General features: G+C 45.6%; 4 protein-coding genes and 1 non-coding gene across 6 annotated transcripts; 3 read left to right on the top strand and 2 right to left on the bottom strand.

Moving 5' to 3' along the window:
• Positions 1–4,253: 4,253 nt before the first annotated feature.
• PTAFR (platelet activating factor receptor) lies at positions 4,254–30,881 on the bottom strand. The gene is made up of 2 exons (XM_068968751.1): positions 30,831–30,881; positions 4,254–7,237 (listed from the first exon to the last, which is right to left on the bottom strand). The coding sequence occupies exon 2, from the start codon at positions 7,219–7,221 to the stop codon at positions 6,163–6,165; it is 1,059 nt and encodes a 352-aa protein (XP_068824852.1). The 5' UTR covers positions 7,222–7,237; positions 30,831–30,881; the 3' UTR covers positions 4,254–6,162.
• Positions 30,882–55,366: 24,485 nt separating this feature from the next.
• On the bottom strand, positions 55,367–77,741 carry DNAJC8 (DnaJ heat shock protein family (Hsp40) member C8). Of its 2 annotated transcripts, XM_068968304.1 has the most exons (9): positions 77,649–77,741; positions 74,213–74,314; positions 66,843–66,899; positions 63,657–63,723; positions 63,045–63,139; positions 61,432–61,503; positions 58,634–58,725; positions 57,557–57,632; positions 55,367–56,135 (listed from the first exon to the last, which is right to left on the bottom strand). In XM_068968304.1, exons 1-9 carry the CDS (start codon positions 77,724–77,726, stop codon positions 56,013–56,015), a joined length of 762 nt encoding a protein of 253 aa, XP_068824405.1. In that variant the 5' UTR covers positions 77,727–77,741; the 3' UTR covers positions 55,367–56,012. The 2 variants fall into 2 exon arrangements, with proteins under 2 accessions (XP_068824405.1, XP_068824406.1); XM_068968305.1 differs by lacking the exon at positions 57,557–57,632.
• A 2,801-nt stretch (positions 77,742–80,542) lies between these two features.
• Positions 80,543–82,579, top strand: ATP5IF1 (ATP synthase inhibitory factor subunit 1). Its single transcript, XM_068969231.1, has 3 exons — positions 80,543–80,677; positions 80,776–80,867; positions 82,328–82,579. Exons 1-3 carry the CDS (start codon positions 80,591–80,593, stop codon positions 82,476–82,478), a joined length of 330 nt encoding a protein of 109 aa, XP_068825332.1. The 5' UTR covers positions 80,543–80,590; the 3' UTR covers positions 82,479–82,579.
• Positions 82,580–96,652: 14,073 nt separating this feature from the next.
• Positions 96,653–114,321, top strand: SESN2 (sestrin 2). Its single transcript, XM_068967964.1, has 10 exons — positions 96,653–97,108; positions 104,837–104,902; positions 106,657–106,854; positions 107,294–107,476; positions 107,589–107,801; positions 108,632–108,782; positions 109,499–109,617; positions 110,218–110,408; positions 111,843–111,987; positions 112,580–114,321. Exons 1-10 carry the CDS (start codon positions 97,031–97,033, stop codon positions 112,664–112,666), a joined length of 1,431 nt encoding a protein of 476 aa, XP_068824065.1. The 5' UTR covers positions 96,653–97,030; the 3' UTR covers positions 112,667–114,321.
• On the top strand, positions 104,572–104,644 carry TRNAG-CCC (transfer RNA glycine (anticodon CCC)). The gene has a single exon. It is a non-coding gene; the product is annotated as a tRNA-Gly (tRNA).
• Positions 114,322–121,896: the final 7,575 nt, after the last annotated feature.

The raw sequence follows: 121,896 nt of genomic DNA, 5'->3' as shown, positions 1-121,896 counted from the left end.
GAACTTCCAGATGTTCAAGCTCATTTTAAAAAAGGCAGAGGAACCAGAGATCAAATTGGCAACATCTGTTGGATAATAGAAAAAGCAAGAGAATGCCAGGAAAACATCTACTTCTGCTTCATTAACTACACTAAAGTCTTTGACTGTGTGGATCACAACAAACTCTTGAAAATTCTTCAAGAGATGGGAACAGCAGACCACCTTACTTGCCTCCTGAGAAATCTATATGCAGGTCAAGCAGCAAGTTAAACCATGCATGAAACAATAGACTAGTTCCAAATCAGGAAAGAAGTTATGTCAAGGCTGTATATTGTCACCCCACTTATTTAACTTATATGCAGGGCACATCATGCGAAACGCTGGACTGGATGAAGCACAAGCTGGAATCAAGATTGCCGGGAGAAATATCAATAACCTCAGATATGCAGATGACACCACCCTTATGGCAGAAAGTGAAGAAGAACTAAAGAGCCTCTTGATGAAAGTGAAAGAGGAGAGTAAAAAAGTTGGCTTAAAACTCAACATTCAGAAAACTAAGATCATGGCATCTTGTCCCATCACTTCATGGCAGATAGATGGGGAAACAGTGACAGGCTTTATTTTCTTGGCCTCCAAAACCACTGTAGATGGTGACTGCAGCCATGAAATTAAAAGACACCTGCTCCTTGGAAGAAAAGCTATGACTAGCCTCAGTTCAGTTCAGTTGCTCAGTCATGTCTGACTCTTTGTGACCCCATGAATCACAGCACCCAGGCCTCCCTGTCCATCACCAACTCCCCGAGTTCACTCAAACTCATGTCCATCAAGTCAGTGATGCCATCCATTCATCTCATCCTCTGTCGTCCCTTTCTCCTCCTGCCCCCAACCCCTCCCAGCATCAGAGTCTTTTCCAATGAGTCAACTCTTCGCATGAAGTGGCCAAAGTATTGGAGTTTCAGCTTTAGTATCAGTCTTTGCAATGAACACCCAGGACTAATCTCCTTTAGGATGGACTGATTGGATCTCCTTGCAGTCCAAGGGATTCTCAAGAGTCTTCTCCAACACCACAGTTCAAAAGCATCAATGCTTCGGCACTCAGCTTTCTTCACAGTCCAACTCTCACATCCATTCATGACCACTGGAAAAACCACAGCCTTGACTAGACGGACCTTTGTTGGCATTGTAACGCCTCTGCTTTCTTTCCAAGGAGTAAACGTCTTTTAATTTCATGGCTGCAATCACCATCTGCAGTGATTTTGGAGCCCAAGAAAATAAAGTCTGACACTGTTTCCACTGTTTCCCCATCTATTTCCCATGAAGTGATGGGACGAAATGCCATGATCTTTGTTTTCTGAATGCTGAGCTTTTAGCCAACTTTTTCACTCTCCTCTTTTACTTTCATCAAGAGGCTCTTTAGTTCTTCACTTTCTGCCATAAGGGTGGTGTCATCTGCATATCTGAGGTTATTGATATTTCTCCCGGCAATCTTGATTCCAGCTTGTGCTTCTTCCAGCCCAGTGTTTCTCATGATGTACTCTGCGTATAAGTTAAATAAGCAGGGTGACAACATACAGCCTTGGCATACTCTTTTTCCTATTTGGAACCAGTCTGTTGTTCCATGTCCAGTTCTAGCTGTTGCTTCCTGACCTGCATACAGATTTCTCAAGAGGCAGGTCAGGTGGTCTGGTATTCCCGTCTCTTTCAGAATTTCCCACAGTTTATTGTGATCCACCAGTCAAAGGCTTTGGCATAGTCAATAAAGCAGAAATAGATGTTTTTCTGGAACTCTCTTGCTTTTTCCATGATCCAGCGGATGTTGGCAATTTGATCTCTGATTCCTCTGCCTTTTCTAAAACCAGCTTGAACATCTGGAAGTTCATGGTTCACGTATTGCTGAACCCTGGCTTGGAGAATTTTGAGCATTACTTTACTAGCATGTGAGGTGTGTGCAATTGTGCGGTAGTTTGAGCATTCTTTGGCATTGCCTTTGATCAACCTAGACAGCATATTAAAAACCAATACAGTATTGTAAAGTAAAATAAAGTAAAAATAAAAATTTTTAAAAATACATTAATTAAATAAAATACATCAAAAAAAAAAAAAAAAAAGCAGAGACATTACTTTGCCAACAAAGGTCCATCTAGTCAAAGCTATGGTTTTTCCAATAGTCATGTATGGATGTGAGAGTTGGACTCTAAAGAAAGCTGAGCACCGAAGAATTGATGCTTTTGAACTGTGGTGTTGGAGAAGACTCTTGAGAGTCCCTTGGACAGCAAGGAGATCCAACCAGTCCATCCTAAAGGAAATCAGTCCCGAATAGTCATTGGAAGGACTGATACTGAAGCTGAAACTCCAATACTTCAGCCACCTGATGTGAAGGACTGACTCATCTGAAAAGACCCCGATGCTGGGAAAGACTGAAGGCAGGAGGAGAAGGGGACGACAGAGGATGAGATGACTGGATGGTCACTGACTCAGCGGACATGAGTTTCAGTAAGCTTTGGAAGTTGGTGATGGACAGAGAAGCCTGGAATGCTGAAGTTCAGGAGGTGGCAAAGAGTCGGATATGACTGAGCGACTGAACTGAACTGAAATGAAATATGTATGTCAGGGGAATCATGATTTGTATTACAGAAATACCAAGTTTTCAGAAAACAAGTGTTTTACCAGAGGGTTTTATTATATCTGCTTGTGGCCTCAGGTCTTAAGTGCGGATATAACGGAAATGAGCAAAAACAGGCACAGCTGTGCCCAGTTGTAGTCAGCTGTGGCCTGCCCGTACTCCTCCGGTGGCTATGACTCATCTGGATGCCGTAAGGGGCCAGGTCTTCCCTAAGCCAGTGTTCTCTGGGATCACTGGTAACTCCCTGGGGTCAAGACTGAGATCAGGGGGAAATGCAGGGTGAGGACTTCCTGATGTGCAACACGGCTTGAAAATCCTGATTGGTGATATTTCATAGAAAGAATTAGAACTCAGCTTTTTCCATAACCCTGTTAACATTGCAAGAAATGCATTCCACACTATGTAATTTCTACAGTCATGTAGCTCCTCTGAGCCCCATGTTCCTCTCTGTAAGATGAAGGAATTGGACCCTTCCATCTCCAAAAATTCTGATTCTCTGAAAATTCTTGACATCTTTTAAAAAATATAGATATATTAATAGAACTTTGGGAAAATATACATTAAATTCCTTTCTTAGGTGTCCCTACAGAGTCTTCTTAAACCCTCTCACAATAAGTGCATGTATGTTTCAGTGTGTGTTCATGTTACACCCTGGGGAAGCAGGAAGCTTTTTAGACAGAGCTCATTCTAGACCTCGAGTGAGAAATGTGGATACACTGATGATTAAGATTCAATTCCTTCAACTATACTTCAATCTTTTTTTTTTTTTAAAAAAGGAGATTCAGTTACTTCCCCCAGGGTAGGAAAGAATACATTGAAATGGATAAACTTCAATAGTTATTAAGGTATAAAAAAAAATTGCACCCTCTTAGACCTAAAGTGCTGCTAGGTCAATTAACTCATCTGGAGGAATTCAGGAAGGCTACCTGGAGGAGGTGTTCTGGGCTAGATCAAAAAGAGAGAAAGCATCTGAGAAGGTCACAACCAGGTAGAGGTCATGGGGGGTCGGTGGGGGAAGGTGGTTGTGTTCAGAGTAAGAGATAATGATCAACAGGGTCATAGCATGAGCTACAACCTGAAATACTCCACCGCTCGCCTGAGCCTTGGTGGGAGTGAGGTCCTGGCTTCTGTGTTGGGGCAACTTTCTGTGAGAAGCAAGGGGGCAATCACAAGCTATCACCCCAAAAACATTTGTCTCTTTATTGGGCACTTAGCAAATGCAGACCCCCGTGCACTTTATATACATCACAGCCACGTCTCCTAAAGTATGCTGTGCAAGTCGTGGGGTGTGTGAGGTGACTGTAGATAGGACGCCAAGAACATTTTGACTTTAATACTGACATTTTATGTTTATGTTTACCCTCTATGTGTGCCAGGTGGCATTCACCTTCATTTACAGTTTAGTTCTAAAGCAACCGTTTAAATAGGCGCAAGTGTTAAAAAGTGACTCAATCTAGAGAAAAATATTTATTGAGCAAAACGTACAGATGATACATGGATCTTGCAAAATTCATGATATGGGTACACAAACGGATGAAATTCAAGAAACACTGCTTTAGCATACAAGTATTTATCTCCTTCAGAGCTCTTTCGGTTGCAAAGTAATCAATATTATCACTCATTCAAATGAACAAGAGCAAAATAGGAGAGTGTATCCTAACAAGGGAATCTCACAAGGACCCAAAGGAAGTAGCGCAGATTGGAGCGTTAAGAAGGGCTGGGCAAGAGGGGGGAAGCCAGCAGGCCCCTGGGGTCCCCTCTGGTCTCTGCTTGACTCTGCACATCTCTTCTGTCTGAGCAAAGCTATTATCTCTACTACGTTCATGCAGATACCTTCCCCACCCTGCTGTGCTGGTGGCACACACACCTCACACATATAGGTACACACACACTCACAGCTCCAGAGTTTATATGCATTCAGGTGAGTGGCCTGCAGAACCTGAAAGAGCATCCCTGAATTTTGCTGCTTATTCCCGAGCGAGAACCTGTCTGGCCCCACAAGAGCCAGACACTCACCTCTCATCCCCTATTGGAAGATTTAGGGGAAACAAAGTCTCAAAAACAGAGAGACTCTGGGAGGAGCAGTCACCCTGACCAAGAGGTGTCTGGTCCTCCTAACAACTCTGAGGTAGGAAATCCAGCTCACAGTCCTTTGGCAGGAAGTGACACAGCCACAGCTTGAACCTGGGTTTGTGTGATACCGAAGTTCAAATCCACTGTACTGTTCACATGGTCGCCTCTGCTAAGTCCAGCCGACAGTGACTGGGCCAAGCAGGTCACTGGCCCATTGAGAGGCATTTATCAAAATCAGCTCAGTGTGCTGGAATCCAGGATCCCAGCCTTGCAGGGACACTGGCTGGCAGGGAGGATGGTTTCTGGAAATTGAGGCAGGCTCCTCCAAGCCCCTAACTCTGAGGCTGCCGGGTTCACACTGCAGGTGCTCAGGGTGCGAAAGAAGGATCAGACATCCAAAGCTCCTCAAGAGACGTTTCCCCCTCTCTTCTGCACCCAGAGTTCAAAGTGCCTGCCTGCCCTAGGGATTACTGTTGCTCCCCTCACCTCCTGGGAGCTAAATCAGAGGGGCCTTCCAGAAAGTGAGGCAGGGAGGGGAGATGACAGGCTCCTTCCGCCCTGGAGGCCTTACCCACCTGCAGGCACTTCTCAGCCTGAGCGTTGTTTCCCATGGAAGCCTCCAGGCATCACAGTGGCCTGGAGGGCCCCAATTTGGCTTTGACGGGCCTTGCCCGCCCACAGTGGGTGGCTGCCTCACAGGAGTTACTTTCTCAGAGCTCCTTGTTGAGACAGACAGTGGAAGTGGCGGCTGAGTTTCTCCCGCTGCCCCAGAGCTGCCCCAGGCCGGTGGAAGAGACGCATCTGATTCAGGAGAAAGGCTCCCTGTCCTAGTTTTTGGTCCATGCATGTTGTATCTTCGCTGGTCACCACTCAGTAGAGGTTCATACATGAATTAGGAAAATGTTCCACCAAGCCAGGTGGAAGTGGCTCCCCTTCCACCTGGGACACTCCCCTAGGAAGTGTTGCAAAGACCTTGTGCCTGTGAGTGGAGACTGGGTGGGATCTTCCTGGCTCAGAAGTCGATCCCAAAGACAGTGCCGTAGCCAGAGGAACATCCCTTTCCCCAAACCCCTTCTCTGCCTTTTCAGTGATAACGGGAGTGGTGGGCCAAAACTGTGGGCCTGGCTCATTTGGGACTGCCACCTTGGTAGGGTGAACTGGGTGACTCAGGGTCTGTTCCCAAGGACTGCCCCCCTGGTCCTGACATCTCTTCCAGAGCCATCAGACTGGGATGACTCTGCCAGCCAAGGTTACACGGCAGGTGTCCAAAGGTGGCTGCAGGGGTTCATTCAAGTTCTGAACTTCCCAGCGGTCTGGTTTTGTCAGCACCCCCACCTTCGTGAGGTAGCCTCCACACTTAACCGGCCACCAGTGCCCAGGGAGGAGGTGCCAGGACCACGGCAGACACCCCCTCCCTCCCCCACCCCTCAGGTCAGTCGATGATGTCCATGGAGAAGAAGCCTCCGGGCCTGGCTCCAACAGTTGGACTAATATTTGAGGGATTTGATAGGGGCGTCTTTGAGCTGCACGACCACTTCTGTGCCCGTCTCCGAGGTGGCCCGGGAGCACTTCCGGCTCTCGCGCATACTGTACAACTTCTCGGTGAGGTGCTTGCGGAACTTCTTGGTGAGGAAACAGTAGATAATGGGGTCTAAGACGCAGTTGGTACTAAGGAGGCAGAGAGTGACCTGGTGCGCATCGTTAATCCCCTGGTGGAAGTCAGTGTCCTGGAAGCCCAGCTCGGCCAGGGTCCAGGGCAGCTGCACGAGGTGGTGGGGCACGAAACAGATGATGAACACCGCCAGGACCGTGCAGACCATCCAGAGCGCCCGGCGCTTGACCTCGGCGTTGCGCTGCATCTGCACCTGCTGCGTGAGCAGCGTGCGGATGATGACCAGGTTGCAAACGAGGATGATGAGGAAGACGAGGAAGAAGCTGAACACCAGGAAGATGTGGATGATGAGGACTGGGACGCTGCCCTTCTCGTAATGTTCAAAGCAGCGTGTGATGTTGCCCGAGCCGGTCTTTTTGGGCTCACTGTTGGTCGAGTCCAGGACGAAGAAGTAGGATGCTGCGCCCACAATGGACACCCAGATAATCAGGGACAGAAGGAAGCCACGCTTGCGGGTGGTAGCCTGAGCAGTCTTGATGGGCCTTGTCACTGCCTGGAAGCGGTTGTAAGTGATGACAGCCAGGAAGGCCACTGAGCAGTAGGTGTTAATGAAGAAGAAGCAGCCGGCCAGGTTGCACAGGAATTTGGGAAGAATCCAGTCGCCCTGGTTGTAGTAGTAGACAACCCACAGGGGCAGGGTGACCAGGAAGAGCAGGTCAGCCATGGTGAGGTTCACCATGAAGATCTTTATCTCGTTGAATTTCTTGGAAGGGTACAAGCGGGCAAAGACCCACAGCACGTAGCTGTTGGCAATGACCCCCAGCACAAAGACGATGCTGTAAAAAATTGGGAAGAGGGTGTATCGGAACTCGGAGTCCACACGAAAGGAATTATTTGGCTCCATCTCTGTGGGCTGGAAGTGGTGGCTGGTCATAGGATCCTGCCTGTTCCTGAAAGACCACATAGGGATTCTGGTCAATGAAGGCCCAACATGGTACTATCTTATTTACTCTGTTTCAAGACTCCTGTTTTGCACATTTTAAAAACTCTAAAACTGATGGCATTTTCCAATTAATTGACAATGTTTTTTCTTCCTACATAAAAGAATGGTGTGTTTTTAAAATGAATGGCCTCTGAGATTCAATAAAATCAGTGGCAGTGGAGTTTCTTTTCTCTTGTTTCATTTTAAAACATATCTTTTTATTCTTGACCTCATTTTGACTTAAAGTTTTAGGTAATCTATTCCTGGTGATGAAATATATAAAATTTAAAATATTAATTTAAATTACAATGATTTTAATTTTCTGACAAAATTTGAATATTTTTGTATTGATGAAATTTGAGATAGAAATTTTAATGATAAAGTGTTCTATGTTAAAAAAATAATTTACATGCTCATACAAAATCTGGAAAATAGAGAAGTGTAAATTAGGGTCACCCAGAGAATGAAATAGCAGCTATTTATTAGAAAGAACAAGTTAGATCTGATTGTACTGACATGGAAAGTTGTCCCTAGATAATATTATTAAGTAAAACAAAACAAAAAAAATTGGTATGAACTCATTATATATGTATATGATATAGAAAATGGTCTAGAATGATATACCTCAAAGTGCTGACGAGTAAGTAACTTCTAGGAAGGTGAGGTAGAGGTGGTGGGAAGGATATTTACTTTAAACTTTTTGTTCGTTTGAACTTTTTAGGAGTATGTTTTGCTTTAGTAATTTTAAAATTTTAAATATAATTTTAAAATAAAAGTATAGTGGAGAAACCCAAAAGACATTGCGTTAACCAAGCAATCAAGAGTAGCATCATTGTTAGCAAAACATAGCAACATCAAGTACACTTGGTATGATGTACTGAAAAGCACACATCCCTTCAGTGGTATTTTTGTCAAAAAATGCAGAATCTCAATTTAGTCATGAGAAAACATCAGACAAACTTAAATTGTGTGACATTCCACAAAATAAATGATTGAAAGTGTCAAGGTTGGGACTTCCCTGGTGGTTCAGTGGCTAAGACGCTGTGCTTCCATTGTAGGGGGCCTGGGCTTCAACCTTGGTCAGGGAAGGGCTGCACTAAGATCCAGTGCAGCCAAATAAAAAATAAGGTCACGAAAGACAAGGAAAGCCTGAGGAGTTATCATAGATCAGAGGATACTAAGGATACATAGGACAACTAAGTGAGACATGGGATCTTGGGTCGGTATCTGGGGGAAAAAGTCATTAGAGGAAAAACTGGTGAAGTTCAAATAAGGTCTATAATTTAGATATCTCGGTATCCATGTTCAGGTTCTGGTTTTGATCACTGTACTGTAGTTTATGAATTGAGAATGTTGGGTGAAGTCCATACATGAGCTCTTTGTACTATTCTACAACCTTTTTAAAGGCCTAAAGTCATTTAAAAACAAAAAGTTTTTTTTTTAAGTATGGTTGATCCTTGGACAACACAGGTTTGAACTGTGTGGGTCCACTTATATATGCATTTTCAGGTTTGATGCATGATACTGGATGCTTGGGGCTGGTGCACTGGGATGACGCAGAGGGATGGTACAGGGAGGGAGGAGGGAGAGGGTTTCAGAATGGGGAACACGTGTATACCTGTGGTGGATTCATGTTGATGTATGGTAAAACCAATACAGTATTGTAAAGTAATTAACCTCCAATTAAAATAAATAAATTTATATTAAAATATAATAAAATAAAAAATTAAATACATACTACAACACCACACAATCCATGGTTGGTTGAATCCACAGATATGGAATCCCATAAATGGAGGGCCAACTAATTATAAGCAGATTTTCAGTTGCATGGAGGGTTGCCTCCCTTAGCTCCTGAGTTGTTCAAGATTCAACTGTATATTAAAGAAGATTAAAGCTAGCCATAATCACACTAATCAAAGTCTGGTCCATTTTCAACAGTTCATCACTCCCATCCACTCTCCATCAAAACCAGTGTTTCCTCCCCTCTACTCTTGTTGCTCCTACTATGGTGCCATCACATAAGCCTGGAAGCACCTCTGATGTTTGCATTGTAGCTGAGGGGATGGCATGGCAAGAGACACCGCTGGGATTAAGCAAGGCCTGAAGCTCATCATACATATATCACAGTCCAGAGAAAAAAGTAGGGAACTGACAGCGAGAAGCAAGGAAGACAACACTTAGGAGCGGACTTCCCTGGCAATCCAGGGGTTGGGACTCCATGCTCCCAAATGCAGGGGGCACAGGTTCAATCCCTGGTCAGGGAAGTAAGATCCTGCATGCTGCCCCCTCAAAACATGTAGGATCCTGCATGCTGCCCCCCCAAAAAAACCCCAAAACATTTAGGAGTACCTCTTTTGAAACCAGGCATTCTGCTCAGTGTTCCACAGGCACTACTTCCTTTGAGTCTCACAAAATCCCTTTGAGATAGGAAGTAAAATCCCCCATTTTACAGAGTATAGTGTGGTCATGTTACTTGTCCGTGGTCATGTGACTTGTCCAAGGTCACACAGCATTATGAAATGGAGCCAGAATCTCAAATCTGGTTCATTCATACATTTATCCAACAAATATTTCTGAGCTCCAACTGCATGTCAGACTCACTGCTAAATACAGGAGAGGCAGGATGAACAGGACAGACAGAACCATGCCCTCAGGGAACTTAGAGTCTCATAAGGGAGACAGACAAAGGCAATGTAAACAAACTTTGTTGCTATACAAAGAAAATGGGGTGTTGATGTGAAGGAAAAAAGAGATCTACTTTGAAAGAAGGTGACACTTCTCTTGAGGCCTGAAAGAGGAGCCAAGGAAGAGTGCTCCTGGCAGAGGGATCTGTGTAAGCCTAGGAGTAGGGCAGGAAAGAGTTTCAGGAACTGAAAAAAACAGCCATTTGATGACCTGACATCTGGCTGCAGTTCCACCTTCATCTCGTGCCACCTTCTCACCAGGCTCCAGCCAAAATGGACTTCCCAGGTGGGTCTTCAAGCCCACCCAGGACTCTCCTGCCTGAGCCGGCTGCATGCACACCCATGCCCCTGCCTGGAACATTCTTCCAGATCCATATATACTTCCACCTGGCCAGCTCCAACTCTTGCTTCAGACCTTCGCTTCATTTCGCTCCTTCACGGAGTTTCTCAGTGAGTTCCAGGTCAGGTCAGGTCCCATCTCAAAACTCCCTGTACTTCTTAAATCTTAGCTCGATTGTCATCATATTCTTGTTTGTGTGATTGCTTCACCCTCTCCCACTTAACTGTGAGCAAAACAAGATCAAGGACTTTGTCTATTCTACTCTGTTCCCAGCACCATGAACCAATAACCAAAGAAGGGGCTTCCCCTGGCTCAGTGGTAGAGAATCCACCTGCCAATGCAGGAGATCCCTGGTCTGGGAAGATCCCTTTTGCTGTGGAGAAACTAAGCCCATGCACCACAATGATTGAGCCTGTGATCTAGAGCCTGAGCTCTGCAACAAAAGAAGCCAGAGCAATGAGAAGCCCGCACACCTCAACTAGAGAGTATCCTCTGCTCTCCGCAACTAGAGAAAAACCCGCGCAGAAACGAACATCCAGCACAGCCAAAAATAAAAAATAACTAAATTTAAAACCAAAAAAAAAGGTTTAAAGGAATGGGTTAGCCTTGTTAATTACACCCACCCTTTAAGGAGCCCCAGAGCATTGGAAACACTTAAAGACGTCTAGGGATACTTCCAGGTGAATTTAGAGAAATCAGTGGTTGTAACTGGAATTTTGTTGATTGAGAAAATTTTTGTTCTTTGCTCCATTTAGTATGGTGGTGGTTTGTCTATGTTAGCTGAATAAATGTAGGTTCCATTATTCAAATTCATCATTGTGATTCCTTTAAAAACAAAAAACTCACCCTCCAGTGAAATTGTGAATTACATAGTTGACTTGAATTACATAATTCTTTAAATTTCTACCAGAGTACAGTTGATTCACAATGCTGTGTTAGTTCCAGGTGTGCAGTGAAGAGAATCAGTTTCACACATACATAAGTTGCTTCCTCAGCGGCAAATTGCTAGCTTCTACTCAGCTGGGAACTTTCCCACTCCTAAAGGTGACCTATCCTGCCATTTTATTTCAAAGGTATAGGATAATAACTCACAAAGAGTGGTCCACGTAAATGAGGGACAAGAGAGAGCTTTCGGGGGATCCATGAAGTCAAAACGATCATCATAATAATACCAAGACATTATTTGTCCTTTACACTGTGTTGACATTTGTGCTAATGTTACAAAAGGGTGAATAAAACTGCTGATTCCTTAGCACCAATCAAGGCAGAGACACCAAACTGACACAGGTGCCATATTCTTCACAGCCATGCATTCCATGTAAAAAAAAAAAGAAGCCAATTTCACTTTTAAATGTCCTTGATAAAGAAAGGAAATTATTTTATTAAATCTTAAGTACACTTCTTTTATTTTAATTTTTTCATTTCTTAAATTTTTTATTTTTTAATACTTTTCTTTTTTGGCTGCCCTGAATCTTAGTTGTGGCATGCCAGATCTTCGATCTTTAGTTCCATCATTTGGAATCTTTATTTGAGGCATGTGGGATTTTTAGTTGCAGCATGTGGGATCCAGTTCCCCAACCAAGAATCGAATGTGGACCCCAGCACTGGGAGCACTGAGTCTTAGCCACAGGACCACCGGGAAGTCCCTGCACATCTTTTTAATAATCTGTGTATCAGAATGGGAAATACGTAGAAAGCATCGCCGCTGCAAACTGGAATACAGTGGTTGTCTTCAGAAAAAGACCATTGTGCCACTGTTTGAGTTGTGAGCTGAGCTGTTTTTCATATTACCATTATCACTTGAAAAAATGACTGGCAAGCTACAGTGTTTTCAGAGACTTGGGTATTTGGCAGACCTTTTCTCAAATATAAATAAAGTGAACCCGTCTCATCAAGGAAAACAAATGATGCATTCTTGTTGCCAATGATAAAACTTGAACTTAATAAGAGAAAACTAGAAGTTTTGAAAAATTGTATCTGCCAGCATGAGGTTGACAGCTTTCCAACAGCTAAAGAATGTTCTGATGGGCTTCATAGTTACATTTATAAATGCAATTTTTATACATTATAATTGTTGTTCTTGTTTCATGGCTGAGTTGAGTCTGATTCTTGGCAACCCCAGGGACCGCAATGCTCCAGGCTTCCCTGTCCTTCAAATACCTCATAATGAAAGGCCAATACTTGGAAGACCCATATATCTCAGTGAACCAATGTTTTCCAAAAGTGGAAAACATGATGTTTCCAAGTTGCACAGAGGTAAAAGATTCAAAGGGCAAGACAGACCAACATATTGCAGTGCTAACAGATGACAAGGGGCTTCCCTGGTGGCCCACTGGTTAAGAATCCACCTGCCGATGCAGGAGACACAGGTTTGGCTCCTGGTTTGGGAAGATCTGCGGAGCAACTGAACCCGTGTGCCGCAACTTCAGAGCAGGGCCTGGAGCCAGTGTTCTGCAACTAGAGAGAAGCCACTGCAAGGAGAAGCTCAAGCCCTGCAACTAGAGAAAGCCCACTCCCAGCAACAAAGATCCAGTGTGGTTAAAAAGTTAATAAACAAATAAATAATGTTTTAAGACAGAATATCATCAATTAGTCTGAAAAAATCCATTAAACTATTTCTCCCTTTACAAATTAACAGCTGTGGGAGGGCAGATTTTCTTCATATGCTTCAACCCAAACAGTGTATCACAATAGATTGAATGAGGAAGTGGCTGTGAGAACCCAGCTGTCTTCCATTGAACCCAACGTTAAAGAGATTGGAAAAGAAAAATGTGAATTAATGCTACTCTTTTCCTTAAATTGTTTATGTTTTGAAAACTTTAGTTACTTTCTACTCAAACCATGATTTATGTTAACATGAACTGAGTTTATTATTGGTTTCATATTTAAAAACAAAATGTTTTAGAATGTCATTTTTGCTTTTGAATAGAATTAACATTGGGAGATATAACCCATGTAAACAAAAGTTCCCTGGAGCCCTCAATAATTTTGAAGAATATAAAGAGATCCTGAACTAGAAAATTTGAAAATCGATGCTCCATCATGTCAGCTCCTCCTCCTTCCCCTCATTTCTGTTGAGCCTGAGATGCCCCTTCTTCTGGGACTGCCTTTGTTTCTTTTTCCTGCTGGACAAACCCCCTTGCCTTAAGGGACCCTGTTCCTGGGGTCTGAGAGGCAGGGAGGCAGCCCACAGCTGGACTGGGCAGTGCGTGGTGCTCACTGTGGGTCTTTAAGGAAGCCACATCCCTAAACACCCCCCACACACACAACCACTCTCCCCAACCAAGTCCCTTTCTCTTCTTGGGTTTAGGCTCCAGTCCAGCAGGGTAGGGAAAACTCCAGGAAAATCTTTCTCCAGGCAAAGGACTCCACCCAGGACACTCTCCTGGGCCCTGACCCCTGTACCACGCCTGTCCAGGCCTGTTGAGGAAGTCTTCCCTCCCAGATCAGAATTAGAGTAAAGTTTGTGAGATGTTCACCTGGGTACAAAATTTAAGGGAGCACCAAAAACCTCAGTAATCCAGATAAATAACATTTTAACGCAATTTTAAAGAATCCAAATCAGTATTACTGACTCTTACTTTTGCCTCAGACTCTAGTATGGCCCTGCCTGGCACTATTACGCAGATTTCATTGAAAATTTTGGTATTTTGTTCATCATGGATTTGGGGGGATGGGGTTTTGGGGGCATTAACCGATTATTTTAAAAATACTCTCACCATGTGAATGGGGCACACCACCTCACAACGCAGCTCACCCATTCGGTCATTCACTCACACCTTCACTGGACAAGCTCACAGCTGGGCAGAGTCCTGAGGCCTCTGAAAACAGACCTGTCTCTGTCCTGCAGGGACTAACAGGACATTTTCAAGAGAGAAATGCAGAAATAGATAAGTGATAACTGAAGGACAGGGAAGCCTGGCACGCTGCAGTCCATGGGGTCACAAGGAGTCAGACACAACTTAGCAACTGAGGAAGTGTTACCGTGGAGGTTCTAGATGTCAGGGTCATTCTGAGTGGTGCCCATGGCCCAGACTCGAGGGTCCAGAACAGCTCCTGCTTAGGCTGAAGGAAGAGAAGGGGTTAGCCTGATGCAGCTGGGAGAGAGGAAGAGACCTGGAAGAAGGTAGAGAATGTGCCTTCTTCTCGGGGAATGTGAGAAGATTGGTTTGGCTAAAACTGGAGAAGGGAAAGGCTACCCACTCCAGTATTCTGCCCTGGAGAATTCCATGGACTGTATAGTCCATGGGGTCACAAAGAGTCTGACATGACTGAGCGACTTGCACTTTCGCTCTTCACTAAGGGGATGGGGTGGTGGTGAGGAGCGACAGGACCTACAAGGTAAGCATCGTCAGTCTACCGAAGTAGGGTCTTGAATTTTAGGCTAAAGGAGTTTGTATTTTATTCTGCAAAAAACGGGGAGTCATTAACGTACGTAGCATTTTGTGTTTATGGAAGATGACTGAGCATTGTGTTGATCAGTCATTAAGTCTTGTCTGACTCTTTGCAACCCCATGGACTGTAGCACACCAGGCTCCCCTGTCCTTCACTAACTCCTGCGGTTTGCTCAAATTCACATCCATTGAGTCAGGGATGTTATCCAACCATCTCATCCTCTGTTGTCCCCTTCTCCTCCTGCCCTCAATCTTTCCTAGAATAGAGTCTTTTCCAATGAGTTGGCTCTTCATATCAGATGGTCAAAGTACTGGAGCTTTGGCTTCAGCATCAGTTCTTCTAATGAATATTCTAGTTTGATTTCCTTTAGGATTGACTGATTTGATCTCCTGGTAGTCCAAGAGCCTCTCAAGAGTCTTCTCCAGCACCACAGTTTGAAAGCATCAGTTCTTCAGTGCTCAGTATTCTTCATGGTCCAACTCTCACATCCATTTGACTATTGTGTACAGAACAAACTGGAGGGGCTTCAGGTCAGAGGCAGAGAGATGGTGAAAAAGATCACTGCAATTGTCTGGAGAGCTGCAGGAGGCTTGGAGCATGGCAGATCATAGGGAAATGGATGGCTGTGAGAATGATTTGGAGGTAGAATGGACAGAACTTAGTGATGCAAGGGACAGTGGTTGAGAGAAAGGGAGGAGACACGAACAGCCAGGTTTCTGACCCAGATGATTAGAGCTGGGTAGTGTCTGTCTTCACAGAGATGACACTGAAGAGGAAGAGTGTGGGGGTAGGGAGGAGGAATTCCATGGGGGACATGTCACAGGTAGAGTGCCTAGGAAACACCCAGGAGGATCCTGAAGAGCCCAGCGTTAAAAGAGAAGTCAGGGGAGGAGGGAAAACTGAGGAAGGAAGTAGGGACAGGATGGTCAAGAGATAGGAGAAGGACCAGGGGAGGGCCACACTGGAGTCCTCATGCGAAGAAAGTTTCGAGGGTGTGGGAAAAGTGGCCAATGGCGTGAAAAGCCACAGCAAGATCCAGTACAGCGCAGACAAAAAAGCAAGCATTGCACAGGCCGCTCAGAAATCTATCCCGCGTGATCAGAGGGAGAGCAGTTTCCTAAGCACGAGTTGAGGAGTGAATGAGAGGCAAGGAAGTGGAGTATCAAATTCTTGTTCAAGAATCTGAGCTGAGCAAATAAATGCTATGTGTGGGCCTTGCGTGTATCCTGATTTAAACAAACTATGAAAAAATATTTGCTAGACAACTAGAACTCCAATACAAAGTATTAGATGGAATTAAGAAATTGATGCTGGGAATTCCCTAACAGTCCAGTGGTTAGGATTCCTCACTGGTCAGGGAACTAAGCTCACTCAAATTGCACAACACAGCCAAAAAAAGAAAAGAAATTAATGTTAATTTTGTGAGGTTGTAATTTTGATATATTGGTTATATATATATATATATATATATATATATATATATATATATATTTTTTTTTTTTTTTTTGCCACACTGCTCAGCCTTTGGGATCGTAGGTCACCAACCATGGATTGAACCCACACCCACTACGGTGAAAGTTCATAGTCCTAACTCCTGGACCACCTGGGATGTCTCTAGTTTTAGATTTTAATTCCTGATCTATTATACACACAAACTAAAATATTTATGCGAAGAGCCAACCCATTGGAAAAGACACTGATGCTGGGGAAGATTGAGGACAGGAGGAATAGGGGGTGACAGAGGATGAGATGGTTGGCTGGCATCACTGACTCAATGGACATGAGTTTGAACAAACTCCGGGAGACAGTGAAGGACAGGGAAACCTGGGGTGCTGCAGTCCATGGGGTCGCAAAGAGTCTGACACAACTTAGCAACTGAACAACAAAAAGAATTTACAGGTAGGATTATACAATATCTTGGTTTTGCTTAAAAATATTCCAGGAAAAACACACCTGTGGGCTAATCTCATGTGAGAAGCATTTTCCCAGGAACCCAACCTGTGACAATGTGTACTTGGGTCTGTCTGACCCCAGATCCTTCCACACGGCCCCACAGGAGGCCGAGCAGAAGTATGCCTCTTTCTTCCAGACACAGGGCCAGAATCAGTGTGGAAGTCTCGGGTGGACACCCTACCTTTGCTCGGAGCCTCGTCCTTGGTGCCTCCAGTTCCCACCACCCAGACTCTTGCTACTTCGGCTGCTTTCCATCTAGTTCCAGGTCCCCAGGTGATGCCCGCTCCTTTGGCCCTCATCCCGAAAATGGTGCGCAGAAGTCCCTTCACATCAACAGAACCCTTGAAATCACCCAAAATGTAACTGGTCAAGTCTCCTCGGGGTCTGGGACTCATCCATCCACACCTTCATTCCTGCTTCCCTCCCTCTCTCTGCCTGGTTGACTACTGGTCATCCTTTAAGGCCTCCGTTCCTCCAGGGAGTTTTTCCTAGGCTTCCCTGACCCTTTCATACCCTTCCCTCTCCCCCCAGGCCTGGTTAATGCCCATCCCCTGGGCTCCCAAAACTCACTGAAATTGCCTGTGTGCGTCCTTCCAGAACTGGGCCATAGCTCCCAGAGGACCAAGACCATGTCCATTCATTCACCTGACACCCAACTGGGTGCCCAGCACTGTGCTGGGACACTGTGGGAATAAAACAGGCAAGATTCTTGCTCTTGAGGAGCTATACTCTAGCGTTATACTTATTTACTCTAGTGACAAAAATAAGTAGAGAGATAAAAGAACAAGGTAATTTCAACTTGTGATATATTCAACAAAAGAAATAAAAAGTGTGACGTGATGATTATTGGATGGGGGCGGCTTACAATAGAGTAACCAGAGAAGGCTTCTCAGAGGAGGTGACATATAAATGAAACCGAAGGCAGATCTACTGTGAAGCCAACGAAGCATAAACTTCAAGATCCCTTCCTAGGCCTTGAAGTTGTTCTTAAGTGTATATGAAGGCCTTGCTCTTAATTGTATATTTATAATTTCATATCTTTCATTTAAAGAAGGCCCCCCAAACTGTATAAACTTTAGAGTCCTGCAAAACCTGTATCTTCTCATGGCTAAAATCTAAAAAGTGAGAAGAAACAAGTCAGGAGAAAATGTTGATGAAGAAATACATTCCAGGCATAGGGTATCATGTGCAAAGGGCCTACAGTGGGAATAAATTCATCATACTCTAAGCCGAAAATAAAGGTGTCAGTTTCAAAGAACCGAAAGGTCAGTGTCTCCAGAGAAATGAGAAGAGTAGGGTAGAATGGGAAAGACTAGAAATCTCTTCAAGAAAATTGGAAATATTAAGGGAATATTTCATGCAAGGATGGGCACAATAAAGGACAGAAACAGTTAGGACCTAACAGAAGCAGTAGAGATTAAGAAGTGGCAAGAATACACAGAAGAACTTACAAAAAAGGTCTTAATAACCTGGATAACCATGTTGGTGTGGTCACTCACCTAAAACCAGACATTCTGGAAGGTGAAGTGAAGTGGGCCTTAGGAAGCATTACTACAAAGCTAGTGGAGGTGATGAAATTCCAGTTGAGCTATTTCAAATCCTAAAAGATGATGCTGTGAAAGTGCTGCACTCAATATGCCAGCAAATTTGGAAAACTCAGCCACGGCCACAGGACTGGAAAAGGTCTGTTTTCACTCCAATCCCAAAGAAGGGCAATGCCAAAGAATGTTCAGACTACCATTAAAATTGTGCTCATTTCACATGCTATCAAGGTAATGTTCAAAATCCATCAAGTTAGGCTTCAACAGTACATAAACCAAGAACTTCCAGATGTACAAACTGGGTTTAGAAAAGGCAAAGGAACTAGAGATCAAACTGCCAACATTTGCTGGATCATAGAGAAAGCAAGGGAATTCCAGAAAAATATCTATTTTGCTTCATTGACTATGTGAAAACCTTTGACTGTGTGGATCACAACAAACTGTGGAAAATTCTTCATGAGATGGAAATACCGGACCACCTTACTTGTCTCCTGAAAAACCTGTATTCAGGTCAAGAAGCAACAGTTAGAATCAGACATGGACTAACAGACTGGTTAAAAATTGGGAAAGGAGTACATCAAGGTTGAATATTGTCACCTTGCTTATTAACTTTTATGCAGAGTACATCGTGTGAAATGCCAGTCTGGATGAAGCACAAGCTGGAGTCAAGTTTGCCAGGAGAATTATCAATAACCTCTGATACGCAGATGACACCACCCTTATGGAAGAAAGTGAAGAGGAACTAAAGAGCCTCTTGATGAAGGTGAAAGAGGAGAGTGAAAAAGATGGTTTAAAACTCAACATTCAAAAAACTAAGATCATGGCCTCCAGTCCCATCACTTCATGGCAAATAGAAGGGAAAATAAGTGAAAACAGTGACAGATTTTATTTTCTTGGCCTCCAAAATCACTGCAGGCTAGCTTGCTCCCTGGAAGGAAAGCTGTAACAAATCTAGATAGCATATTAAAAAGCAGAAGCATCACTTTGCCAACAAAGGTCCATATAGTCAAAGCTATGGTTTTTCCAGTAGTCATGTATAGATGTGCAAGTTGGACTAATAAAGAAGGCTGAGTGCTGAAGAATTGATGCTTTCAAATTGTGCTGCTGGAGAAGACTCTTGAGAGTCCCTTGGACTGCCAGGAAATCAAACTAGTCAATCCTAAAGGAAATCAACCCTTTAGGATTGAAATCAATATTCACTGGAAGGACTGAAGCTGAAGCTCCAATACTTTGACCACCTGATGCGAAGAGCCGACTGATTGGAAAAGACCCTGATGCTGGAAAAGATTGAAGGCAGGAGGAGAAGGGGATGACATAGGATGAGATGGTTGGATGGTACCACCGACTCAATGGTCATGAGATTGAGCAAACTCCTGGAATTAGTGAAGCACACGGAAGCCTGCCACGCCGCAGTCCGTGGGGTTGCAAAGAATCAGACATAACTTAGCAACTGAACAACAACAAGGATGAGATCAGAGGGCAACAGACCCCAAATGTCTCTTATGCCACAGTAAGATGTTTGGATTTTATTCTATAAGCACTGGAGGACTGCTGGGCTATGTCAAGCAGATAAGCATCATAATCTGACTCTCTGGCTGCTGGGCAGAGAATAGATGGTGAAGAACAAGTGTGGAAGCAGAGAAACTATTTCAGAGGCAAGAGATGGTAGTGACATGGACGAGAAAGTAGCATTTCCAATCCTTCTCTCTATCCCAGCACCCAACACAAACTTGGCCAGAGGGGAACTTTTATTTTATTTATTTTTCAGTTGTGGCATGTGGTATCTAGTTCCCTGACCAGGGATGGAACTCGGGCCCCCTGCATTGGGAGCTCACAGTCTTAGCCACTGGACCACCAGGGAAGTCCCCAGAGTAAGAGCCTGATAAACATCTGTCTAGTAAACAAATATCTAGCAACCAATAAGATCAACTCTTGTGAGATGAGAGCTGAAAGTGGGCTGACCCAAGAAGATGGAGGAGGCCTATCTCTCCAGTAACTAAACAGCACAGTGGCTGCCGGCCCCTGAGAGCAGCCTCCAGAGGAGGCAGGGTGAGCCCTCTACAACCTCATGATGCAAACTGTGGTCCTTGCACCAGCAGTCTTAGCATCACCTGTGAGCTTTGTTAGACATGCAGAAGCTGACTCTACACCAGACTTGCTGTTACAGCATCTATTTTAACAAGATTGCCCAGTGATTCATATGCACACTGAATTTTGAGCAGTACTATGCCTCAACACACTGCCAGCCACATATTTGCCTGTTCTAACACCTTCCATGGCTCTGCCCTGCCCAGGACCAAGTGCAAGCTCCTTTCCCACCTCCTCTTTCACCAGCCTCTACTATCCCTTGCCCTCTACTCTAATCACACTGAATTATTTTTTCCCTAATATGGTTGTATTAGGTCTTAGTTGCAGCACATGGGATCTTCACTGTGTCTTTTGGGATCATCCATTGTGGTGCACAGACTCTCTAGTTGCATCGGACAGGCTCAGTAGTTGCAGTGAGAGGGCTTAGTTGCTCCATGGCGTGTGGGATCTTAGTTCCCCGACCAGGGATCAAACCAGTGTCCACTGCATTGCAAGGCAGATTCTTAACCACTGGACCACCAGGGAAGTCCCCACATTGAACTTCTTGCTGCTTCTCTAAAACCGATTTCTCCTCAGACCTTGGTGCCCTCACACATGTCACAGCCCCTCCTGAGAATGCCTTTTGCCTATCGCTTTACCCAGAAAAATCTTACTCATCTTTGAAGACCTAATCTAAAGAGGGCTTCCTTTGGAATGCCTTTTCTGATTGCCCCAGACAGACAGAACGAGTTGCCGCATTGCCTGGGTTGACATGGTACTGAGCACATTTCTCAGCATAACATGTTGTAAGTGTTGATTTCAGTGGCTGTTTCCTCACCAGGCTGAGAACTTCTTGAGGTTAGAGACTAGATCTTTTTTATCTCTTTTTTCTCAGTGTCAGCCACTGGGGACTGAATGCATGAATGACCATGCCCTGATGATTATTCAGAGGAAACTGGCATAAAAAAAAGGTGTCCAGTCTCCCTGAGGGAGACATAGCAGATTGCGGAAAAGGCCTCTGCAGTCGGGAAGACCTGGGTTGTTACCTGACTCTGCCATTTGCTTACTGTGTGACCTTGGGCAAGTGACTTTACCTCTATGAGCCTGGATTTCCTCAGCTTCACAATCTTATAATCCTAACAAAAGTTCCAAAAATAAACATTCAAAGTTGCCACAAATGGTCAAGACTTTCTCTCACTGTTGGCCCAATCACTTGGAGACATGGGGGTGGACTATGGATCACTAGTGACCTCAGAGTCTCTAACATATTGCCTTTCCTGCCAGCTCCAGACACAGCATTGGGCTAATGCCAACAAAGCTTTCAACAACTCAGGAAGGGAATGAGCATTTAGAAGGAGAAGGAGGCGACTCTGAACCACTCAACTTAACAGACGGGCAGGGCCCCCCTGATGGATCAAGTCGAGGCAGCAAGCTCAGGCTCAACGTTTAGCTGAAGCTGGGCCAAAAGGGTATAAATATTCATGAAGACAAGAAGAATTCTACCATCTGTATCTCCCACCCTCTGCTCTGCAGACTATTCAGTCCCATCTCCCACTGGTACGAGTCTCATCTCTCTGCCAACAATCTGGCCCCTAGGGAACCTGGAGAAAGGGCTCCTGTCCTCAGCTGGACTGTCAGAGGGGAGGAACCACTGAGATCTGGGCAACAGGAAGTGTGTGCTGGGTACTTTTCCAGTGCAGACTGTGGGTTGGAAAGTTGTGTTTACCAGTCAGACTGGCCCCTAATATTGTGGGGCCATTTGGGGTCCAGAGTACAAGCGTCTAAATATTTATAAGCTAAAAATCAGTCATATCTAAGTTCATCCACATTCCATGCCTCAGCAACTCCTCACCATCCCACAAGCCTGGGAGTGTGGGAGGAACCCAAACTCTGTGGGGGCACTCTTGCCTGGATTCAAGGACACCATGCTCTATGGGGGACGATGTGACCGGGGGTGGGGGGAGCCACCCACCTAAGCTGAGGGCCTTGAGCATCGTTTACTAATTAAATGAACAGACACCTCTTACCCATGATCATATTTCCTTCTCAAATCAGCCTCACAAAGTGAGTTTTACAAAATGCCCATTTTTCCAGGAAACCAAGTGAAGTCAGAGAATGAAACAGACTTGCCCACAGTCACACAACTGGGAAATGGCCGATGAGATTTTGAACTCCAAAGCCCAGCCTGTCTCTCCCAGGCCAAGAGGTGGCCCCGTTGGAAGCAAACCACTCCGTGGCCAACTCCTCCACTCACAGACCTGTCCTATGGCCCGAGAGCAGGTGCTTCAGAGGCTGCAAGGACCCAGGAAGAGATCCTTTTGACCGGGGCCCTGCTTTTCCCTCTGCTCCCCAAAGTGGGGAATTGAATGGGGCCATGGAAAGGAGAGTCCGCTCTGTATCCATCTCACTCCTGCCAGGCAGCGGTGAAGTTGGAAGCAAATCCTGGTTCAAACACTAAACTCACTCCATGACTCTGGGTCTCTGTCTCCCTGTTGGTAGAATGAAGATTTTAAAAGGGGCCTAAGACTCTGTATCAATCTAGAGGGGTGGGATGGGAAGGGAGATGGGAGGGAGGTTCAAAAAGGAGGGGATATATGTATACCTATGGCAGATTCATGTTAAGGTTTGACAGGAAACAGCAAAATTGTGTAAAGCAATTATCCTTCAATAAAAAAATAAATAAATAAAAGAAGAAGAAGAAGATAAAATGGGCCTAAGAGAGAAGTAAATTAAGAAAACAATCCCAGGGGACTTCCCTTGTATTCCAGTGGTAAAGAATTTGCTTGCCAATCTAGGGGACTGATTTCCATCCCTGGTCCCTGAAGATTCCACATGCCTCGAAGCAACTAAGCCCGTGTGTCACAACTATTGAGCCTGTGCTCCAGCGCCCAGGAACCACAGCTGCTGAGCCCACGTGCCTCAGCTACTGAAGCCCACACACCCTAAAGCCTGCGCTCCGCAATAAGAGAAGCCACCGCGATGAGAGATCCACACGCTGCAACTCGAGAGTAGCCCGTGAAGCAACGAAGACCCAGCACAGCCAAAAATAAGTAAGGAAAGAAATAAATAAAAATTGAAAAAAGAAAAGAGGAAGAAAACAATCCCACTTACAACAGCACCAAAAAGAATAAAATACTTAAACTTAACCAAGAAGGCAAAAGGCTTATACACTGAAAACTACAAAACATTACTGAAAGGAATTAAAGAAGACACAAGCAAATGGGAAGACACACTATGTTTACAGATCAGAAGACTTAATATTGTTAAAATGTCCATGCAACCCAAAGCAATCTACAGATTTAATGCCCTGTTAAAAATCTCAGTGGCGTTTTTGGTAGAAATAGAAAAAAATCCTAAAATTCATAAGAAATCTCAAAGTACCCACAACAGTCAAAACAGTCTTGAGAAAGAAGAACAAAGCTGGAGGCCTCACACTTCCTGATCTCAAAATATATTAGAAAGTACAATAATCAAAACAGGGTGGTATTGGCACAAAGATAGACATACAGAACAATGGGACAGAGTAGACAGCCCAGAAAGGAATGCTCACATATATGGTCAAATGATCTCTGTCAAGGGTGCCAAGACTACACAATAAGGGAAAGATAATCTCAACAAATGATATTTGGAAAACAGGATATTCACATGCAAAAGCAGGAAGGTGGACCCTTATCTCAAATCATATACAAAGTAACTCAAAGTGGATTAAAGACCTAAACATAAGACTGGAAAGTATAAAACTTCTAGAGGGAAAGCTTCATGACATTGGAATGGGCAATGATTACTTGGGTATGATACCAGAAGCAAGAAAAGCAAAAAGAGACATTTGGAACTGTATCAAACTTTAAAACTTCTGTATACCAAAGGAAACAATCAACAGAGTAAAAGGCAACCTACAGATTTGTAGAAAATATTTGCAAATAATATACCAGATAAGGGGTTAATATCCAGGATATATGAAGAACTCTTACCACTCAATAATGACGACAACAACAACAACAAAAATTTTAAATGGGCAAGGGACTTGAAGAAACATTTCTCCAAAGATATAAAAGGCCAAGAAGCATATGAAAAGATGGGGAGAGAGGGATTGGGAGTTTGGGATTAGCAGGTGCTAATTATTATACAGAGAGTAGATAAGCAGCAAAGTCCTACTGGATAGCATGGGGAAATATATTCAATATCCTGGGATATACTGAGGGAAACAGAGGACAGAGAAAAAAAAATCCTGTGATAAACTATAATGGAAAATAATATGGAAAAGAATATATACATATGTATAACTGAATCACTGTGTGGTAGAGCAGCAATCAACACAATATTATAAATCAACTATAACTCAATAAAATAAATTTGTTAAAAAATTGTCAAGGGCCAGGTGGGAAAAAGGCATATGAAAAGATGCTCCACATCACTAATCATCAGGGAAATGCAAATCAAAACTCCAACAAGAGAGCACCTATTAGGATGGCCTCGATCATAAAAACAGAAAATGACAAGTGTTACTGAGGATGTGGAGGAATTGGAACTCTTGTGCACTCACTGTTGGTGGGAATATAAGATGATGCAGTCACTATGGAAATTAGTATGAAGGTTCTTCAAAATATTAAAAATAGAACTACCATATGACCCAGACATCTCATTCCTGGGTGTATTTCTTTAAAAAAAAAAAAAGTGTAAACAAGATCTTGAAGAAATATTTATATACCCATGTTCACAGCAACACTAGTTACAATAGCCAGGAGGTAGGAGCAACCTAAATGTCCATCAACAGACAAATGGATAAACAAAATCTGGTAAAATATTAATATACATATAATGGAATACTATGCAGCCTAGAAAAGGAAAGAAATTCTGTCCTCTGCTACAACATGGATGACACTTGAGAATGTAAATAAGTGAAATAAGCCAATCGCAAAAAAGACTGAATGATTCCACTTACATGAGGTTTTGAAAGTAATTAAACTAATAGAAACATAAAGTAGAATATTGGTTGCCAGGGGCTGGAGGAAGAGAGAAACAGGGAGTTGATGTTCATTGGGCACAGAGATTCAATCAGGCAAGACAAAAATGTTCTACAGATCTGTGGTACAACATGTGTATATATAGTTAACAATACTTAAAAATTGTTAAGAGGGTAAATCCATCTTACATATTTTTATCATATTTTAATGGGCCTCAGAAATGGCAGATTTGAAAATACATTGTATATTTTTAACTTGGAATCATATGGCTCCGCTTTTTCACTTAATGGCTGTGCAACAGTTAGTAAAAACTGCTTCGCCCCTCTGGACGTCATCTATAAAATGGGAACAATAACACATCTACCCTATAGAGCTTTCCGTGAGCATCCAGTGAGACAGAGGATTAGAAAGCACTTGGGAAAGGACAGTGGTTAAGATCACAGACTCTGGCGTCAGACAAACCTCCATTCAAACTCTGCCTCTGGTCACATCCTGGTTTCACGACCATAGTCAAGCTTATCATTCTCTGAGCCTCAGGTCCTTCCACTGTATATGGAGCTCATAATATCCCAAGCACATAGTTCCTAGCATGATGCAAAGACTCAGTGAATAATGCAGCACAGTTTCAGATACTCATGACCAACAGCTCTAAAAAGCTGTATTTACTGGAAGTCCAGACAATCTGCTAATTAGATCAGATCAAATGTTTGTCAAAACAGCACCGCTGTCATTGCAACTGCTCACATCAGGCTCATCCCAAGTTATTCCCAGCTTGAAGCCGTTTAGATAAGACTTCCAGATATATCATTAACCCTGAAGACCTCTCTGGTGGTCCAGTGGCTAAGATTCTGCTCTCCCAATGCAGGAGGCACTGGTTTGATCTCTGGTCAGGGAAATCGCACATGTGGCAACCAAGAGTTTGCATGCCACAACTAAGACCCGGGGTAGCCAAATAAATAATAAATATATTCTAAAAAATAAAACCCTGAAAACTTCGGGGAACCAGTCATATCATTTTATGGCAACTGGGGACAGTTGGCAAAATGCTACCAGCCAATCCTTAATGCTTTTGAACTGTGATGTTGGAGAAGACTCTTGAGATTCCCTTGGACAGCAAGGAGACCAACCAGTCCATCCTAAAGGAAATCAATCCTGAATATTCATTGGAAGGACTGATGCTGAAGCTGAAACTTCAATACTTTGGCCACCTGATGCAAAGTACTAACTCACTGGAAAAGACCCTGAAGCTGGGAAAGATTGAAGGCAGGAGAAGGGGATGACAGAGGATGAGATGGTTGGATGGCATCACTGACTCAATGGACATGGGTTTGGGTGGACTCCAGGAGTTGGTGATGGACAGGGAGGCCTGGTGTGCCACAGTCCATGGGGTCGCAAAGAGATGGACACAACTGAGCGACTGAACTGAACTGAACTGAATCCTTGTCCAACACAATTAATTTTACCTCCATGAGCCTCCGTTTACTCATCTGTAAAATAAAATAAAACTGACCCTAACCCTATGTCATAAGGTTGTTGTAAGGATCGAATAGGAAATGCCTGATCCATAAGAAGAGCTGAATGAATGTTGGCTGTTGGTTATTCTTCTCTACCCCAGAAGGAGTATGGGAACCACCTCTGGTTCCCATATCACGTGTGGATATCGCTTTCCCTCCAGGCTGGGAACTCCCTGAGTATAGGGCCTCGGGCATTACACACACACACACACAGAGTCACATTGTCCTTCATCCTTGACTTCCAAACCCTCTCACACCAGCCTCAGCCACTCCCAGCCCTTAGATTCCTGGAACCAGTAAAATACCATAGTTTAATCATTGCGCTTCTGTGAGTACTTAGTTTTCACATCTATCAAATGGAAATAATATCAACATTGACCTCACAATGTTGAGGTCAGTTGAGACTGAAGGCAGTTAAACCTCTAAAATCCTCAAGAAATAAGTTGCCGCCCATTCTGGCCTCCTCTGACACTTGATACTTGTGCCCTGGCCTGCCCGTGCCTTTGTGCCTCTGCTCATATCCTCCAAAAATTCCCCCCTCATGGAGTGGTTTCATTACCGCTTGTCCAGGAAGCAGAGGGAGTTGAGGGGCAAAGGAAGAGAGCAAGTTTCCTGATCTCTGGGGAATTCTGCACTAGGCTCCCCATGGTTTCCAGTTCAAGGAGGCTAGCATCCCACTGGGCATGTTTATCAGTGAATGAACAGAGCTCCTTGTCTGGGGAGAGGTAGGGACAGGGTCTAGGACCCCAGAGATGAGGGGTGGGAGGTGGCCTGGGTATCAAAGTTTCCCAGCTTTCTCTCTCTCTTGGGGTCCAGCTGGTGTCAGGGATGTATATTACATTGATGAGAGTCAGTCTCTGCTTGTCTCGACTCATCTGGCCTATGACATCCCCATGGAGCTGGGGGACCCTGAGCCTGGCCTAGGAATCTCCTGGCTTCCAGATACGCAGATAGTACCCGTCTGTGAGTCACCCTCCCCACTCCTTGCCTCCTGGAAGTCAGCCGGGGCAAGGAGGGCGGGGAGGTGCTTCCTCCTCTGGGCTTCCGCAGCAAGGGCACACCCCTCCGTTATACCAGGAACCACTCTGACATCTTCAGGGCCTGGCCCGAGGGAAAACATAGGGTACAGGGCGGAGGCCCTACAGTCACACAGACTCCGATCTGCACCTGGCTTTTTTCTTTCCCAGCTGATCTTTGACCCTCAAAGCCTCTTTTCCTTCATTTGCAAAAAGTGGCGACAATAAAACCTTCCTCACAGGGAAGCTGTAAGTGCAAAATGAAGCAACTGATACACCTGGTTATTGCTCAGTAATTGGGAACTCCTCCCCAACCCTCAGGAAATGTTTGTTGCATGAATGAATGAGCAAACAAATCAGCCGTGAACCAAAGCAGCCACCTCTCTTCCGTTAGAAGCAGCAACCAAGGTTGGATGAAGAGAAACATGAATCATGATTAGGAATTATGATCAGGGGACCTGGGCTCTGGCCTCAACCAAGCTCCTAAACCATCTTGAGTGAGTCTCTCTCTAGCTTTGAACCTTGGGATCTTCATCTGCATGCGCCTCCCCCCAAAGCTGAAACATTGCTACGATAAGGAAGATTGTTGGGAGTGAAAAAGGCTTTGGTAAACAGTCAAGAACTTAGGAAATCGAAACAGACTTTACAAACTGTGAAGGGTGCTGCACAAATTTTTGACACTCGTCTCACATCAGCCAGATGAGCTCAACTCCAAACCTAGATCCTGAAGTTCCCCCTTCTATAGAAATAAACAGGTGGGGAGGGGCTACTAAATGATAGTTTCCCCCCCACAAATTCTCCTCCCCCTACACCTTACAGACATACACACACACACTGGCTCTGGATTCTCTTTGGCTGAAGACACAAGGGAAGAATGGAGTGCCAACCTCTCAACTGGTTTTGTTGATGGTCCTGCTTTTGGGAACTGTTGGGCTGGACAGGCCCACCCGTAGTTGGCCACACTCCAGGCACACATGGGAATACATACCCAGAGCCAGTTCTCCAGTCCACCCCACAGGCACACATGCACACACACAGACATAGCAGAGGCTTCTCTTCCCTCCCACCATGCTGCCAAGGAACCCAAGAGCTGCTGATCAGACACATGGCTGCACCAGGGGCCCAGCAGATACCCTTCTGAGAATGGGCTCCACTCTGAAACCAGACACATTCTCCCCGGATCCATAAGGGGGCGTCCCCAGGCCAGAGCTCAGCTGGTGCCCTCTATATCCATGGGGAGGCAGAGACCAGGACGGGAAAGAAAGGACTTCACTGGAAAAGATAAGCAGCCCTTTCTTGTCAACAAGGGCGAGTTCGCAGGCGTAGGATAGGGAGGAAGAGGGCATTCCATAAAAGTCTTTCTATAAAAGGACAGAAAGAATCCCAGCCTCTCATCACACCAGCCCCAGCCCCCATCAGTCCAGAGCAGAAACTCACTCCTGGAGGCCCATTTCGACATTACTGCCATAGACCATAGTCTATGGACTTCCCAGAGGGCGCTAGTGATAAAGAACCTGCCTGCCCGTGCAGGAGACACAAGAGACGTGGGTTAGATCCCTGAAGGGGAAGATCCTCTGAAGAAGGAAGTGACAGCTCATCCCAGTATTCTTGTCTGGAGAATCCCATGGACAGAGGAGCCTGATGGATTACAGTCCATGGGGTTGCAAAGAGTCGGACACGACTGAACGACTTAGCCTACACACAGCGGAGACTGTGGCTTTCTTACCCAAACCTTCATTGGACAGTTGGGGAAACTGAGACCCAGAGAAGAGAAAGGATTTGCCCCAAGTGACCGCAGAATCAGGAGGCAAGCTGGAACCAGATGCTGGACCTCAGGCTCACTGTCCATCCTCTTCCAGTACAACACACTACTTTCTCATTCCCTATTCAGTTCAGGTTCCAAGACTGTGTGACTTGCTAAACTCCACGTGAAGAGTAAGGATAAAATGAGGAACAAACAAATCCTCCTCCTTGAGGCATTTACAATAAGAATAACAGCATTGGTACCAGCAGTAATACTGGCTCGTGTCTGCGCACAGCTTACTATTGACAAAGCACTTTCCCACCAGCCTCTTACTGCATCCTCTCCCGACAACTCACAGGTCAGTACTTAAACCCCAGTATGCAAAGGAGGAAAGGGATGCTCCTGAATTGCCGAAGGTCCCAGCTCATAGGCAAGAGCTGATGCCAAAACCCCATTGCCCACCTCAGGCTCAGTCTCATCTCTTTCAGGGCTTCCTTCCTTCACTGGGTTGTCAGTACCTAAAGGCAAGGATGTCTCTTTTGTTTGTGTTCCTAGTGCCTGCACACACACACATACACACATACACACATGCCAAGCACCTGGAACAGCTGTGTATTCAGTCAAGGGTTAAATCAGAGCTGCTTGAATACTCTGGGGAGCAACTCTGCAGGTTCCCTCATTCTTCACAAGTAAGCAAGAGTCTGAGCAGCAGCCTCCGTTCCCCACGCCCACATCTGACCTCCTGCCAGCAAAGGACAGGTGGTCCCAGCCTGTGCTCCGTCCCTACCACCTGCGACCTAATGGCGGGAACAGGTTGTGGGCCAGGACTCTTGTATCAGCAACCCTGTTATCTTCCTCATCATCCCCTCAGGAGAACCCAGCACCTAGTCAATTCCTAGATACCCAGCCCGGTACCTGACCCTTTGTCTCCCGACCTTCCTGCTGGGGAGACGGCACTGGCCTCGTTTGACACTCTAGGAAACTGAGGAGCAGGGTGGTGACGTGCCCAAGGCCACACAGCCACTGAAGCAGACAGCACCCAGCCCCCCGAGATCTAGGCAGCCCCCCTCTCACCACCACCTCCCAGGGAGGTCTCTGAGGTCCCTTCAGAGCTGCCTTGACCTCAGAGAACCAGAGGGGGCAGCGGATTCCCTGGGAATGTCTAGTCACGAGGAATTCCTTCTAAATGAGAGCCTCTGGGTCTGGGGAAGATGCCAGAACCGTCCCTTAAAAACAGAAGCACACGTTTGCTCAGGCGGAGTCTAGGGGCAGGACCTTGATCTCCTGAGGACACTATCGCACATTTCCCCCCAGCTGGGCCAGGGCTGGGACCCCCTTACCTGTCCAGGGGCAGTGGCTGCCGCTGCGAGGTCTGAGCATGTCGGCAGCTGCGGGCTCTGTGCTGTCTGTAATTGCAGAAGTGAGGAAATAGCGTGCATCACTGCCAAGTCACCCCCAGGAGGAAACACCGTGACCCCAGGGCCCCATCAGCAGAGAGGACATGCCGCAGAGCCTCGAGCCGGGTCACCCAGGCCCTGGGTGCCACTCGGAGGTTTTTTGCAGAATGAGGGGCAGGGTGGGGTGTGGGCAGCGGCCACCGGGAGAGAGTAAGGCGGGGTGGAGAGACACGCCACTTAGCACGAGCGTGAGCGAGAGGAGCTGTGAGTGAGCAAGGAGAATGTGAGAGTCAGGGGAGAGAGGGCTAAGAGGTGGAGAGAGAGAGAGGCCCACCGAGAGAGACAGGCAAATGCAAACACAGAGACAGCGTGAGCGGGATGAGGAGGTTCGAGGACTAAAAGCAAGGGAGTGACAGAGAAAAAGATGACACAGATAGTGAGAGGGCCTGTGTGTGCGTGCGCGTGCGTGTGTGTGCACGTGTGTGTGTGCGTGCGTGTGTGTGCGTGTGTGCATGTATGTGCACGTGTGTGTGCATGTGTGTGTATGCCTGAGAGACAATACAAAAGAAAGGGAGCAAAGGAGGAAAAGGAGAGGCAGCTGGAAAATAGAGAAGATGAAAAGGGAGGAACTCCTAAGAACTGCTGCGGTCAGTGCCATGGCCGGGCTGGGCCCCCCTGGTGGCCAAGGAGCGCCAAGACCAAGGAACCCATGGGCACACAGCCCTGCGGTGCTGGGCTGGCACAGGAGGAAGGGTCATAAGACCCCAGGCAGGAATCTGGCAGCGAGTGAGTCAGTGGGAAAAGGAGCGGGTGAGCAGGTGTGGGCAACTGAGGAAGTAAACACAAGCAAGAGAGTGAGCGTGTGTTTGTGTCAGAGTCCCATGTCAGAGACTGCGTGTGAACCGAGGTGAGGGATGGGCCCGAGCTCCCTGCCTCAGTTTCCCGTCCACTTATCCACTCCTTCTTTCAACCAATAACCGTTTATTGAGCTTGCAGGCCCCGGGCGCTGCAGTGGACACAAGGAAGTGAGCCCTTCAGTCAACAGCCAACCCAACAGCCTCCTTATAGGTGGCAGAGGCATGGGGTGGCGGGGTGGAGCAGGCCTAGACAGGATCAGGGCCCCACAGTCAGGCAGATGCCAAACAGAGCTAGGAGATTGGGCTCCTGATTCCCCATGCATGGTCTAGCCTCAACTCCACCACGGGGGTCTGGACTGGCCCCTCCCACTCACTGGGACCCCACCGCAGTGTTCCTTATCTAAGCCAAAAATGGATCTGAGGGGACAAGGCACCTCTAACATGTGGCTCAGCCCTGAGGAACTGGAGCCAAAAATCTGTCCCTCTCCCCCAACTCCAGCCCATCACAGGCAGGCGAACACACTCAAACCGCCTACACACAATCCTTGCACACTCAGTACAAACCAGCAAACAGAGACACCCCCACACACACACTCACCTACACGCTCACAAACTCAGGTGTTGCATCCGTCACACCCCGTAGCTCACACCTGCCCAGGGTTGCTCATTCACACTCTCCTCAGATCCCAAGATGCCGCCCCGGCCTCTGAGCAGGCCCCGCTTGGTCATCCCTCCTCGTCTCCCTTGGAGGCTTGTTGAGCCTTGAGTGCCTGAGACACTAAAGGACATGGTGCTCTGATCATCACGTTTAACCATCACGCAAACTGTCTACCTGAGTCGAGTCCTAGCTCTGCTGCCCAATTCAGACCTTCTTCCTCCAGCCTGGCTTCACCTTCTCAGCCGCCCCCCAGCCACCACTCCAGGAGCCGCCACACCAGGAGGGACAGAGCGGCCTCTGGGATCAACCTTGACCGCAGACTGCAGGACAGCTGGCTCGACCCCAGGCTCATGCCTGGTTTTCAGAGGTCTGTCGTCTAAGTGCACGGAGCAGTCAGAGTTCAGCACCTGTTTGAGATGATCAGTAATCAGGGCAGGTAGGCAGAGGTTATTATCCACATTTTACAGATGAGGAAACCGAGGTTGACTCCTCTCTCTCACACCTACATCCATGCTGTTACCAATTCTGTCTCTTCTGCTTTAACATATTTCCAAATCTGAACCTAATCAAGCCTTTAGCTCCAACCTTCAATTTGTAGGAAACACGGGTAACAGAGGAACAAATTAATAGGCGTTTCAGTAAAGCAATCAGTCAAATCCATAATGTGGGACCAGGACATTCTTCAGGGGAACTGATGCAGTTCCATCAACAGATCAACCACATGCGAGGGGAGCAGGGTATGGGGAATGGGGAGAGGACTTTTAATCCAGGAATCTCTTGGTTAAAAGAGGCTTAAGAGACATAGAAATCAAATTCAGGGACTTCCCTGGCAGTCAGTAGTTAAGACTTGGTGATTCCACTGCAGAGAGTGTGGTTACATGAGAAAATGTTCTTATATATGGAAATATTTAAGGACGGAATTACAGGGAATTGCTTTGAAATATTACAGTAAAATAAGAGAGAGAGAAAGGAGTGGAGGGGAAAGGAGGGAAGGGAAGAGAGGATGAAAGGAACAAAGAAAATAAAAAGAGAGAGAGGCAGAATATTGAATCTAGGGAATGGGTATTGTGTAGGCTGAATAATGGCCCACAAAAATATCAGGTCCTAATCCCTGGAAGTTGTATACTTCATCTTACATGACAAAGATTTTGCAAGTATCATTAAACTAATACTCTTAAAATGGGGAGATTATTCTGGATTATCGAAGTGAGCCTTAACGCAATCACCAATATCTGAGTAAGAGAGGAAAGCTGGATACAGAGAAGAAAAGGCAATGTGGCCACAGAGGCAGAGAGACAGCCACAACCCAAGAATGCCGCAACCACCAGAAACTGGAAGAGGCAAGGAAGGGACTCCTCCCTGGAGCCTCTGGAGGGAGCACAGCGCTGACTCCTTGTCCATCGAAACTGATTGTAGGGGGATTCCCTGCCTGTGGAGTGGTTGAGACTCTGAGCTTTCACTGCTTAGGGCCCTGGTTCAATCCCTGGTTGAGGAGTGCTGTGTTGTTCAGTCCAAAAAAAGAAGAAAAGAAACCGATTTTGGAATTCTGGCCTCCAGATCTGTACGAGAATAAATGTGTGCTATTTTCATCCACCAAGTTTGTGGTCATTTGTTACAGCAGCTGTGTGAAACTAATCCGGGTATACAGAGATTTATTACACTTCCCTCTCTTCTTGTGTGTTTGGAAACTTTCCTAATAAAGTTGTGTTTGTGTGTGCTCAATTCACAACACTACCTATGCAACAGTCTTGCCAAGGAAATAGAAACAGAATTAGCTAATTCAACTACCAGTTTACAGAATATACAGAAAAGGAACAGATCATAGGATATCCACAGCAAACTCAGACTGCAGTGAATGCACAGGGCAAACCATCCGGCTTCTCCAACAAATGATACAGGAGAAAATGATGATGGAAGAACCTATAGATGAAATGAGAATTAAGCGATATACAACCAAATTGCTACGTGTGAGCCTTTTTTGGATCCCAATTCAAACAAATGAGAGAGAGAGGAGCAAAAAAAGAAAAAGAGGAATTGCAAAACAACCAGAAATTTGAACACACTGGATATTCAACTATATTAAGGAATTAATGTGGATTGTTAGGTTAATGATTTCATGATTGTGTTAAAAGAATTCTTATCTTCTATAGATACATATGAAGTATAGGGCTTCCCTGGTGGCTCAGCGGTAAAGACTCTGCCTGCCAATGCAGGAGATGCAGGTTCAATCCCTGGGTCAGGCAGATCCCCTGGAGAAGGAAACGGCAACCCACTCCAGTATTCAGGCCTGGGAAATCCCATGGACAGAGGAGGCTGGCATACTACAGTCCATAGGATTGCAAAGAATTGAACACGACTTAGCAATTAAATAACAACAACAACACCATGAAATATTTGCAGATGAAATTATGTATTTGGGGTTTGCTTCAGAATAAAATGGGACATACCTCAACTGAAAAAAAAAAAAAATGGGTTGATAATTGTTAGTGTTGGTTGATGGTTCCTGAAGTGAAGTGAACTGAAGAATGCTCAGTTGTGTCTGGCTCTTTGCAATCCCATGGACTGTAGCCTGCTAGGCTCCTCTGTCCATGGAATTCTCCAGGCCAGCATACTGGAGTGAGTTGCCGTTCCCTTCTCCAGGGGATCTTCCCAACCCAGGGATTGAACCCAAGTCTCCTGCATTGCAGGCAAATTCTTTACTGTCTGAGCCACCAGGGAAGCCCGCAGAACTTTTGAGTAGAAAGTTAAATCACCACCATGAGTTAAAGATAAATGACAAAAATATTTATCATATATTCCTGACGAGGTTTACATTTTTTACATATGTAAATACTTTTCATACTATGATTTCATGATTATGTTAAAAGAATTCTTATCTTTTAGAGACACATACAAGATATATAGGGCTTCCCTGGTGGTCCCTGGTGGCTCAGCAGTAAAGAATCCACCTGCCAATGCATTTTCAGACTATGGACAGAGGTTCAGGACATTGTACAGAAGGCAGTGATCAAGACCATCCCCAAGAAAAAGAAATGCAAAAAGGCAAAAGAGTTGTCTGATGAGGCTTTACAAATGCTGAGAAAAGAAGAGGAGCTAAAGGCAAAGGAGAAAAGGAAAGATATACCGATCTGAATGCAGAGTTCCAAAGAATAGCAAGGAGAGATAAGAAAGCCTTCCTCAGTGATCAGTGCAAAGAAATAGAGGAAAACAATAGAATGGTAGAGACTAGAGATCTCTTCAAGAAAATTAGAGATACAAGGGAACATTTCATGCAAAGATGGGCTCAAAGGACAGAAATGGTATGGACCTAACAGAAGCTGAAGATATTCAGAGGTAGCAAGAATACACAGAGCTATATAAAATAGATCTTCATGACCCTGATAATGACAATAGTGAGATCACTCACCTAAAGCCAGACATCCTGGAATGTGAAGTCAAGTGGGCCTTAGGAAGCATCACTACAAACAAAGCTAGTGGAGGTGATGGAATTCCAGCTGAGCTATTTCAAATCCTAAAAGATGATGCTATAAAAGTACTGCACTCAATATGCCAGCAAATTTGGAAAAGTCAGCAGTGGCCACAGGACTGGAAAAGGTCAGTTTTCATTCCAATCCCAAAGAAAGGCAATGCCAAAGAATGTTCAAACTACTGCACAATTACACTCATCTCACATGCGAGCAAAGTAATGCTCAAAATTCTCCAAGCCAGGCTTCAGCAATATGTGAACCATGAACTTCCAGATGTTCAAGCTGGTTTTAGAAAAGGCAGAGGAACCAGAGATCAAATTGCCAACATCCGTTGGATCATGGAAAAAGCAAGAGAGTTCCAGAAAAACCTCTACTTCTGCTTTGTTGACTATGACAAAGCCTTTGACTGTGTGGATCACAATAAGCTGTGGAAAATTCTGAAAGAGATGGGAATACCAGACCACCTGACCTGCCTCTTGAGAAACCTGTATGCAGGTCAGGAAGCAACAGTTAGAATTGGACATGGAACAACAGACTGGTTCCAAATTGGGAAAGGAGTACGTCAAGGCTGTATACTGTCACCCTGCTTATTTAACTTATATGTAGAATACATCATGAGAAATGCTGGACTGGATAAAGCATAAGCTGGAATCAAGACTGCCAGGAGAAATATCAATAACCTCAGATATGCAGATGACACCATCCTTATGGCAGAAAGTGAAGAAGAACTAACAAGCCTCTTGATGAAAGTGAAAGAGGAGAGTGAAAAAGTTGGCTTAAAACTCAACATTCAGAAAACTAAGATCATGGCATCTGGTCCCATCACTTCCTGGCAGATAGATGAAGAAACAATGGGAACAGTGACAGAGTTTATTTTCGGGGGCTCCAAAATCACTGTAGACGGTGACTGCAGCCATGAAATTAAAAGATGCTTGCTCCTTGGAAGAAAAGTTATGACCAACCTAGGCAGCATATTAAAAAGCAAAGACATTACTTTGCCAACAAAGGTCCATCTAGTCAAAGCTATGGTTTTTCCAGTAGTCATATATGGATGTGAGAGTTGGACTATAAAGAAAGCTGAGGACAGAAGAATTAATGCTTTTGAACTATGGTGTTAGAGAAGCCTTTTGAGAGTCCCTTGAACAGCAAGATCCAACCAGTCCATCCTAAAGGAAATCAGTTCTGAATATTCATTGGAAGGACTGATGCTGAAGCTGAAACTTCAATCCTTTGGCCACCTGATGTGAAGAGCTGACTCATTTGAAAAGACCCTGATGCTGGGAAAGATTGAAGGCAGGAGAAGGGGACAACAGAGGATGAGATGGTTGGATGACATCACTGACTCAATGGACATGAGTTGGAGTCAACTCTGGGAGCTGGTGATGGACAGGGAGGCCTGGCGTGCTGCAGTCCATGGTTGCAAAGAGTGGAACACGACAGAGTGACTGAACTGAACTGAACTGAAATACTTATCACTGTTCAACTCTTATAGCAATGATACACAGCTCTGGTGCTGAGACACCCTGGCAGTTTCCAGATACCCAGTGTAGAGACCACATGTCCTAACTTACTTTTTCTTTAAGTATAACACCCGAGTTCATACTGATTTTGCTAATAAGCTAATAGTCTCAAATTAGTTCAGTGTATGGTTCAAAAATTTGGTCCTGTTCGCTTACTCAGGCTTATGTAACTTTAAATGAGCCAAAGCTTGAGTCTACATATAGCAAAATGAGGTGCAATTTAAAAAACACTGTTTTAGTGCTACTTTTAATGTTTATGTTGTTAGGGAGGATGTGGCTTTGTAAGCTGATAGTTTAATGAATGGCTAATGCATATATCAAAGTTTAGATAATTCCTTACTCTTAGGGTGTGTTGATACCTTGAATGTAGTATGTTCAGTCACTAAGTTGTGTCTAACTATTTGACCCCATGAACTGTAGCCCACCAGACTCCTATGTCCATGGGACTCTCCTGTCAAGAATACTGGGGATCCATTATACCTTAGGTGTACTTTTGCATGAATTTTTAATGTTTTATAAGAAAGGGCTTTTGTTGTTTGTTTTTTAAAGTAATTCAGTATTTGTTTGAATTTTAGAGATGAGAACAACAGTGAAAAAGAGAACTGTCCTGAAGCCACTAAAAGCATAACTGTGTCTTGGGATGAACTTTTCCTATGATAGCATCTTCTTAGGACATTAAGTGCTGTATCTCATACAAGGTAAATGGAAGTAAAAATGATGTAACTGGGAATATTCTGTTAAACGAGAGAAAAGAACAATAACTGTAAAAATGCTGACATCAATGACGTATATAATGGATGTGACTAAACTAGTTTCATGAAATTTGAGCGTGTAAAAGAGCATTATATATAATACAAATTATTGCCCAGAGTGATTATGTCAGTAACTAAAAGAATAAATTAACCTGAATCACTCTGTTGTACACTTGAAACTAACACAACATTGTAAATCAATTATACTTCAATAAAAATTAAATAATTTTTTAAAAGAATAAGTTAGAGTTTCCCTGGTGGTCCAGTGGTTAAGAATCCACCTGCCAAAGCAAAAGACACAAATTCAATTCCTGATCTGGGAATATCCCACATGCCTGGGGGCAATTAAGCCTATGTCCCAACTACTGAGACAGCAACAGTAAAAAACCCAGGAGCCGCAACAAAGATCCAGTGCAGCCAAAATTAAAAAAAAAAATTAATTAAATATTATAAATAGGCATTTGACTCAAGCAGCCATTCTCACCAGGGGCTACTTTCCCTTCCAAAGACATGTGTCAATGTCTGGACACATTTTTGGCTGTCACAGGTGGCAGGAAGCGGGGGACAGGGGTAGTGCTGGCATCTAGTGGGCAGAAGCCAGCAAGGCTGCCAATCAACCTACAAGGCACAGAGCAGTCCCTGCAACAAGAGTGTATTTGGCTCAACATGTTGACAGTGCTGAGGCTGAGAAACTCAGGCTTAAGTCATCTTCATTCCAAAGAGTTTATATGTTCAAGCTGGCCTTAAAAAGCTTTTGAGGGAACTCCCTGTGGACCAGTGGACCCTGTGGACTCCTCCATCTCACTGCTATGGCCCGGGTTCAGTTTCTGGTCAGGAACCTAAAATGCCACAAACCGTGAAGCCAAAAAATAAAAAAAATATCTTTGGGGAATCTTGTCATCAGGAAAATAATGGATTGCTTATTTGAAGAGTGGCCTTATGTTTGGGTTTATAAGAGATTTTAAAGTTTCCTTCATCAAACAAATATTTTCAATTAGTAAATTTACCTTAAACTTTAAATGATGATAGTTGATTGCTAGATTGATCAATCAATCCAAAATCTGAACACCTTTCACCATCTGCACTTTCGCGGCTCAGGTCCAAGCCACCGTCATGTCCCACCTGGCTGTGGCCCCTCACTGTTCTCCCTGCTCCCACTGTCGCACCTCTTGTAGTCTGTTCTCAACACAGTAGTGCGGTTGAGCCCATTAAACGTCATCATCAGTCAGATCACATCATTCCTCTGCTCAAAACCCACCAGTGACTTCCGCCTCACTTAGAGCAAAAGCTGAAGTCTTGGACTTCCCTGGTGGTCCAGTTAAGAATCCACCTGCCAACGCAGGGCACATGGGTTTGTCCCCTGGCCCAGGAAGATCCCGCACGCCTCAGGGCAATTAAGCTCATGTGCTGAATCTACTGAGCCTGTGTTATAGAGCCTGCATGCTCTAACGAGAGGAAGAACTGCAATGAGAAGCCTCTGCGCTGCAACTAGAGAAAGCCCATTCACAGCAACAAAGACCCGGTGCAGCCAAAAAATAAATAAATAAAATTATCTTTTTAAAAGCCAAAGTCCTTTAAAATGCCCCCAAGGACATACAAGACCTGCACTCATCTCCAACGTCTCACCACCCCCATCCCCAAGTCAGACCACCTTTGCTGATCTCCAGCAGTATAGCAGGCATGTGCCTATCTCAAGTTTTTTCACCTGCCATTCTCTCAGCCTAGAATTCTCCTCCCCAGACACCCAGAGTTAAGGTCTTTACTCAAATGCCACTTCCTCAATAAGGCTTCCCCAGTTACTTAAACAAATTGCAGCCATTCACTGACATGCCCTAGGCCCTCTTACCTTGCTATATTTTTCTCTACAGCACTTATCACATTTAACACATCATATATTTCCCTTGTTTACTTCGCTCATTATCTATGTCCCTAACTAAGCTGTAAGTTCCTTGAGAGCAGGGATTTGTTTGTTGATTACAGTACTGTATCCCATTACCAGCAACACTGCCTGGCACATTGCAGGTGCTCCTTGATTAAGTTTATTGAATGAATGAATAAGGTTAAAAAGACAATGTGACTTATCCAAAGCAACATAGCTGGTAGGTGGAACAGGTATTAGAGTCCAGATACATTAAACTCTATATACCCACCCTAAACCCTAGTTCAGTCCTGCACGGCTCCTTTTTAAAATAATTTTATTTATTTATTTATTCGTTGTTGACTGTGCCGAGCCTTCACTGCTGCTCGGGTGTTTCCCTAGCTGTGGCAAGTGGGGACTGCTCTCTAGTTGTGGTGCGTGGGGTTCTCACTGCAGAGGCTTCTCTGGAGAATAGCCTCTAGGCGTGCGGGCTTCAGTAGTTGCGGCACGTGGGATCTAGAGCACAGGCTCGGTAGCTGTGGCATACAGGCTTAGTTGCTCCACGGCATGTGGGATCTTCCTGGACCAGGGATCAAACCTGTGTCTCCCTCATTGGCAGGCAGATTCTTTACCACTGAGTCACCAGGGAATCCCTGCACAGCTGTTATAAAGGCTTTGGTGACTTCATTCTGCTCTCTCAAGGTATCCTTCACTCAGAATGATGTGGACACTGTCTTTCTGGGAACAATCCTTTTCTCACCCATCAGTGGAGAATGTGTGAGGAAGAGCATCAGAGAAAAGAGCATGGGTTCTAGAATCAAAGACACTTGAGTTCAAAACCTTGACTGCCACCAAGTCTCTGAATTTGGAAAAGCCAACTTACCTCTTTAAACTTGTTTCAGAATCTGCAAACTGAGAATATCATAAGTACTTCACTCTGTTGTGAAGAATAGGTGACCAAAAACAGTTATGAAGATTGAAAAAGAAGAGCAAATCATTTTCACATGCAATATGATTGATAGAAAAATTAAAGCTATTCCATGGGCAAATTATTAGAATCAATAAAAGACCTCAGTAAGATTTCTGGATATAAAATCAATAATAAAAATCATTTATGTTCCAGAGTTTCACTGGTGATCCAGTGGTTAGGACTCGGTGCTTTCGCTGCTGAGGCCAGGGTTCAGTCCCTGGTCAGAAAACTTAGATTCTGCAACCCATGAAGTGTGGCCAAAAAGAAAACAAAATCAATCATGTTCCTATAAACAAGCAATAAACAGAAAGTGTCACTTTTTAAGACCCAATTTATGATACCAAGAAAACTATCTTGGCCTAAGATGTGTTGAGTCTTATTGGAGGAAATTATAAAATTATTGAAAAATAGCTAAATGAGAACTAGATGCTGAAAAAATAAAAAAGGAAGTCAAAATATACCTAGAAACAAATGACAATGAAAACACAATTCAAAACCTATGGGATGCAATAAAAGCAGTACTAAGAGGAAATTTGATACAAGCCTACCTCAAGAAATAAGAGAAACATCAAATAAATGACATAACCTTACATCTAAAGCAACTAGAAAAAGAAGAACAAAAAACCCACAAAGTCAGTAGAAAAAAAGAAATCATAAAAATCAGAGCAAAAATAAATGAAAAAGAAATCAAGAAGAACTAGATGAATGGGTAAGTGCAAAATACTCATTCACGGAATCATCAATATCATAAAGATGTAAGTTCTTCCCAACTAAATCAATAAGTTCAGTGCCAGTTCAATCAAAATCCAAATAGATATTAATTAACTATATGCTAGGAGTACTTTCACAATCTATATATATCAAATCACTATGATGTACATCTTAAATATCTTACAATTACATTTGTCAATCATACCTCAATAAAGCTGGGGTAAAAATAACATGTAAAGCACTCCAAAAAAAAAAAAAATCCCAATAGAGTTGTGCAAGGAACTTTACAAGCTGATCCTAAAATTCCTAAAATTCCAGATGAAAAAGCAAAGAGCCAAGACTAGCCAAAAAAATGTTGATGCACACAAGAACATAGACACATGGTAGAATTTCTGCTATCTAATGTTGTTGTTTTTCAGTTGCTAAGTCGTGTCTGACTCTTTGCAGCCCCATGGACTGCAGCATGCCAGGCTTCTCTGTCCATCACTCTCTCTCTGAGTTTACTCAAACTGATGTCCATTGAGTCAGTGATGCCATCCAACCATCTCATCCTTTTGTTGCCATCTTCTCCTCTTGCCCTCAATTTTTCTCAGCATCATGGTCTTTTCCAGTGAGTCAGTTCTTCACATCAAGTGGCTGAAGTATCGGAGCTTCAGCTTCAGCATCAGTCCTTCCAATTAATATTCAGGACTGATTTCCTTTAGGATGGACTGGTTTGATCTTCTTGCAGTCCAAGGGACTCTCAAGAGTCTTCTCTACCACCAGAGTTCGAAAGCATAAATTCTTCAGCGCTCAGCCTTTTTTATGGTCCAACTCTCACATCCATACATGACTACTGAAAAACCATAGCTTTGACTATATGGACCTTTGTCGGCATAGTGATGTCTTTGCCTTTTAAAATACTGTCTAGGATGACCCAGAAGGATGGGATGGGGAGGGAGGTGGGAGGGGGGTTCAGGATGGGGAACACATGTACACCCGTGGCGGATTCATGTCAAGTATGGCAAAAATCACTACAATATTGTAAAGTAATTAGCCTCCAATTTACATAAAGTGAACAAACTAAATTCCTTTGCTAAAAAAATAAATAAATAAAACACTGTCTAGGTTTGACATAGCTATTCTTCCAAGGAGCAAGCATCTTTTAACAAGCCTTAGTATAAAGTTATAGTAGTAAGACAGGGTGGTATTAACAAACGGACAAGCAGATAGACAAAAGGAATAGAATAGAGATACTGGAAAGGGAGGTCACAGAAAGAGATCAGAAACATGGAAATTTGATATATATGACAGAGTTGCTATTACAGACCAGTAAGAGTAGATACTTGTGCAAATCATTGCTATCCATTCGGGGGAAAATACAACAAAATTAGATTCTTACCTCACACCATATCCAGAATTAGACTTCTATTGACATAAAGAACAAACTATGATGATAAAAAAACTTTGTATAGAGGAAAATATCTTTATGAGATAAGGGTCAGGGAAATTTTACAGATTCGATCATTAGTCAAGGAGTCAAGATCCCACATGCCTCACAGCCAAAAAGCCAGAGCATAAAACAGAAACAATATTGTAATAAATTCAATAAAGACTTTAAAAATTACCCACATTAAAAAAATCTTTAAAAAAAGAAAAACTTAAGACATAGAAATTATTAATATTATAACAAAGAAAAAATGGATAAACGTGATCATCTAAAGTTAAAAATTCCATACTTCAAAGGATACTATAAAAGTAGTAAAGCGATAAGCCACAGACTGGGAGAAGATATTTCTATCATATGGATCAAAGAATTTTCAGGCATAACATGATATTAATTCCTAAAAATGAGTAACTTAAAGAAAAGCCCAACAGAAAAAATGGGTAAAGAAACAAGTAGGCAGTTTACAAAAGAAAAAGCCTGAAGGCTAAGAAACATAAAAATATGGTCAAAGGACATGGTCAAAAATATGGTTTCAGAAAAATCAGGAGCTCAAGTTTAAACAAACCTACCATGTTGGAAAAAATGAAAGTCTGCCAATTCCAAGTACTGAGGAGGATGTAGAACAGTGGAAACCCTCATTACACCGATAGAAAGAAATGACGAATGGCGCCACCGTTTTGGAAATTAATTTCATACTAAAGTTTAATGTGCACATTCTTCTTAGGTTCACACTGGAGATATTAATATTTGTATGCTTCTCAATGTAATCCTGTACATCAGTGTAATCCTGTACCTATGTTAAAATGAACAGAGCTACATGTAATAACCTGGATACTAAACTAAAAAAGCAAGCTGCAGAAGGATGCGTATAACATGATACTGTTTCCTAAGACTTTAAACATTATTATTATTGGTGGACACAGCACAGATGCATCAGTAGCATCAGTGGATAAAGACAGATTCAGGTTATGATTACGTCTGGGGAGAGAGGGAGGGAGCAGGGTTAGTAAGGATACACAGAAGGCTTCTATTATATCTGCAATATTCTAGTTAACTCAGCAGTAGGTGCACAGGATTTTGGAATATGTATTTATAAATATACCCAAGCCTGGGATTTGCGGAGATAATTTGGAGAATGAGAAGTCAAGAAAGTGATACAGGGGCTTCCCTGGTGGGTCAGTGGTTAAGAATCCACTTGCCAATGCAGGGGACGTAAGTTCGATCCCTGGTCCTGGAAGACCTCATATGTCAAGGAGCAACTAAGCCCGTAGGCCATAACTACTGAGCCTGCGCTCCAGAGCCCAACATCTTCAGCAACAGAAGCCGCCAAAATGAGATGGTCCCAGTTCCCACCACTAAAGAGGGCCCACTCAGCAACGAAGACCCAGCGCAGCCAAAATAATTAATTAAAAGAAAAAAAGAAGGTGCCACATCGTATATCAAGATTTACAATAAAGTTACAGTAATTAAAATAGGATGGGGAATTCCCTGGTGATCCAGTGGTTAGGAACCGAGAGTTCACTGCCATGAGCCTGGATTTAATACTCCCTCATAGCTCAGTTGGTAAAGAATCTGCCTGCAAGGCTGGAGACTCCAGTTTGATTCCTGTATCGGGAAGATCCCCTGGAGAAAGGATAGGCTACCTACTCCAGTATTCTGCCCTGAAGAATTCCATGGACTGTATAGTCCATGGGGTCTCAAAGAGTCAGTCACGACTGAGCAACTTTCAGTTTCAAGGAACTAAGATCTGTCAAGTTAGCCCCGCAAGTGGTACTGCCAAGAAAAAAAAAACCGACAAGGTTAGACAAATAGTGCAAACGGGCAGAATAAAGAATCACTGGATGGGGAGATGACTACAAAACCAGAGCCCTCAGAGCCCGTAAGTCACTGGGGCAGCAGGCTCATTCGCCCTCCCGGGGAGGGCAACCCTGATGCTCGGCAGTCCCGAAGCCTCCATGACTCCTCATCATAGCCTCAGTTTCTCTCTCTGACTCTCTCACTTACTCACCCTCCCTCAAACTTTGCGAGGTTGAATCCCATCTCTGCCTTTTAACATGGTCCCCTGAGCCTCTTCATCTATGAAGCGGGAATGACACCTCCAACCTCATTGTGGAATTAGGTCTGGAAAGGACCGCGCCTGGCCGCACTCTCCTCACTCCTCTTCCTCGTCTCCTCTCTCTCTCTCTCCCTCCTTTGGTCAGGGCTGAGTCCCAAGGGCTCCCCGTCTCCAGCCTGGGCACAACTTGGACAGCAGTGAGAACTGCTCCCCTTCCCCTCGCTGGTAAGAGGAGTCACCTCATCCTGCACTGGATCCTGAAAGGAAGCCTCAGGGGTGGGGCAGGGCCCCCAGGGGTGAGATAAGGGGAGAAGATTCGGGCCCAGGGGACTCAAGGGAGCAGGTCCACCTGACAATTTAGGGCAAGAGAGGACTTAGAATGGAAGGAGCCCTCCGTTTTCCAGCCCCCACTGCTCACCCTGCTAGACTGCCCCGTTAAAAGAGAGGCTGGGAATTTCCTGGCAATCCCGTGGTTAGGCACTTTCACTGCTGAGGACCCAGGTTCAATCCCTGTTTGGGGAAGAGAATGAAATCAGGTGTTCTGAGAACAAGGATAAGAGGGAATCATTTCACTATGCGTTCTTTCTTTCATATCTACTGAACTTTTAACTGGCTCCTTTGTGACTTCTTTATAACAACTTTTTAAAAATTTTAATAAATAAAAAAGAGATAGAGTCTGGCTTCACAACCCCCATGAACTGTAGCCCACCAGACTCCTCTGTTCATGGAATTCTCCAGGCAAGAATACTGGAGTGGGTAGCCATTCTCTTCTCCAAAAGTGAAATTGATAGTCACTCAGACTTACCTAGATCTAAATTCCATTGCTGCCTGCTAGCTGTGGCATATCAGGCAAGTTTCTTAACCTCTCTGAACATCTATGGAAAAATAGCTATAAAATGAGGGTTATAATACAGTATCTATCTACTTCATAAAGGTGGTGGTAGTTGAGTTGCTAAGTCGTGTCCGACTCTTGTGACCCCACGGACTATAACCTGCCAGGCTCCTCTCTCCATGGGATTTTCCAGGCAAGAATACTGGAGATGGTTGCCATTTCCTTCTCCAGGGGATCTGCCCGACCCAGGAATCGAACCCAGGTCTCCTGTATTGCAAAGCTGCTATTCTTTACCAACAGAGCTATGAGCGAAACATTGTATTACTTCATAAAGGTATCACATAATTAAATAAGATAGTACTCAGGAAAGCCGTGAGCTTGGTATCTGACCCCCGGTAGGCAGGTGATAAATGTTAGCTAGATTTTTAATATCAGCTTGTGCAGAGTCCCAGGATCGTCAGGAAGCAGCACTCAGCCAGCCAGGAAAGGCGTCCCCCCCAGCCCATCATGCTCCATGACGTGGCCAGGACCCCCAGCTCTGCTCCTGGCTGCCCTCTCTCTGCCCCTGTGCACAAGCAGGGCCCAAGGTGGGAGGTGAGAAGTGGGGATAGCATTGCTGACTGGGCCCCAGCCCCTGCCTTAGCTGAGCAGTACCACCAAGGACCTCGGGGCCCTGTTTGGGGATGTGAGGCGCTTCTAGGATATGTGTGTGTGTGATTGCATTGATCTCTGTATATGTGCGCATGTGTCTATGTGGAGTAGGTTAGTCTGCTGTGAGTGAGGAGTGGAGGGTTTTCCTGTCTGGGCGTCTTATGTCCTGCAAGGGTTCATGTGTTGTGTGAAAGTGAAAGTGTTAGTCGCTCAGTTGTCTCTGACTCTTTGTGACCCCGTGGACTGCAGCCCGCCAGGCTCCTCTGTCCATGTGGATTCTCCAGGCAAGAATAATGGAGTGGGTTGCCATGCCCTCCTCCAGGGGATCTTCCTGACCCCAGGTCTTCTGCATTGCAGGCGGATTCTTTCCCATCTGAGCCACCTGGGAAGCCCTCATGTGTTATATGAGTCAGTGCTACTGTACACGTGTGTCTGTAAGGATGTATTTCGTTCTGGGGGTAATGATATACATCCCATGAGGGACTGTTGTGTCAACTGTGACAGCGTATTGTGTGTCGTGAGGAGTCACAGGCTGAGTCAGCAGATGCTAAGGGTCTGTCGTATGATGTGTGTTTGTGAAGGGCTGTGGATGGTGTCTGTATGGGGATGACACTGTGTTTTCTATCAAGTGTGTGAGGAAATGCCATGTCTGTTGGTGACTGTGTGTGATAAATATCTATGAGGAGTGAAAAAGGATGTATGCTCTGTGAGTGATAAGGGTGTTGAGAGTCCATGAGGGGGTGCTGAGGGGAGGGAAATCCGATGTGCGCCTGACCAGCCTCAAGGATCCCGAGGAGCAGCCAGACAAAGCAGCCAAATCTGACCCTCTCACCCAGGCCACCAGCCTCTTACCTGAGAAACTGCAGGAACAGTGGTCCAGGAGGTGGCAAAGAGGCTGAGGGGGAGGCGGGGGCCGCCGTCCTGCCGGCTTCTCAGGGGACTCAGGAAATGGGGCTGGGAACTGGGAGGAGGCAGAAGGCAGGCCCAGACCCAGGTGCATGACTCACTTTACGCTCCAATCCCCAGTGAGCAGTGGTAGATAATGGATTAGGGAATGCCTGGCTGCGGGCTCTACTGGGTGGACACAAGGCCAGGAAGCCAGGTCCTTGGGTGGGGCCCCAACTCCAAGGTCACCAGAAATACCCACATCCGCAGGGAGTCTTTCTCTCTCTCTGCACATCAGCTCAGCCAACAACACTGGACTGGTCCATCCGGTGCAGAACCGCTCTGGGAGGAAGGGCTAGGCCTGGGCTGGCAGAGGAGGAAGGAACTGGGCCCCTTGTCTCAGGGGAAGATGGGCTCTGACAAAGGTCCCAGCCCTGTCTCAGGAGCCCAGGCTCCAGTGGGTGCAGTCTCGACTCCAGTGACCTCCAGGATGCTAGAAAAGGCCCAAAGCTGCTCTCTGAAGATACCCCCGTGTGAGGGGATGCACAGCCAGTCTTGCTCACAGGAAGCCACAGTCTAATGGGTGTGACAACCTGCCCTCAAGTGCTCCCAACCAAGGAGGAGACAGCCTGCCCTCAGGGATGCCCAGTTTGTTAGGGAAGAGGAAATTCTTCTTCCTGAAGCCAGCTCCTTGTAAGAGAAGACACATGTCTGCCCTCGTGAGCCCCCAGTTTGAGGGAAAAGAGAGATCCTTGCTGACTATGGCAAAGCACCACAGTTCTGCGAAAGCCTAGGACTCTGCCTGGGCTCCGGCTTTGCACGTTCTGTGCTGAGACTTACTCTTTATCTCCACCTTCACGCCCCGCCCCAACCTGACCTTCCGAAATATCTGACGGGGCTTAGCAGGAAGCGAAGCTGTCAGGCCACAGAGAAAAGCAAAACTGGGTGGTGGCATTCTCAAATACTAACTCTATGAATCTATGAAACTAAGGTTTGACCGCTGCCTCTGGTCTTCAGCTGGAGCCTGCTCAGAACCTCAATTTCCTGGGTCAGTAACAGTCACACATACTCCCTCCATTATCCTGACACAACACCTGGCACGTAATAGGAACTCAGTAAGTGAACCTGTCCCCTGAAAAATCTGTATGCGGGTCAAGAAGCAGCACTTAGAACCGGACATGGAACAGCGACTGGTTCAAAACTAGGAGAGGATTACATCAAGGCTGTATATTGTCACTGTGCTTATTTAACTTCTATGCAGAGTACATCATGGGATATACCAGGCTGGATGAATCACAGGCTGGAATCAAGATTGCCAAGACAAATATCAACAACCTTAGATATGTGGACGATACCCCTCCTCTTGCAGAAAGTGAAGAGGAACTAAAGAACCTCTTGCTGAGAGTGAAAGAGGAGAGTGAAAAAGCTAGCTTAAAAGTCAACATTAAAAAAAAACCCAAAGATCATGGCATCCTATCCCATCACTTCATGGCAAATAGAAGGGGAAAAAGTGGGAGCAGTGACAGATTTTCTTTTCTTGGGCTCCCAAATCACTGCAGATCCTGTCTGCAGCCATGAAATTACAAGACACTTGCTCCTTGGAAGAAAAGCTATGACTAACCTAGACAGCGTTTTTAAAAAGCAAAGACATCACTTTGCCAACTCCGTATATTCAAAGCTATGGTTTTTCCAGTAGTCATGTACAGATGTGAGAGTTGGATCATAAAGAAGGCTGAACACCAAAGAATTGATGCTTTCAAACTGTGGTGCTGGAGAAGACTCTTGAGAGTCCCTTGGACAGGAAGGAGATCAAACCACTCAATCCTAAAGGAAATCAACTTTGAATATTCATTAGAAGGACTGATGCTGAAGCTCCGATATTTTGGCCACCTGATGCGAAGAGCCAATTCATTGGAAAAGACCCTGATTGAGGCTGGGAAAGATTGAAGGCAAAAGGAGAAGGAGGTGGCAGAGGATGAGATGATTAGATAACATCACTGACTCAGTGGACATGAATTTGAGCAAACTTCAGGAAATAGTAGAGGACAGAGGAGCCTGGAATGCTGCGGTCCATGGGTTTGCAAAGAGTCGGACACAGCTTAGTGACTGAACAACAAGAAGTGACAACCGCTTTATTTACCCAAGTTCCTGCCTGGTGCTGCTAATTGGAAGTCAAATCCATTCTCCATATCAGACTCAATTGGAGAAATTGTTAAAAATGAAAAGCAGTTTTTAACTGTTGAAAAAAAAGAAAAGCAGTTTCTCATATTCCACTTCAAGAGTGTTTCTGAATTAGCAGTGCTGGTTACAGGACCAAGGAAATGCAATTTTTTTTTATTAGAGTGAGGAGGGACGAGGACTACTTTATTATTATTATTTTATCTTGGCTATGCTGGGCCTTCGTGGTGGCCTGCGGACTTCTCTCTAATTTCAGAGCACGGGTTAGAGCTTAGGCTCAGTGGCTGTCAAGCAGGGGCTTAGTTGCTCCGGGGCATGCGGGATCTTAGTTTATGGGCCCGGGATCGAAACCATGTACCCTTCGTTGGGAGGCAGATTCTTAACCACTGGACCATTAGGGAAATCAGAGAAATGAATTTTTAACAAGCACCCAGGTGATTCCAAGGTAGGAAGGTCGTTGCAGAACAGGCTTGGAGGGAGGCTGGAAGAAGCCAGGGACTAGGCAAGGAGAGGCCGATTACCTAAAGGCTTTTGCTAGCTAGGTTCACTTGCTTAAGCCAGAGGTGTAAGGCGAAGATTTTGACATCTCTGGCGGAAATCCAAGCTCTCTCCACCCCACTACCTCCCAGGGGACTCTCTGCCCCTGCCTGAGTTTCCAGTGCTGGCTGGATTAACCCGGAAGTTTGTTAAAGATCCAGTAGTCTGTCTCCTCCACCCTGAATCCTGAATCCGAATCTTCAGGGAAACCAGAGAATGCTTTTTAACAATTTTCCCAGGCGACCTCCACCCTCTGCTTTTCCACCCAACTCCTGGAGCAGGAACCACCCTCCCGGAGGAGGGTTTGGGGAGAATACCCTGCACCCCGCTGTGCCAGGCAGTGGATTCTCTGATCTCCTTCGCCCTTAGGGCAGCAGATTTAAGAGATGAGGAAGCTGACGCTCAGAGAAGCTTCAAGGCTCCAGTCTGCCTGACGCCAAACACAGGCCTGTTGCCTGCAAGGTCTGTCTCCATTTGTAAGGTCTGTTCTCCAATAAACAGAATCTCAATAAACAGAATCTCATTTGAGTTCATGGAACAGGGACACAGAAGGTATTTTTAGCCTCATTTTACAGAAGAGGAAGCTAAAACCCAGAGAAGGTAAAATGACTGGCCAGGATTACAAAGCCAGTGAGGGACAAAGCAAGGTGACCCTGAGCCCCTTCTGAGCTCTTTCCTCCACACTCAGGGCCAGATGTTCCCACTGTCCCCAAACCCATTGGTGAGAAGTGCCGGTGACCTCCTGCAAGGAGAGAGATGAGGTGGATGTGCTAGGATGAAAGCGGGGCTGAGGAGTCACTGAGGTTCCACCCAGGGCAGGTCCAGACCCATCCACACACACACACACACACACACACACACACACACACACTCTCTCTCTCTCACACACACACTCACATACACTCGCACACACTCACACTCTCACATACACACACTCTCACATACACACACACTCTCACACACACACTCACATACACTCGCACACACACTCACTCTCATACACACATACACTCGCACACACACTCACTCTCACATACACACTCACATACACTCACACACACACTCTCACATACAGACTCACATACACACACACACTCACACACACTCTCATACACTCACACACACTCTCACATACACACACTCATACACTCACACACACTCTCATATACACTCACACACACATACAGACACACACACACACACACTCACACACACACATTCACACTCACACACACACACTCATATACACTCGCACACACACTCACATACACACATACTCACACACATTCACACTTGCTCACACACTCATACACATACATACTCTCACATACACGCACACACATTCACACTCGCTTACACACACACTCTCACACACACACTATACACTCATACACACACTCACATACAGATACACACACATTCACACTTGCTCACACACTCACACACACACTCTCACATACACACACTCACACATTCACACTTGCTCACACTCACACACACACACTCACATAGACTCACTCACACACACTCGCACACACACACATACACACAGACTCACATACACACACACACATTCACTCGCTCACACACTCACACTCATATACACACACACACTCACATACACTCACATACACACATTCACACTTGCTCACACTCACTCTCATACACATACCATACTCTCACATACACACGCACACACACATTCACTCGCTCACACTCACATACACACATACTCATACACACATTCACACTCACACACACACTTTCATATACACTCACACTCTCACATAGATACATACACACACATTCACTCACTCACACTCACACACACACACACATTCACACTTGCTCACACTCACACTCTCACATACACACACACACTCTCTCTCACACACACACACTCTCTCTCCAACCTGGAGTCTGTGAGAGGGGCCAGAAGGTGGTGCCCATCTGTGGCAGCCCCAGACAGCCTCGAAGAGTCCACAGCCGTGGGATTGGGGTGGGGGGTTTTGAGTGTCCAGACTGATGCTTTCAGTGGTTACTCCTCATTTTTTATGTATTTTTCGGTTCCGCCGGGTCTTCATTGCTGTGCACGGACCCTCTTTAGTTGTGGCAACCAGGGGCTACTCCTTGTTGATACACAGGCTTCTCATCACCGCGGCTTCTCTTGCTGCGGGACACGGGCTCTGGAGCATGCGGGCTTCAGTAACTGCATCTTGCAGGCTCCAGAGTGCGGACTCAGTAGTTGGGACACACAGGCTTAGTTACCCACAAGAAGTGGGATCTTCCCGGATCAGGGATGGAAACTGCGTCCTCTGCACTGGCAGCAGGATTCCTTTACCACTGGACCACCAGGGAAGTCCTACACCTCGTTTTATTTTTTATTTATTTATTTTAACCAGCTATCCATCTTACTGATATATATATATATATATATATATATATATTTTTTTTTTTTTTACAATATTGTATTGGTTTTGCCATACATTGACATGAATCCGCCATGGGTGTACATGTGTTCCCTATCCTGAACCCCCCTCCCTCCTCCCTCCCAGTGCACCAGCCCTGAGCACCCTATCATGCAACGAACCTGGACTGGCAATTCGTTTCACATGTGATAATTTTACATGTTTCAATGCCATTCTCCCATATCATCCCACCATTGCCCTCTCCCACAGAGTCCAAAAGACTGTTCTATACATCTGTGTCTCTTTTGTTGTCTCGCATATAGGGTCATCGTTACCATCTTTCTAAATTCCATATATATGCATTAGTATACGGTATTGGTGTTTTCCTTTCTGGCTCACTTCGCTCTGTATAATAGGCTCCAGTTTCATCCACCTCATTAGAACTGATTCAAATGTATTCTTTTTAATGGCTGAGTAATATTCCATTGCTACACCTCTTTTTAAAGGGACGGTTCTCACTTGACATGTGATGAAGCTGAGGCCTAAATGCCCGGGTACAACCCCTAACTGGCTCAGTGTAGGGTGGCCCACAGGCAGCAAGCAGTGAGCTGCAGGTGGGGAGATGGGCGGTGCTGGGAACACCTCTGTTATTCACAGCAAACTGCAGGAAGAAGCGTTAAGTGGTTCATCTAGCCTCTCATTCTTTCTGGACCCTGGCGTGCCTCCATCCAGCCTTTCCTGCCTGAGGAGCCCCCTCCACTATTCACGGATGAAGGGGCTGGACCAGTTGCTACAGCCATGCCTGGCCTGAGTAACATAGCTGGTTTAGTGCCTAACGCACACCTCTCTCTCAGGAAAAGTCATCGTTGAAAAGATTGCTCTGAGCAGGGTTATGGGAATGGGCTGGGACCACTGCTGACCTCCCAAGTGGGTCTGTGGCTACCCTGTGCCAGAAGGGAAATGGAAAGGCGTTAGTCCGTCTGGGAAAAGAGGATGTCGCGGCTGAAACCCAAATTTCTTATGACTTTCTGATCTCTCTGGTCTCACCTCGCCCCACTTCTCTGCTCCAGGCATGACAAAAGGGTGTTTAGTTCCATGAATTTTCTACACTCTTCCCTCCGGGGCTTTGCACACACCGTTCCCTCTGATGGAAACATCTTCCCCTCAAGCCCTGTCCTAAGCCAGTCAATCTGCCTTTCTTCCTTTCTTGCCAACAAGACTTTACTGGAAATAGTAGGTATCCAGTCCCAAGGGCACACCCTGGTCTATGGGCTGCCCATCCTCCTTTGCTGTTTTCCCAGATTTACAGTTAGAGGTGGCCACATTGTACACTTTTGGGCCAATGACACCTCCAGGGGCAAGTTTTGCTTGCTGGATGCCTTCTGCTTGGCAACAGGTGTGAGCTATGGTGCAGCCACCACCCAAGATGCTGCAACGGTAAGGTGGTGAGTCCTGAGAGGAGAGAGGGGAGGCCAAGGAAGAGCCAGGCTCCTCGGTGGCACTGCTGAGGTCATGAACAACCGTGGAAACAGCCTGCCGCCAGACTTCTGTGAGAAGATAGGCCTCATTTGTGTGCAACTTCAAAAAGGTCACTTCCTCCAGGAAGCACTCCCGACTACTTAGAACAGGACCAAAGGTCCCCTCCCCGGAGAGTGGATGCACCGAACCTTTCATGCCGGTTCACCACCCATACGCTCCAGGAAGATGAGGTCAGTGGCAAGGGCCCATGGCGTTCACGTTTTATTCCTAAGCCAGGATATTTGTTGGGTTCACAAGCATACCTGGAGCTGATCACTGACACAACCTCCTTGGGGACAAAGACAGGGCCTGGTCCTCATGAGCTTACAAAAGCCAGTTGAACTGTGACCACCACATAACCTCCAGGGAAGGGGTGGGCAAGTACACACCCATCCTGGAGTGATGGGGGGCGCTCAAGCTAAGAGACAATACGGATGTTCCCAGCGCAGGGAGGCCAGCACTGCCTCAGACATCACTCCGCAGGCTGACTAAACAGTTTCCTCTCTCCATCCCGGTCGGGTTTTAGTTAAAACCCCACCCAGCCACCCTGGTGGTCTCATCACCTGCAGTTTGGACTCAGCTGGACTTAGAAGGACAGTAAGACACCCAAGCTTCTGCCCCCTCCCGTAGAGAAGCAAGTCAGAAGTTGGAGGATCTCTCAACACTACAAGACATCGTACCTTGGTGATTACTAAAACTCTTTACTGCAAAACTTTGTGAAAGTCTAGCTTCAAGTCACCCAGTTTCTATCTTCACATTTCAGGTGTCAACTTTCTTTCTGCATTATCCCTCCTGAGGGCTAGTCCTGTCTCTCTCAGCCAGCAGGACACCAGAGTATATATACCATTGACAGGATGCATCCATATACTATTTCATTTAATCCTCAAAAGAATCAGTATTTTCATTTCACACAGAAATAACACTGGCAACACCCGCTGAGCACTACGGTAGCTACCTTATATAAGCTGTAGCTAATCCTCCCTAAAGGGGCCAGTGATCTATATTCCCATTTGCAAGTGCAAAAAACTAAGGTTCAGCACGTAAATGGTCAGAAGCCAGGTCTGTCCAAATCCAAAGCACTCTGTGGCTGGGCCAAGCCCAACAAGAGACCCACCCGTGGAATAATAATACCTGAGCAATAGTACATGGGTGGTTAGGGTATAAAAATTTATTACACATACAGAATATTACCACTAACAAATGCAGACAGGCGAGGACACCACGGTACGGGATGGAGCACGGCTAGCTCTTTGGAAAGTGAACAGGTCGGGTGGCTTGGAGCCTCATGCCACGCGGGTTGGCCAGTCAGATGGGAAAGCACATGCCGAACTCCAGGGACGTCGGGGCGTTCAGTGACCGCTCTGGGTGTCGGCAGCCTTCCCATCTGATCTGGGGCTTCGAAGGACGCCACGCCCAGAAGCAAGGAACTGAAGCAAGGGGGCTTCCTAAGGTGGCCCAGGCTTGTCTCTGAAGTCACGGCAACACCAGTGTCAGCATTGTGTTTAATTGGATGATTTCCACAAACTACACACGATGCTTCTAACCATCACACTTCAGTAAAGTACAAAACATTAAGTTACAGGCTGTGGGAAGAGAAGGCAGCACCTTCCGGTCCCAGTTGGTCTGGGGGGTAAGAGTGGGGGGAGGTTTCTTTTTAAACCGAGCCCCCCATTTCAATGTACAAAAGAATTACTCTGATCGGTATTAAATTGTATTGAAAACAAAATGGACTAAAAAGCAAATACTACTCTATGTTGGGGTGGAAATGGGAGGAAAGAATGAGTCCTTCAAAGCAGGAGGGAGACAGTTGGGGAAGGTTCTGTGGCCGTGACCCTTGGCGGTCACTCACGCTGCTCCATTTTTACTTTTGGTGGTCTCAGGAAGGTCCGGTTTTTCTTCTCTTTCTTTCCTTTCGTATTGGCTTGGAAGTTTCGCCAGCTGTCCACGCGACCATCTCGACTTTCCTAAACACAAAAGGGGTCAGAGGTGAGGAAACCAGCTGGAGAAAGGAAGGGCTACACCTGCTCTGCCGTCCCCCTTGTATGCCGACCTGGCCTGGTCCTCTGGAATAATCACAGTATAACAAAGCAGAGGTTTCCCCCCACTTCCATGGGCCCAAGAAAGAGTCATACCACCCCCAAGAAGGCAGGAGAAACCACAAGCTGAAAAGGAGGATGAGATGAGTAAAACTCACGACAGTGAGGCTATCCTTTGCTGGGGACCTCTGGCCTAAATATTTGGTGCTATTTCTAATAACAGTGCATGCTATTTCTAATCCTCACGTATGGATGTGAGAGTTGGACCATTAAAAAAAAGGCTGAGCACTGAAGAATGGATGCTTTCGAATTGTGCTGAAGAGAAGCACTCTTGTGGAGAAAGCTGAAGCTCCAATACTTTGACCACCTGCGGCAAAGAGCTGACTCACTAGAAAATACCCTGATGCTAGGAAAGGTTGAGGGCAGGAAAAGATGGGGATGACAGAGGATGAGATGGTTAGATGGCATCACCGACTCAATGGACATGAACCTGAGCAAGCTCTGGGAGATAGTGAAGGACGGGGAGGCCTGGTGCGCTGCAGTCCATGGGGTTGCAGAGTCAGACACGACTGAGCGACTGAGCAACAACATTTCTAACCCTCACCAAAAGCCGTGGTGTGTCATGCCACTACACAAACAAAGACACCAGAGCTCACAGGCTGTATCCTTTTCTCAAAGCCACCTGTCTGGCCAACAGTACAGTCACTCTTTCTCCCACACCCTCCTTCTGCCCCCTAAAATTTGGACGGAGATGTGAAACCAGCATAATGCCTGGCCGGCTGTGCTGGGAGGACCACAGGAATCCTTCCCCCTTAAAGAGGGGCCTTCTCATTTTCGCTCTCTGCACACATGCGGTGGGACAGAAACAAAGCCAGCATCTCTGGTTAGCCAATCCCTACCCTGAATCCTAAATGGTAACAGAAGATAAGACCAAATGTGGCTCAACTCAGGAAACCGGGCTGAGCCTCTGAAGGATGAACCAGGATGTCAAAGAGGAATCAAGCCCAAAGTCTCTCTGCAGGCAGGACACTAGGGGTTACAAGAACCTCAGGTTCTACTCACAGACCTCTAAGTGGGGCACTGCTCCACATTTATCCCTAAATTAAATGTGTGAACCACTGTCTTGAGCCCACTTGGCAGCTGTGCCTGTCACACCCCTGCCAACAAGCTCCAGAGCAGAGAGGCGGCTAAGCCAGGACTCGGTCCCCAAAGCCCCTACTCTTCCCCACGCGCACCACCTCCCTGACAGTCTGCCCCAGGCAGTCCCAGGACTGCCCGGCAATCAAGTTTCTCAGCTGGGAAGCTTTCTCCCTCTGGAATAAGAGTCCCCCGTCACCTTGGAAATTTACCTCAAAATTTTTCTGCCACTCCCTTTCTCGTTTGGCTTTTTCTTGAGCTTCAATCTCTTCCTCCCGCTGTCGCTTCCTAGGAGGAAAACCAAACCACAGGATTTAGATGGCACTTGGAGACTGTGTTAACCATACAAGTGAGGCATCTTCCCCACAGAAGCCAGCATACAAAGTCAGACAACTCCCTAGGGTTCTCCTGGAAAGGGCTCAGAGCACTTCACGAATGTCTCACTCTAAAACACGCACATGAGACCGTGGCAGGGCCGCGGGGCAAAATACAGACATTGCCGTTACAGAGACAGATCTGGTCATCAAAGCCCAGCCAACACTAACCGGAGGTTCTGGGCTCAGACCCTGACAAAGCCATCCTGAGAACCCAGGCCACCTTACTTCCATGAGTGGCCATCACAGCAGCAAAAGTTCTCATTCAAGAGGATTTCTGCACAAAACCCTATCCCCAAACAAGCCACTTCACACAATCCCAACTAACAAAACCTAGTTATTGCTGAACACCAATCAACAATACAAAATATGTAAACTAAATTAACCTCAAGATTTTTATTTTTTTTTAACTTTTTTGGTCACATTGCTTGGCTTCTGGGATCTTAGTTCCCTGAACAGGGATCGAACCGAATCCTCAGCAGTGAAAAGCATGGAGTTCTAACCACTGAACCATCAGGGAAGCCCCAGCCTCGAGATTTCTGATGAGGAAGACAAATCACATTTTAGGGCAATAAGTACACTGTAAGAGATCACGTTGTACAGTACTAAATACTCACCAAAATTGCAGCCACTATTCACACAAAAGGCTCTGGCCTCAGTAACTGCCTACTTCACTCCAGGAAATCAGGAAGAAAACAACGCGCACTCTTGATTATAAACGCCCTAAGGACAAACCTATTCAATATTTCCCAGAAGTCTGACAGAATTCCTTACCCTAGTGATTCCAAAGTTTTCCTATTTCAAGTACTTAAATGATGTACTGCAGAGTAATTACTTCATCAGAAAAATCCCCAAAAACCATCTTGGTTAATCTAGGTATTTAGACATGGCTTAAACGAATATACCAATATATACCTTTCATGCATCTCTTTGGCTTCTCTCTCTTTCCTTTTAATTTCCAGCTCAGCAAAGAGTTTCATTGTCTGTTTGTATACTGCTTGTTTGAACTACAAAAAAAAGAACAAAAGAAAAGTAAATATTTTATCAGCAATTTGAATTAAATATTTTTTGATAGAGCCTAGAACAAAGGCAAATTAGACCAACAAGGAAAAACTGATGCTGGCTCTCTCCTGGGAGATAAATAACACATATATCTATGAACTCTTCCACATGAGGATGATACAGAGGAGCTTTGCTCCGGTAAAAAAGCATCAGTGGGGAAAACAAAAGCAACTCAACCTGCTTATCAGAACCATGGAAATTTCAGAGGGCCCTTTCCAACTTGCAAAAATAATCTCCAATTTTTCTTTCTACACATATTTCATAATTAGTCTGAGTGAGGCCACTTGAGGCCTAGTTGTACCACTTGAGGGTGCCATCAAGCAGACTGGTCCCGGAAGTCTCTCGATTGAGGCAGAGCTACTAGCTATCCCCATCTTCACCCCATTATCTCTTCCCCCTTCTTGCACAATCCCTTATCTCAAGGCACATGGCCACCCAGCATAAATGCCTGCATCTCCCAGGCTTCTCTGTAGCTAGTTGTGGCCATGTAACTGAAGTTTCAGCGAATGAGTTGTAAGGAGAAGTGATGCAGCTACTTTCTGGAATGTTCTTGGAGGGAGCACACGTCTTCCTTCCTGCCCTCTCCTTCTACCCTGCCGTGCGTGAGGGTGACCACATCTCCTGGACTGCGAGAATGAAGTCGACACACTCGGTGGCAGAGCTACAGAAAGGAGGACACCGAGGCCTCAAATCACACAGTCCAGCAGCCGTGTCCCCAAAGACGGCTACACTGGGGAGAGAAAGGGCACCGGCTCGTTCAAACCACCATCATTTGGGGTCTCAGTTGTATGCAGTTGAACTTGTATTCTGACTCACACATTGACAGAAACAGATAACACAATATTATATTTGTAACACAAGATAAACACTTTGTATATTTCAATATACAAAGAAATATAAAAAAATAACCCATCATGCAGATTTCATAGGGTTTATATCCTAAACTCAAAGACACTAGAGCAACGGGTGATATATGGAGAAAAAGGGAAATAAAGGAATCCTCAAATTACTATCACTTCTGAACACTGTTACCTGCCAGGCAGTGCTCAAGGAAAGCAATGCTGACAAAGTCCAGTCCCTAATAAGGACAATGAAAGAGGCGATGGAAGCCATATGAATATTTCAATATTTTTTAAAGTTCCTGGATGAACCGTTTCTGGTGATTTTAATTTTTTTGTATTTCTCTGCTTTTTCTGAATTTTCTATCATTAGCATGTGTTCCTTTATAATCGGGGGGCAGGGGGTGGGGCAGGGAGGGGAATAACTAAAAAAAGTTAAGGTTCTTAACAACAGAGAAGGACCAAGGAATATACATGAGTCTTCAGAAAAGACTAAAAAGCATAAAGAGAAGGGAAAGTAGGGCTGAGGAGAAAAAAACTACAATACTGAAATGGAGTAAACCTAAAATTCAGCAGAAAAGATGGCCTAACAGTTCTCAAGAAGCAGTGTTGCCACACAGAAGAGGGGGCCAGCTGCTGATGGAAGGAGCTGATAGGAAGCAGCCCTAGCAGGACAGCTGCCCCTCTGCGAATCGTTTAAGATAAGCGTGTGGGTCAAGTTACTTGACCTAACTTGAGGCAAGATTAAGATGACCTGACATTTTTCAGGCTAGTGAGGCAATGAGACACAAATATATAAGTAGAATCTCTCTCTTAACCAATCCCCACTGAAGAGCCCACAGGATCGACCGATGCTTGCCATTTCCCTGAAGCATATTGTTACCTGAAGCACGACGGGTGCCCACAGCTGGGAGACAGCTGTGCGCTCAGAGTCACTGTGGCTGCTCCCAAGCGGACCATCCCAGCTGCAACTGCACTGTGCTTAGGCAACTTAAAACATCACAGAAATGGATGAATGTGGTCATAAAAACAAATGCTTGCTGGCACGTTTGTTTCCTGGCTCCTCCTGACTGCATGGGCTTTTCTCTAGCTGTGGCGAGCAGGGACTACTCTCAAGCCGCGGTGCACAGCTTCTCACTGGGGTGGCTTCTCCTGTTGCAGAGCACAGGCTCCAGGCCACACAGGCTTCAGGAGCCGCCGCGCGTGGGCTCCGTAATTGAGGCTTCTGGGCTCTAGAGCTCTAGCCTCAGTAGCTGTGGCACACGTGCTTAGTTACTGCAAGGCCTGTGGGATTTTCCCAGATCAGGGATCGAACCCATGTCTCCTGCACTGGCAGGTGGATTCTTTACCACTGAACCACCAGGGAAGCCCTTGTTGGTTCTTTTAAAACCAAGTGGAATGCTTTAGAAAGAGTCAAACCTAAGACTCTAAAAATAACTGCTGTTGAATTCAAGGTACAGGTGAGGTATCTGAAAACAACAACCTAGGATTCTGCTCTGGGTCTGCTTCATAGGTACCTCAGTTTGCGATGTTCTTCAGGAGAAATTAAAAGCAGGAACCATGGACGATGCTTTGAGTGTTTTATAAAGTCAAGTGTGAGCTCCAATAAGCAGACACATCCTCAAAGGAAAAGCCATAGTCCTCTGTCCCCCAAAGAGTTGGATTTTTCAAAAGGCAGAATGCATGTACGTGTCCACATTGTAAGGTAAACTGCTTCCAGCATGCGCCATCAGTCTTCGCGCCTCCCTCTCTAACCCAGCAGCCGTGAAGCATTCACACGAGACGCCGTGGCCTTTCCCATTTCGAACCTACCAGCTCGGGGTCATCCTCCTCCACATTTGTAGGCTTTCCTTCCTTCTTTAATTGCTTTTTTCGCTCTTTCACCTAAAAAGAATTTTTTTCCCATCAAAAAATGAGCACTTATACTTTGACAATATCCATTAAGCTGCACACATATGATGTGTGCACCTTTCTACAGTTGTAACAAAAAGTCTGCATTGAAAAAAGATAAGCCCCTGCCTCCCCTCCAAACCAGCAATGCAATCGAAGAAAACGAGGAACCGGGGTCCCTTCTCCAACCTCATCTAAAATCCAACACACCAGGGGACAAACAGGGGCGCTGTTCCCAACTCACATCCCAGGCCAGATCCAAAGAGTCTTTGACACAGTGAACAGATTATGCATTTATCTTTCAGGGCTCGTGGTTATGTGTTTATAGCAAAGAAAGTAGATCTGTCAAGTTTTAAAGAAGCTACAGAATTTGCAGCATCAAATATGACTGTTTTCTGGCATTTCTACACCTGCATTCTGGGTAACTGTCACCGGGAAACCTCCTTAAACCAACAATTTTCACATCATTTTGGCCACCATTGAGATCCCCCCAGAAAATAAATATATCCATTCACATAAGAATGGCATTTACTCCAATAAATTACCATTCAGTCCAGCAAAACGCCAAGTGCCTTCCAAGCTCAGAAAGGCCCTACTGCCACCCTGTGGTCAGACAGCCTAAGAGTGGTGGCTTCTTTACAGGCAAAATACAGAGGAAGGGTAACAATTACAATAATTCGTGGACAAATGGTCAGGTCCTTTCCTGGGTATCTACCAGAATTTGGCCCTCGAATTCCAGCGTCTGACCAACAAGACACAGTTATGGCAGTCTGTCTCTTCTTTTTACTCATTTCCTTCATCTAAACTGGCCTCATCCCTATGACTGGTTATACAGTTGTTACAGATACCAAAGCTCTTCCAATAAAGGGTCACATCTATATTCATTCCCAATAGTAACTGCCCTTCTAAAACAGCCGCAAGAGTTTTGCCCCAGGTGAAAAATTAAAACAAAGACCTTTCTTAAGATAGCTAGTTAGAAAATAGTTAAGATAGTTTCTTAACACTTCCCACCACTCAGGAGATTTAGGCATTTAGGCAAAAAAATAAAGCCAGCTATAAGTGAATTCATTTCAGGTGAGTCCTTCCCAACCCTGCTGTAACACAGACATGTACCTCCTCCTGTTTTTTTATAAAAATGTACTCACATGCCCTTGCCAGACTTTCTCAAGCCCCTGTTTCAGCTCTTTCACAGAGACAAGGATAACAGTCCAGGGCCAAGCAGCAGCACGGCTGCTCTAATGTTCCACTCTCAGAACAGGGCACAGGGCGGAGAAGACAAAAAGAGCTTTCCACACATGGGAGTGCTAGAGAAAGAGCTAGGTGCAGCGTCTTGGCCATGCACCCTCAGTGCCAGGAGTGAAGGCCAGCTTCAGGCACACACTGTGCATGACCACAACCACCGCAAAGGAGCGGAGGCCACAGGGGCAGTCGGGCCAGGCAGGCGTTGCTATGTCAACAGTAACATTTACCCTCCTGCAGGGTGCCCGAGGCGCACCAATACTTCCTGTAAACACAGCAGCACTATAAATACTTACGGTGTGTTCCACGTATTCTTTTCCTGCCTGAATTACATCCAGGGCCCTCTTCTTTTGTTCCTGATCCAGTAGCAACTTGTAAGCTTTGTCCACAGCTAATGCAAAACATTGAAATTAACTGTTTCTGCAAACACCCTCTCAAAGTCTGAACTCTACTCAGGCAGTGCAAATGGACTTGTGCCATCTACAAGCATTCCCTACTTTGTTAAATTATTTACTGTTGTTACACTAATTTAAAAACATACAACTATGGCAATGACTTTCTTTGAGAGCCTTGGAAGAAAATTAAATATATACTCAAGGCTAATTACACCATATCTAGATTTAATTCAGTGATCAAATTCTTCCAATTATTTTTTATGTTCAAAGGAAAAAAAGAATGAGCCTACGCAGTAATAGTCTTTGTTGGCACACAAAAGTTTTAACTAAGCAAAGTTAAGGCCTATTTCTAAACAGTAACATTCTGCTTTGAATGACAACTATTCTGAAAACCACAGCTTCTTCACGACCAGAAGACAAAACTACAACATTCTTTTCTTGATCCAGGACTAGGAACACTTAGTCCTTAGCATTGACACAGTGTTACTCACAAGCAGGTAAATTTACAAATACCTTCAAAAGCCTTTTGTGCTCTGTCAGCATCATCTTGATTTTTGTCAGGATGCACCAGTATGGATAACTATAATCAGAGAAAAGTTAGTTTTTCAGTAAAAGAAACTTTTAATAACTCTTCACCTGCACTGCACCTCTCTACAACCAAAAGCTCTAAGATACTAGGGCAAAAACTGTTAGCCAGAAGCTTTTTTTTTTAAATTAATAAATGTCATAAAATGCCCAGAGGTATTATACTAGTCCTTAATAACATTCAATTATCCACAGGTAAATGCACACAGGTGGAAAACAGCTAGCTGAGAACAAATATCAGCCTGGCATCATGAAGATGCTCTGATAATTTGGGTGAGGGAAGGGAAAAATGAAAAGTACCAAGTTCCTTTTATGTTTCTTACATGGAGCACTACAAAGGATTAAACAGGTCTGAGATATCATCTCTTTCCTGAAAGAATTTCTAATATGAAGCAGTAGCTCTCAGTTCCGGCTGTGCTTGAACCTTGTGAACATTTTTAGGAATACAGGGGTCTACTTTCCAGCCTGAGACCTTCTGAATGAGTCACTGGCATCTGTACTTTTTAAATCTCTTTTAAATCTCTATAGACTGTGTATCACAGACTTCCCAGGTGGCTCAGTGATAAAGAATCTGCCTGCCAATGCAGCAGATGCAAAAGATGTGGGTTCCTTCCCTGGGTCGGGAAGATCCCCTGGAGTAGGAAACGGCAACCCACTCCAGTATTCTTGCCTGGAAAATTCCATGGGCAGGGCAGCATGGCAGGCTACAGTCTACGGGGTGGCAAAGAGTCAGGCATGGCTGAGCATAGCAGAGCAAGAGACTGGGTATCAGATGATATTATACAAAGGAACTGGTGTTGATTTGTTAGGTGTGACAGGCAGTTATGCAAGAAAATGTCCTTTTGGGGAGGGGATATATGTATACTTATGACTGATTCACATTGTTGTACAGCAGAAACACAACACTGTAAAGTGATTATACTCCCAATTAAAAAAGAAAAAAGAAAATGTCCTCTTTACTTTGGTGGGATAACTGCTTCAGTATTTGGGTGTTAAGTATCACGGTGTCTGTAATTTACAATTCAGCCAAAAATACACAGCTACTGAAGGAAACTATTGCATACAGATGGTGAATATATGGGCTCTCATTGTTTTATTCTTTCTTTTTAAAATATAATTAAAACTTCTTATGACTAAAAAATTAAAAACAGAACCCTTCACAGGTGACCCTTTCAGACAGCCAGGGTTAAGAACCACTGACCTGTCACTGACAGACAGAAACAGCTTGAACACAGGGATTGCGTTGGGATAAAAGCAAGTGGGCCTCTAATGCTAAGCCCAGCACCACCGGAGCCGGAATCCTGGGTTCCAATTCCAACTGCAATCACCAACTCGCTGTAAGACCCTGAGCAGTTCACTTACCCCGCCTCAGTTTCCTCCTCTGTAAGTGGGGCAATACTATATACCTTTAGATCACTGGATTGTTATAAAGATGAAATGAGATAATGCAAATAAAGAACTTAGCGTACCAATACACATGAACAATAGCACATAAACAAGACCTAGTCTAACTGCTCATGCGTGTAACCTCATTCAAATCCTTATTAACAATCCCAAGGTAGTCACTAGTGTTACATGAATTTTACAAATGAGGTAACAGGGCACAGAAAAGTTGAAAGTAACTTGCCAGAGCTCACAGTGCTTGTAAGAGGTACAGCCAAGACTGAAACTCAAGTCATACAGCTCCAGCACAGACTCTTAACAATTAGGGCTTATTAACGACTAAATAAAAAATCTGAGTTATTTGTATTGTTACATAAATAGTCTAAAGGTTTGACTATGAATTTGAATAAATGCTTATTTAACTGGGGAAAACTGCTAATGTGCTACACTAGAAAACTAGAAATTTTAGAAAAAGAGGCAAACGCTGAAGATAAGTGCAGAGTAGAACTCAGGAACCGAAAAAAACTATCAAGTTATATCATGGGAAATGACTGGGTGGGCAAAAATTAAAAACACCTTGGCTTAATAATAGATCTGAAGACAATTATGAGTCAGCAATGGAAAGGCAATGACTGTATTGAAAAACCAATCACAGGGAACTCCCTGGTGGTCCAATGGTTAAGACTCTATGCTTCTACAGCAGGGGGTGCACGTTTGATCATTGGTGGGGGAACTAAGATGCTGCATCCTTCACAGTGTGGCCAAAAAAAACTTTAAAATAAAGTACATAAAAGATGTAAGTTGAAGAAAAAAGAAATTTTAAAGGCATGAAATATAAAGAAATTTTAATTTCCAAAGACATTAGAGGAAGTATGATTTATTCAGCTCATAGAGGAAAAGGGTGGGGGTTACTCAGCTGTCAAAACTGGACTGAAAGTCAAAGCGTTAGTTGCTCAGTTGTGTTTGACTCTTTGTGACCCGATGGACTGTAGAACACCCAGCTCTTCTGTCCATGGGATTCTCCAGGCAAGAATACTGGAGTGGGTAGCCATTCCCTTCTCCAGGGGATCTTTCCAACCCAGGGATCAAACCCAGGTCTCCTACGTTGCAGGCAGATTCTTTACCATCTGACCCAACAGAGAAGCCCCAGACTGGAAGGGTGTTTTAAAAGGCTACTACAAACTCTACAGCCTGAGTTACTGAATATTAGAAAGAGCAATAATCAGAGGTCTTGGATCTCCTTTCTGAGAGAACTTTCTGAAAGCACTCTTTATATTAAATCAGGTATCTTTTGAGTATTCATATAGGTTCACAAAAGATAGAATTATTGAGGAATGGGATCTTAAAAGTAAATCACTACTATAAATCATTTAACATGTTCTCTCCTAGAGAGATGATCCCCTTACCAAGCCAGGGGATTTGGTAAGTACCGTACAATATGACTCCGTGAAAGCTTTCTACGCTACCTTGTACTTTCCCCTCTTAATTAAGGGGTTGGAGAGATTCTATTTGGATGTAAAATTCATCCTATTCATAGGTAAGCTATGATCATTCAATTATTTAAGATTAAGTCACTGTAATTTGTTTTGAGAATTACAAAATTTAAGAAAAAAAAAATAAGTTAAAAGTTCGCCCAAAAGTTGTTTAACAGTTAAGTCTGAAGAAAATCACATGCTCAACACATTTTCAAAAGGCTCAAACTCTACCTATTACAGGAATAGAGTACCATACCTGCCGAAACCTCTTTTTTATTTCTTCATCTGTCACTTCAGGATCTATCTGAAGAACCTGGAAGAATCAAAATCAAAACTGTAAAAGAGATTAAAAGAATTTACAGATTTAAGAGATGCCCAGTAATTATAATTGACATCTAACAGTTGTCAGCATTCTAGAACAGTTCTAAAAAATGTTGAAGAAACAGAAATGAGTAAACCTGTAACAGAGTAACAGCTATAGTGTTTCAGGGTTCTCAATTAATTCAGTGGTTACTTTCACTCCATCAGAAAAATAATAAATTACCCTATAAACAGTACATGCTTCCAGACCATGAGAAAAATGTTGCCTCCTCCTTCATTCACTCCTTTTCATTAAGTAGAGCACCCACCCTCTACTTATCTTTGCAAATGTGGAGAAAGTATAGCAACTCAACAAGGAAATAATTAGGCTGGCTATCTGTTTGTTTTTCTTAAACGAGGAAAAACTGTTGATTTTCAAATAAAGCACCCCCCCACAAGACTACCTGATTTTTTTTTAACAACAGTAAAAGATGTTTATCAGTTTTCACAATCAACTAAATAAAAGATAATTACAACTGCAAGCCATAATGTTAACATTTATAAAATTATTACATACAATTTGGAGGCTTAAGTAGAGTGATGTGGTAAGTGGAGATACACGTACTTGCACCCAGTGTTCATCCATCCAGGCAGTCTGTCTTTTGGTTGGTGCATTTAATCTATTTACATTTAAGGCAATTATCAATATATATGATCATATTACCATTTTCTAAATCGTTTGGGGTTTATTTTGTGTAGGTCTTTTCCTTCTCTTATGTTTCCTGCTTAGAGAAGTTCCTTTAGCATCTGTTGTAAAGCTGGTTTAGTGGTGCTGAATTCTCTTAACTTTTGAGTGTTTGGAAAGCTTTTGATTTCTCTGTCAAATCTGAACAAGAGTCTTGCCAGGTAGCATATTCTTGATTGGAAGTTCTTCCCTTTCATCACTTTAAATATATCCTGATTTTTCACCTCAATTCAGAAATGCAACTTGGCTCCATGTTAAAATTTACACAGCTCAATGGTTCTCAACCTAGAGTGGAAACCCGAGACCACTGCCTGGGGCTCACTCTGGGAAACTCTGATTCCAGCTCAGCAGAACTAGCGTACAGCGAAATGGCAGGGACATCTGTTATTTTTTGCACAATACGGTTTAAAAACAAATTTTATCATTCTTCTCCAACCCTGGGTATCCTGGTGTTGACATTTCTCATCAAGGATTCTGATCCCACCACCACAACATAGATTCATTCAAACATTTACACAGTAGCTACTACCTGCTGAACATGCTGCTATACCCTTAGAAATGCAAAGATAAATAAGGGAAAACATTTTTTAAATTACCATAAATACAGTTTTTTAAAGAAGGGTTCATTATAAGAAATACAATTAAACCAGATGATTTCACAGTTTACTCCATAGACTCAACATAGCATCTATTTATTTACTTAGTATTCAAGGCATAAGGAAGGGCAGAGGGTGAGAAGGTCTGTTGGAAATTCAGAAGAGCAGGCCCCACATCAGTGAGACTGAATCAGAATCAAAATTTCAACAAGATCCCCAGGTGATCTGAATCATATTACAGCTTGAGATTCCTGGTTAGGAAAGATGACAGAGGTCAGAAATAAGTGTGTTTGAGGTTAATAGAACTGATGATCAGTCATTAAAGGGGATAAAGAGAAAAAAAGATCTTGAAATGAAAAATACATACCAAAGAAGTTAAAACTGAAAAATAATCTGCCAAACTTAGTCAGATGCTTACAGAGTCTCAGAAAAACTTGACAAAAAGTAATGTCAAGATTTATAGCAAGCTGTCCAAACATTCAAACAGCCCACCTACAGCAGCAGAGTTATTGGTAGACAAGGAGGCTGAATGACCCCTACATTCAAGAGACTTCTGAAGGTTACTACAAGAGCACACCCATTCTCAAATATCAGGCATACAACTGGGGATGAGGGAAAAGGAAAATCTTTAAAACAAAGACTTTTCAAGAATGAGTGTGCCCCACCATACCACCCCAAGAGAGAAAGGAATTGGGAGTGGGGGGAGTCACTCAAAAGGAAAAATACAGCTAAATAAGATTTACAGACAAAGGGAGATAACCGCACACACACAAATATTTAGAGAACCCTACCTTTCCTGGTTCTGAAAAAAAGGAATGCACTGGAACAAACAAATGGAAGTCCAGCACACCCAAAAAGGTGTTCAGATGAATATGAAAGGATAGAAATCATCCCGCCTTCACAAAAAAAGAAAGCCTCAATAAAGCTACAGTCTAGAACCAATCATGCCAAATGTATTTCATAAACTTTGACTGGTTCCCTGGTTAAAAACTAAAATAGTTATAACCGAGGGTTTTGGGGGCTTTTTTAAGGACAATTAGAGTTATTTGAGTGTGGACTCTATCCCCGATGATGTTTACTGAATTGCAGTAATGTGGTCTTTCCTAGGTGTGGTAATAGTGTTGTGGTTATGTGGAAACGTGTTCTTGTTTGGAGAAGAGGAATGCTAAGATACCTAGCCATGAAGCATCAATGTCTACAGCTTCCTTTCAGACGATTTGGCAAAAATGAAGAGGGTATGTATAAATATAGGGTTTCCCAGTCACTCAGTGGTAAAGAATCCACCTGCCAATGCAGGAGACACAGGTTCGATCCCTGGGTTGAGAAGATTCCTGGAGAAGGAAGTGGCAACCTGCTCCAGTATTCCTGCCTGGGAAATCCCATGGACAGAGAAGCCTGGTGGGCTATAATCCATGGGGTCACAAAAGAGGTGGACGTGATTTACCAACTAAACAACAACAAAAATGTATAAATATACACATACCCACAGACACATGCCAAAAGTTATTTTTCCAAGACTCAGATCATAGATACACTGATCACTGCAACATGTAGTCACTGAGTGCCTTCAAAGTTAGCTAATCCAACTCCTTTCCTATCTTTAAGCATTGGAGGTGCCATATGTAGCCGTGAAACATAGTAAAGACAACAGGCCTAAACCAGCCCAAACCTCTTTGAAGCCCGTTTACACATTCAATACAAATTATAAGCAACACGGATTGCTAGATACTGTGCTCACTACTGTTCTCTTGGAATTTAAGGTCCACAAAGGAAGGAACAGACAAGTCACAAGTAATTCTCACCAACATGATAAATACTATGTCAGTCACTATGACTCTAAGGAAGCACACAGGTCTGTTCAGACTCTTGGAAGATTTTTCTGAGCTCCTACGATGTCTCTGGCTTTGGGGATGCTGCAAAGAAAAATCCACAGTCTTGGACCTCAGAGAGTGAATAAATCATCACACAGAAACGAAAACACTTGACTGTGGCATTTACATCAATATAAGTTCCTGAACTCAAACCAAGTGCAACTGTCACCTTTAGGATCTTCTGCTTGAAAGAGAAATCCAGTCTTAGGTCATATCTGAACTCTCTGACCTGTGAATAATGTGCAAGTTCCAGAGTCCTGTGAGACAAATATCTTTCTTTCCAAAGTGCCAAACAAGATAAACAGAAAACAAAAGTCTGTGGTGCTGCCTTCTGGGGCTTTAAAGTTAAATAGAAAAAAGAAATATGAAGAAGGCAGGACTCAGCAGGAGCACAGATTCATCTAAGCCTATGAAAGGAAGTGGGGGAGGAAACATTCTTAGAATGCATAAGAGAAAGATGCTCGCTTAACAGCTGAAGGTTAGAAATAAGTCCAAATAGGGAGCTGCACTGACGGCAGGAGGCGGGGGCAGGGAAAGCCCTGTGGATTAGAATTCCTGTAATAAGACCCCTCAGGGTCCCTCTTCTACCTGCTGCTCAATAAAATGGTACATAGGACGACTACTCACATTTCAATTTACAGCGAATAGGACAGCTATTATGACATCACTTCTTCTTACCAGGAAAAGACCAGTCTGCTTACTTCTAGAGAAAAGTCTGATTCATTTAGATGTCTCCAGTTGTTGCATGAAGAAACAGAAGTATTTCCCTAAATTGAAGATTTTTTTCTAAATGGAAGATTTTTTTTTTTCCTCAACAGAAAGATTTCCTAAATTTCTAGGAATACCTAATCCTGACCTAGGGCCAAAAGTCAACTTTACAAGAAGACAATGAGGGTGGAGGGTGGATGAATCAAGATTTGGGGATTAACAGATACACACTTCTATATATAAAACAGATAAACAGCAAGGACCTACTACTATACAGCACAGGGAACTATATTCAATGCCTTGTAATAAGCTAAAATGGAAAAGAATCTGAAAAAGAATATATATTTACACACACACACACGCATGGCTGAATCACCCTGCCACACGTGAAACTAGCACAGCGCTGCATGTCACCTACACTTCAATTTAAAAAGACGTCGACAGTGACAGCCACGCTATACAGTGGCCAGCATATTTGTAAAAAAAAGAGAAAAGGCAAAAGTTCTCATGGACAGTCATGGAGTCCTGCAGACTTAACCACCACCTTGCACCTCCTCAAGTGTGCCGACCCTACCTATTCTTTACACATTCACACACACTTCCTACAGGACAGGAGCTGTGGAGCAGGAAGTTCTATTACTGGCAGGACAGCAAAATCCTAGCGTTCACGCTAGTCCCAACAGTGTTACTCCTCATCAACCACATCTCCACAGAACACACGAATTATCTTAACAAATAAAGGGGTAAGCTATACAATCAAGTGATCCCCTTTCACAGTATACACTATCTCAATATTAAAACACAACAGAATGGATATACCGTCAAATTCTTTCATCACCTTTCAAATATATCATCTTCCTCTCTGTCCTCCCCAAAATCATAACTAAACGATTAATGATCAGTTAAGTTAAGCTTAATTAATGATTAGTTATGATTAAGTTTCAGCTTTTTCATTTTCTTCTTCTCTTTCAAATATGTTAAGTGGGACCAGGTAAAGTAGACATTCACTTCAGGTAGGAAGTCAAGATGGTCAAAGCAGAGCGTCAGTCTATCTGGGACAAAGAAGACAAGAACCCCAGGAGGAGTGTCAGCCAGTCACGTGGTGCTGGAACCCAAGCTGGGTGAGAAGAGCATCCACAGAAGGGTAGCTCGACGGGAAGTGCCAAAGTGGGTTGAAGAGGGCATCTCTATAGACAGGTAGCCTGCCCCATGGTGTCAGAGCCTAAGCAGGGTGAGACTGCCAACATGGATGGGCAGAGAGTGCAGCAGCCCAACAAGGACGTCTCCACGAAACCCAAGCCTAGCATGGGGTGTGCAAGCCGAGGCACCGCGAGGTGGGTGTCCACGGAGGAGGGCATCAAAGTAACAGAGCAGCCCAACTGGGACCAGGAGCCCAGGTTTTACTGGCACAGAGAGCTGGAACATGAGCAGAGTGAAGAGGACCTCCATGCAGGGAGTGACCTGGAGTATGAAGTCAGAACCCAAGAAAGGTGACGAGGGTGCTCCCAGAGGAAGGTAGCCTAACACAGGGTGTCAAAGCCAGAGCAGGACAGGCAGGATGCCTGCCTGGTGGGGAGGATGCCGGACCCAAGAAGGATGAAGACAGCTCCCGGCAGCTGGAAGGCAGGCACGGGAGGCAGAGCCAGGTGAGACCCACACCAAGGTGCAGGTGACCTGGCAGTGGAGTTGAGAGTTCAGAGGTAGGGAGAGGGGTTTCTGCATAGCGAGGCAACCTGCGGTTGGTGTGAGAGTGAAGCAGGGAGAGGAGGGCATTCACATGAGGGAAGGGATGGGAGATCAGATTCATACAGGGGCATCAATTAAGTAAACATATAAATTAGAGACAGTGGGAGGGCCTTGGTTAAGAATTTGCCTTGCAATGCAGGAAACAAGCGTTTGACCCCTGATCAGGGAACTAAGTTCCCACAGGCCAAGGAACGACTAAGCCTGAGTGTCACAACTACCAAGCTTGTGTGGCACAGCTAGGGAGCCCACGCAACGCAACCAAATATCCCATACAACATAGTGAAGATCCTGTGTGCCACAACGAAGACCCGAGGCAGCCAAATGCATAAATAAAATACCAGTACTTTAAAAAATAAAAATAACAGGAGCCAGACTGCTATCAGAGAAGGGAACTATGAATAGTGGAAGAAAAACATCCTGGAATAAATCCTGTGTTGTTGGGTTGAACTTTTATGTAATACCTGTATGTGTGTGCACACACAGACACACAAACGCCTTAGCCCTATCTACCAACAGGGCCTGGGAGTAATGACAATGGCAACGGGCATGCTCAGCACCCAAATCTTGACTTCTAAAATTCATTCTTCATTAAAAGGAATTCAAGAGATCCTCAAAGAAATGGTTAATTCAAGGCTGGGTTCAGAGAAGTACAAGAGTGCCTATGAATCAAACAGTGATTAAAAAAAAAAAAAAAAAAAGACAAGCGCTGGCTTGAAAGTAACCTGCTGGTCAAATCTGGGATATCTGAGCATCAGAATAAATAATACTGAATCATAACCCACTGAATAAAATAGGAAACCCCAGGTCTACACTGACAAATGAATAAACTGAAACCTCGACAAGGACAGTACATTCACACATTCTCAAAGTGTTCCTAGAAAGGGGAAAAAAGTTAATTTCATAACTAAACCTAGCAGGCACTTCTTTAAGAGATCAACTTAACATCATTAGTAATAGGCTAAATCAAAATCATGTTCCACTTTACAGGTGACAGAGAGAATGCAGTGTCACTTCTGTGCTATTCTTGTCAACATTGCATAAACTGAATCTAACGAGAAGCCACTATGACAAGAAGTCTGCACACTTCATTGAAGAATAGTCCCTACTCACAACTAGAGAAAGACCCCTTGCAGCAATGAAGACCCAGTGCAACCAAGTAAATAAATAATACTTTTTTAAAAAATCTATACTTCAAAAAAAAAAATTTTTTTTTAATAAACAGGTGTTTTCTTAGATGGAATTACACATGACTATTCTTGCTGTTTGTATTTTTCTAATTTTTATAAGAAACATGAATTACTTTTACCATCAGGAAATGTTTGAAGTTATGAAACTAAGGAAATTCAAAAGTGTACATCCTTGTCTATATGATCATTTTTTGCTTGTTGAGTTATTTTATTGTGGTGAAACAGGAAAGTTTTAACAAATAAATTAAATCAAAGACCCTAAATTTACCAAGGCTAGCTATTCCATAGCACCTGAAAATAAATCTATATATATCTGGGTTACTAAAAGATGACAGCAAGCTCTGCTCACAATAAAGCCACCCAAGTTCAATTCCAACTATGCATAGTACCAATTAGGTATGTGTTTGAAGTAAGTCTGCCCACAGCTAGGTAAAATTCCTTACTGCAGGCCACATTAACATCAGACAGCTCACCTCAAACGGGTTCAAATTGAAGTAGGAGGAACCAGGGCGAGTCAATCTTTCAATCTGATTTTTGGACGTTAGAACTGAATCTCTCTTCTCTATTTGCTTCACCTAAAATAAAGGGAATAAAAACCTCATTAGTAAAGCTCAGTAATGAACTATAAATTGTCATCTCAACAAGTAACTCACCGACATGGTCAGCAAACATTTATTTGCGTGTCTACATGTTCAAGGTACTTTGCTAAACACTTTAGGAATAATTACAACAGCTACCAATTACTGACTTAATATAATGTGAAATTACAAAAACTTTACAGGTGTTGATTCCTCTCAACAATCCCTTACGGTAGGTACCACCATTATCCACATTTTTCAGATAACAAACCTAAGAGTTTGGTCAACTGACTTGTAACCACTCAACTTTTTTGTAACCACTCATATTTTTGCCCAATCACTTAAGTTATAAACCAGAATTTTAACCCCAACAGTTTGACTCCAGAGCAGGGAGCAAGAAGATTTAAAAATAAATATGTCACAGCTATTACCTTCAAAGAGTTTCTACTCTAATGATGGAAGATGTACTTGTGAATGTTCGAACTTAATTCACAACTTTTAAAGAAAGGGAAAATACAATTACACTGAAATAGACACTAAAAAAAATACACCTAAAAAGTATGTGGGAGGGAGCAAATAACTCTACCTTTCTAACTCTAATAGAAAAATCCCTGACCTGAATACGATACCAAGGAGAACAAGCACCAGGCTAGCCCCAGAAAAACATCCTTGGTGCCACTGTCAGAACTGAAATTTTAGTTGGAATGAACCTCTGGCATAGTATATATACTATCTTTATTTCTATGGCCAAAACAGAGTTGGAAAGGATTTCAGTAACAGGAAAAGCTGCTCCTTCTCAGCACCTTCCCTCTTAACTCTTGTAAAACAGCACGCCACTCCCCACCTTCGACCGTACTCTCTTTTTCCCAGTCTCATTTTTCCTCATAGCACTTACCACTACCTAACACTATATTATACATCTGTTCATTATTCAGATGAAAGCCCTATGAAGACGGGATTCTTCTTTCTGCTGTCAACTACCATTTCTCCAAGGAGCTAAACAATACAGGACAAAGTGCATATCAGGTGCTCAATAAACATTAGTTGAATGAGGATTAAATGGTCCTCCTTTAGACATTTTCTCTCATTAAACAAACCATGCCAGTAAATATGTAGATTAAAAAAAAAAAAAAGGTGTCTGCAGGGCAAGCTCTAGCACTGCTGGAGTTTCCTAAGAGATATGGCTCATTTCAATGGGACCACAAAAGGGAAAATCAGACACCCATGATGTTTGTACAGTACCTAATATGAAACCCATAGCCCATGAGCATATAACTTATTTCATGAAAACCGTTCTGTTCATAATCACGAGTAGCTAAGATGAGCGCAAACTACAGCAAAACAGTCATAAGTCATTGCCCCCAGGAGCAAATACTCCGTCCCACAAAAAAAAACACACCAGTCATCTGTGCAATACAGCTCACAAATGAAATTGACATTAAAATTTAAACAAACCAGGATTGCTTTAAAAAAAAAAAAAACTAAGAAATTAAAACAAGTTCCCCTATAATTGTTCAGTACCCATCATTGTTAGTCGCTCAGTCGTGTCTGACTCTTTGCAATCCCATGGACTGCAGCCCGCCAGGCTCCTCTGTCCATGGAATTTTTCAGGCAAGAATATTGGAGAGTAGCCGTTCTCTTCTCCAGGGAACCGTCCCCGCCCAGGGTTCAAACCCCGGTCTTCCGTATAAGCAGCAGATTCTGGGCAGATTCTTTACCATCTGAGCCACCAGAAAACACTAGTACCAGCAAATTAACACTTCAAAGTGAATGAGACATTTTGAAAGTAGACTATAAATGGATGTACTATGTTGTTTTAAAATGTATTATTTCGGAGAAACTACTATGTAACAAAAGTGAAGTCGCTCAGTCCTGTCGGACTCCATGGTGTAGCCTGCCAGGCTCCTCCATCCATGGGATTTTCCGAGCAAGAATACTGGAGTGGGTTGCCACTTCCTTCTCCAGGAGATCTTCCCGACTCAGGGATGGAACCCGGGTCTCCCGCACTGCAGTAAGACTCTTTATAGTCTGAGCCACTGCTGCTAAGTCGATTCAGCCGTGTCCGACTCTGTGCAACCCCATAGACGGCAGCCCACCAGGCTCCCCCATCCCTGGGATTCTCCAGGCAAGAACACTGGAGTGGGTTGCCATTTCCTTCTCCAATGCAGGAAAGTGAAAAGCGAGAGTGAAGTCGCTCAGTCGTGTCCGACTCTTAGCGACCCCACAGACTGCAGCCCACCAGGCTCCTCCGCCCATGGGATTTTCCAGGGAAGAGTACTGGAGTGGGGTGCCATTGCCTTCCCCGTCTGAGCCACTAGGGAAACCCAACTATGTAGCAAGCACTGTTACAAATACCAGAGATAAAAGGTGAATGTAACACGGTGCTTAACTGAATACATCACAGCCAGGTGGCGAGCAACTCCATTCCTCAAATCCACACCAAGCTAAAGAAGTTCACATCCAGCCTTGTTTTTAACTTTTACAAAGTAGCTTCTTCTTTATATTTTATGAAACTTTCTTTTAACCCTCATTAAAACTCGTTTTAATAACAAACTTCGTTCTACAAACGTGAAAATTGATTAGCAAAATCAATGGCTTGAAAGAATTGTCACAGTCACGTTAACAGCCATGCAAAAATCCAATCCGAGGTCCTATGACTCCAAGAGCCATCCTTTTTATTCATTCATCCACTCAACAAATATTCACTGAGTAACTACTACGCAGGACCCGATGGAGATGCGACAGTAAATGAGGCTCAAACCAAACTTACTTCGGTCCTAACATGATACCAAACTATTATCTGCTCTAAGACCCTGAACAAATTATTTCACCTCCCTAAACCTCAGGTATGTCATCTGTAAAATGGAGACAGTGCCTACAAGGCATGATGCACAATGCCTAGCGTTCTCGAATGTCAGAAATAACTACTACTAAAACTCACTACAGAGGACTAAGAGGAGAGAGTGCTTCCGTTTTGAATACAATCGCGGACCAACCCGTTTAACCAGCCTCCAGTAGACCCACTTTCCCAGCCGCAGAAAGCACCCGACTACGTGAACTTGGGAAACTCTGCGCGCGCCCAAGCACTTCGTTGGCCAAACTCGACGCCTCCCCGCAGACGTCAGACCCCCGCCCCTTTTTAGTTTTCCAGGGGATCCCCCTGCAGTATCAGAAGGAGACGCACACACACCCCGAGTCCCCCACCTCCCAAAAGGCCAGACAGGAGGGGCCGCCCAACGGTCCAGGCCAGGAGGATCACTGCCTTCTCCCACTGGGAGGATAGCCCAGGGCGGGGTCGCCCCGGTGCCGCCATTCCTCACTCCGTGTTTACCTCACTGTAGAAGGTCATAAATGCTTCCTCCGTGCTGCCACCTCCACCCGAAGCCCCGCTCTCTCCTGGAGCCGCCATTTCCCCGGCCCAGCGACCACGTGATTCTTCTGCGCAGGCGCCACCTCACGTGATTCTTACAGGCCCGCCTCTCTAACCCCGGCCCGTTCCTTGCGTCTCTTAAAGGGGTCGCCGCCCAGCCAGATACCTTTAAATAAACTTTTAAATTGGGGTTCCCCAGGTGCCGATAGTGGTAAAGAACCCACCAGCAGCAGGAGACATAATGAGACAGGGGTTCAATCCCTGGGTTGAGAAGATCCTCTGGAGGAAGGCCTGGCAACCCACTCCAGCATGCTTGCCTGGAGAATCCCATGGACAGAGGAGCCTGGCGGCCTACAGTTACGAAGAGTACAACACGACTGAGGCTACAGCCCATACGGTCGCAAAGAGTCGGAGACTGAAGTGATTTAGCACGCATGCACAGATGCCATACAGTTAACCATTTTAAAGTGAACAATTCAGTGGTCTTTAGTATATTCCCAGTATTGTGTAATCACCACCTGTCTAGTTTCAAAACGGTTGCATCGCCCCAAAAGGACACTTAGTACCTAATAAGCAGTTTCTTCCCATACTTGCCAATGTCTCTATGGACTTACTTATGCTGGATGTTTCATGTAAATGCAGTCATACAACATGTGACCTTCTGTGTCTGGCTTCTTTCACTTAGCATGTTTCCCTGGTTCTTTCGAAATATAGCACACATCATTACTTCATCACTTTTACGGCTGAATAGTATTCCATCATACGTGTATACCACAATTCGTTTATTCACTTGTCAGTTGATGGACATTTGGGTTGTTTCTATCTTTTGGCTATTGTAAAATGGTTCTGCTATGAAGGTGTGAGTACCAGTTTTCTACTGGGGGGAGGTATGTACCTAGAAATGAAATTGCTGCTGCTGCTGCTGCTGCTAAGTCGCTTCAGTGGTGTCTGACTCTGTGCAACCCCATAGACGGCTGCCCACCAGGCTGCCCCATCCCTGGGATTCTCCAGGCAAGAACACAGGAGTGGGTTGCCACTTCCTTCTTCAATGCATGAAAGTGAAAAGTGAAAGTGAAGTCGCTCAGCCGTGTCCGATTCTTAGCGACCCCATGGACTGCAGCCCACGAAGCTCCTCCACCCATGGGATATTCCAGGCAAGAGTACTGGAGTGGGGTGCCATTGCCTTCTCCCTGAAATTGCTGAGTCATATGATAATTCCATACTTAACCTTTTGAGCAACTGCCAAGCTGTTTTTCGAAGTGGCTGAACCATTTTACAATCCCACTAGCAATGTAGGAGGGTTACAATTTATCTACATCCTCACCAATGCTTGTTGTTTTCCATTTTTTTTAAATTGCAGCCACCCTAATGCCTCTATGGATCTTTTGCACAAACTCACCAAGACCTTCCACTGGATGCCCACCCAGGAGATAATCAAAAAACATTATCTGAGAACCAGAAGCAGAGTTTCTGAAACAGATGCTGTGCTGTGTGCTTAGTCACTTAGTCTCATCTGACTCTTTGCAACCCCAGGGACTATAGACCACCGGCCTCCTCTGTCCATGGAGATTCTCCAGGCAAGAATACTGCAATGGGTTGCCAGACCCTCCTCCAGGGGATCTTCCCAACCCAGGGATCAATGTAGGGATCCTGCATTACAGGTGGACTCTTTACCATCTGAGCCACCAGGGAAGCCCTCTGAAACAGGAATGGCACTGAAGTATCTAGAGACACACACAGTTATCACTAAGTAGTGGGCTTATGCGTGATTATTATTTCTAGCCTTCTGCTTTCATGCTTTTTCAAGTTTTGTGAAATGAACATTTGAAAATGTGCCCCACAGCCATTTCCTCCCATATAAGTCATACAAACCAGGGCTAGTATTTTTCCAGCGAAAAGGTGATCACTAAAAACACTTCAACAAAGTCACAGAAAGCAAAGAAGATATTTTTATAATCATGAATGAGATCTGGCCCAACTCTCTCAACTAAAGGAGAAAAAAACTGGACCCAGTGGGAGAAAACGACATAGGCAAAGGCTATGAACTACTATTATCTTGATGACATTTGTTAGATGGCTAACGGAAGACCAAGGTAATGTCTTCCCTAGACGCCTACCTATGCTCGTTTCAACTTGATTGCACCACACTGCAAAAGTCCTGTTATCATGTCCATTTTTGATAACACATCAATGCATCTCGCAAATATTAATTCAGTAATGACAACTTCATAAACTCGAAGGCACAAAAAGAACAAAACAGTGAGCTATTGATAGAATGACGGAGGGCAGAGAAGTTTTCTCTGAGCTGAAGTTTTAGACTTGAGAGTGAAAGGTCAGTGCAACAACAGCAAAAAAAAACCCATAGATTCATACATCAAAAAAAAGAAAAAAATCCTCACAACTCTAAATGACTAAGTAAGGGCACCCTGGACGTCAGCATCATGGACAGAGCCGCCCCCCGCCCCCTTATTACCCATCTTATTGATGATAGTAGTCCAGAAAAATGAAGGCTTCCTTTGGGTGTTTAACAATAACGTGAGAGTAGGAATGGTGAGGTGGGGGTGGACGCCACGCCTAGTTCTGATAGATCCAAGAGCCGAAACCTTGGCTACAGCCTCTCTGTTCCACCTTTTCCCCAATCTCCTCCATTATTTTTCTGCAGTCCTTTGACCCTGGAGCCCTTGCTAGGGGTTGGCTAAGAATGAGCCCGCCCCTTTGCTGGATTCGTCACAAACTACAGGAACCCCGCCTCTCCCTCGAATGATTCGCTACCCCTGGCTTCATCCCGCCTCTCCAGCGAAACGATTGGCTGCCTGGCCAGCGGTCAGTTAGCGCCTGCGGAGAAGCTGCGCCTAAGGAGAAGCTGAACTTCAGGTCACTGGAGGGGTGCTTCACTGACAGCAATGGCAGCCACGGCGTTGGCGGCGCGCACCCGGCAGGCCGTCTGGAGCGTCTGGGCAATGCAAGGCCGAGGCTTTGGCTCGGAATCGGTACGCCAGCGGCAGGGTCCGCTGCCCCAGCCCTGAGCGCGGATTCCTCCTCTCGCTCCCGCCCGCGTCTGTACCAATGCCCCCGTCTCTCTCCGCAGGGAGATAGTGTTAGGTCCAGTGCGGGCGCGGTCCGGGACGCCGGTGGGGCCTTCGGAAAAAGAGAGCAGGCCGAAGAGGAGCGATACTTCCGGTGAGGCCCTGGGGACCCCGAGTCCAGCCCTAGATCCTTCACGGCCTTCCAGCCCCTCTTCAATTGTCAGTTGCCCCCACGCATCCCTCCCTGGCGTCCTGCGGCGTCCCATCCACACCCGACCCCACCCCACCCCATCTCACCCTCCCAGAAAGACCTAACAGGCCCCTGAACCTGTTAACACCCAGTGCTTGAGGGCCCTACTGTCGCCACCTGTGGGCTCCCGGTGGCCTGCCGAATCCCACGGCCCCCATATCCAAGTCATTTCCACCTGCGGGTCTGCAGACCTCGACTTATCTCTTCCTGACTTATCTACCGTCTCCACCCATGGAGTTCTACCCGCATCGTGCAGAATGCCCCCCAGATTCCTCCCAGAGCATCTAGATCCGACGGTTCCACTATCTGCAGACTCACTGAGCCTGACTCTCTCAGCCCTCATCCCAGGCCTTAGCTTGCCAGCCCCGCAAGGATGAATTCCCTGATCCTTCAGACCCTCAGCCATTTCTAGACCCTTCTGCTTCTGCAGCTCGCGTCAGCTAGTAGGATCGTAGGAGCATGTGGCAGCTGCACGTGGTTTGGACACCTATCCCCCCTTTTCTTGGAGACTTGGCCCGCTCAGCCCAGCCCAGCCCAGCCTTTAGGAGCATGGATTGGGCTGGGCCTGTCTACCCTGTTTACCAGCCTCGAGTTATCTTATACTGACTTGTATCCACAGTGGGGAGCAGCGTGGAACTAATCTATCTTCTGCTCTCCTTGGCCTATCGTTTCTGCCCTCTCTTGCTCACGATTAAGGATTATCGCCATGGCACCTGTCATACCAGAGAGATAAGGTGCAGCCCTTAGAGACCATCTAATTGGTCTCCCACATTTTACATTTATGGAAAACAGAAGCCTGTATATAGCCAAGCCAACATTTGAATCATCCGTTCTTGAGACCTAAATTGGACTCAAGAGACCACTTTTATTTTTCCTCCCCTTCATTTTGGCCTTTACAGAGGGCCTTGCAGTCCTCAGGCAAAGACAGCCCTAGATAAACTGTGGTAGGACACATATATTTGTCCTTTAACTATGCACCTTTATATATCCCCACCTCCTTTTGCTCTTTTCCCCCCCAGAAAGGAATTCTGTTCTCTGGGTTGTTTCTCTCATAAGTCCTTCAGGTAGGGACTTAAGTCACACCTCTCTGGAGTTTTCTACTGAATCTGAAAGGACTCCTTCATTAGCGCAGGAATTTCAGGCACTAGCACCAGGACAATGGAATCATTTTTGGCCATCTCCTGTAAATGTTGTATCTTAGGATGGAGTCGTTGTTCATAGTGGGGCTTGAAGAGGGTAGAAGAGGATGGTGAGCCAGACTCCTGTGGGGTTGGGATGCCTTTTTGCCTTAGGTGTTTCAGGTGCTTAGAGATCTCTTTGGGGTGAAGAATTGGGATTAAACCAAGAGGCACTCTGTCCTGTAGAGCTCGTGCTAAAGAACAGCTGGCTGCCTTGAAGAAACACCATGAAAATGAGATCTCTCATCATGCAAAGGAGATTGAGCGCCTGCAGAAAGAAATTGAGCGGCATAAGCAGTCGATCAAGAAACTAAAACAGAGTGAAGATGATGACTAAGTGCGCCAGTTCTCCATAGAATGGCACCTATTATTGCCCACTTCTATGTAGACATAGTTCTGGTTTAACCAAAAGCAATCTGTGTGCTTCCAAAATATTATAATAAATTGTCATTAGTGAACTGTGTCTAATGTTTTTGTCTGAAGAGGGGTAAGGAGACACACTACTGGGCCACTAAAATGAATCAGAAGACAGGGTACCTGCAGTAGGGAACTTGGAGCCAAAGCACAGTGTGATGAGTGCTGTGCAGCAGAGGCAGGAAACAGCATGACAGGGAGAACAGAAAGTCCCTTTTCCCCGTCAGACATTAGGCAAGAGGCAGCGGAGAGAGCTTCCTAAGGGATAGATGTCAACGTATAAGGTCAAGAGCAGCCTGGAAAACAGGAGTGGTTGCTTCAGTTCAGTTTAGTCGTTCAGTTGTGTCCGACTCTTTGCGACCCCATGAACCGCAGCACACCAGGCCTCCCTGTCCATCGCCAACTTCCGGAGTTGACCCAAACTCGTGTTGATTGAGTTGGTGATGCCATCCAACCATCTCATCCTCTTCTTCATCCCCTTCTCCTCCTGCCCTTAATCTTTCCCAGCATCAGGGTCTTTTCCAATGTGTCAGCTCTTCACATCAGGTGGCGAAAGTATTGGAGTTTCAGCTTCAACCTCAGTCCTTCCAATGAACACCCAGGACTGATCCCTTTTAGGATGGACTTTAAAAGTTGTAATTCAGGGCACCATCAGTAATACCATTTTGCATTTATAAAATGGATTAGACAACTCCGTGTGAACTAATTACCCTTGTTCTAATTATCCTCATGCAGATTGAGAAGGCTGGAGTTAGAAATCGTGTCACCTTGGCATCCAGGTGTTTAGACTCCTAATCTGTTAACAGCACAGAATCAGAATTATCACTGAAGTGACATTTTGCTTTGCCGAGCATCCTCTTGCTTTAGACTTTAAGGCCTTGATTATTACACAAACTATTTGTGTAACTCTTATAGACAAAAATGCAAAAAACAACTTCAAGTGACATATGGGCCATTGGCAAGATATTTTCAATTCACCAGTTCAATAGTAGATCATTTGCCCCAGAATTGTGATGTCATTTGTTTTAAGACAGATGACTTTTTGTTTACACAAAAGGCCTTAGGACCATTGAGTGATAACATCTCGGACAAGTCGTTGACCCTGTCCTTGCAGACCAGACGCTTGATGGCTGTTTCCAAAACTCACCCATAGTGCTGCTGATGGAAAGTTTATTTCTAGATACTCTTGAGGTATGAGTGCTGAGATTCTAGTGGCCAGCAACAAAATGACGTTAAAGATGAGGTACAAGAAATGGTCATATTAACTCACATACCTTTTTAAAATTTTAAAACACTGCAAAATTTGAAATTTTAAAAACTGGTTGAGGAACACGTAACATCTCCCATTTTGGACTTTTGTGACAAAAAAAAAAATGGCACACAATATCTTGGGAATTCTCTGGTGGTCCAGTGGTTAGGACTCTGCTTTCACTGCCATGGGCCTGGAGTTTGATTCCTGGAAATAAGATCCCACATGTCCCAAGGCCAAACAGGCAAAGAAAAAAAAAATTGAAGATTATAGTGTTTTGTGACTTTTTATAATCAATACTTTCCTTATTGGGAATGATGTTCCTAAGTTGATTCCTCAACAGCAGTGTATCATCTACTCTTGTCCTATGTTTTAAATGAAAATCAGTCTAATGATGATTGAATCAAAGAGTTGAAACTTTAAAGTGAAGACAAGGAATCATGAGTTCAATTTTTTTTTTTTCTTTGCCTCACCTGGCAACATGTGGAACTTCCCCTTGAGGGATCAACCTGAAACCCCTGCAGTGTAACTCCAGTGGTTAAAACTGAGTTTCAACTCTTAAAAAAGTTTTTGGAGCTGCCTAATTTAAAACTACCTGAGCTTTATGAAAATGGTAACTCATGATCTTTTTGTTAGGACATACCTGTGGTTAGTTTTCCTATCATAGTAATGGAAAGATATAACTATGTTTTAAAATACTTTAAAACTTTTAAACAAATATATGTTAAAATCCTAAGGTAATTTATGTGATATGAACCAGTTACCACAGACACAACACAGGCCATGAGATTAACCAAAGACCCAGAAGCACACTCAGGTGGTTCTTAGAATTTGAGAAATACTACAGCAAGGGATTCTTAAAGAAGCCACAAAGCAGCAGCAGCAGCATCACCTGGGAACTTGTTAGAACCGCAGATTCCCAGGCCACATCCCAGACCTGCTGAAACTGAGGGTGGAATCCAGCAATGTCATTAAACAAGCTCCCCCAGGTGATTCTGATGTGCCCTGAAGTTTGAGGACCATTCTAAATTCTAATGAAATTTGCTGACATTCTTGAGCACAGGGCACTTTTAACAATCATCAGACATAGGCAACATATGTGTCAACATAGGCAGATTATTAAGTACAATGAAGATAACTATATATTTAATATTTTAAATATTATATCTATTTGGTTGTGCAAGGTCTTAGTTGCAGCATGTTGCGTCTAGATCCCTGACCAGGGATAGAACCCGGGCCCCCTGCTTTGGAGCATAAAGTCTCAGCCACTGGAGCACCAGGAAAGTCTCTAATAGAGTTCTTAATATGAATGCTATTTTAGGACTTTTTAAAAAATGTATTAAGAATTATTCTGTAGAAAACATATTAGCATTTTCGAACATTGCATTCCACAGAATACAATTTGGAAAATGCTACACTGGTTTATTGCATTAGTTAAAATCTTTTTTGTTTACAAGTAACAGAAACCAGCACTGGCTGGCTTATGGAGGAGAAAAACAGTAATTTACTGGAAGAACAGGCTATTGCCTCACAGAATCTCAAGACCTGAACAAACAAAACTCAGGAAAGGCAGGGTCCAGAGAAGCCCTGAAAAGTACAGGAGATCTGTCTAAGTAGCTTTCTAACCACCTGTGTCAGAAACATTAAAAAAAATTTTTTTTTCTATGGAATTTTACATGAGATTATTTAACAATTATTTATAATTGCACAACTATTTATGGAGCACTTTATAATTATTTACTCATTAAATCTCATGATATTTCTGGTAAATAGGTTCATACACCATAAGCTTAATTTTATAACCAAAGTAACAAAAGCAGGGAATTGGGAATAACTATCTCAAGGTCACACAAACAGGTTTGTGCTGCGCAAGGACTTTACTTCAGAACTCCTGTTCCCACAGTCTTGAATTGCAGTGGTTCAGCTACCTGTTAGCTCCCTCCTCAACGTGGAACAGGTTGTGGGTGGTGGGTCTTGCCAGGACCATTGGGGATGACCCAGGGTTATTCCACTATTTTCAAATATGCACTGCTGCATATTCTATGGATTCCAGTTTCATACTTCTAAAATGTATTCATTTAATTTTTAATATAAAAATTATATTTAGTATCTACTACATGCTGGACACTTGTTAAACACTGGGAATTCAACTACAAAATAATTCCCATGGCGGTCGTTATGGAACCCACAGCCTATTGGCAAAGTCAAGTGGTTAAACAACAATGTCGTTTTAATGGAGTGAGTCTACAATGTTGGGGGAGGTCGTGGGACAGGCAATCAATGCTGACCTGGGAGAGACATAACAGCAGCCAGGTAAACAGGAGAGACTGGCATTCAAGACTGAGTGACAGCATCTGGCATTGAGAGAGGTCCTTGGCTCCTGGGGGTCGACAATAGTTTAGCCTTTCTATCTGCTGCTCGGAGGGATTGTGGCGGGGATGGGGAGGTGGGAGTGTAGTAAGTTCTGTGACTCTGCCCAGGGCTGAGCTGGCCACCTGTAAGCTGACTCAGTCACTGTGTCCCACTTCTCAGTTCTTTCTTTCTTCTTTCCATCCTCTCTCCCTCCTTTGCTCCTTTCCCTCTTCTTTTTAAGTACAGTCCTTTCCTAGAGCAGAAAACACCTAAACCACTTTTACCCTTGAGGAATCTTCAACCTCAAACATCAGAAAGGAACAAAAAGCTTGGGAGCAGGCAAAGGAACAAAGAAGTACAAGGAGATGTATGCCAACGCTTCACACGCTGGGCCACCCAGCACAATCTCGCAATTAGCAGATGCCACAGGTTCCCCCTTGCTCATCATCCTTTTTATTAACTTGAGATAAAATTCACATGACATAAAATTAATCATTAACCATTTAAAGTGTAAAATTCAGGGGCGTTTAGTATATTCACAATGTTGTGCAAACATTGCCTCTATTTAGTTCGAGACATTTTCATCACCCCAGAAGGAAATTCCGTACCCATTAAGCTGTCACTCTCCATTTCCCTCTCCACCCAGCCCCTGGCAACCGCTAGCCTGCTTTCTGTCTCCATAGACTTGGCTATTCTGAATCAACATGCAAATGGAATCATACAATATGTAACATTTTGTGTCTAGCTTCTCTCAGAGTAAGGTTTTCAAGGCCCCTCTGTGTAACATGGTTTAAACTTCTGTGTATTTATTTTTGACTGCACTGGGTCTTCCAGGCTGCACGTGGTGAGCAGGGGCTCTAGTTGCAGTGCCGGGGTTTCTTACTGCGATGGCTTCCCATGGCTCTAGGGCACACGGGCTTAGTCGCCCTGCAGCACATGGAATCTTCCCAAACCAGGAATGGAACCTATGTCACCTGCATTGGCAAGTGTATTCTTAACCACTAGACTACCAGGGAAGTCCCATTCCATTTTTTAAAAATTATTTATTCTTAATAATAATAAAGGAAGGATAATTCCTTTACAGTATTGTGTTGGTTTTCTGCCAAATGTCAACATGAACCATCCATAAGTTTACATATGTCCCCTCCCTCTTGAACCTCCCTGCCAGCTCCCTCCCCATCCCATACCTCCACTCCATTGTTTCATAGCAGAATAATATTCCATTGTGTGGCTATATCACACTTTTGACTATCCATTCATCAACTGATGGACATTCGGCTTGCTTCCACCTTTTGGCTGTTGTGAATAGTGCTGCTAAAAATATTCCTATACAAGTATTTATTTGGACACCTGTTTTCAGTTCTTTTGGATAAATACCTAGGCGTGACACTGCTGGATCATAGAGTAATTCTATATTTAACCTACTGAGGAACTGCCAATCTGTTTTTGCACAGCAGCATTTTGCATTCCCACCAGCAATGTACGGAAATCCAGTTTCTTCATAACGTCACTGACACTTGTTACACGTGATTCTTTTGATTCTAGCTATCCTAATGTGGGTAAAGTGGTAGCTAGTCATGGTTTTGATTTGCATTTCTCTGATGACCAATAATATTGAGCATCTTTTTGTGTGCTTATTGGCCACTTGTCTGTCTTCTTTGAATAAACATCCCTTCAAGTCCTGTGCCTATTTTGAATTGGATTGTCTTCTTGTCATTAAGTTTCCAGAATTTTTTAAATTAATTAATTCATTTGACTGCACCAGGTCTTAGTTTCAGCACACAGGATCTTTAGTTGTGGCATGCAGACTCTTAGTTGTGGAATGTGGGATGTGGCTCCCTGACCAAGGGTAGAACCCAGGCCCCCTGCATTGGGAGCTTGGAGTCTTAGCCACTGGACCACCAAGGAAGCCCCCAGAATTCTTTATATATGATGACTGCTGCTGCTGCTGCTGCTGCATCACTTCAGTCGTGTCCGACTCTGTGTGACCCCATAGACAGCAGCCCACTAGGCTCCTCTGTCCCTGGGATTCTCCAGGCAAGAACACTATAGTGGGCTGCCATCTCCTTCTCCAATGCATGAAAGTGAAAAGTGCAAGTGAAGTCACTCAGTCCTGTCCAACTCTTCAAAACCCCATGGACTGCAGCCTACCAGGCTCCTCCGTCCATGGGATTTTCCAGGCAAGAGTACTGGAGTGGGGTGCCACTGCCTTCTCCGATATATGATGGCTGCTGCTACTGCTGCTAAGTTGCTTCAGTCGTGTCCGACTCTGTGCGACCCCAGAGACGGCAGCCCACTAGGCTCCACCATCCCTGGGATTCTCCAGGCAAGAACACTGGAGTGGGTTGCCATTTCCTTCTCCTACTAGACCTTAACTGGACTTCCCTGGTGGCTCAGACGGTAAAGCGTCTTGCCTGCAATGTGGGAGACCCGGGTTCAAGGAAGATCTCCTGGAGAAGGAAATGGTAACTCACTCCAGTATTCTTGCCTGGAAAATCCCATGGATGGAGAAGCCTGGTAGGCTACAGTCCGGGTGCAAAGAGTCTGACAGGACTGAGTGACCTCACTTTCACTTTCAGACCTTAATTAGCTATATAATTTGCAAAATTTTCTCCCACTCTGTGATTTTAGATGAGGTCATGAGAGTGGGACCCTCACAATGAGATTAGAGCCCTTCTAAGAAGAGACATCAGACAGCTTGCTTCCTCACTCTCTGCCATCTGTGGACAGCGAGAAGGCAGCCATTTGCAAGCCAGGACGAGAGCGCTCCTCAGAACCCAACATGCTGGTACCTTATCTTGGACTTCCAGACTCCAGATTCTGACAAAACAAATTTTGTTTTTCAAACTTACCCAGTCTACGATATTTTGTTATGGCAGCCTGACCTCAGATAGGCATCAAAAATATTCACAGAAATAAACTTTGAAAAGTTTTTACAGTTAGCATCAAGAGAAATATACTTGTTCACAGTCTTTGACTCCTGAATTTGCTCCTAGAAACTTAACCTAGGAGACTAATCAGGAATATAATGCAATATTTTGTATGTAAGAGTTTCATCTCACTTTGACATAAAATATTGAAAAATGTCTAGCAATAGATATTAATGAATGTGACACGTGAACATTCTACAACCATTAAAAATTATGTTGTAGGGGAATTCCCTGGTGGTTCCGTGGCTAAAGCTCAACTCTTTCTGCCACAAGACATCAAGAACCTTCATGAAAACATCAAGAGCTTCATTAAAAAAAAATTACTAAAAAAAAGAAAACCTATCAGTAAAATCACGTTATTATGAACTTTAAACAAATTAAGTTTAAAGAACATTTAATTTTTGAAAATCGTCATGAACTATAGTAAGTAGAAAAAGCAGGCTGCATCACCATACATAATTTTTATGCTGTTTAGTCACTCAATCGTGTTGGATTCTTTGCAATCCCATGGACTGTAGCCTGCCAGGCTTCTCTGTCCACAGGATTTCTCAGGCAAGAATACTGGAGTGGGTTGCCATTTCCTTCTCCAGGGGATCCTCCTGACACAGGATCCAACCCAAGGCTCTTGGGTCTCCTGCATTGGTAGGCAGATTCTTTAGCACTGAACCACCTGGGAAGTGCACATAATTTATATACTGTAAATTTACATAGTTTAAAGAATTAGTATATAATAGTAACATTATATTTATATATAATAAATATTCGCAAAAATAAAAGCCAATGTGTTAACATTGAATCTCCCTTGGTAGTAGGATTAGAATTTCAAAGGGATTCTCTCTACCACCTTCCCCGCCCCCCCCCAACTTCAGTTCTTTGAAAGTATCTTTTATTTTTTAAGATACAAATGTACTACATCTTGGCTTTTAAGCGATTATTAAATAAGTGTAGTGTATAAAGTCTTTTAATTTCTCTATTATCCCTTTACCTCAGAGGTAACTGGATCCTAACAGTTTGTTGCAAACTGCACCTATTTCCAGACTTTTGTTGCCTCTGTGTAATCACCGACATATCTACGACATCATTCTGAATGTATCACTGTGCATTTGTTTTTTGTTTCTTTGCTTTAACCTAACATTAAATTCAGCACATCTTTTCATTTCACGTAGAGCACCTACAATACAGCGTATAGCTATCTCCTTCTGCTTCTGTGCGGCATTATGCTTCCTGTGTAGACCAATCTGTTTATTACTTTAACCAGTCCTCTTTGATGACCATTTTGGTTGTTTCTAGGTTTACACTTTCACAGCAATAGAACAAATGAACAGGAGTAATACCGGTTTAGGGTAGAAAGCGTCAAAAACCTTTTTTTGAAGGGGGGGAGGGGATATCATTTCGGGTTATTTCTTTTGTGGCTTTATCCTTTTCTGTACTTTCCAGTATTCTGCAATAATATATGTTACATAATTTGGAAAGGAAAAACATGAACTAAAACCAAAAGTTGATTAACAGAAGAAAAGGAAAGAAGTGAAAAAAAGAAATGGAAAGCTTACGGCGTAGTCCTCTCCCCCTCCCCTGGGGGCGGGATCGGACGGAGGGAGGGGCGGGCTGCCGCAGTCCGCACCAATCAGAGACCAGTTGATTAGCGAGAAGAATTTGGAGACACTCCACGCCCAGCAATCAGCCTCGGGGTTATGCTTCCCTCAGCGGCCTGGAAACCAGCCTGGGCCTATCCCGAGTGCCGCTGCGGGCTGCTACTGGCTGCCAGACAGCCCCGCCCACCTTCCTGCTCATTGGCAGCCACGGTCTTCATTAGGAGAGCCTGTTGCTGAGCAAAAAGAAGTAGGCGCCGCAGCTTTGGCTCGGAAGAGACTATTAGACCGCAAAGTTACTGGGCGCCCTTGGGTCAAAAAAGCAACATGACTAACCTTCTTTTATTCAGTCCCTGCTAAATGCCAGGCTTCGTGCTCCAGAGTTTTAAATTTAATTGTCATGACCACTTTCTTGAACACCCGACTATCTACCAGTCACTGAGCTAGGTACTTTAAAATAAGAACAGTTTAGTTCAGTCGCTCAGTCGTGTCCGACTCTTTGCGACCCCATGAACTGCAGCACGCCAGGCTTTCCTGTCCATTACCAACTCCCCGAAGCCTACTCAAACTCATGTCCATGGAGTTGGTGATGCCGTCTAACTATCTCATCCTCTGTCGTCCCCTTCTCCTCCTGCCTTCAGTCTTTCCCAGCATCAGGGTCTTTTCTAGTGAGTCAGTTCTTTGCATCTGGTGGCCAAGGTATTGAAGCTTCAGCTTCAGCATCAGTCCTTCCAATGAATATTCAGGACTGACTTCCTTTAGGATTCACTGGTTTGACCTTGCAGTCAAAGGGACTCTCAAGCGTCTTCTCCGACACCACAGTTAAGTACTATTTAAATGATCATTACTGTTTATTGAGCACCTAATTTTCATCAAGCCTGGTTGAGAGACTCATATGCATTAACTCTTATCCTCACAATAACCCCTGAAAGTAAACGTTATAGCTCCATTTTATGAAACAGGAAACAAGTTCAGAGAGGTGAAGTGACTTGACCATGTTCCCACAGCTCTAAATAAAGTGTTGGAACTAGACCCTTCAATTCTGACATCCTGCTTCCAAGTACAACTGTGGGAGGGGAGGGGTGGATAACAAAAGGCTTCTGCGGGTAGGAAGAGGTGGAAAGGGATGGTGGCAAGGCTCTGGGGCACTGCTCCAGTGATGGGCCTCAGGGTGATTGTCTGCGAATGGAATATATACAGCCTCGGGGCCTGGAGGACAGGGGGAGAGACGGTGAGCAAAACTCCAGTTCGAAGACACTTCTCTCTGGAAATGGGAGGCTCTTGGGGCAGTCTGCAGGTGGCCCTAATTGGGGGCCTGGATCCCAAGGTTCTAAATTCTGCTCTCTGACCAGCTTCTTGGGAGACCTTTGGTGAATGCCTTCTCTCTGGACTTCAGGATTCCTGCCTATAAGGTGAGAGAGTAAGTCAAGATAACATGAAGTGAATTTGGGCAAGGGGCAGAGGAAAGCGGGGTGGTCTCCGGGAAGTCTGGTTCCTGCTGGCAGCAAGGGAATCCTCATAGTCTTAGCTGTTGCCTGGCCTCTTTTAAGGATCTGACAATTCTGGGAACTCAAAAATCTGCCTTTTTCCCCAGCCAGTTCTGAGCTATAACAGAGTCCTGCCTGCAGGGTGCGCTGAGGGCTCACAGCCTACTGAACCAAACTGGAGCTCAGGTTTTGTGTTTTATTTTTTAAAAGGGGTGAATTTTGTTTTTAATTTATTGGGGTTTTCGGGCCACATCTTGATGAACTTCCTCCACCGAGGATCATCTCGCACCCCCTCCAGTGGAAGCGGCAGAATGTTAACCACTGGACTGCCAGGGAAATCCAAGAGGGTGAATTTTTTGAAATCTGAAGATTTCTGTCCTTAGGATACAATCAAGGTACCTGAATTATATGTAATGCCCAACACCAGTTCTTCTCACACTTCCTCTGGAGAGTTAGAGCTATTTTCAATTCCTTTGTTTTCCAGATGAAGAAATAGATCCTAAGAGATTGAAAAAAAAATCACTTTGGATCACATGGCTAAAAACTAGAACCCTAGTTGCCTGATTCCTGGGCAGGGCTCTTCGGAGAGGGTTGGTTCTGCTTTCAAGAGTCTGTGGCTGTTCTGCCCCCTAATGCACAATTCCTGGGGACAATGTCAATTTTGGTTGTATAGCTTGACAGCTCAGGACCTGTCAGCCAGAAGGCCCTCCCTCAGCACCTAGCAGAATGCCTGCTGAATGAGTAATTAAATGAATGAATGTGTGAATGAGCCACAGAGATTGAGTCTGCTTTGGTTTTGTCAAATAAGTCACCCGGAGTTGGATTTCTTTCCTGAAATTCCCTCAAGGCAAAAATGACATTCTAAAATGGAAGGGGAGGGTGCTCAGAAAATTACATCTGAGTTGATAAATCATAGCCCCAGATCTGGTCAGGGTATAAAAATATTCTATCAGATTGCATTTGGGATTAGAAAATTAATTTATGAAGAATGAATTCAGAACAGATGAGAATTCCATTAGGGTTAAAATCTGTGAGAGGGTCTGAAGCTAAAGGAGCCTCAGAAACATTTCAAATAGCATCTAGATGTACCTTCAGGACTGGAATCTGACTGAGGAATAAAAGAAAGCTTTGACCAATCAGTGGCCTCAACAGAGCTGATGCAAGAGTGGAGAGAAGGGCAACAGAAGGTGGATCTTTCCTGAACCAAAAATATGAGCCATGGGGGAGGGGAGGAACAAACTTGGCAGTATCACCTGGGCTGGAAGCTTCAGTGCTGGATTTCCAAGTCCGGCACAGTTCCTGATACACACTAGATGGTCAATAAATGTTTAGTGAATGAAAGAGTGAGGGAAGAAGCCTGAGCCCCAACCAGCATGTTCGCTGTGGAGGTGGTTTAGTGATTCATCTTTTCACTGGCTCCGTTTTGCTCAGATTCCAACTAGCTTAACTACTTTCTGATGATAACTTGGCTTTTCATGGTATAAAGAGGTTCTGGCCTATCAATTATGAGCCACTTAACAATTACGTTTCTCACTCCCAATTAATATATTGGAATTCTGCTTTACGCATCAGTTCCTTGTGCCAGCCTGCTTCTTACATATTCAGGTCTTTCATTGGTGATGCAGTGGAGTTTCTGCTTTGGAGTCATTCCTGTCTAGATTTGAATTCTTACTCAATATATTACTAAGCTGTCTGACATTTGCCAACACACCTCTCAAGCCTCAGTATCCTCATCTGTCAGATGGGGGGATAATGCCTACTTCATAATATTGTGGTGAGAATTACATGAGATAACAGATGAATCCTGGACTATCCTTGGAGCTCAGTAAGTAGTAGTATCTGTGTTCCTTCCAAGCTTTCCTTCAAAGGAGATTGGGTCACAAAATCTCATTCAATTGAGAATATCAGTATCTCTTGCATTTCACAAATTTACTGACTTTGTAAGTGAAGCCTTGGGAATGATTTAGTCGTTTCCTTGAAGGTTCTAAAGAGTCATTCTACAGAGGAGGGCAACTCATATTCATTAATATAGAAGTAGTTCCCAAGGACTCACTAATGCTGCAGCGCCAATACTTTGGCCACCAGATGCGAAGAACTGACTCATAAGAAAAGACCCTGATGCTGGGAAAGATTGAAGGCAGGAGAAGGGGACAACTGAGGACAAGATGATTAGATGGCATCACCTACTCAATGGACATGAGTTTGAGCAGGCTCCAGGAGTTGGTGATGGACGGGGAAGCCTGGCATGCTGCAGTCCATGGGGTTGCAAAGAGTCGGACATGACTGAGCAACTGAACTGAACTGCGGACTCACTATATGCTAGTGGGAGAAAGAAACAATAAGACACAGTTCCTGCCTTCAGGGAGTTCTGACACAGTCTGGTGCAGTCAAAAGAAGACATTATGTGACCCTGACACAAAGTTTTACTTTTCTGAGTTTGGGTTTCCTCACTTTGCAAATGTGGTCAGTAACATTCTACTGCTGGTTGCAGAGAAGGGGTAAGACATGCAAATATGATAACAAGACTGCATCAAATTTGAAGACCAATGGTACAAAAATGTAGAAACTGTGTTGAGGAGTTAAACAGTGGTAGAGCTTATTTACAGCTCAGTTGGAAAAAGCAATACTTTCTGTGCTGCTGCTGCTGCTGCTGCTAAGTTGCTTCAGTTGTGTCTGATTCTGTGCAACCCCATAGACGGCAGCCCACCAGGCTCCCCCATCCCTAGGATTCTCCAGGCAAGAACACTGGAGTGGGTTGCCATTTCCTTCTCCAATGCATGAAAGTGAAAAGTGAAAGTGAAGTCGCTCAGTCGTGTCCGACTCTTCAAAACCCCATGGACTGCAGCCCACCAGGCTCCTCCGTCCATGGGATTTTCCAGGCAAGAGTACTGAGGAAGTGGCCTTTTAAAGCTTTCATTCAGACCACAGTTACTAATAAAGGCATTAATTGCTGGGCTAGAGTTCAGTGGCCAGAGATTTGCAGAGAGAAAGGCTTGAAGATCAAACAAGGAACATGAAGGTGGCAGGTGATTAGGTTAGAAGAGATATATCGAGGCAGATCTTGGCAGATATTGAATGCCAGTATAGGGGTTGGACCTTCATTCTGTGACTGATGCAATACCTGTAAAGTTAATCTAAACATTTGACATTACAGAGTATATTTTAAAAGTAAAAGCTGAACCTGACATATTTGAGGAGGGTGACTTAGAAGGGAATTCAATAAGGAAGATTTAGTCAACAAGGGCATGTTATTGGCAGGATATTTTGTTAGGTGGCACAAGGCAGAAGACAACGATGTCAAGATGTGGACCCTGCCCTCAAGGAGCTTATAATCAAAACTCATGTCCACAGAAAAGTACAACACAAAGTAGACTGTAATAAGTGTTATAACAGAGCCCCAGCCCAAGGGTCTCAGCTTGTCTGAGAATGAGGTTAATTTACCTCTCCCAAGAGTCTGACCAAGTCAGGCTTGGGAAGCCTCAGAGGGGCTGTTGGAGGTCATTCAGTCCACTTGAGCTCCTGCTGGGATTCTCTATCCCTGGTAAACATTAACTTTGAAACAAAAAGTGGAGCTCTGAAGAAAAACTGTCAAGAGGCTGTGGGAAGTAAATAGAAGATGAAGTCAGCTTTGAGGTGCTGGTAGAAGCGACTTCTCCCAAATGGAGAGTTGAAGGCCAGGAAATGGATGAGATGGGGAGGGAGAGTGTGCCTGGGGAGAGGAAAGATGAAAACAGAAACTAGGGGAACACCCACGTTCCAGGAGGTGGGAGGAGAAAGAAGAGTCAGAGAAGGAGTGGCCAGAGAGAGAAGGGAGCATGGGGTGGGGGGTGGGGGACAGTAGAATACCTTGTCACAAAGTTTTTAGAAGAGGGTGGAGAGAAGGCAAGGTGGGAGGCCCCAAGGGAGCAGAATAGGGGAAACTGCAGCAACAGGGTTTGAGGTTAGACATGAAGTTGCCAAGGAGATTCCAATGAATGAAGGCTTCTCCAGAGACTCCAGAAATAAGCTGGATTCCCTGTGTCTGGTACATTCTAAGGTGGAGCCTTCCCAGAGGCCAGAAAAACAGGGCTGTGTGCTCCGATCTCCAAAGATCGGGCGGTCAGCTCTGTAATTAATACTACCTCTCCTAACCCGAACCAGTCCCTCCAGGAACCGAAAAGCTGAAGAACATACTTGGGAGGGATTTCACACCCATGTGTTTCTGGCCCAGCCCGGTGAAGTCCCGTTTCATCATGCAGCTTTAGTGACTCTGCGGGGCTGTCACTCTCATCTGGTATTGCCAACATTCTGACTAAAGCCTCTTGCAAAAGTTTGCAGCATTCGCCGGAGGCTGACTACAGCTCCCAGAATTCCCCGGGAGCTTCCCGGTGCCGATTGGCTGAGCCCCAGGCTCCTGAGGGGGTGTTCCCCCGCCTCCCCGGGAAACAGGCATCTGATTGGCTGCGGTGCAGGGGCTTTTGTGTCCCCGCCCTTCCCCAGGGACCGCAGCGGGCAGAGCGGTTCTGCTGGTGTCAGATCCTGGCAAGCGCTGGCAGTTCCGAGGCGGAGATGCTGAGGAGCGCTGGGTTCGCTAGCAGCGCTGGCCACTGCGGACTCCCGAGGAGCTCCGGACCGTGAAAATCCCTGCGCAGCGGCCAATCCCGAGGCCATTCACCCCTCCAGAAGCCAGACAAGCGGAGAGTCCAGCGCAGCGGAGGCTGTTCCCAGATCCTGGGCTTTCGGAGCGTTCTGGAACCCCGAGAGACACCCCCGCGGGCTCTAGAAGCTCCCCCAGCAGCCCCCAGTCCCGGCTTCCCGCGCGCGTCTGTCTGAAAGCCCCTCGGGTGCACGGGCGGTCGCCGAGCCGCGTCTGGGTCCTGGCGCACACCATGATCGTTGCGGACTCCGAGTGCCGCGCGGAGCTGAAGGGCTACCTGCCCGGGGCTGGAGAGGTAAGCAGCGGGCGAGCGACGCCACTCTTCCCTCGAACCCAGAGCCGCGTCCAAGCTTCGGGTTGTTGCGAGCTGAGTCTGTGAGCCGCCCCCTCGGCCGGAGGAGGGGGAATGGAGCGCGTAACCCGGAGTGGGGTTGCATCAACCGGCAGCCTCGGCCCCCTCTGCCTCCGCCTCCTCCCCCCTCCCCTGAGCGGGGGGCGGGGATGGGGTAGGGATTGTAGAGCCCTCCGCGGCTCCCTCAGACTCCCTTGCCAGAGAGAGGGGAGCCTTCTCGAGGTTATCCTGGGTTTGGGCCCTCGTCTAGGGAGTGTTCAAGTCCAGGCAAATCCCGGCGCAGCGGCCGGACCACTCCTCCTCCCCGCCCCCTTCCGCAGGTCCCTTCCTCTAGGCTGGGGCTAGAGGAACCGTTTCTAGGTAGGATGTGTACCGGCTCCAGTGCCCCCGCTCGGTGATGGGAGTACTTGGTGCTGGCCCACGAATTTCGACCCCGTCCCTCGCCCCCACCTGCACCCCCGATTTGCACTGAGGGCGCGGGAGCTCCGGGGCCTTGGCGGACTGCCGGGTATGCCGCGGTGAAAGCTCGCAGAGGGGAAAAATCCTGTCCGCGGCTCCCGAAGCCAAGCGCCGATTTGGCTGTGCCCTACTAACTGATCTGACGTCCCAGAAGTTTGTTTTGCAGAGACTGCCTTTACAGTAAGGCTGGGAATACGGCTGCACCCAATCTGACACCCCCCTGCCCCATTACCACCACCACGGACCACGAACATCTTGTTTATTACGCACCTACTGGATGGCAGGCTCCGGTTCTGCCTTTTCTCTGAGTCCTCAGGACTTAAACTAGCAGAATATGAGCTATACTGTTACCCCTCCTTTAGGAGATGAGGAAATTGAGGCCCAGGAGGGGCTGTGGAGAGGCTTCCTTGGCTCACCCTGCAAAGCAGCTCATTCTTTGGCTGTGGTATGTTTCCCAGTGTGGTTGGCTCAGCAGGGAGTTTTGCTTGTTTCTTTGGTTTCCAGGCCTGGAGCCTGGTGCAGGTGTCTTACTGGGGTTGGGAGTCAGACCTGTGCTAGTCCTGAACTGTGATCCTGGGAATAAATGGCTGCACTTTTCTGAGCAGCTTGGTTTCTTGGGGTCCTCGGTTTTCTGTTAGCTTGTCACCCCACCCCCGCGCATGGTTTAGGAGCCCAAGTGAAGGAAGGAAAACTGCTCCTGCCTCTTCTCAGCTGTGTGACTTTGACCAAGTCATCTTACTCTCTGAGTCAGTTTCCTTCTTTGTGAAAAAAAAAAGAAATAATTTTCTTTATTGAGAGCACCTGGGCACTAGAGCAGGTGTGTCCCCGGTTCATGTCCCCCAGCCCTCCTACTTTCTTGCTCTGTGACCTTGGCCAAGGGATCCCTTCTCTGATCAGCAGCTTCCTTCCATCGGGTTTGGCCCTGTCTCCGAGGGATTGTTGGGAGAGTTAACTGAGAAGACATGCAAAGGCCAGTGCACAGTGCCTGGAGCATAGCAACTAAGTCCTGCGTCAAACACGCTAGGTATTGTTAGAATGTGGCCACAGCATGTATTTCCCCTTCCCCAGAGTGTCTCTTGCAAGGGGGTGTCTGAGCCCGCCCCTCCTTCCTGAGGCGAATGTGGGCTCATCTCTCTTTGGGACAGCGTCTGGGAAGTGATATGGGGAGAAAAGCGAGCTCCAGGTGGACTGGGCCGACTCCGAGGGCGGGGCCTTTAGATGGAAGCTTGCTAGCTGTCAACAACAGAAGGGGTGGGGCAATTGGTAATGTCAGACCCCCTTCTACATATTCTTCTCTCTCAAGAAAAGAGGACCTTGGGAAGATGTCTGTTTTAAGCAGAATCTTTTAGAAGATAGTAGGGTGCTGAACTTACAGAGCCCTGTGCCCAAGCCCTAAGGGAAGCTGGACAAGTACATACAAGTACATACAAGCAATGTACAGTCCCCTCAACTCTCATACTGTGACACACAAGTCAAGGCCTTCAGACACTTCACTCTAGTACTGTTAGTGTGTTCTCAGAGCCCTCCTGAGCTCTTGAAACATCACTGCTTCAAGGAAAGTCTTTCCTTCCCCACCTCTGCATACCTGCTTCCTGTCCCCCTTCTTCATTGCAAGAGCTGTTATCCCAGTTATAGTGTAGCAGTTGTGTAATCAGGCATTTCTTGTCTGTGTACCTTGCTAGACTGGAAACACTGTAGGCCCCATCACCAGCACTGTTCTTAGCACCTAATAAGTGCTCGTAACTATTTGCCCTTGTTGGCTTAGCTGACCCTTGTGAACTGTGCACAGGCTTTGAAGTCAGATCTGAGCTTGCCTGTCTGGAACAGGTCTCCAAAAGAGCCTCAGTGAGCTGTCTCTGAAGAAGGGATCAGTTCAGTTCAGTCGCTCAGTTGTGCCTGACTCTTTGTGACCCCATGGACTGTAGCACGCCAGGCTTCCTTGTCCATTATCAACTCCTGGAGCTTGCTCAAACTCATGTCAATGGAGTCGGTGATGCCGTCCAATCATCTCATCCTCTGTCATCCCCTTCTCCTTGTGCCTTCAATCTTTCCCAGCATCAGGGTCTTCTCCAATGAGTTGGCTCTTTGTATCAGGTAGCCAAAGAATTAGAGCTTCAGCTTCAGCATCAGTCCTTCCAATGAATATTCAGGACTGATTTCCTTTAGGATTGAAGAAGGGATAAGAAGACCTATTTCCCTCCAGGTGGTTGTGAGAAATCAGCCAGATCATGGTGGGGAGATGAGTTTATGACACCACTCACACATGCCTCTCCCAAAGGAGGACTCTGACTCCCTCTCAAGTGTAAACCCAGGCAAGTATCTTGAATTCATCAGCCCACGGGGAGGGGAGTCTCTACCCATGCCCAGCTGGCAGAGTAACCTCGAAGGAGTCTGTAATTCAGTCCTGGAGATGGCAGGCCTACCAGGAATAAAGGCTGAGGCTGATCCAGGTGGCAGACCGAACCCTTGCAAGCCAGACTGAGCTGAATTCAAATCTTGAGTTGGCCACTTGTCAGCTGTGGCTTAACCTTTGGAACTTTAATCTTTCCTTGTGTGCAGAAGAGACCCCTACTCCCACTCCCGAACTTATGAAATTAAATGTAACCAGTGTGCTAGTGTCAGAGTAATATGAAAGGGAATTGTGAGTTGATGTGTAAATCAGGAGCCAGGCACGGAGTGCTGAAGTGATTGATCCTCTCCTTACAACCATCATGATGCCGTCTCAGTTGAGTGACCTCCCAGCTAACTGACCTCAGTGTTCTCGCTGCCCTGGGTGGTCCTCTCAGTTGAATCTCACTGGTTTTTTTCTCTGCCCCACCGTAGCTGTGTTGCCTTAGGTGGGTCACCTGCCCCACTCTCGTCTCCCCTTCTTCATCCATATAGTCAGGGAAGGGATCTTGCCTTTATCAGGTGTGTGAACATGGATCCTGAGCCACATGTGGCTATTTAAATTTAGATAAATTAGATTTTATTGAATTTAAAACAGTTTTTTAGCTGCACTCATCCCATTTCAAATGCTCGGCCGCTGTATATGAAAGTGTTAGTCGCTCAGTTGTGTCCGACTCTTTGCGACTGCGTGGACTGTAACCCACCAGGCTCCTCTGTCCACGGGATTATGCAGGCAAACATACTGGAGTGGGTAGTTGCTCCCTTTTCCAGGGGATTTTCCCAACCCAGGGATTGAAGTCGGGTCTCCTGTGTTATAGGCAGATTCTTTACCATCTGAGCCAGCACAGACGCCACCAAGGAAGTGACGTGGGGCTACCATCTTTATTGGACAGTGCAGATGAACAATATCCATCACTACAGAAAGTTCTATTGGACTTTCTGTGCTAAGTACTGGGGTCACAACAGGGAACTTGATCCAGGGCGTGCTCTCAAGGTATGAAACAACGCAGGATAACTAGGGCTGTTACTGGGGCAGTGGATCCCCTGGACATGTGGACAGGAAGAAGGAGCCTCTCGCTCCTAGTGAACCCCAGAGGCAAAGCCTTGGGGCCACTGAGACCTTGAGAAGTTTACAGAATGGGAATAGTTTCTGCAGTTGAGGAAATCTGATTTGTATCCTAACCCTGCTACCTCTTTCCTGGCTGAGTGACCTGACCTCTCTGAACCTTATTCCCCATCTGTAAAATGGGAACTTCTCAAGTGCACATGAAATAAAGGCATAGCCCATGGCAGTCAGTGTTGTTACCTACCATTATTATTGACTTCCTACCCCAGGAAATAGGGAAGGGCTGGTTTGGAGGTGTCATTTCTTGGCGGTGGGCCTCTGCTCTGTCCACTTCCTCTCAGGTTTGGGGTATCTGGGTTGGGGAAGCATGCAGAGTATTGGAACTCTGGATTAGAATCTACTCAGTCTTGCCTTCAGGGCTTTGAACTTTCCGCTACCTTTGCCTGGAATGCTGGTTCCCTGTATCTCTATAGGCCCTTTACAGGCCCATCAACTCATTTACATATTTGATATTTAGATACCAGCTTAAAGGTTGTCTCCTCAGTGGCTTCCCCTGTCTAGGACTGGAATACTGCACATACTTCTCCATCCCATTATACACTCTTTTATTGCTTTTTTACTCTATAGAATCTGTGATTTGAAATCCTATTCGTCATTTGTTTAATTGTCTTTCTCCTTTGAATTTACACTCTCCTAGAATTTACACTCTGGTACTCTTGCTGCCTGTAATGTAGTCATAAAAAATATTTGTCAAGGGACTTCCCTGGTGGTCCAGTGGCTAAGACTCCATGCTCCTGATGCAGGGGGGCCTGGTTTGATCCCCTGGTTAGGAAACTAGATCCCACATGCCACAACTAAAGATTCCTGATGCTGCAGCTAAGACCCAGTGCACCCAAATAAATAAATAAATAGTTTTAAAAATTTTCTTTCGGATGAACAAATTAATTCTGGTTCTATCTGGAAAGCACTTTGCACAGTGCCTTATACTTGAGAAAGCAATCAATGAATGGAGTGAAACAATGGCCCTCCCTGGCAAATTATGCCAGGTCCCACCCAATTAAGTTAGAATTGCTGGGCCTTGGCATTGGTATTTTTTTTAAAAACTTCTCAAAGGGATTCTACCTGTACAGCTTGGGTTGAGAAGCCCTTGTTTGAAATAACAATGAGGTTAATGATCGCTGACTTGCTAAGTGCTTGCTGTGATAGAGGTACTGAGGTAAGGCCTCCATAGGCATTATCCTCATTAAATCCCCATGACTACCCAGTGAAAGTAGGTACTATTATTACCCCATAATTCGGAGAGGAAACTGAGGCTCACATCGCTAGCAGATAATAGGGGATGGAGTTGTCTTTTGAGCCCAGGCATTCTGTGTCAACAGTCCCTATCTTTTAAGGGTACTCTGCTTTATTGTCCAAATCATTATCATCATCTTCACTGAGGCCGATAACGTTGGTAGATCTGGACCTATCATGTAAAGGTCCACAGGCCTCAGTTTCTTCCTTTGAGAGTTCCTGGGGCAGACTTTAGAGAGGGAGGGGCTTCCCGAAACTGTTCTCTGGCCCTCCCTACCTAGTACCCTGGTGGGCCCTCCCTGTCCCCCCGCCCCGCCCAACCCCCCCAGTTCCTTCCTGCCCTTCCCCACCACACCTGGCTGTGGTTTTCTGTCTGTCCTTAGGTCGCCTGAGGGGGAGGCCCAGTTTGTGGAGTCAGCAATCCTTATCTCCCAGACAGAGCTGTTAGGCTTTTTCTCTTTGGTGAGGGAGGAGGAAAGCTGAAACAGGAGTGCTTGGGGATTGTGCTGGTTTCTAAGCCAGACTTGGACCAGCCTGGTCTGGTAGATCCCAGAAGTATGGGTTGCAAAGGACCTGAGCAGTCAGCCCAACTGCCTTCTTTGTCCAAGATTAAAGCTCAGAGAGTCTAAGTGACTTTCTCGGAGTCACACAGCAAGTTAGTGGCAACAGAATTGGTACTCATACCGGGGACTTTTGTACCCTTGTTCTTTCCTTTGTGGTCTTTCAGAGCCCCAGAGCTCTGCCTCCCTCAGCGGGCTTTTCAGTTCAGCCCCTCAGTCCTCTCCACCTTTTTGCAACCCCATGCACTGAAGCACACTAGGCTTCCCTGTCCATCACCAACTGCCGGAGCCTGCTCAAACTCATGTCCACTGAGTCGGTGATGCCATCCAACCATCTCGTTCTCTGTCGTCCCCTTCTCCTCCCACCTTCAATCCTTCCCAGCATCAGGGTCTTTTCAAATGAGTCAGTTCTTCACATCTGGTGGCCAAAGTATTAGAACTTCGGCTTCAGCTTCAGTCCTTCCAATGTGTGTGTGATGGGGTGGCTTTTAGCTATGTGAAAAAGAAGGTTCACTTATCCTTAGTCTCTGGACACCTGGGGATTAACACTAAGTCTAGATTGGTATGAGGAGGGGTGAGTTAGGGCGACATCATCTCTGTTCAGTGAGGATATGACTCTGGCTTGGATAAACTGTTTCTAAAGCCAATGCTGAGACAACCCCTGCCCCCAACCCCTGCCGCCCAGGTATCAAAACAAATGAGTAAATAAAATTGGTGGTTTCCATAGAGTCTCCTACACCCACGTCAAGATACAGCTGCTGCCATCAGCATTGCCCTCCATGTAGCTCTGGTTTCTTCATTCACAGACTAGTGTGAATTACCTGGCCCTGCTCTTCACAAAATGTACTCTGGAAATACGGAGACCTAAATCAGATAATTAGAAGGTGATGCTTTCAGAAGCAAAAGCACTGGGAATTGTGGGGTCACAGATGAGGGTCAGAAGAAGGTGCTCAGACCCTGGAAAATGGAGTTAATTCCACAAAAGGTGTGACCCCTGAGAGGGATCTGAGCCACTATCTGGAAGGCAACAGGAGGTGGAGGCAGGATTTTAAGCCAGTTGATGAGATTTGCACTCGAGAAAGTTTACTCTGGCTATTGAAAGTTTTCCCTCGTTAGTAACCACCACAGTCATGTACTCACTAGATCTGCTTCTGGTCCCCGAAGTGGGGTTGTGGGTGGATGCTTTATTTATTCATTGATTCTGTTGTCTTGGGAGAGGATGGAGAAGGGGCCAGGGCTGTGGAGGCAGGTAGACCATTGGTGAGGCAGTGGGTGGTGGTCCAGACAAGGGTCAATGGTGTCTACTAGGTGGTGGTGGATGAAAACATGACAGTGAAGCTATATCATAGGAATCTAGGAGGCTTGGTAACCCGGTTTCAGGATATAAACAAGGGAGTTTCTCATACAAGTTCTCCAGGGGTTCCAAAAGGTGGCCTCCAGGGAAAGTGCAACACTGTGCCTGTATAATTTCCTTTGCCCCAGCCCCTGCAACTCAGTAGGGGGACTCCTGGGTCCCTTCCCAGTTCCTGAAGAACTCAGCCTGTGGGGTGAGCTCTCTTGCTTGTTTACCCTTTCTCCACCCACCAAGCTGCTCTCTATCTCCGCCTGACTCCTGATACACCAGAAAAGTGATTCTAAAACTCACTGTGGGGATTTCCTTGGTGGTCCAGTGGCTAAGACTCCACACTCCCAATGTAGGGGGCCCAGGTTCGATCCCTGGTCAGGGAACTGATCCCACATGCCACAGCGAAGATCAAAAATCTCATGTGCCTCAACTGAGACCGGGCATAACCAAATAAATAAATATTTAAAAATAAAATTAAAGCTCAGTGTGGCCCCTCCTTATTGTGGTAAGGAGAGAGAACTATCTTCTTAGTCCTCCCTTTTACCTCTGACTGACCATGATGTGTTTCCTTCAAGGAGCAGAGAGAGAGCCGCGTCCGACGAGGCCCCCGAGGCCCCAGCGCCTTCATTCCAGTAGAGGAGGTAAGCTTGGCAGGGGTTAGGATTGTTGTTGGTCCCTGGGAGGAAAGGACATGGGGCACTGAGTGGGTGGGTGGGGTTTTCTGGTCTCTTGAAATTGCAGCTTTGAAACTACCCCTTCAGGTTGCAGACTCATTTAATCCACAAAACAGCTCTGCTCAAAACAGGCATCTCAGCCCCATTTTACTGGGAAGAAACAAGCTCCAAGAGATAAAATGCTAACAACACAGCTAGGTAATGAACAAACTTGTGGTTCCCAGAACAAGACTTGTTTTTCCTTAAGAAGGCGGAACTATCTGTAGTTATCTTCTCACCCTTGAATGTACATGTATTAAAGTGTTTTTTTTCCCTAACTTCAAGTGTAATGGATGTTCATTATTTTAAAATTCCCAGTGTTTCAGAAAACTTCAGTTTCTTGTAATCCCAACCCCACTGAGATGATCACTGTTAACCATTTGCCACTGTTTTCCAGACTTCTTTTCATTTGGAGCCAAGGTCATAGTTTGTAACATGATTTTGTTAGTGTTGTTCATTTGAGGAGTTGGTTTTTTTTCTCATTGGTTGTTATGTTTTGTTATTTCACATAATACATCAGAGACATCTTTCATCTACTGAGTCAGATCATGCATTCATTTATTTAACAGGTGTCTGTTGAATGATTAATCCGTCAGGCACTGTTCTAGGTGCTGGGGATACAGACAAACAAAACTCCTTGCCATCACAAAACTGCCATTCCAGTGGGGGGTTTGTGGTGGGGAGAACTTCAAAACACACACACAGACAAATTAAAAAATAATCGTTTCCTTCTTTTCCTTTGGCCTTCACTGAACAAAGACAAACATTTCCTTGTCCTCCTTGCCTTCCTAAATGTGTAGGCCAAATAGTTAATGAGCTGTTAACAAATGTCTGACCTCTCCAGTTCCTTTCACCCTTTGTAAATGGATGAAAGCACACAGCCACCTGCTGTAGCCCAGAATGTTAAACTCAGATATTCTTATCTTTTTTTTTCATTGATAAATAACTACTCTTCTTCTGTAAGAGAGGAAAGAAATAGTCTTTGAACTTAATTGGGAATTGAATCCTGGTTCTTCATTTATCAGATCTGTAACCTTGAGCCAAGAATGAAACCTCTCTGGGCCTTGATTCTCTCATGTGTCGGTGGGGGAAAATAATCCTATTCACCTCACAGGAAGTTGGGAAGAACTGATGAGATAATATAGACAGGGAAAGCTCCAAGCTCAGACCCGGCGTGGAGAAAGCACTCAAGAAATGTGAACTGTTTTGCATCTGCTTCCAATGACTGCACAGCTTTGCACCATTACTACCAAGGGCCCAGGTTCAATCCCTGGTTGGGGAACTAAGATCCCACAAGCCACGTGGCGTGGCCAAAAAAAAAAGAAGCTCTATGAAAGTAGGAGAAGCTGTATTCTAATCTCTGTGCCTGAGTCTTTCTATCTAAACTTGGAGAAAATAAGTCTCTAATTTCATAGTTATGAGGGTTAAATGAATCAATATATATAATGTGTTTGAATAGCAAGCATTGTATAAGTATTGACTACTATTGTATAAAGTGTCCAATAAGTATTTTATTAATCACTTAATGAAATATCTTTTCCTCTGGTGATCTCCTTTTTGTTGGACATGGTGGTTGTCTTCAGTTTCTTGCTATTAAAATCACAATGAATGCAGTGAATATGTTGGTTTCTCTGGTGGGGAGGGCATGAGGGAGTCACCCTTTCCTCACGTTTGCTTGGCAGGTCCTGCAGGAGGGAGCCGAGAGCCTCGAGCAGCACCTGGGGCTGGAGGCACTGATGTCCTCGGGGCGGGTGGACAACCTGGCTGTGGTGATGGGCCTGCACCCTGACTACTTTACCAGCTTCTGGCGCCTGCACTACCTGCTGCTGCACACGGATGGGCCCCTGGCCAATTCCTGGCGCCATTACATCGCCATCATGGTGAGCTGGTCTGAGCCTGACTTTCGTAGGGGTGGGTTCATTGTGGGGTGCAGCCCTCAGATCTCTTTGCTGGGGGCTTGATTCCGCAAACAGGAGAGGAGGCTCAGAGCAGAGCCCTAGCTTTACCTGACCCTCCATCTAATTTTAGATTTTTTTAAGTAGGAAATTTAATTTTTATTAAATTTTATTTTATGTCAGAGGATCATTGTTTTACAATGTTGTTTTAGTTTCAAGTGTACAGCAAAGTGATTTAGATATACATTTATCCATTCAAAAAGACACTGTCTCACCCAGGACCAGCGGCAAAGCTGGGGTTAGAACCTAAGTTTCCTGCCTCTCAGGCAACAGTGAGGCTTATGACGTTTCCCTCCATGGGGTGCCCACCCCGAGCAGGGCACAGGAAGAATAGGGTGACCTGGGCTCTGTCCACCACCTCCAGGCTGCTGCCCGCCACCAGTGTTCCTACCTGGTGGGCTCCCACATGGCCGAGTTCCTGCAGACTGGCGGTGACCCTGAGTGGCTGCTTGGCCTCCACCGCGCCCCTGAGAAACTGCGCAAGCTCAGCGAGATCAACAAGCTGCTGGCCCATCGGCCATGGCTCATCACCAAGGAGCACATCCAGGTGCAGTGGGCAGGGAGGCGGGTCCCCGGGGGAGCGTGGGGCTGGGATGGGGCTTGGCAGGCAGCCCGGGGCAAAGCAACTGAGCAAGTCTGGCCTTGCCTTTTCTCTCCAGGCCTTGCTGAAGACGGGCGAGCACAGCTGGTCCCTGGCCGAGCTCATCCAGGCCCTGGTCCTGCTCACACACTGCCACTCGCTGGCCTCCTTCGTGTTCGGCTGTGGCATCCTCCCTGAGGGGGACCCTGAGGGCAGCCCCGCTCCCCAGGCCCCTTCACCCCCCAGTGAGCAGAGCACGCCCCCTAGCAGGGACTCGCTGAACCACTCCGGGGTAAGTCAGGGGCTTGAGTCTTGCTGGGAGAGGAAGCGGGGGGCGGGGGGCGGGGGGGGGGGCCCTCCCTGTCTGCAGCTGCTTCCTTATCACACCCTGGGAGACCTTAGAAAAGTATTTTCTTTTGTTTTTTTAAGGTGTATTTATTTATTTTTGGCTGCACTGGGTCTTCCTTGCTGTACCGGGGCTTTCTTTAGTTGCAGCCAGTAGGGCCTACTCTTTGTCACGGTTCACAGGCACTGGAGTGCAAGCTCAGTAGTTGTAGTGCACAGGCTTAGTTGCCCTGCAGCATGTGGAATCTTCCCAAATCAGGGATCGAACCCATGCACCCTGCATTGGCAGGCAGATCCTTAACCACTGAACCACCTGGGAAGCCCCAAGTCATTTGGTTCTGAAACTCAGTTTCCTTATGTGGAAGATGAGAATAAAGACTCCTTCTTCATTAAGGGTTGTGAGCCTGAGATGAAACAACCATGTGACTAGCCTCAGCATGGAACCCCTTGGGCTCAAAGCAGCTGACTTTCAACACTGTAACAATACAAAGGTTGCCTCTTATTCTGTAAAGTGGCCTTGTTTGTGTGTATTTAAAAAATACAGATACTTTAAAAAGCCCTTTCTTGTGAGGGGAGCTGACCCTCAGAGAAGACCTGTCTGTTCTATAGCTGCTTAAACATTACTTCCAGAAGCACAGGCCACGTGAGCTGTCCAGCACACAGAAGGCACTGGGCCTTCATGATTGCTCAGAAAGGCCCTGCATGTGAGAAAGATGTGTGGGGTTTCTGGAGTCAAGGGAGAAGGGGTGGATGGTCACTGCCGGGTCAATCCTACAGGGCTTTGAGGCTGCCCGTGATGTGGAAGCTCTGATGGAACGCATGAGGCAGCTGCAGGAGAGCCTGCTGCGGGATGAGGGCGCCTCACAGGAGGAGATGGAGAGCCGCTTTGAGCTGGAGAAGTCAGAGAGCCTACTGGTGACCCCCTCAGGTACAGGGTCACAGGCATCCAAGTTCAGGGGCTGCCCCTCCTTGCACCCTCTCTGCTGGGAAGCTGGCACCTTCATGTTACTGCACCTCGGTAGCCACACCCCAGCCACCACTTCCAAGAAGTTCTGAGCATGGGCTTTGGGGTCAGGCCTGGGTTTGAATCCTGGCCTCCTAGCCTTTCTTCTTTCTTTTCGGCCAGGCCATGTAGTATGCAGGATCTTAGGGATCTTAGTTCCCTGACCAGGCATGGAACCCATGCTCCCTGCAATGAAAGGCAGATTCTCAACCTCTGAGCCACCAGGGAAGTCCCTGTTAGCTTCCCTGGCAGTGTGACCACTGATAAGTCACTTGCTGTCTCAGGTCCCAGTCTCCTCCTCCGTGAGGGATTCATGTGTAGGGAAATGAGACAACAGAAGCAAAGTGCTGAGCACAGAGCCTGGCCCAGGGTAAGCAAGCGGCTCCATAAGTAGCCACTGTTGTTAGGATTGCTGTTATTATTACGGGGGCCTTAGCCCCTGGACCATGGGTCTGATTTACCACCTCCCCCAGGCCTGGCTCCTGCCGAAGTCCTGGTTCCACTCACTGTGGCGAGGGGCATTCTTGGGCCCCCCTATTACATGTTCCCCAGCACCCCCTCCCCACTGATGATTAATGAGGGGTGGAGGCCTCTGTGCTCCATGCCTTGGCTTCACTGTGACCTCTTTCTGACATCCTCAGTGGACATCCTAGAACCCTCTACAAACCCAGATATGCTGTGCTTCGTGGAAGACCCCACTTTCGGATATGAGGACTTTACCCGGCGAGGGACTCAGGCACCCCCCACCTTCCGTGCCCAGGTAGGTTCCCCCTACTGGTCTTAGCATTGCTTTTTTAAAATTAATTAATTATTTTTTTTGGACCGCTCTGGGTCTTCACTGCTGTGTACATGTTTTCTTTAGTTGTGGTGAGCAGGGGTTACTCTGTTGTGGTGTGAGGGCTTCTCATTGCTGAGTACAGGCTCTAGAGCACAGGCTCAGTAATTGTGGTTCAGGGGCTTGGTCGACCCATAGCATGTGGGATCTTCCCAGACCAGGGATCGAACCCATGTCCCCTGCTTTGGAAGGTGGATTCTAAGCCACTGAAACTCCAGGGAAGTCCCAGCATTGCTTCACAAACAAGCAGGAATGGGTAATTCCATGAAAGAAGTGGGAGACCCTGAAGGTGAAAAGACCCAGCAGGGTCCTAAGCTCAGGGGATCTTGACCACAGGAAGGAAGTCATCACCAAGCTGCATCCTCCTCAGCTTCTCAGGTCCAGACCAAGCAGCGGGTTAGATTTGTGGGGGTGGAGAGAGGCACTATGGAGATACCAGCTGTGCTGCAGAAGATGGCGCCTCTCTGGCCAGCCTCAGGCCCCAAGGATTCTACTCACTGACTGACCCCTTTCCACGTTTCTCAGGATTATACCTGGGAAGACCATGGCTATTCACTGATCCAGCGGCTCTACCCTGAGGGTGGACAGCTGCTGGATGAGAAGTTCCAGGCAGCCTATAGTCTCACCTATAACACCATTGCCATGCACAGCGGAGTAGATACCTCCATGCTCCGCAGGGCCATCTGGAATTACATCCACTGCGTCTTTGGCATCAGGTAAGTGAAAGTCCCCTCATCCAGGCATGGTGTACCACAAGCCCTCCATCCGAGCTCACAATTGTTTCCTTTCTCTCTTTGTCTTTCTTTCCCTTTCTTCCTGCCTATACTATTCTTCAAATCAAATATATTCCTTGGCTGATTATAAAAGATAATAGCCATCCTCAGTTCTTGAAAGTCTTTAATTCCACCCCCAGGAATAACTAGGGAGATTACACACACACACACACACACACACACACACACGTATACTTACATACATACACACATATATACATACAAAGAGAGTTATGTTTGTATTTCCATTCTAAGTAGCAGTTCTTCTCTCATAATAAAGAAAAACAACAGAAATGCCCAATGGTGAAATTTGATTTTTAGTAAATTTAGAAAAAAAGAGATAATGAAAAGAAGAAAATAAAAATCATTCATGATCCCACCTGCTCTTACTATTGTCAGGTATCGGCTTGGTCAAAGAGTTCGTTTGGATTTTTCCGTCAACAACTTATGGAAAAACCTGAGTGCATTTTTTGGCTAACCCAATATTTCACTGCGTGGGCTGAGCTGTGCTTTATTGGCCAATCTCCCGCTGGCCAACCTCTTTCACAAGTCTCCAATCCAGGAGAAGCCAAGGATGACGGGCATCTTAGGGTGTATATGTGGCACACCGTGGCCTCCCTTGGTGCCCAGCTTCCAGGTCCAGGCTGCTCCACTCTGCAACATGGCCCTCGCTCCTAAACCTTTGTTTACCAAATCTGCCCTCTAGTCTAAAACCGGTCTTCCTCATCCACACTGATCCGTGATGACTCACCGCCTCGCTGGACTGGGGAGGAACAGAATAGCTTCTAGACTTGTCACCAACTTGCTCTTTGACTTTGAACAAGCTGATTGCCTTCCACAGGCTTCAGTTTGCCCATCAGTAAAATGACTACCAACTCCTTTTTCCCTTTCCCTCTTCCTTCTCCAGGGTAAACATTCACACTGATCTCCTGCCCCATCTTCCATGTATGGCCTTAGCTGTAAAGTGGTGACTCTGAGCGTGGAGGCAGGCAGAGCTGGGTTTGAATTCCATTCCCAGCTGTGTGACCTGGGACTTCACTTCTCTGAACCCCCATTTCATCTATAAAGTGAGACTGATGAATACAGTACACTGTATACAATAGTTTTGTATCCAGTCCTGTACTGAAGTTTCGAGGATGCTGTGAATATATGTCCACATGGTCAGTGCAGCGTGCTCAGCCTCTGTGCATTCCCTTGCGAGTCCAGTGGCCTGTGATATATGACATTAGCTGCTTTTCTAAGAGGAACCAAGCTTCTAGCTGCTTCCTACCTTCTGCCTTTTCTTGCTGCTCTCTGTCCCCCTTCTGCAGGGCAAGGCTGGGGGAGAGGAGCTCTGAGGGAGCAGAGGTGTGAGTGATTCTGGGTCTTTCCATCCAGATATGATGACTATGACTATGGGGAGGTGAACCAGCTCCTGGAGCGGAACCTCAAGGTCTATATCAAGACAGTGGCCTGCTATCCGGAGAAGACCACCCGAAGAATGTACAACCACTTCTGGAGGCACTTCCGCCACTCAGAGAAGGTGCGGCTCATGGGGGAGGAACAGGATGGAAGCCTGTGGAGGAGGCGAGGGCTCGGGACCATTGAGGTCCTGACCCGGGGATCCAACCTGCGTCTCTTCATGTTTCCTGCATCGGCAGACAGGTTCTTTACCACGAGCGCCCCCTGGGAAGCCCATTTACTCACCTGTAAAATGGGTGTCCTCAGTGGCAGCAGGAAGGACCTGGGTTCAAATCATAACACTGTCACTTGGGAGCTGTGTGACCTTGGGCAGGTCATTTTGCTTCTCTGAGCTTGTTATCTTGAAAATAAAAATTTAAAAACTGCCTGTATTTCAAGGTCACTGGGAGGATGAAGTGAGAAAATGAAGGTAAACCTCTAATCCCAAATAAATGCTCAGCGGTAGCTGTTGTTTTTAGCTTTGGGGGATAAAGAGGTTAGTCATGATCGGGATAAATATGCTGGAAATTCTCCGACAGTCCTTGCACCAAGTTACTCAGAGCCTTAGGAAAGGGAAGGATGAAATGGGTGGTCAGGGATGATGGCACTCTGGCAGGGAAGGGGATGGTGAGAAGTGACATCAGTTGCCAACAAGCCCTCGTCTGTGCCCCCAGGTCCACGTGAACTTGCTACTGCTGGAGGCCCGCATGCAAGCCGCCCTGCTCTATGCCCTTCGCGCCATCACCCGTTACATGACCTGACTCACGTGCAAGATCTGCGCCTGGAACAGCTGACCGTGGGGGGCATCCTTCTCGCTGCAAGGACTTCTCTGTTTGGAGACAGACCCTAATCTCTTACTGTCCCATACCCACCTACCCTGGTCTGGGGGTGGGCCTGGGGTGTGACGTGCAGCCTCCCCAGCCACACCCTCCTTCTCACTGGAATGGACAGGACCATCGCACTGACTCTGGTATCTCAGCTCTGCCCCTGGGGCGTCGGGGGCTGGAAGAGGACCATAGCGGATTCCCAGGTGCCAGCCCCTTCTAACTGCCCTTACCCTCAGAGGCCAAGGGCACAGGAAAGAAAATGGACTGAGCGTGGACTTGTGTGCCAGCAGGCGGGGGCCCAGGCAGCACAAGTACTTTGGCCTTCCTGGCCTGGGAAGTCCCTGGCTGGCCCCCAGGGAGAGGGGCAAACACCTCCAGGGACTGACACTCCAAGTGGCTTCACCTCTCCTCCAGCTCCCTCCTCCACAAGACTTCATTACCTCCCACCTGCCATTCACCCATCAATGTGAAAATCAGGGTCACAGCCGGTCTGTGCATCTGGCTCCCCAGAAGCCCGTTCTGTCCAGCAGCCCACAGACCCCTTGCTCCCTGGTCATGCCAGTCCTAGTTCAATTCCCTTGACTCCCTTTGCCCTCTTACCCTTTTCTCCACCACCTGGTGGAGTGAGGCCCCAGGAGAGAGACCAAGCACATCAAGCAAATAGATTATCTCTAGAGTTCGAAGTCTCTGTTGGTCACTTTGCCTTCAGATGAGGAGGGAGTATTATATGATAAATTCTCTGTGTTTTGGTTTTACGTGGGTGAGGTTCTTTGCTGCCCACCCCTAGAGCCTCAGGCAGTGTCTGAGGGCAGGAGTGTTTCCCCAGAGCTGACCTACCTGGTGGAGGCTGGCACCCCATGCTGTCTCATCTCCCCTGGCCCTGCCACAGACATTTGCCAAAAAAGTGAGCCTTTCCAGGTGGTTCCAGGGACTCAGGGAGACAGGCAGGAGACCCCAAGTTTCTTGTATAGGCCCTGTCACGGCCAGGTGAGCCCCATTTCCACAGTTACAGACTGAGGGGTAGGACCACATTTTGTAATATCTGGGCCTTCACTCAGGTTCTGAGCCCAGCCTGCCAGCAGCCAGCTGCATGCATTGCAGGATCCCGAGGGCCTCTGGGGATTTTACACAGACACACACACACAGACACACACACACACACCCTGCCTGCAGTCAGTCTGTCCGGGCTACCTGCCAAGGACCTTCCCACCCCCATCCCATTTTCTGTCCCTTCTCGGTTGCTTTTAGGTGGATCCCTTGGAGGCAGAAGCAGCCAAGGACTGATCCCAGGCACTCTGTAGCAAACAAACTGTGAATTCTGACTTCCCTTGCCCTTCTTCCAGTCGTAGGTGCCTCCCCTCCGATCGGCTGGGAGGGGACTGAAGAAAGGCAAGGGCCAAGATGCTGCTGCTTCTGACCCTCCTCTCTGGGGCAGGGCAGGAGAGGAGCCTGGTTCATTGTGCCACATTTCATACCCGTGCAGGCATGGGTGAGCGACTGGCACCCCTTTCCGGCCTCAAAGCCCTCCCTGCAGTGAAGCTGGGCAGGAGGAAAGAGGCCCCAGCATTGGGGTTTGGATTCTAGAGGGGACGTGATGACCGGCAGTGTCAAGTGCAGAAATCTTTGCCTTTGCTACCATTTCTGTATGATGAGAAATAAAAGTTCACCAAGGTTTTGTTTTGTACTTCTTGTTAATGGGCTGTTTTTCCATTTCCTGGGGGTCATGGTTCACCTCTTAGCATAAACAGGGAGCTGCGATTGCATCAGGGACCTGACCTAGCAGCCTGTACCCTGCTGAGCACTTGTGCCCGGTGACCGCAGGGTTGGGAGTGGTTGGCACTCAAAGTCTACTTTTGTCCCTTGGGTGTCCAGCCCCGCCACCCCTCTGTGGCTGGCCTGGTGCTGTGAAATAATAATGGCTGTGTTATTTTTCTCACTCAGCCTGGCCCTGGGCTGGGTACTTGGAGGAGGTCATTTCTCTGAATCTGCAGCAAAATCTTTCAAGAGAATTGAGACCCATGGATCAAGTGGCATTACTGAGGCCATGTCAGGTCAGTGATAGAGCCAGGATTCCAGCTGGGGTCAACTTGATTGTGAAGCCATGGCATTTCACCTTGCTGTTTTCCCACTACCGAGATCCTGCTGAGGCAGAAGGAGGATATGTGAGAATTTCTTGGGGGACCCTCTGTTTCTCCTGCCCTGTCACTTCATTCTTTCTGGTTTCTCACCCCTTCCCTCGCTCCCTCCCCAGAACCAAGGAGACAGGCATGAGGAGTTAATGTGACTCCAAGTTGTACCAGTGCCATTTAGTAATAGCTGTGTGACCTTGGTCAATCATTTTAGCTTCTCTGGGCATCAGGAACTCCAGCAAACTTATCAGAAAAACCACATTATGACTAAGAGTTAAGACCGCTCCTGCTGGTTTCCCACTTCCTCTTAATGCTGCCGTCACAAAATGAAAACCAGGTCTCCTCCAGGAAGCCTCCCCTGGTTGACTTCCCTGTAACCCTTTCCTCCCTTCATCTTTTAAAAATTCCTGTATTTTAAAAAATATTTATTTGGCTGTGCCAAGTCATTTGCAGCATGCAGGATCTTTAGTTGTGGCATGAAAACTCTCAGCTGTGGCATGTCGGATCTAGTTCCCTGACCAGGGACTGAACCCCCCTGTCCCCTGCATTAGGAGCACAGAGTCTTAGCCACTGAACCACTAGGGAGGTTCCCTTTAAATTTGTTTTTAATTGAGGGATAATTACTTTATATTAATGTTGTGTTGGTTTCTGCTGTACAACAACGTGAATCAGCTATATGTCTACACGTATCCCCTGCTTCCATCCCACCCCTCTAGGTCATCACAGAGCACTGAGCTGAGCTGCCTGTGCTATGCAGCAGCTTCCCTCTGTCTGTTTTACATGTGGTAGTATATATCCCTGCTTCATTTTTGCAATGTTCCTATACACTTTTTCTTCTTTCTACAGTCATCTGAGAGGGTGGGAGAGAAAATAAGTCAGACTTGGAGTACAGAACTTAGATTCTGGTCCTGACCTATCACTTATTATCCTTGGGAGGGGAAGGGTTAATTAGTTTCACAGTGTCTCAAGTTTGCACAAAACACCAGGGCAAAACGTTTTTTTTTTTCCACGTAGCATTATTGAGTGACTGTTGCCTAATGTAATCGCTCCATCTGCATAGCAACCCTGTGAGAAAGGAGCGGTGGTCCCATTTTACAGATGTGGAGAAGGAACCTCGAGTTACAGCCTAAGAATATGATAGAACCAGGTTCAAATTCCAACCCTGACACTTAATGTTTTACCATAAGCAAGTTACTTCAATTCTCTCTCCTCAAGTTCTTAATCTAGGCAACAGAATTAATATACCTAGGATCACAGGAGGGTTGTGTGGATTAAATAATGCATGGAAAGCACCTAGCACAGTTCAGGTACCTCGAACTAAGTCATTCCGTATTCAGATACCTGCTCAGCATCACAGAACAGAGACAGAATTTGCACCCTAGTCAGTCTGACTCCAAAGCATTACTTTAGTCCCCAGACCCCCTTAGGCCCTCAGTCTGCATCTCTAAAAATCATGTTCAAGTTGATTTGCCTGTAGAATTGAAAACTCTTGGCTCCAGATTGGATCAAATGAATCTGTTTTAAACTTCTGCAGCCTGCAGTCCAGGACCTGGGCATGTTTACCCAGGTCGGAGTTCGGGGAAACTTTCCGGTAGCTTAATTTTTGGTTGGTCTGGCTTTTGAAGACTATTAAGAGTAGGTAGAAACAGGAGGTGGATGAGTCTCCTCTGCTGCTGCTGCTGCTGCTGCAGCTAAGACGCTTCAGTCGTGTCCGACTCTGTGTGACCCCATAGACGGCAGCCCACCAGGCTCCCCCATCCCTGGGATGCTCCAGGTAAGAACACTGGAGTGGGTTGCCATTGCCTTCTCCAGAGTCTCCTCTAGCAGATTTCAAACATTCACCGGGGCCCTGGGACAAGTGGAATGGAGAAGTGGCTCACAAAATTTTGTGCCTCAGAATCTCCTAGAGGGTCAGTGTTTAGAGGTAGAGCTCAGAAATTTGCAGCTTTAACAGCTTCCCTGCTGTTCTGATGCCAAGGTCATTCTTTCTTTCAACAACATATGGTGTGCACCTAATATGTAAATGCCCTGGACACAGAGTAGTAGAAAAGACAAGCATGGCTCCTGCCTTCTTGCAATTTATTATCTAGTGGAGGAGACAGATATTAGATCATTACACAACTAATTGTTTCAATTATAATTGCAATCGGCACCCCAAAAGGAGAGATTCAAGGTGCTGTCAGAGTATTTTCAACCTAGCATCAGAAGCTTTTCTTCCAAGGAAGTGTGTTGGGTTTCTGCAGAAACGAACACACATCCAAGAGGAGCGATTTCCCAACTACTGAAGCACCTTCTTGGAACCCAAAGTCTCCATGGAACAGTTAGAAAACTGCTAACCTACATTCTTCTCTAATGGATGCTGTTGTGTGCAACACAGACTATGGCAGGCATGCCTTCCTACACGCCACACTCTGTTGGGAGAGTGGATTGCTGAGTGCCTTTCTGGGAACTGCCCTGAGTTGAAGGGAGCAACCAAGTTCATGGTTATGTCCCACCAGGCAGTCTAGTCTGCCTCCAAGGCCTGGTGGATGGGAGAGGAGTATACGAAGGTCTGACCTCTTTGCCTCTATTTGAAACAACTCAAGGATTGCCCCAGCTCTACTGCTGCCTTCGTGATCAGCTGAGGTCCATGTTGCTGCTGCACTTGCAGTCCAAATTCTGTCTGATTCTAATCCCCAATAAACCTGTGCAACTTTCCATCTGAGTCTGCTCACCAAGGTACTTAGCCTAAGACACACTTATTGCAGATGGTGAAAGTAAAGACCAGAGGGGAGAAATTTCTTGCTTGCGGTCTCACAAGCCTGAACCTTTAGATCCTCTTCAGAGTTTGTGTCCGCCCTCTGTCAGAGTCCTACAGCTTCCTCTCTCAGCTTTCTTTTCCCAAGGCTGGAGGCGACAGCTGCAATGCTGACAGGGCCACAAAAGATCCTCTCTCCCATCCCCACTGCCAAGGCTGGAGACCTTGGACAAGTTACTTGCCGTCTCTAGGGGAATGTTAAGTACACTCACTGCCTGAGTGTCCTACCTTCTCTTAAGCCACCCCGTGTGATGGCCCTGGTTCTGAGAAAAACCATGTCTCAGCTGGAAGAGCTTCTTTCCCCTTCTCTCTGAATCACCTCTAACCTCGATGTTGCTTCCCATTCAGGGAACCCTTGAGCTTCTGTCCCAATTCCAAGTTCCTAAACTCACCTCCCAGGGAGGAGCCCCTTTTCTAAGTTCATGCCCACATCATCAGGTGCTTACACTGTTGCAGACACTGCTGGATGGTGGCGGTATAATGGTGAATGAGACAGACATAGTCCCAGCCCTCAAGGACCTTAAAACCCATTGTTAAAGATGAACATCCCACAAGTACTTTGATGAGTCCTGGGAAGAAAAAAAACAAAATGCACAGGGAGCCATGAGAACACGCAGCAGGGGAATGTCCATACTCAGGATGGGAGTTCCCAAAGAAATACTTTGGACATGAAGGATGAGAAAGGACCAGTCAAGGATGAGAGGAGAGAAAGGGGGTGGAACCAAAAACGATTTCTGGCTGGGACTTCCCTGGTGGTCCAGTGGCTAAGACTCTGCATTCCCAAGGCAAAGAGAGGGCCAGGGTTCAATCCCTGGTTGGAGGACTAGATTCCACAAGCCATAGCAAAAGATCCCACGTGACTCAACAAAGAAGATTCCACATGCCACAACTAAGACCTGGCACAGCCAAATAAATGAATAAGTATTCTTTTATTAAAAAAAAAAAAAGATTTCTGGCAGAGGAAATGGCATGAGAGATTTAAAACAGGAAGGCAGCATGGCAGGGGCAGAGAGAGCAGAGAGAATATGAGGAAGGGGAAGGTAAGGAGAAAGCCCAGGGCAGGCAGTCATATTAAGAATTTTGAACTTTATCCTATTGGCAAGGGGAAGTCTTCAGAGATCTTGCTATTTACGACAAAATAGACGCTGTGGACTGAATGTTCATGTCCCTCTTGAATTCATATGTTGAAACTCTAAATCCCAGTGTGATGTTATCTGAAGACAGGGCCTTTGGGAGGTAATTATGTCATGCCTCTTGATGGGATTACTGCCCTTATGAGAAGAGACAGGAGGGAGCTTGCTTTCTCTCTCTCTCCCCACTATGTGAAGACATAGCAAGGACGACGGTTCTCATCAACAACTGGTCTGGCTAGTACCTTGACCTTGAACTTCCTAGCCTCTCAGTTCAGTTCAGTTCAGTCACTCAGCCGTGTCCAACTCTTTGCAACCCCATGGATGGCAGCACGTCCTCCCAGCCTCTAGAACTGTGAAAAATAACTGTCTGTTGTTTATGTCACTCAGTCTAAGATTATTTTTGTGATAGCAGCCTGAATTAAAACAATAGGTACCCTTTATTAGAAGAAGGAGTAGAGAAGGTCATGAGGCTTAGGACTGCCTACATGCTGGGTCCTCCATCAGTGATTCACAAGCATGACCTCATTTCTTTCTCCCCACAGCCCTGTAGAGTAGAGCCTGGTATTGTTTCCCTTTTACAGGTGGACGTAATGGAAATGAAGGCTTTCCAGGTGGCACTAGTGGTAAAGAACGCACCTGCCCAGGCAGGAGATGTGAGAGACTCGGGTTTGATCCCTGGGTCGGGAAGATCCCCTGGAGGAGGGCATGGCAACCCACTCCAGTATTCTTACCTGGAGGATCCCATGGACAGAGGAGCCTGGAGGGCTACTGTCCATAGGATCGCAAGAGCTGGACATGGCCGATGCAATCTAGCACATCATACATGATGGAAATGAGACTCAAAAGTCCCCTGAGTCAAAAAAAGCTTCTCTGGTTCCCCATCTCCACCCTCAGTATACGTCTTCCTCCTTTGACCTAAACTTAGCAAGTGCTTCTGTTTTTCGAAGGCATTTTTTTCCTAATATTATAACCATGACATGGCTCACTAACCTCCCCACTTCACCGCAAGCCCTGTGAAGGCAGAGGATATTTGTCTAGCATGTTTTCGGCTTGATATCCAGGGCCTAGAGTAGGACCTGGCATGTGGTCAGGACTGAAAAAAATAAAATAGGTGTGGAATATATGTTTGTATCCAGCAGGATGGGCTCAACTGGTAAAGAATCCACCTGCAATGTGGAGACCTAGGTTCAGTCCCTGGGTTGGGAAGATCCCCTGAAGAAGGGAATGGCTACCCACTCCAGTATTCTGGCCTGGAGAATCCCATGGACAGAGAAGCCTGGCAGGCTACAGTCCATGGGGTTGCAAAGAGTCAGACAGCTGAGCGCAGCACATCCTGGTCTAGTACGCCTGGTGTAGTGTGCTGGCTCTGGGCAGCAGTGTTCCAGAAATAACAACCTCCCCGTGTTTTGAACTTGGCCTTGGCTCCGGGTGTTTGTCTGTTACGTCTCCAGCTCTCAGACTCTCAGCGTCAGTCTGGTGTCAGGGAAAGAGCTTGGACTTTGGAACGCTGAAGACGAGGCTGAAACCCAAGTGCAAGTCCATCTGGAATGAGGCAGAAGATAAGTAAACAGAACCAGTTACCTATATGGCCTTTGATAACTTTATTTAATTTTCTCATCTATAAAATAAGAATATTACCATCAAAAATTATTAGTGTCAGGATCAAAAGAGAAAATGTTCACAGAGTGCGTGTTTAGTTCATTTAGTTCCTCCCTTCCATGGAAGACAGGGGTTAGATCAATGTCATTCTCTCAGATGAATTGCCTCTATTTCCTTACCTGTGAAATGGAAGTTGTGAAATGAAAGATGATATGGAATTCCCATGACCTAGGACGCTTCCCTCCCAGACCTGTGTGGGGCTAGCTTCTTCTAAACCTTCTGTCCTCACCTTTAACATCATCTCGTCAAGAGGTCTGACCTGATCCCTGTTTCTCAACCTAACTCCACCCCTTTTCTCTTCAGCATCTTTCATAATCTTTATTGTGTCTTGCCGGTCTCCTTGCTCCCTGTTGTATCTCCACTGTCTGCCACAGACAGTGCTAGCATAAATGCTCAATAAATATATGTTGCTTGCATTAAATACCTGTTGATTACTTATTCACCAACCAGGGACTGTTCTCAGCAATCCTAACCACAGCCCTGAGACATCAGCAGGGCAGGGATTTCATTCATTTTACAGCTGTGGAAGCTGAGGTCTAGCAATATATATATCCCTGGTGATCCAGTGACTAACACTCCATGTTCCCAGTGTGGGGGGCCTGGGTTTGATCCCTGGTCAGGAAACTAGATCTCACATGCTCTAACTAAAGATCCTGCATGCCACAACCAAGACCCACCACAGCCAAATAAATATTTTAAAAAATATATTGCCCAGGAATTTCTCAACCATATCACCAGGAGTTCTAACTCTTTGACCTGTGCTGTCTCCACCCACCCTTCCAATGGAGAAGGAGAATTGGAAGCCCAGGAATTGGAAGCTGTAAGATTTAGGTTAAGATTCCCTTCCTGAGGCTCAGTTTTCCCAACTCTACAATGGGTAGAAGGTAGAAGAATCCTCGCCCTAACTAGTGGTTAAGGTGAAAGTCAGATGAGATAGTGAGCTGAAAGCATGTAATAAACTGAAGCACTATACTTGTTTATGGGGTATTTTTTATATTAATATGCAGAATCAATACTGACTTCAAAAATGAATCATTGTAGGCTGGAAAGGCCAGGGAACTTTCCTGGAAGTGGTGACATTTCAGCTAGGCCTTAAAGATAGGTAAGATTTGGGGGGGGTGGGGGGGCGGGGAGGGGAAGCTCAGAGTTGAAGTCACAGACCAACCAAAGCAAGGCTTGCCAGGTTCTCTAAGTTTTACTTTTCCCCCTTTGAGGTTGGTGTTCTTCTCTAAAATTTTTCCTTTCAAATAAAACTCATTGAAGTATAATTTGCATGCAATAAAATGCATATGTTCTAAATGCAGAGTTCCATGAGTTTTGACACCTATGTAACTAATCAACTGCTACGTAACTAACCCAAATAGGAAAAGGAGTATGTCAAGGCTGTATATTGTCACCCTGCTTATTTAACTTATATGCAGAGTACATCATGAGAAATGCTGGGCT

The sequence above is a fragment of the Capricornis sumatraensis genome, chromosome 3 (genome assembly GCF_032405125.1).
Source record: "Capricornis sumatraensis isolate serow.1 chromosome 3, serow.2, whole genome shotgun sequence".
In the NCBI taxonomy this organism is placed as follows: domain Eukaryota; kingdom Metazoa; phylum Chordata; class Mammalia; order Artiodactyla; family Bovidae; genus Capricornis; species Capricornis sumatraensis.
This window is presented reverse-complemented; position numbering and strand designations above follow the sequence as displayed.

Coding starts and splice junctions, on each gene's coding strand:
- PTAFR (XM_068968751.1), bottom strand. CDS start 7,221: ATGACCAGCCACCACTTCCAGCCCACAGAGATGGAGCCAAATAATTCC.
- DNAJC8 (XM_068968304.1), bottom strand. CDS start 77,726: ATGGCGGCTCCAGGAGAGAGCGGGGCTTCGGGTGGAGGTGGCAGCACG. Junction 66,900..74,212: donor TCAATTTGAACCCGTTTGAG/GTGAGCTGTCTG, acceptor TGATTCTTCCAG/GTTCTTCAGATAGATCCTGA. Junction 63,724..66,842: donor TAAAAAAGAGGTTTCGGCAG/GTATGGTACTCT, acceptor CTCTGATTATAG/TTATCCATACTGGTGCATCC.
- ATP5IF1 (XM_068969231.1), top strand. CDS start 80,591: ATGGCAGCCACGGCGTTGGCGGCGCGCACCCGGCAGGCCGTCTGGAGC. Junction 80,678..80,775: donor GAGGCTTTGGCTCGGAATCG/GTACGCCAGCGG, acceptor CTCTCTCCGCAG/GGAGATAGTGTTAGGTCCAG. Junction 80,868..82,327: donor GAAGAGGAGCGATACTTCCG/GTGAGGCCCTGG, acceptor TCTGTCCTGTAG/AGCTCGTGCTAAAGAACAGC.
- SESN2 (XM_068967964.1), top strand. CDS start 97,031: ATGATCGTTGCGGACTCCGAGTGCCGCGCGGAGCTGAAGGGCTACCTG. Junction 97,109..104,836: donor GAGAGGTAAGCAGCGGGCGA/GCGACGCCACTC, acceptor GTTTCCTTCAAG/GAGCAGAGAGAGAGCCGCGT. Junction 110,409..111,842: donor CACTGCGTCTTTGGCATCAG/GTAAGTGAAAGT, acceptor CTTTCCATCCAG/ATATGATGACTATGACTATG.